At 39.8% G+C, this 115,085-nt stretch overlaps 1 protein-coding gene across 1 annotated transcript; it reads right to left on the bottom strand.

Annotated features, from left to right (window-relative positions):
- Positions 1-9,846: 9,846 nt before the first annotated feature.
- Neurl4 (neuralized E3 ubiquitin protein ligase 4) lies at positions 9,847-64,827 on the bottom strand. Its single transcript, XM_070089655.1, has 5 exons — positions 64,614-64,827; positions 30,247-30,348; positions 17,680-17,793; positions 17,272-17,410; positions 9,847-10,796 (listed from the first exon to the last, which is right to left on the bottom strand). Exons 1-5 carry the CDS (start codon positions 64,776-64,778, stop codon positions 9,862-9,864), a joined length of 1,455 nt encoding a protein of 484 aa, XP_069945756.1. The 5' UTR covers positions 64,779-64,827; the 3' UTR covers positions 9,847-9,861.
- Between the last annotated feature and the right edge of the window lie 50,258 nt (positions 64,828-115,085).

The raw sequence follows: 115,085 nt of genomic DNA, 5'->3' as shown, positions 1-115,085 counted from the left end.
ACTCCTCAGGTCTCTACCAATGGTTCCAATGTTTGGAATTCTGCCCCTCTTGGAGCGCCCCAATCTAACCTTCACCTACAACATACACAAACGCAACAACAAGGTTCAGTCTCATCTATGTCTCAGGTATCCACAGCCGGGGATATGACGAGAGCACAACTAATGTATATGATGGCCAAAGACATAGCAGGTGGTGACATTCAACTCTGCTCTCAGGTTTTAAATGATCTGTTAATGGCTAATGGGATCACTCCCATCACTATCCCAGAAAATGTGAAGGCTATTATGACCCAGCCTTTTCATAACAAGAAGTATGTACCCTACTCTACATCTAAAAATAAGCCTAAGTCATCCCTGGCCCAGGGATCGCCCACCTCGCATACCCAGGTTGTCAATTCCCCTCAACCCGATAAGTCAACACCTGAACATAACAATGCCCCAGAAATTGGTGCCTACTCTCCCGCTATTGAAGCTGATCCTGTTGAACAGGAACTTTCCCAGGATAACTCACCTTGCCTACCTAATTTTCCCTTGGAGCCTCCACAGTCTCCCATTAACTCTCACGAGCCTCTGCTTCCTGTAACTGGGAATATCATACCTCCGTTTTCTGATGATGACTCTAACGATTCTAATGAATCTGTTAATATTACTACCTCTAGTGAAGATGATGGCATTTTTAATACACAAGCATCTACGCAGAAGTTCCCTCCTCCCCTTGACGAGTCCAGCAGGAATAGTGTGGATACCACACATGACACTACTTCCAGGCGTTCAGACCGCAGTACAAGAGCGAAGTGCAAGAAATAATGGGGATTACAATTTTCCAACTTAATGTTCAGCATTTCTTTAATAACCATTACCTTCTTGAGGTTGAACTACATAATTACAATCCCGATGTTATACTTTTGAACGAGACAGCTGCAAGAGTTGATCAACATATTAAATTACGTGGTTACTGTACTGTGGAGAAATCGAGAGGACCCTTTAGTGGTGTAGCCATCTTAGTTAAATTAGGCTATACATTTAAAAATATTCATGTTGATGAAGATAACATTCTTGCAATAGAAATGACAACGTCTCATGGACAACTAGTGATAGGAACTGGATATTTTTCCCCCCGAGACAACAATATATAAAGTCAATTCCTCTACATAGGATATTAAGCAGAAATATTCCAACAATTCTAGCGGGAGATTTTAATGCTCATCACCCTGCCCTCTTCAACTGTGGAGCTGGTATTCCACTGGGTGACTTAAAAGGAAAACAACTCTTTAATATCATGACAGCTAGAAAATTGTCATTTCAAGGCCCATTCTTTAAATCGTACATTGGACCTCATCCAGGGACACCAGATATAGTACTGACAAACAGAGACTGTGACATCTTTCACTGTCGTATATCTCCTGGTGTAAATGTAGGATCTGACCATATCCCTGTTATAATACAACTACAAACTTCTCCATTTAGAATACCTGTACATCCTAAACCCAATCTTAACACCCTAGGATTTGACCCCTTCAGGGCATTTCTGGGTGACGATGAAATTGTGTCATTGGAAAATCTACCTTCCACTGCAATTGATGATGCAATCAGGTCCCTGCATAATTGAATAATTGAAGCTACTAATGCAACTTGTCAATTAGCTTCCACAAAGATTTACCAACAATATAAACCTACTAGGGAAATTAGAGACAATCTAAGAAATTATCAAGCAGAATGTCGAAGGCATCTTCAAATGCGACAACCACCAGCAGCTACACTGCACCGATTAAGGCAAGAATTAATTAACATGATTAGTCATCACAAACGGGACTTATGGAAATTGCTAGTTCAAGCTAATCAGTACAAACGTGAACCAGCAAAATTTTGGAGTAAGATCCGACAACTTTTAGGGGCAAAGCACAAGGCTCCTAACTACCTAGTTCATACCTTCACTGATGAGGATGATGAAGATGTTGAAATTAAACTTGACGATCCACAGGACCAGGCTAATTTGATGGGTGATGTATGGGAGAAAATTCTCTCCCACAATAACAGTCGTCAATTTAACAATAATCATTATCAGTTGGTAAATGAATGGAGAGATGAGAACTTGGATGATCTACAACCACTACCTTCCATCGATACTTCAACTCTTGAAGATACTCACCCGCTTACTAGACCTATTACATTACTAGAGATGAGTCAGGTTATTGGAAGAATGCGCAATAGAGCCCCTGGCCTCTCTGGAATAACAATGAAACAAATAAAGTTCCTCCCCAGAAATTGTAAACAGTCTTTGGTAAATATCTTTAATGCTATCTTGGCCTCAGGACATTTTCCAGTGGTTTTTAAGACTGCAAGGATGATCTTTCTAGGTAAGCCCAATAAAGACATTCACCAACCTGGGAACTATAGACCTATATCTTTACTTGAAGTCACTGGAAAAGTTCTTGAGAAGGTCATTTCCAACAGATTGAACTAATATATGGAGTTTAATCACTTTTTTACTGAAAAACAATTTGGCTTTAGAACACACAGAGGTACCAATCATGCAATAAATGTTATTTCCGATACTGTAGCAAGTCTAAAGCATCAGGGGAATCTTGCCTTAATTGCCACCAGAGATGTTCATAAAGCTTTTGATAGCTTATGGCATGATGGCCTTATATACAAACTCATTGACCTACCAGACCATAACTGGACTTTTCTCAGAGTAATATATAATTTCTTAACTCAAAGAAAAATAATTCCCACCTTTCATGGCAGGTCGGCAGAGCCTTTTATACCGACAGCTGGTGTCCCACAAGGTTCTTGTCTCGGTCCACTTCTGTTCAACATTTATGTGAATGACCTTCCTCAACCAGAGTTTAATGATACAATTGTGACACAGTTTGCAGATGATGTTATTCATGTCGTCTCATCAATTCCGGTAACAGGAAAATACAAGTATGAGAGAGTCATAGAAAAAATGAATATTGAACTTCGTCGAACATCTAATTGGGAAAAGAAATGGAGAATTACGACTAATCCTGACAAGGTCCTTGTTAGCACGATAGGATGTTTTGCATCAACAATTGAAGATAAAGGGGGTATCTCCATCAGAGGTACACCTGTAGCCATTAGAAACCCTAACAAGATCTTGGGATATGACATAGACAGGCTGCTCCACTCAACATCTCATGTAACTAAAAAGATCAACATAGCCAAAGCCGGTCTTAGCAGTCTCTTTCGATTCAATCAAGCCCCTCAACATGTCAAAAAACATCTGTATAAAATGATAATAAGACCAATACTCGAATACCCTTGTGTCCCAATGTCATTAACAACAAAGACCAACATGCTACGGCTACAAAGAGTCCAGAATAGTGCTCTTCGCTTCATTACCGATACCAGGAGGAGAGACAGAGTTAAAATGGCAGATTTACACATACAACAAGATATTACTGCCATAAATGTACGCCTCGACACTCTAAAAAAGAAACAACTCTATTCAATGCAAGAACTATACATGCCAGATAGAGAACATCCTATACAAGTGGCAAATACCACGGATTATATAATCAATACTACTCCTCACAGGACTCAAAGAATGACCCTCCCACAGAGGGTCTGTCGTTTTATACATAAAGATGATTACCATCGACCCATGATATTGAGCAACCTCCCTGACGAAGAAGATTGGGTAGCACCAGAACCCTTCTATGTATACTAAGAAAATCATTGCCCCCAATTAGGGAGACATCTTATATAACAACCTAATGTAAAAATTATGCTATTTACCATGGCTGGACACCACCTGTAAGAGGCCATTGTCACGTAATTCTATAAACTGGCCAGAAAATTGCCTTCATTGTCGCATAAATATCCGTTGTGCAACCGCGCAAAAAAAAAAAAAAGCAATTGCAACTTGTATAATTACTACCAATTGAGAGTCATGTACTTATATATCTGTTATATCTATGTGACTCTGATGGGTTAGTGTTATACCCCTTAAAGAATATCTTATCATTTCACATACACTTTTTAAATTACACCAAAGTGGTTGGGCCACTTACCTTTTATATCCTACCTCTCCCCCCCCCTCCCACCGTTTTCCAATATTTCCATCCTTACCCATCCTTCTTCCTTACCCATCTTACCAAAGCTCTGGTCATAAGAAGAAGAAGAAGAAGGGTGCGGGAGGGAAGAGGAGCGATTGGTGGAATGATGTAAAGAGAGTAGTAAGGGAGAAAAAGTTAGCATATGAGAAGTTTTTACAAAGTAGAAGTGATGCAAGGAGGGAAGAGTATATGGAGAAAAAGAGAGAGGTTAAGAGAGTGGTGAAGCAATGTAAAAAGAGAGCAAATGAGAGAGTGGGTGAGATGTTATCAACAAATTTTGTTGAAAATAAGAAAAAGTTTTGGAGTGAGATTAACAAGTCAAGAAAGCCTAGAGAACAAATGGATTTGTCAGTTAAAAATAGGAGAGGAGAGTTATTAAATGGAGAGTTAGAGGTATTGGGAAGATGGAGGGAATATTTTGAGGAATTGTTAAATGTTGATGAAGATAGGGAAGCTGTGATTTCATGTATAGGGAAAGGAGGAATAACATCTTGTAGGAGTGAGGAAGAGCCAGTTGTGGGTGTCGGGGAAGTTCGTGAGGCAGTAGGTAAAATGAAAGGGGGTAAGGCAGCTGGGATTGATGGGATAAAGATAGAAATGTTAAAAGCAGGTGGGGATATAGTTTTGGAGTGGTTGGTGCAATTATTTAATAAATGTATGGAAGGGGGTAAGATACCTAAGGATTGGCAGAGAGCATGCATAGTTCCTTTGTATAAAGGCAAAGGGGATAAAAGAGAGTGCAAAAATTATAGGGGGATAAGTCTGTTGAGTATACCTGGTAAAGTGTATGGTAGAGTAATAATTGAAAGAATTAAGAGTAAGACGGAGAATAGGATAGCAGATGAACAAGGAGGCTTTAGGAAAGGTAGGGGGTGTGTGGACCAGGTGTTTACAGTGAAACATATAAGTGAACAGTATTTAGATAAGGCTAAAGAGGTCTTTGTGGCATTTATGGATTTGGAAAAGGCGTATGACAGGGTGGATAGGGGGGCAATGTGGCAGATGTTGCAGGTGTATGGTGTAGGAGGTAGGTTACTGAAAGCAGTGAAGAGTTTTTACGAGGATAGTGAGACTCAAGTTAGAGTACATAGGAAAGAGGGAAATTATTTCCCAGTAAAAGTAGGCCTTAGACAAGGATGTGTGATGTCACCGTGGTTGTTTAATATATTTATAGATGGGGTTGTAAGAGAAGTAAATGCGAGGGTCTTGGCAAGAGGCGTGGAGTTAAAAGATAAAGAATCACACACAAAGTGGGAGTTGTCACAGTTGCTCTTTGCTGATGACACTGTGCTCTTGGGAGATTCTGAAGAGAAGTTGCAGAGATTGGTGGATGAATTTGGTAGGGTGTGCAAAAGAAGAAAATTAAAGGTGAATACAGGAAAGAGTAAGGTTATAAGGATAACAAAAAGATTAGGTGATGAAAGATTGGATACCAGATTGGAGGAATAGAGAATGGAGGAGGTGAATGTATTCAGATATTTTGGAGTGGACGTGTCAGCGGATGGGTCTATGAAAGATGAGGTGAATCATAGAATTGATGAGGGGAAAAGGTTGAGTGGTGCACTTAGGAGTCTGTGGAGACAAAGAACTTTGTCCTTGGAAGCAAAGAGGGGAATGTATGAGAGTATAGTTTTACCAACACTCTTATATGGGTGTGAAGCATGGGTGATGAATGTTGCAGCGAGGAGAAGGCTGGAGGCAGTGGAGATGTCATGTCTGAGGGCAATGTGTGGTGTGAATATAATGCAGAGAATTCGTAGTTTGGAAGTTAGGAGGAGGTGCAGGATTACCAAAACTGTTGTCCAGAGGGCTGAGGAAGAGTTGTTGAGGTGGTTCGGACATGTAGAGAGAATGGAGCGAAACAGAATGACTTCAAGAGTGTATCAGTCTGTAGTGGAAGGAAGGCGGGGTAGGGGTCGGCCTAGGAAAGGTTGGAGGGAGGAGGTAAAGGAGGTTTTGTGTGCGAGGGGCTTGGACTTCCAGCAGGCATGCGTGAGCGTGTTTGATAGGAGTGAATGAGACAAATGGTTTTTAATACTTGACGTGCTGTTGGAGTGTGAGCAAAGTAACATTTATGAAGGGGTTCAGGGAAACCGGCAGGCCGGACTTGAGTCCTGGAGATGGGAAGTACAGTGCCTGCACTCTGAAGGAGGGGTGTTAATGTTGCAGTTTAAAAACTGTAGTGTAAAGCACCCTTCTGGCAAAACAGTGATGGAGTGAATGATGGTGAAAGTTTTTCTTTTTCGGGCCACCCTGCCTTGGTGGGAATCGGCCAGTGTGATAATAAAAATAAAAAAATGAGAAAATAGAGTACAAAATTTTCTAGCAACATCAACAGGAAGAACATAAGACCATCATAGTAAACCAAAAAAAAATAAGTCACAAAGATACTAGAAAAGTTTTTCCTCACAAGGTGGTAGAATACTGGAACTGGATCAGAGGTGGTATGTGCTACACCTAGTGTAGAAAGAGATTTGGTAATAAGTAATACATATTTTATGAAAAAGAGAATAAATAAATATACAAGGTATGATGTAGCACGTAATGAAAGTAGTTTGTTAGATTATGTATTGGTGGATAAAAGGTTAATGGGTAGGCTCCAGGATGTACACGTTTATAGAGGGGCAACTGATATATCGGATCATTATTTAGTTGTAGCTACAGTTAGAGTAAGAGGTAGATGGGACAAGAGGAAGGTGGCAACAAAAAGTAGGAGGGAAGTGAAAGTGTATAAACTAAGGGAGGAGGAAGTTTGGGTGAGATATAAGCGACTATTGGCAGAAAGGTGGGCTAGTGCAAAGATGAGTAGTGGGGAGGTTGAAGAGGGTTGGATGAGTTTTAAAAATGCAGTATTAGAATGTGGGGCAGAAGTTTGTGGTTATAGGAGGGTGGGTGCAGGAGGAAGGAGGAGTGATTGATGGAATGATGAAGTAAAGGGTGTGATAAAAGAGAAAAAGTTAGCTTATGAGAGGTTTACAAAGCAGAAGTGTTATAAGAAAAGCAGAGTATATGGAGAGTAAAAGAAAGGTGAAGAGAGTGGTGAGAGAATGCAAAAGGAGAGCAGATGATAGAATGGGAGAGGCACTGTCAAGAAATTTTAATGAAAATAAGAAAAATTTTTGGAGTTAAACAAGTTAAGAAAGCCTAGGGAACTAATGGATTTCAGTTAAAAACAGAGTAGGGGAGTTAGTAGATGGGGAGAGGGAGGTATTAGGTAGATGGCGAGAATATTTTGAGGAACTTTTAAATGTTGAGGAAGAAAGGGAGGCGGTAATTTCATGCGCTGGCCAGGGAGGTATACCATCTTTTAGAAGTGAAGAAGAGCAGAATGTAAGTGTGGGGGAGGTACGTGAGGCATTACGTAGAATGAAACGGGGTAAAGCAGCTGGAACTGATGGGATCATGACAGGAAAGTTAAAAGCAGGGGATGATATAGTGTTGGAGTGGTTGGCATTTTTATTTAATAAATGTATGAAAGACGAGAAGGTACCTAGGAATTGGCAGAGAGCACGTATAGTCCCTTTATATAAAGGAAAGGGGGACAAGAGAGATTGTAAAAATTATAGAGGACTAAGTTTACCGAGTATACCAGGAAAAGTGTACAGTAGGGTTATTATTCGAAGAATTAGAGGTAAGACAGAATGTAGGATTGCAGATGAGCAAGGAGGTTTCAGAGTGGGTAGGGGATGTGTAGATCAAGTGTTTACATTGAAGCATATATGTTAACAGTATTTAGATAAAGGTAGGGAAGTTTTTATTGCATTTATGGATTTAGAAAAGGCATATGATAGAGTGGATAGGGAGCTATGTGGCAGATGTTGCAAGTATATGGAATAGGTGGTAAGTTACTAAATGCTGTAAAGAGTTTTTATGAGGATAGTGAGGCTTAGGTTAGGGTGTGTAGAAGAGAGGGAGACTACTTCCCAGTAAAAGTAGGTCTTAGACAGGGATGTGTAATGTCACCATGGTTGTTTAATATATTTATAAATGCGGTTGTAAAAGAAGTAAATGCTAGAGTGTTCGGGAGAGGGGTGGGATTAAATTATGGGGACTCAAATACAAAATGGGAATTGACACAGTTACTTTTTGCTGATGATACTGTGCTTATGGGAAATTCTAAAGAAAAATTGCAAAGGTTAGTGGACGAGTTTGGGAGTGTGTGTAATGGTAGAAAGTTGAAAGTGAACATAGAAAAGAATAAGGTGATGAGGGTATCAAATAATTTAGATAAAGAAAAATTGGATATCAAATTGGGGAGTATGGAAGAAGTGAATGTTTTCAGATACTTGGGAGTTGACGTGTCGGCGGATGGATTTATGAAGGATGAGGTTAATCATAGAATTGATGAGGGAAAAAAGGTGAGTGGTGCATTGAGGTATATGTGGAGTCAAAAAACGTTATCTATGGAGGCAAAGAAGGGAATGTGTGAAAGTATAGTAGTACCAACACTCTTATATGGATGTGAAGCTTGGGTGGTAAATGCAGCAGCGAGGAGACGGTTGGAGGCAGTGGAAATGTCCTGTCTAAGGGCAATGTGTGGTGTAAATATTATGCAGAAAATTCGGAGTGTGGAAATTAGGAGAAGGTGTGGAGTTAATAAAAGCATTAGTCAGAGGGCAGAAGAGGGGTTGTTGAGGTGGTTTGGTCATTTAGAGAGAATGGATCAAAGTAGAATGACATGGAGAGCATATAAATCTATAGGGGAAGGAAAGAGGGGTAGGGGTCGTCCTCGAAAGGGTTGGAAAGAGGGGGTCAAGGAGGTTTTGTGGGCGAGGGGCTTGGACTTCCAGCAAGCGTGCATGAGCGTGTTAGATAGAAGTGAATGGAGACGAATGATACTTGGGACCTGACGATCTGTTGGAGTGTGAGCAGGGTAATATTTAGTGAAGGGATTCAGGGAAACCGGTTATTTTCATATAGTCGGACTTGAGTCCTGGAAATGGGAAGTACAATGCCTGCACTTTAAAGGAGTGGTTTGGGATATTGGCAGTTTGGAGGGATATGTTGTGTATCTTTATACGTATATGCTTCTAAACTGTTGTATTCTGGGCACCTCTGCAAAAGCAGTGATAATGTGTGAGTGTGGTGAAAGTGTTGAATGATGATGAAAGTATTTTCTTTTTGGGGATTTTCTTTCTTTTTTTTGGGTCACCTTGCCTCGGTGGGAGACGACCGACTTGTTGAAAAAAAAAAAAAAAAAATTCAGGGAAACCGGTTATTTTTATATAGCCGGACTTGAGTCCTGGAAATGGGAAGTACAATGCCTGCACTCTAAAGGAGGGGTTTGGGATATTAGCAGTTTGGAGGGATATGTTGTGTATCTTTATAGGTATATGCTTCTAAACTGTTGTGTTCTGAGCACCTCTGCAAAAACAGTGATTATGTGTGAGTAAGGTGAAGGTGTTGAATGATGATGAGAGTATTTTCTTTTTGGGGATTTTCTTTCTTTTTGGGTCACCCTGCCTCGGTGGGAGAAGGCAGACTTGTTGAAGAAGAAGAAAAAAAAAAAAAAGCACTTAAGACAGTGGCACCATAGACATGGTTCTGCACCGTAACTACAGATAAAGATGACTCAAGAAATCGTAATGACACGATTGCAAATAAACCACGGGCTGGAGTTTTGAGACTCTATGACCGCGGGTTCAATCCCGGCCGGGGGTATGGACTACAGATAAAATATTATTCAGTATAGTATACCCTCGATATAATGAATTAATAGGGGATGTCCATTATATCAGAATGCTAAAACAAATAGTAAAATTAAGTGCAATAAAGTACTCTACTGTATACCTAATATAGTACTGTACACACAGTTTATAGATATACTGCAATAAACTTCAAAAATTAAACTGTTAGGAGTATACTTTAACCAATGTATTCTGCCTATAATTTTAAATCTGTTATATTGAGGTTCATTATATTGAGGGTTTACTGTAGGTGTATTTACCTCAAAAAGTTCATTTTCTCTAAGCGCTCTACAGCTCATGACCACTCCATTGTTAAATTCGTCCAAAGGTCTTCTTCGTTCAGCTGTTCTGGCACTATTGGATAACTTAACAAGAGTTCCACTTTTTTCATGAAATCGTAGTCTATCAGATCCTGATGAATAGTTAGTCATATTATCAGTTGTGCCAGGATTAATATTTCCAGCTTGATTGGCACCTATATTGACACCATTTGTGCCACTGTTGTTGTTGTTGTTGTTGTTGTTTCCACCCCCATTATTATTACCACTACCATTGTTGTTTCCGCCACTGCCACCCACTGCACCACCACAGGTATAGCCAGAGGGAGTACTGCCAACATCATTATTGCAATTATTTATTGTTATTGTCTGTGCTGTCCCACAATTTGTGACAAGAGGCTGGGGAGTGGCAGCATCCGACACTCGTGGAGAAGGGTTATGAGATGCTTCGCAACTACTCTCTCTTCCATCCCTCTCATCATGTAGAACATTACTATCACTGTTTGACATAAGGCTGTTTGCAATACTGATGTTTGCAACATGATTGTTTAGTGCACTACATGTACCATGACTGGTAGCTGACGTAAGGTTGGCTGCAGCTACACCATTGACAATACAAGCATGCGAGTTTACAGAAGTGTGATTATTAATGCTAGTGAGGCCACTGGGAATTGTGTCATGATGGGAGTCCAAGATGTTGGAGTCCCTCATGGATGACATCTCACTTGTAGAGTCTTCATCTAAAGTATCTGCAAAGGCAAAATAAAGTTAAATTTCTTCATGTCAACAATATTAAATATTATGAATAAATTTTAAATTATAGTCAGAGGGAAGCACTAAACTTGTAGGGGTCATGCAATGCCTGGTGACTCAAAATCATAGTAACACAATTGTAAACAAATCACAGAACAGTATGGTCCAATGAACAACACACTGACTTGTCAGTTTTAAAACTCACTTGCCATAAGTTCAAGTGCTACCTGTTCTGTGACAGAATTTTAATGCCTAGGTAACTGGAGGCAATCAGGTTTGATCCAAGGAAGTAGATGAAATCCAGTTCCTTGGATCAAGAGCCCCTCACCAGCATCAAGGAACCTTTCTTGAGGGAAAAAACAAAAAGGCTTTTCAAATTCTATTAAAATATATAAAACAATTAACCTTTTGACTGTCGCAAGCCCATTTCTGAAACTGTCTTCCTATGTCGGAAAATATTCGAAAAATAAAAAATTATTTTTTTTTACCAAAATGTTAGGATTAATTTGCCAAGTGTTTCAACCCTAAAAAAATTTTTTTGCAATCAGTACTTACCGATATATAGAGAAGTAAAGTTGGCAGAAAATGAGCTGCATATGGCAACAGTGGCGAATGCCGCTCAACCAGTGTCTGGTGCCATACTCCTTCCTTGAGTGGAGGTGACCAGACTGGATGGGTCATTGGGCTAATCCGGGGGGGTGGGTCATTGAGCTAATCTGGGGGGACACATGGACCTGCTCCACATGGGTCAGTAGGCCTGTTGCAGTGTTCCTTCTTTCTTATGTTCTATGTTTTTGTTTTTTCACTACTTTATTTTTTCAGGTAACTTACATGACCTGTGAGACCAAAGTAAGGTGCAATGTGCATACAGGTCTTCCTCCCCATTCACAAGGGTTAGGGGATCAAGAACCTCGCAAATGTTGAAAAATCGTGAATGTCTGGTGCATAAATATACTGTAGGGAAATATAATAATAGCATTTACTTAGCCAAACAATACTGCTTCCTTAACCTATTGAGCCATGAACAATCATAAAACACATGAAAACATTGTAAAATATTGTAATAGTCTTTCTCACCTTCTTTAGTAAAGGTGAGAAAGACTACAGAATTCAAGAAAGAACTCATAGCAGAGTATCAAAGTGGAGGAGGAAGAGAGAGGGGAGAATGTGCCTTCTTCAGTCATTCTACGATACGTATGATACTAAAGCAGCACGAGTCGATAAAGGCTATAGCACCAGCCAGCGACAAAGTGTAGCATTAACAGTGTAGCAAGTCAGTTAAGTGATTAATCGATAGAAAAAGGACAGCACAAACCTAACTCCTCCAATGTTGTTGGAGTTATATAGGGCGACTGACAACACCGCCACCTCTACTGCCCCTGCTGCCACCTTCACCACCACTATGTAAGGCTTATGCTCTCAGTGGCCCTTATACATCCAACAACAACAACACAACACCACTCGTGACATACTTAATGACATATTTTATTCATTCTAGAGTATATGTCATGTTTCTACATTATTAGTATTGTTTATTATGTCATATTGGATGAATTGTGATAGATAAATAAGCCATGGAGTTGATATCAGTGCCATATTGAAGGACTATCTTGTCCTATCTCCAAACAAACACTGCCACCGCCACAATTATTAACATACGTAATGACATATTTTAAATATGGCTGGGCATCTGCGAATGTTTGAAGCCCACGAAAGAGGAACTCGTAAATGTAGAAGGAGACCTGTATATACACTCATCGTTTACAACACAATAAGCACACAAACATAATTATGAATATGTTTACAAAACTTGTTTACACAATACAAAAATTTTTATTACTATTGTTCTATAATGTATATATACATATACAGTGGACCCCCGCATACTGATGGCATCACATAACGATTAATCCGCATACCGCTTGCTTTAATCGCAAAAATTTTGCCTCGCATACCGCTTAAAAACCCGCTCACCGATTTTCGTCCGAGACGCGTCCAATGTGCGGCCTGAGCCACGCTCACATGTTCCGCCGGTGGCATTGTTTACCAGCCAGCCTCCGCGGTAACATCCAAGCATACAATCGGAACATTTCGTACTATTACAGTGTTTTCGGTGCTTTTTCTGGAAAATAAGTGACCATGGGCCCCAAGAAAGCTTCTAGTGCCAACCCTACAGCAATAAGGGTGAGAATTACAATAGAGATGAAGAAAAAGATCATTGATAAGTATGAAAGTGGAGTGCGTGTCTCCGAGCTGGCCAGGTTGTATAATAAACCCCAATCAACCATCGCTACTATTGGTGGTACAGCTGCTGCTGCTGCTGCACTGTCAGCTGCTGCTACTGCTGTAGCATCGTCTGCTGCTGCTGTAACATCGTCTGTTGCTGCTGTACCACCGTCAGCTGCTGCTGTAGCATCGTCTGCTGCTGCTGTAACATCGTCTGTTGCTGCTGTAGCATCGTCTGTTGCTGCTGTACCACCGTCAGCTGCTGCTGCTGCTGTAGCATCGTCTGCTGCTGCTGTAACATCGTCTGTTGCTGCTGTAGCATCGTCTGCTGCCGTTGTAGCATCGTCTGTTGCTGCTGTACCACCGTCAGCTGCTGCTGCTGCTGTAGCATCGTCTGCTGCTGCTGTAGCATCGTCTGCTGCTGCTGTAGCATCGTCTGCTGCTGCTGTACCACCGTCAGCTGCTGCTGCTGCTGTAGCATCGTCTGCTGCTGCTGTAGCATCGTCTGCTGCTGCTGTAGCATCGTCTGTTGCTGCTGTACCACCGTCAGCTGCTGCTGCTGCTGTAGCATCGTCTGCTGCTGCTGTAGCATCGTCTGCTGCTGCTGTAGCATCGTCTGTTGCTGCTGTAGCATCGTCTGTTGCTGCTGTACCACCGTCAGCTGCTGCTGCTGCTGTAGCACCGTTGTTGGTGTGGCTTATTGAGAATACCAAGAAACAATTAACCCCAAAGGATTTGCCACCCAGGATAACCCAAAAAAGTCAGTGTCATCGAAGACTGTCTAACTTATTTCCATTGGGGTCCTTAATCTTGTCTCCCAGGATGCAACCCACACCAGTCGACTAACACCCAGGTGAACAGGGAAAAATGCCTGGAACTAGTGCTCATATTGGTGAATTTAAAGCCAGCAAAGGTTGGTTTGAGAGATTTAAGAATCGTAGTGGCATACACAGTGTGATAAGGCCTGTTCTGGAAGAAAATGCCAAACAGGACCTACAGTACTCAGGAGGAAAAGGCACTCCCAGGACACAGTGTCTCATCAGTCATTGCTGCATCTTCAATAAAGGTAAGTGTCATTTATTCTTCATTTAGTAGACTAGTACATGCACAATATATACTGTGCATGTACTACTCTACTATTGTGCATGTATCCTTCTCTTTGTGTATAGGAAAATGTATATTTCATGTGGTAAAATTTTTTTTTTCATACTTTTGGGTGTCTTGCACGGATTAATTTGATTTCCATTATTTCTTATGGGGAAAATTCATTCGCATACCGATTATTTCGCATAACAATGACCCCTCTTGCACGGATTAAAATCGGTATGCGGGGGTCCACTGTATACAGTCACTGGACACTTTCCTAGAACTGCTGCACCTTGTGGAATTCTTTGAAACATGGGTATATGCACAGTGGTATTTTACACTCCTCACACATAAAATGAGTGTCTTTTCGTTTTTGTGGGCGTTTTGTGGTATGTGCACAGACGCAACATCTCTTCTAAGCAGTTTTCTTAAAAGCAGGAGGAGGCAGTTGTATGGGGTAGTGATCAGGCCTCAGACGAGAGGGTATGTGTTGATAATTTCATGCACACTGGTCCATTGGCACTTGAATATTATTTGTCTGACGACTGACGAAAAAAATTCACCATATTTGGGTTTGTTGTTCCTCTTCAACTTATACATATTATAAGCATGGAAATATCAAGATGGAAAAAGAGTTTTATGTACTACTTATAGCTCTTGCAAACACAATCAGCAAACCCAATCTGCATGTCACATTTATCCACTAAGTGCATATTAAGGTTGTAGTCCATCACAGCTGCAGGTTTTGGAATGGGTTCATTGGTCTCTCTATTCTGCCTGCCACTGTCTCCCATTTCGTGTTGGTGAAATGATGCTAACAATGTGACATCACGTCTGTCATGCCACAGAAATGCCATGTCATTGGCAGCCAACGCCTGTATCTCACCTCTACCAGTACCTGCATCAAACATAGGCATATGCTTACAATTTCCACACACTGTGCCCCCACATGTCCGTCATATTCACTCACAAGAAATCACTGAGTAAGGGGCTTGTGTACCAGATTTTTTTTTTTCAACAAACCGGCCATATCCCACCAAGGCAGGGTGGCCCAAAAAAGAAAAACAAAAGTTTCTCTTTTTAAATTTAGTAATTTATACAGAAGAAGGGGTTACTAGACCCTTGCTCCCGGCATTTTAGTCGCCTCTTACAACACGCATGGCTTACGGAGGAAGAATTCTGTTCCACTTCCCCATGGAGATGAGAGGAAATAAACAAGAACAAGAACTAGAAAGAAAATAGAAGAAAACTCAGAGGGGTGTGTATATACACGCTTGTATATGTATGTGTAGTGTGACCTAAGTGTAAGTAGAAGTAGCAAGACGTACCTGAAATCTTGCATGTTTATGAGACAGAAAAAAGACACCAGCAATCCTACCATCATGTAAAACAATTACAGGTGTAAAACAATTACAGGTTGTGTACCAGTTATCAGCATATAATGTATGCCCCTTACCAAGATATGGTTCCATCACTGTTCTAACCACATCACCAGAGATACCCAATAACTTCCTAGTAGTATCTCTCAATGTATTACTGCCAGTGTACACAGTTATATCCAAAACCAGACCACTTTTGCAATCACACAGTACAAATAACTTTATACCAAAGCGTTTCCTCTTGCTTGGTATATACTGCTTGAACGACAGTCTGCCTTTGAACAAAATCAAAGACTCATCAATAACAAGCTTCCCGAAGGGATAAAAATACATACAGCACTTTTGTTTCAGATACATAAACACATTCCTGATCTTATATAACCTGTCGTTTCTGTCCGGCCTTGTTTTGTCTGAGAAATGCAGCATATATAACCATAGCAGAAATCAATTCACTGGTATATCACTAAAACCTGGGGTTGAAATCAGGCGGTCTGTCGACTAGTATGTGGTGACAGTGTGCTTATACACATGTGGCATAAGCACATTATTGTGGCAAAGAACAGGTACATCTCTGCCACAGTTGTGTCCTTCCACTGGTGTAGCCGTGACCTTGGTGAAAGAATTGTTTGCCATGGTGTACTCGTACTATGTGTTACTATCCCTGACAACAATTTCCATCGCGGGTTCATTAAAGAATAACTGAAAGCATTCCAGTTCAGTGGCATTGTTCCCAAGTGAACATGAAGGCCGTATTCCACTTTGTGTTTCATCAAAGTCATGGGGATTGGGAACAAAACTGGCACCTTGCCGCCAATCCCAGATGTGGTCTGCTGGTGGGTACTAGATATTGACAGGTGGTTGTGGAAGTTGTGGTTGTGCAGGTTGTGGGGGTGGTTGAAGCTGGTTGTGGCTGTGATGAGTTAGCAGTGTGGGTAGCATCATGGCCAGCTGCTGGTGCCACATGACTTATTCCACCGCCAACATCACCACCACCATCTGCTGCCCCATGCACATTATGCATCCCCATTGTAACAATATCATTGGCATCTTCACTATCAGTTCGTGGTGTAGGGCCATGAGATGTACTCAGAGATTTACTCCTTTTCCTTGAAATGGCATATGGCACACTGCCAGAATGCATGCTGCGTCGTACATACTGCCGCTGCACTGGAGAATATTCCCCCTCACTGTCACAACTCAAACTGTTTTCAATAGCTTGAAAATCACTATCACTGCTCACATCCGAGTCCTGTACATGGGGAAATAGTTTCCTCTTTCATCTTGGTACAGGTGAACGTGAAAGAGATGGCCCAGCACCAGAGGTGGAAGGTTGTGGGTCATCTGAGTTTTCATCACTAATTACGTTATTCTGGGCACTACTTTTGGTCACTCCCTCCTGAAAACCATGGAATTCACTTTCACTGTCACTTGCATCGGTGTCACAACTATCACTTGGGAACAGAAGACCACCAATTCGGTGAGGAGTAAGGTACTTCTTACTGCAAGGCATTGTGAACAAGTACTACTAAAATGGCATTCCCACAATGCACCACTGAGTCCCCGATTTTTTTTCATACTGCACACACCCATCACGCAGACCCATTCTCTCACATTTAGGCCTACTATCTTTCTCCCGCTTGATTTGAAGCCGCTAGAATTTATGCGTATTAATATGCCAAACACATTGGCTCGTAAGACATATATATACAGCCAAAATAATCAAAGGGTTAAACAATGTAAAATTTAGAAACCCAACATGACCCAAACTATTTTCACTTACTAGAATCTGGAGTGGATGGTGCAGTGACAGTAACCTGTGCACATTTGCCATACATGTCAACCACAGCATACAACATCTGTGGTAGATTAGCTGCTGCTACACCTTGACTTTCTCCATTAACAAAAAATTTCAGGTCACCCTAAAATTTAGAACTGCATTTAGTATACATGTATAACATAAAAGCCAATAAAAGCAAGTGTACATTTTTGTCTTTCCTAGGAACAAATTTATATTGTAGCTATTAAAACATCATTATAAGTAAAACAATTACATTGTACAATTTAATCATTTATGTACAGTATTTCATTTTAATGCAGAATACTTATTTTTAATTTTGCATAACTATTTCTCACAGCTTTAATCAGGTGTCAACTGAAGTACTGTTAACACCAAACAACTCCTCCTAACCTGTGATGTTCTCATGACTCCAACTCTGTCACCCTCAACCAGTTTGTCCAGGTCACAACCATAAGCTTCATGTAAGGAGCGACCATCCCTCAACACTCCTTGACCCAGCATAATCTAAAAACAAGTGATTTCATGAAAAATTAGTCACCTTACCTACATATAATATTGCCTACAGAGTAAAAATTTACAAATTCAAATGCAATTTTACTTCTACCAAATCATGAGTAGGCCAGATATATTATTTGATAAAAATGATGACCCTGGGTATAAAAAAAATAGACACCAGATAAAATATTAGAAATGTACACTTATTACAAACACTTCACAATAACTTTCAGCCACCTGAACAAAAGCATGGGTGACTGACAAACCATAATTTAGCCCTAAAAAATTGAGCTACAAATTTTTTTACCTTTCCTTTTCTTAACAAATTCTAACCAAAAATTAAACATGCTTTAATGACTTTCAAGTGTTCACATGTTGAAATTGCTAAAAGAAAAATTATAATTATTGTTTCATTAAGATTTCTTATACTCTTGGCTCTTGGTAAAAATTAAATAAAAATAAAACTTGAGTAGGTTGACACTCAAAATAGGAAAATAATTTTGACTGCATGAACCACTAAAAATATGCAAAATGAGAATTAGACTGAGCATACTCTTGACAGTTTATGAGAGTTAAATGTAATACCATTTTGTTACTAAACAGTAGGGAAATAATGCAGACAATATTCCAATTAGGCCAATTAAAACTGAATTTATTACGAGGCAATAACAGAGTAGAAACTGGAAAAAGTAAACCTGCTGAAAACCTAATTATTATGAGCTGAATACAGAATTTTCGTAACATGAATTTGGTCCTCTGCAGGTGGAAACAATTTATTACACTAAATATGGAAAAAGTCATTTATGTTGCTGATCGTAGTGAAAATAAGTACAGTAGGGAACCACTTTATGGTGTTTTGCCTTAAGGCATTCCACTAATATGGTGATTTCAAATTATGACCAAAATTTGCTATACGGTAAGCGGTCTTTCAAATAAAGCGCACCCAACCTGGTCTGTTTACATTCTCCCTGAGCACATATCTATTATGTCTGGAAATTTTCCAAAATTTCAAGTGTTTTAAAGTTATTGCATATTTTATATGTACTCTGATAATTATACTTATGTGTACCTGTTCCTAAATATACTTACACACTGTGCTTGCATGCAGGTACACATTAAAATCACTAAGTCTCTACTCGACGCCATATAATAATCTCTTGGGCGCATTAAATGTCGTATATTACGTTAATATAGACATTTCCATTAATCCATCTATGACGTTTTTTTTAATTTATAATAAGCATGCTACATAACATATAAACAAGATACATACACCACAATATAAAATTGACATAAATATGAGATTTGTTTACTAAGTGGTTCTTGGGAGAGTAGGAAGAATTACATTTTCTCTAGTTAAACACCAGTTTTGAGACTCTCTGACCGCGGGTTCAATCCCGGCCAGGGTATGGTTAGAAATTTATTCCTTTCGTATGCCTTCACTCTATTTATAGCTATTCACGACCCTTGTGGGTTTAACGCTTCTTTATTATTATAATAATAATTTGTAGTAAAAATAATAATCTGCAATAATAATAACAACTTTTAACAATAATATGTAATAATGTGTAATAATAATAATAATATTTATTTATTTTTTTATTATCACACTGGCCGATTCCCACCAAGGCAGGGTGGCCCGAAAAAGAAAAACTTTCACCATCATTCACTCCATCACTGTCTTGCCAGAAGGGTGCTTTACACTACAGTTTTTAAACTGCAACGTTAACACCGCTCCTTCAGAGTGCAGGCATTGTACTTCCCATCTCCAGGACTCAAGTCCGGCCTGCCGGTTTCCCTGAACCCCTTCATAAATGTTACTTTGCTCACACTCCAACAGCACGTCAAGTATTAAAAACCATTTGTCTCCATTCACTCCTATCAAACACGCTCACGCATGCCTGCTGGAAGTCGAAGCCCCTCGCACACAAAACCTCCTTTACCCCCTCCCTCCAACCTTTCCTAGGCCGACCCCTACCCCGCCTTCCTTCCACTACAGACTGATACACTCTTGAAGTCATTCTGTTTCGCTCCATTCTCTCTACATGTCCGAACCACCTCAACAACCCTTCCTCAGCCCTCTGGACAACAGTTTTGGTAATCCCGCACCTCCTCCTAACTTCCAAACTACGAATTCTCTGCATTATATTCACACCACACATTGCCCTCAGACATGACATCTCCACTGCCTCCAGCCTTCTCCTCGCTGCAACATTCATCACCCATGCTTCACACCCATATAAGAGCGTTGGTAAAACTATACTCTCATACATTCCCCTCTTTGCCTCCAAGGACAAAGTTCTTTGTCTCCACAGACTCCTAAGTGCACCACTCACCCTTTTCCCCTCATCAATTCTATGATTCACCTCATCTTTCATAGACCCATCCGCTGACACGTCCACTCCCAAATATCTCAATACATTCACCTCCTTCATACTCTCTCCCTCCAATCTGATATCCAATCTTTCATCACATAATCTTTTTATCCTCATAACCTTACTCTTTCCTGTATTCACTTTTAATTTTCTTCTTTTGCACACCCTACCAAATTCTTCCACCAATCTCTGCAACTTCTCTTCAGAATCTCCTAAGAGCACAGTGTCATCAGCAAAGAGCAACTGTGACAACTCCCACTTTATGTATGATTATCTTTTAACTCCACGCCTCTTGTCAAGACCCTCGCATTTACTTCTCTTACAACCCCATCTATAAATATATTAAACAACCACGGTGACATCACACATCCTTGTCTAAGGCCTACTTTTACTGGGAAATAATTTCCCTCTTTCCTACATACTCTAACTTGAGCCTCACTATCCTCGTAAAAACTTTTCACTGCTTTCAGTAACCTACCTCCTACACCATACACCTGCAACATCTGCCACATTGCCCCCCTATCCACCCTGTCATTGCCTTTTCCAAATCCATAAATGCCACAAAGACCTCTTTAGCTTTATCTAAATACTGTTCACTTACATGTTTCACTGTAAACACCTGGTCCACACACCCCCTACCTTTCCTAAAGCCCCCTTGTTCATCTGCTATCCTATTCTCCGTCTTACTCTTAATTCTTTCAATAATAACTCTACCATAAGCTTTACCAGGTATACTCAACAGACTTATCCCCCTATAATTTTTGCACTCTCTTTTGTCCCCTTTGCCTTTATACAAAGGAACTATGCATGCTCTCTGCCAATCCCTAGGTACCTTACCCTCTTCCATACATTTATTAAATAATTGCACCAACCACTCCAAAACTATATCCCCACCTGCTTTTAACATTTCTATCTTAATCCCATCAATCCCAGCTGCCTTACCCCCTTTCATTTTACCTACTGCCTCACGAACTTCCCCCACACTCACAACTGGCTCCTCCTCACTCCTACAAGATGTTATTCCTCCTTGCCCTATACACGAAATCACAGCTTCCCTATCTTCATCAACATTTAACAATTCCTCAAAATATTCCCTCCACCTTCCCAATACCTGTAACTCTCCATTTAATAACTCTCCTCTCCTATTTTTAACTGACAAATCCATTTGTTCTCTAGGCTTCCGTAACTTGTTAATCTCACTCCAAAACTTTTTCTTATTTTCAACAAAATTTGTTGATAACATCTCACCCACTCTCTCATTTGCTCTCTTTTTACATTGCTTCACCACTAACTTAACCTCTTTCTTTTTCTCCATATACTCTTCCCTCCTTGCATCACTTCTACTTTGTAAAAACTTCTCATATGCTAACTTTTTCTCCCTTACTACTCTCTTTACATCATCATTCCACCAATCGCTCCTCTTCCCTCCCGCACCCACTTTCCTGTAACCACAAACTTCTGCTGAACACTAACACTACATTTTTATACCTACCCCATACCTCTTCGACCCCATTGCCTATGCTCTCATTAGCCCATCTATCCTCCAATAGCTGTTTATATCTTACCCTAACTGCCTCCTCTTTTAGTTTATAAACCTTCACCTCTCTCTTCCCTGATGCTTCTATTCTCCTTATATCCCATCTACCTTTTACTCTCAGTGTAGCTACAACTAGAAAGTGATATGATATATCTGTGGCCCCTCTGTAAACATGTACATCCTGAAGTCTACTCAACAGTCTTTTATCTACCAATACATAATCCAACAAACTATTGTCATTTCGCCCTACATCATATCTTGTATACTTATTTATCCTCTTTTTCTTAAAATATGTATTACCTATAACTAAACCCCTTTCTATACAAAGTTCAATCAAAGGGCTCCCATTATCATTTACACCTGGCACCCCAAACTTACCTACCACACCCTCTCTAAAAGTTTCTCCTACTTTAGCATTCAGGTCCCCTACCACAATTACTCTCTCACTTGGTTCAAAGGCTCCTATACATTCACTTAACATCTCCCAAAATCTCTCTCTCTCCTCTACATTCCTCTCTTCTCCAGGTGCATACACGCTTATTATGACCCACTTTTCGCATCCAAACTTTACTTTAATCCACATAATTCTTGAATTTACACATTCCTATTCTCTTTTCTCCTTCCATAACTGATCATTCAACATTACTGCTACCCCTTCCTTTGCTCTAACTCTCTCAGATACTCCAGATTTAATCCCATTTATTTCCCCCCACCGAAGCTCCCCTACCCCCTTCAGCTTTGTTTCGCTTAGGGCCAGGACATCCAACTTCTTTTCATTCATAACATCAGCAATCATCTGTTTCTTGTCATCCGCACTACATCCACGCACATTCAAGCATCCCAGTTTTATAAAGTTTTTCTTCATCTCTTTTTTAGTAAATGTCTACAGGAGAAGGGGTTACTAGCCCATTGCTCCCGGCATTTTAGCCGCCTCATACGACACGCATGGCTTACGGAGGAAAGATTCTTTTCCAATTCCCCATGGACAATAGAAGAAATAAAGAAGAACAAGAGCTATTTAGAAAAAGGAGAAAAAACCTAGATGTATGTATATGTATATGTATGTATATATATATATATATATATATATACATATATATATATATATACATATATATATATTTTTATTATTATTTTTATTATCACACATATATATTATTATATGTGATATATATATATATATATATATATATATATATATATATATATAGATATATATATATATATATATATATATATATATATATATATGCAAATCAACCACTCTGAAAGAATAGAGAAATTCCAAGCGCTTTCGTGACTACTCACATTATCAAGGAACTATGATAATGTGAGTAGTCACGAACGCGCTTGGAATTTCTCTATTCATTCAGAGTGGTTGTTTTGCATATTTTGAAATCACCTGTTTACTGTGATCTTATTGCATGCATATATATATATATATATATATATATATATATATATATATATATATATATATATATATATATATATATATATATATATATATATATATATATATATATATATATATATATATATATATATATATATATATATATATATATATTATATATATATATATATATATATATTATATATATATATATATATTATATATTATATATATATATATATATTATATATTATATATATATATATATATGCATGTGCGTGTCTGTGAAGTGTGACCAAAGTGTAAGTAGGAGTAGCAAGATATCCCTGTTATCTAGCGTGTTTATGAGACAGAAAAAGAAACCAGCAATCCTACTATCATGCAAAACAGTTACAGGTTTCTGTTTCACAGTCATCTGGCAGGACGGTAGTACTCCCCTGGGTGGTTGCTGTCTACCAACCTACTACCTATAATAATAATAATAATAATAATAATAATAATAATAATAATAATAATATTATTATTATTATTATTATTTGTCAGAGCATCATTCCTTCTAAAAATTACATGAGAATGGAAGTGTTGGTCTTTATTTATTCTACTGTACCACTATGTAGACAACTGGTACACAATGTAAGGTGTTTGTACTATGATATAAGCTTTACAAATATGGAAATGAATGTGTATCAGCCCACCAGCCATGTTCGTCTGTTTGTTTACATACTCTGCGACTCTGTTCACTCTCATTTACTCATTCTCTTTCTCTCATTTATTCATTTTTATATCGTTTACTCACCTCTCAACCTACATTAAGACAACAAATATTTTAAGATAAGTAATGAATGTACTGCATATGCATTGTATCGCTCTAGGGAGTTTTAACCCTTTCAGGGTCCGTCCCGTAGATCTACGGCTGGTCGGTGAGTGTCCAAACCGTAGATCTACGCCAAAATTCTAGCGCCGTCAAATTTAGCGCGAAAGCGCATAGGCCTACATATGAGAGAATGGGTGTGCGCCGTGGGTGTGCGCCATAAACAAAAAATCTAGGCGCCTGCATAGCATTGTGGGACCGCCGGCTCAGTCACCCTTGTTCACCATGCCTCGTCGCAAGTCAGCTCTCACTCCCCGGAAAATTGGGACTCTCCTCTTCCTGTCTGATAGTTCTGACACTGATGGAAGTGGAAATGAAGACGAATTCTACGGCTTTGATAAGTTAGTGACCGAAAATAATGACCAGGATATCGATAATAGTGCAGAAAACCCCGACGATCCTCGACCTTCTACCTCTGGTGTGGGCACTCGTGACTCACGGTCGGGTGTTCCTAAACGTAAGAGAAAACTAATATTTTCCCGTGGCCTGGCCTCTGACTTCAGTAATGACGATGATTCTGACGTGGATTGTGATTTTATTGCGCTCGACGATCATTCGAGTAGTGATAGTGAGGAAACATATTCACCAGTGAAGCGTCGGTATGTTCGCCGCCGCATGCGCTCGGGTAGTGTACCCTATGCTGTGCCCAGGGGACGGAGTACATCCCGGAGTACATCCCGTGGCCCTACACCCGTTTTAGGTAGTGATAGTGAGGATGATGTGGCTACACTTGGCATGGATGGGCCACAGACATCAGTGGATGGTGTTAGTGGGGCTGGTGGTGGTAGTGGCACCGCCATGCGTGACTCACTGTGCCACGCGGGGACCCACGCTGCTGACTCGTCAGTTCAAGGACAAAGCGGAGCGTCACCCACCAGCCCGCCACAACCACCCGTACAACCAGCCTATGATGTCCAGTATCCACCAGCAAACCGTATCTGGGATTGGCAGCAAAATCCCAATTTTGTTCCCAGCCCTCACCACTTTGATGACTCTCAAAGTGGAATTCTACCTACCTGTCCCCTTGGAACCACGGCCAATGAACTGGAATTCTTTGAATTATTCTTTGACCAGCCATTGATGGAAATTATTGTCAGGGAAAGTAATAAGTATTTTCAGTACACCATGGCAAATACGATCTTATCACCACAGTCAAGACTACACAGGTGGAAAGAGACGACTGTTGCAGAAATGTATTTGCTTTTTGCAACAATAATGCTTATGCCTCACGTCTATAAGCATAATATAAAAGCATACTGGTCCACAGATCGGCTAATTTGTACCCCATCCTTCAGTGAAATAATACCAGTGAACAGGTTTATCTTACTGTTACGTATGTTGCACTTCTCTGACAAAACCAGGCCTGACAGAAGTGACAGGTTATACAAGATTAGAAATGTTTTCATGTATCTCAAACAAAAGTTCAGGATATACTTTTATCCATTCAAGAATCTTGTAATTGACGAGTCTTTGATTTTGTTCAAAGGTAGACTGTCATTCAAGCAGTATATACCGAGCAAGAGGAACCGCTTTGGTATAAAATTGTTTGTACTCTGTGATTGTGACAGTGGCCTGGTGTTGGATATTGTTGTATACACGGGTAGTAAAACATTGAAAGATACCAAGATGTTATTGGGTATATCAGGTGACGTAGTGAGAAACATGATGGCACCTTATCTTGGTAAGGGCCATACATTATATACCGATAACTGGTACACAAGCCCATTACTTAGTGATTTCATGCGAGTGAACAAGACAGATGTGTGTGGCACAGTGCGTTCTAATCGTAAACATATGCCCAGGCTCAACGCAGGTGTTCGTGGTGATGACGTGCAGGTGTTTACTGCCAATGACATCATGGCATTACGGTGGCATGACAAACGAGATGTCACATTGTTGACAACCATTCACCGTAATGAAATGCAAGACAGTGGCAAAGTTGATCGAGTGACTAATGAACGTATTCGAAAACAAGTGACAGTGATTGATTACACACAAAACATGCGCTTGGTTGACAAGTGTGACATGCAGATTGGTTTTGTTGACTGTGTTCGTAAGAGTTACAAGTTGTACATGAAACTTTTCTTCCATCTCATGGACATTTCAATGCTGAATGCATATAATATGTACCAAATAAAGACTGGTAACAGACCACCGTATGGTGAATTTTGTTTGTCTGTTGTCAGACAACTCATAATGAAGTACCAGGTAACAACACCTGCAATACAACATGGTCCTCGAATTCATCACAATATACCCAAGCGTTTGAGGAGAGAAGGTGATCATTTCATAATACAGCTTCCTTCAACTCAAAAGAAATTTGCTCAGAAGAGATGCATTGTCTGTGCACAAACAAAACGACGGCAACAAAGACGCAAAGACACTCGGTTTATGTGTGAGGAATGTAAGGTGCCTCTGTGCATGGTGCCTTGTTTCAAGGAGTTCCACAAGCTCCAGCAGTTCTAAAACCATGTCCAGTGATTGTAAATATGTAAATATATGATAGAACATTAGTATTATACAATATTTGTGCATGTTTATTGTAATAAACAACAGTGGTAAACAATAATATGATAATAACTTTAGTGCGGTTATTGTGTTCAATACAGTGAGTATATATATATCAATTATATACAGTATTGGTCTCTCAGGCCCCAAATGTTAGTAGGAATAGAAAAAAATTGGAAAAGAAAAGAAAAAACAACTAAAACAACAAAATAATATAATACGCGTATGTGGAATTCGTCGATGTTGCCGCCACCACATCATTTTCTACAAACTTCTTGGCACTGTATCTCGGTAAGTACTGATCAGATTCTATTTTTTTTTGTTTTATTACCTTCACAAAAATATGCTCTTTAATTCTGTAAGAAAAAATTTTTTTTTTTTTTTTTTTTTTTCAAAATTTCTTGGACACTGGTGCGTGACTTCAGATTTTGGCCTTGGACCCTGAAAGGGTTAATTGTCGTAGTGGGTGGGGTGGCCAGGCGGGATGCCATACCTACCACACAACTTCTACAAATAAATACTTTTCACCTCTCACCCTACATTAAGACCATTAAGACGACAAATATTTTAAGGTAAGTAATGAGTGTACTGTATATTTATTTTATCACCCTAGGGAGCTTTAGGCATCACCATAGATATTATGCGTGGGTGGGGTGACCAGGATGGCTACCATACCTCCCACACCTGACTTCTTACAATAAATACTACTCACTTTTTGCCCTACATTAAGACTACAAATATTTTGAGGTAAATAATGAGTGTACTGTGTATAAATTTTACTTTTTATTGTTTTTTAACCCTTAAACTGTCCAAGCAGATCAACGTTCATATGCGTAGTGCTCCAAAAGTAGATCTACGTTTTTATATATTTTCAGATATAAAAAAAAAATGTAGATCAAAGTTTTTTTTACACGTTTTCAAATGTAAAAAAAAAAAAATCAACTTTTTTTACATATACGTACTTTCAAATGTTGAAAAAACGTAGATCTACGTTTGGACAGTTTAGGGTTAATGCTCAGTTCTATTGCTAACTTAATATATGTTAGTGTAAACTTGTCATCTGGCATTTATATGCATTTATAAGTGGAAAAAATGGTGTTCTGTTTTCCGGCAATGTCTGCTTTCCAGCAGTAGCCTGGAACCTAACCTGCCATATAAGTGGGGCCCTACTGTATCTAGTTATTATCAATAAAATTTGATGGAAGTTCTGACCTGATATTTACCAATAAGTAACTGGATTCTAAAAGTGGTCTTGATGGATCAGTAATTACTGTAGTTAGAAACCAAAAGTTTGTCAGACACCTTGAAAAGTCTGTATGAGTTAAGGACTGGGAATAATCAACTCAAAATCAGGACTCAAGTCCGGCAGGCCGGACTTGAGTCCTGGAGATGGGAAGTACAGTGCCTGCACTTTGAAGGAGGGGTGTTAATGTTGCAGTTTAAAAACTGTAGTGTAAAGCACCCTTCTGGCAAGACAGTGATGGAGTGAATGATGGTGACAGTTTTTCTTTTTCGGGCCACCCTGCCTTGGTGGGAATCGGCCAGTGTGACAATAAAAAAAAAATAAAAAAAACATTACTATGAAACTGGCCATTCAGTTTTTAAAGAAAACAAGAATAAACTGTTATATTTTTATACTTAATGCCAGCCTTCTTCAGTCTAAACAGTTGAAATGTCACTAACATTATGGAGGATATTGGAAAAAAATTTAAATTCTGAAATAAGATACAAAATAACAGTAAAGTTTAAAGTCAGGGGCCCCAATGGAAATAAGTCACGCTGTTTGACTTTATTGGGTTATGTTAGGTTAAATGTACTGTACATAGTCTGCCCCCAAGACCATTGTAAAGGAAAATCTGTACTTTATGTATCTAAAACCTAAATAAAAACTAACCAAAATTAAAAAAACTAGAGGATGGGTTCAATGTAGGAGGTATGTTAGCAAATAATAAGTCTGGATAGCATTACAATATAGTTGCATTAAATAAAATGTGTAGTTCAAGAGGTGAAAATAAAAGAATAGAGATGGAGGCAGTCAGGATTCATTTAGGTTACCTTTGTAGGTGGCAGGTTGGTGTAGTAACTCTTAAAATATGGAAAAATATTAAAAATTTATGGAGCACTGGGCAATAAGGGACTTTCAGTGCTTTATGCAATAAGAAAGATTCACACTCACATGCATACTCAAGCTAAAACTAACCCCTCCCTCCAGGTTAAAACCATTAACACGAGCACACACATTAAATAATTTCATGATTGGTAACAACACCCACATCAACTAAATTAAAAAAAAAAAAAAAAAAAACATCAATTAAGAGAAAAGACAGTGTGGGGTGGGGAATAAACACACATTCTGGCAATGTATCTTAAAATATAGATTACATGAATATAAAAAACTACTAATATTTATGAACAATATACATTAAGTACATTATAAATAAGGTTCATAGCATTTTACAATGATATGCAAGATTTGCTACAATTAGATAACAATACAGTGATTTAAAAAGGTAGTGATACCTGAATGTAGCAACAGCCAAGGATGGAGTTGATAAGGCCAATGAATTGTAAACTATTTGGGCTGAAATGTGAAAATATTAAAAGTACTCCAATTATGATAAGCTTTTGGAATTTTTATATTATATAATAGGTTTATACAGTACAATACAGTTCAGTACTGTACTGTGATTTTATACACAGTGAACGTCTCTTTTTTCGAACTAATATTAAAAGCTTATAACAAATATAGATAAGAGAAATCATTAAGGGCTGAAAAGTCCCATCTTTATGGCAGTATATTTACTAACAGTAGTGGCATTACCCAATACTCTTTCCTCGGGGCAAAATGAAAAATTCATGCCCGAGAATATGGTAAACCACAAGCTATGGTATACGCCATATATTTGGTGGGGCTGCATATCCTATTTTGTGACGCGACAGAAAAATATTATTACTGTAGATACATTTGTCTAGTTACTTTCATTATCATCAAACCACAGAAATTCTGTGAACTGATAATAAAAGTATGTACGTAATTATCTTTTAATGGCAAACACATTACAGATACACAGTATCAAATTACAGTACATGTTATATTATAAATCACAATACTTAAATAAATTCATTGAACTAGCCAGTTTCAGATGGTTAAGTATAAATGTTTTCAAAATTACAGTGGTATCCCGAGTTTCAGCCAAAATTCGTTCCAAAAGGCTCTTTGAGTGCCGTTACCGAACGAATTTATTCCCATAAGGAATAATGCAAATTAGATTAGTCCGTTTCAGACCCCCAAAAATACACTCACAAAAGCACTTACAATAATACACTTACATAACTGTTCGAGTTGGGAGCTGTACGAAACTCGAGGTACCACTGCATTACCTTAACAAAAAAAATCACAAATCTGATATATTACTGTATTGTGTTAGCCTACTCCTGACCTGTTCAATAGTGGTAACACACTAAAGCAATTTCATTGCTGCATGTAAAGGAGTCTCTCTTTCATTTTGCCAGGACAGTGATTCTCAGTCAATTAGCCTGACAACCCACCAATCATTTAAGGTAAACCCAGATCACAGCCCCATAGGGACCGCGGCCCACTCTGACAAACGCTGGGCTGGGGGTTCCTTGAAAAACCAAGAGCATCATATCCTCAAAACGACCATATATTCTATCTTGAAAGGAATTTCCCACATTAGAACACAAAGGGTAATAGTACTGTATATATAAATTACAGCACTATAAATTGCATTACCCAAAAAATAATGGTACTTGCCCATGTTCCTCCACGTAAATCTGTAGCTGTAATTGGAATGTCGATAACATCTGGGTTGCATACCGTCACACCTATCTCGATACTTCCACTCCATGTATTCAGCTGTGTAGAAATAAAATTATACAAAAGACTGAAGTATACCAAGCGTTAACTAATAGTGTACATAAACTTTAAACTAAACATGATACAGACAGATATATAGAATGTGAGGTGCTAAGAATAGATACAGAATTTGGCAAAAATGCCAACAAGGATGTAGGAAAGTATAGTAACTAAAATAGGATTAGACTTCATCTGAAGATGTTTTGACCAGTCAAGGGTTCTCTCAAAACAAATCCTTGACTCAGCAAATCAACATCATTCAGTGTCTTTTGCCCATCTAGGTGCTCTTCTACATGGATAGATACATAAGAATTAGAAATCAAATATAGTACAGTACTATACCTTACTGTTGTAAGGAAGATCATGATCAACAAAACTAGAATAAACCTTGTTACAGTGTAGTTCTCAGAATTTACAGTAATTTAATCTTGAAGAATTAAACAAGGAACAGTTTTAAATTATAATATGAAGCCTGAATTAAATCAGATCTATTATCCATGTCTGATGCTCAGTTTTCCCAGGAACTCCTTTCCCTGGAAGAGAACACTACAGAAAGATACAGATAATGCCTCTACATAAGTCTTATCTGAACACCTATACCCTTTATGCCAACAGAAGACCTATCGACTAAGTAATCCTCCACATTCCTTTTCCATGAAGATGTTTACCTAATCATCTGCACTGCACTTTAGATAATGGTATATATGTATATTCCTAATGAGCCTACCATCAGCCAGTCTCTGCAAACATCCACAACACCACGAATATAAGAACATAAGAAAGAAGGAACACTGCTGCAGGCCTACTGGCCCATGCAAGGCAGGTCCAAGTCATGTCCCAGCTTAAACCAATGACCCACCTAGTCAGGTCAGATTATATCCACTTAACCCTTTGACTGTTTTCGACGTATAAATACGTCTTACGAGCCAATGTTTCTGACGTATATATACTCAATAATTCTAGCGGCTTCAAATCAAGTGGGAGAAAGCTGGTAGGCCCACATGTGAGAGAATGGGTCTGTGTGGTCAGTGTGCACCACATAAAAAAAATCCTGCAGCACACATTGCGTAATGAGAAAAAAAAACTGATCGTTTTTTTGGAATAAAACGCCGACTTTGAGGTGTATTTTCGTATAGTATTTATCGTTGTATTCGCGTTTTCATGGTCTTAGGTGATAAAATGGAAAACATATTACAGAAATAGAGATGATTTTCATTACTTTTACGATGAAAACGACCTTGAAACTGAGCTCAAAGTAGCGGAAATGTTCGATTTTTACCAATGTTCAAGAGTAAATAAATCACACCACACGACCAATACACGTCAACTGGGGAGTCTAATATTCTTTCACTAGTGCACTGATATTATTTATACCATTTTTACAATAATGCAGTCGTCTGCATAACAGTAAATTTTGTATTTTTTTGTATGAATAAAATATCAAAATAGAAAGCAATAATAATATAAGAGGGGCCTAGAGATGTGACTAATGAACAGAGCATATGTTATTTTAGTGCCACGAATGTTTACCTTGTTTATTCTGGACCCTATTTTGAAATTGGCATCTTTTTTATTTTGCGTGAAATTGGCCAAATTGCCAATTTCTGACCACCATATTGGGTAGTCCAAATTAGTAAATGGTAGGTTTCTTGTACTCAGCTGATAGATAAAATGGAGTTCTAAAGAAATAGCTATGAGTTTGGTCAACTGGAACAAGAATTGGCTGAAAATAGGGTCCGGCGAAAGCGATACGCATAAACCCAATGCATAACCCACCAAATTTAGTCAGGTCAGATTATAGTTTCAGAGAGGGGCCTGAAACAGTCAAAGGGTTAAGGAGCATGGCATCAGACCTATTAGCACAAGCTAGTCAGATCCAATTCACACCCACCCACACCCACTCATGTATCTATCCAACCTATTTTCAAAACTACACAACATCTTAGCTTCTATGACAGTACTCGGGAGTTTGTTCCACTCATCCACAACTCTATTCCCAAACCAGTGCTTTCCTATATCCTTCCTGATTCTGAATTTTTCAAACTTGAAACCACTGCTTTGAGTCCTGTCTTGACTAGATATTTTTAGCATGCTATTTACATTCCTTTTATTTATTCCTGTTTTCCATTTATACACCTCAATCATATCCCCCCCAATTCTACATCTTTCTAGAGAGTGCAGATTCAGGGCCCTCAGTCTATCCTCAGAGGGAAGATTTCTGATACATGTAATCAACTTTGTCATCCTCCTTTGTATGTTTTCCAGTGCATTAATATCCATTCTGTAATACGGTGACCAAAACTGTGCAGCATAATCTAAATGAGCCCTAACCAAAGACATATAGAGTTAAAGAACAACCTGAGGACTCCTATTATTTACGCTCCTTGATATGAAGCCAAGGATTCTGCTTGCTTTATTGTGAGCACTTATGCACTGTTGTCTTGGTTTCAGAACTCCCAAATCCTTTTCACAATCAGTAATATTAACCCTTTGACTGTCGCGGCCAAATCCTTTTCACAATCAGTAATATTAAGATCTACATTATTTAGTTTATATGTGGCATGGTTACTTTTTTTCCAATGTTTAGAACTTTGCATTTGTCTATATTAAACTGCATCTGCCACTTCTCTGACCACTGCATCAGACCATTCAGATCTTCCTGGAGTGCTCTAATGCCCTCAGTAAAATGAATTAGGCAACCTATTTTGGTGTCATCAGCAAACTTGCTTATGTCGCTATTTATTCGCTCATCAATGTTGTTTATACAAATTGTGAATAGCAAAGGGCCCAACACCGACCCCTGTGGAACACCACTAGTGATGCGCCCTCACTTTGATTTCTCCCCACTGATACAAACTCTCTGCTGCCTATTTGTCAACCACACCTCTACCCAGGAAAAAAAAAATTTCCGCCTATTCCGTATGCCTCAATTTTCCTCAACAGCCTCTGATGTGGAACTCTATCAAAAGTCTTAACCCTTTGACTGTCGCGGCCGTATATATACGTCTTACGAGGTACCGTGTTTGACGTATATATACTCATAAATTCTAGCGGCTTCAAATCAAGCAGGAGAAAGCTGGTAGGCCCACATGTGAGAGAATGGGTCTGTGTGGTCAGTGTGCACCATATAAAAAAAATCTTGGAGCACGCAGTGCATAATGAGAAAAAAAAAACTCCGATCGTTTTTTAATTAAAATGTAGACTTTGTGGTCTATTTTCGTATAGTATTTATGGTTGTATTCTCGTTTTCTTGGTCTCATTTGATAGAATGGAAAATATATTATAGAAATAGAGGTGATTTTGATTGATTTTACTATAAAAAGAACCTAGAAATGGAGCTCAAAGTAGGGGAAATGTTTGATTTTTGCCAATGTTCAAAAGTAAACAGATGATGCCATTGTCCAATAAATGTCCAACTAGCCATTCTAATATGCAGTCATGAATGGGTTGATGTTATTTATACAATTATTACAGTACTGCAGTAGTCTGCATAATAGTAAGTCTTCTATTTTTTGTTTGAATAAAAATTCAAAATAGAAAGCAAGAGTAATATCAGAGGAGCCTGGAGACGTGACTGATGAACAAAGAAAATGTTATTTTAGAGCCAGGAATGTCTGCATTGTTCATTCTGGACCATATTTTGAAATTGTCATATTTTTTAGTTTTCGTGAAATTGGCCAAATTGCAAATATCTGACCACATTATTAGGTAGTTGAAATCGGTAAATGGGCAGTTTCTTGTACTCAATCGATAGAAAAAATGGAGTTCTAAAGAAATAGCTATGAGGTTGGGCGACTGGAACAATGAAATTAGCCGAAAATAGGGCTCAAAGTGGGCGAAATCGCCGATTTGTAAACAGTGCCGAGGTCGCTAACTTCGCGAGAGCATAATTCCGTCAGTTTTCCATCAAATTTCGTTTTTTTGGTGTCATTACAATCGGGAAAAGATTCTCTATCATTTCATAAGAAAAAATAATTTTTTTTTTTTTAAATTTTGTGACACCATGAGACACCTCAGGATTGGGGGTTGCGACAGTCAAAGGGTTAATGAACACCACTCACCACCCAGGTCTCTCGCCTCTGTCATCTACATATTCTATATACAGTGGACCCCCGGTTCGCGATGCTATCGGTATCCGATAAATCCGGTAACCAATGCATTGTATCACAGAGAACTTGCCTCGGTTCCCGTTACAAAACCCGGAATGTGATGCAGTTCGTACGAGACGTGTCCACGTGTGGCCTGAACTGCCCCGTGTGTGCCAGTGTTTACAAGCCAGCCAGTGTGCGCGCATCTAAGGATACATTCGGTACATTCCATATTATCCATATTATCACTGTTTTTGGTGCTTGTTTCTGCAAAATAAGTCACCATGGGCCCCAAGAAAGCTCCTAGTGCCAACCCTTCGAGACCAAGGGTGCTATTGACTGTTGAAATGAAGAAAGAGATAATTGCAAAGTACGAAAGTGGAGTGCGTGTGTCGAAGCTGGTCAGCTTGTATAGTAAACCCCAATCAACCATCTCTACTATAGTGAGCAGGAAAACGGCAATCAAGAAAGCTGTTCTTGCAAAAGGTGCAACTGTGATTACGAAACAGCGACCACAAGTGTTAGAAAATGTTGAGAGACTGTTAGTGGTGTGGATAAATGAAAAACAGATAGCAGGAGATAGCATCTCTCAAGCGATCATTTGTGAAAAGGCTAAGCAGTTGCATGACGATTTGGTAAAAAAAATTGCTTGCAACTAGTGGTGATATGAGTGAATTTAAGGCCAGCAAAGGTTGGTTTGAAAGATTTAAGAGTCGTAGTGGCATACATAGTGTGATTAGGCATGGTGACTATTACACTGACAATGTTGTGAAACACTTTAGGAAAGTCATAAAGGAACGAGAGGTACAGGCCTCTATGGACAGATATGTTGTGCGACAGAAGTCCAGTGACCCTCAAGCTGGTCCTAGTGGCATTAAAAGAAGAAGGGAAGTAACCCCAGAAAAGGATTTGACACCTCAAGTCCTAATGGAAGGGAATTCCCCTTCTAAACACTAAGACCATCCACACTCTCTCCTCCTCCCATCCCATCAATCATCACAAGATCTTCAATAAAGGTAAGTGTCAGGTAATTGTACATGTCTTCTTCAGTTTGTGTGTATTAAAATTAATATTTCATGTGGTAAAAAAAATTTTTTTTCATACTTTTGGGTATCTTGCACGGATTAATTTGATTTCCATTATTTCTTATGGGGAAAATTGATTCGCTTTCCGATAATTTTGGTTTACGATGAGCTCTCAGGAACGGATTAATATCGTGAACCGGGGGTCCACTGTACTTCTCTATTACTTATTCCTCCCTTTCTAATCAATCTAAATCACACACATTTCTTAAAGTGATCCCTTAAATTCCCGTATGTCTTAAGGTGAGTACACTTAGAAAGCGTGTTTGTCTAATGATAAGCAGACAGAGAACTGACCTTTCAACAATCCTAGACAAAGCAAAACATTGCCAGAGTAAAATGTTGCATTAGTTGTAACTGTGTCCTTTTTCTTAACATATTGTTGGTAATTCTATGCCAAGACCTACACGAGTCAGAAGCTTCACATAAACATAATAATCATTGATCTGGGTTGGAAGAAGTACTGTGTAATCATTTTTTTCACATCCCCATTAACATTTCTACCTCTCAAATGCCTATTAAGGACTCAATCACTGCCCTTGTACTTCCTTATTTTCTCCACATTGTTCCTGAGCTGGACCATACACAGTACTGTAGGTATCAAATAGTACAGGTCCTCCATCACAAATCTGGCATCATTGGGACCTACAGTGTGCTGGATTACTGAGTTTGCCGAATTACAGAGTGGTTAGGTTAGAATACACTTAATAAAATTAACCAACTTGACTTACACTGTTCATTGAACATCGGCAAAATTCAAACATTTCCGCTACTTTGAGCTCAATTTCAAGGTACTTTTCATCATGAAAGCAATCAAAATCATGTCTATTTCTGTAATATATCTTCCATCCTATCAAACGAGTCCAAAAAAATGAGAATACAACCATAAAAACCTTACGAAAATATACTGCAAAGAGGCGGCTAATGGCTGAGAAGTTAACTTCCTTATTTATCGTCCGTCTTTTTTATTTTTGTTGTACATTAAGAAGCATCTTTCCATCATACACTGCCCAAGTTTCAGTGAGATAGCCCAACAAACAACCGAGAAAAAAAAAAATTAACAAAAATCATATATGGCAAGCCTAAGCCAGGTACTGGAAATAAGTCACTTTGACTTTTCTGGGTTATCCTAGGTTCTCTATACATACACTGCTATGTATGATAATCTATGTAACTGTATTTGTGTATACCTGAATAAACTTATTTACTTCTAGTCTGTCAACTGAGTACACAAGAAACCGCCCATTCACTTATTTCAACTACCCAATAAAGTGGTCAGAAATTGGCAATTTGGCCGATTTCACACAAATTTCAACAGATGCCAATTTCAAAATAGGGTCCAGAATAAACAATGCAGACATTCCTGGCACTAAAATAACATTTTCTCTGTTCATTAGTCACGGCTACAGGCCCCTCTTATATTACTCTTGCTTACCATTTGGAATTTTTTTTCACAAAAAATAGAAGATTTACTGTTATGCACTACTGCATTATTGTAATAATTGTATAAATAATGTCAATCCATTCTTGACTCCGTATTGGAATTTAGACTGGCAGGCGGACAGGTATTGGACGGTGATGTCATTTGTTTACTCTTGAGCTTCACTAAAGAATAGAACATTTTCGCTACTGTGAGCGCAATTTCAAGGTACTTTTCGTCATGAAAGCAATCAAAATCATATCTATTTCTGTAATATATCTTTCATTCTATCAAATGAGACAGAAAAAATGAGAATATAACCATAACAACCATACAAAAATATACCGCTAAGCGGCCGCTAATGGCTGAGAAGTGAACTCTGCTATTTATGGTCTGATTTCTTTCATTTTTGGTGTACTACGTGAAGAAGTATCTTTCCATCATACATTGCCCAAGTTTGAATAAGATAACCCAACAAACAACTGACTGTGAAACAAAAACCTGTAACTGTTTTGCATGATGGTAGGATTGCTGGTTTCTTTTTCTGTCTCATAAACACGCTAGATAACAGGGATATCTTGCTACTCCTACTTACACTTTGGTCACACTTCACAGACACGCACATGCATATATATATATACATACATCTAGGTTTTTCTCCTTTTTCTAAATAGCTCTTGTTCTTTTTATTTCTTCTATTGTCCATGGGGAAGTGGAAAAGAATCTTTCCTCCGTAAGCCATGCGTGTCGTATGAGGCGACTAAAATGCCGGGAGCAATGGGCTAGTAACCCCTTCTCCTGTATACATTTACTAAAAAAGAGAAGAAGAAAAACTTTATAAAACTGGGATGCTTAAATGTGCGTGGATGTAGTGCGGATGACAAGAAACAGATGACTGCTGATGTTATGAATGAAAAGAAGTTGGATGTCCTGGCTCTAAGCGAAACAAAGCTGAAGGGGGTAGGAGAGTTTCAGTGGGGGGAAATAAATGGGATTAAATCTGGAGTATCTGAGAGAGTTAGAGCAAAGGAAGGGGTAGCAGTAATGTTAAATGATCAGTTATGGAAGGAGAAAAGAGAATATGAATGTGTAAATTCAAGAATTATGTGGATTAAAGTAAAGGTTGGATGCGAGAAGTGGGTCATAATAAGCGTGTATGCACCTGGAGAAGAGAGGAATGCAGAGGAGAGAGAGAGATTTTGGGAGATGTTAAGTGAATGTATAGGAGCCTTTGAACCAAATGAGAGAGTAATTGTGGTAGGGGACCTGAATGCTAAAGTAGGAGAAACTTTTAGAGAGGGTGTGGTAGGTAAGTTTGGGGTGCCAGGTGTAAATGATAATGGGAGCCCTTTGATTGAACTTTGTATAGAAAGGGGTTTAGTTATAGGTAATACATATTTTAAGAAAAAGAGGATAAATAAGTATACACGATATGATGTAGGGCGAAATGACAGTAGTTTGTTGGATTATGTATTGGTAGATAAAAGACTGTTGAGTAGACTTCAGGATGTACATGTTTATAGAGGGGCCACAGATATATCAGATCACTTTCTAGTTGTAGCTACACTGAGAGTAAAAGGTAGATGGGATACAAGGAGAATAGAAGCATCAGGGAAGAGAGAGGTGAAGGTTTATAAACTAAAAGAGGAGGCAGTTAGGGTAAGATATAAACAGCTATTGGAGGATAGATGGGCTAATGAGAGCATAGGCAATGGGGTCGAAGAGGTATGGGGTAGGTTTAAAAATGTAGTGTTAGAGTGTTCAGCAGAAGTTTGTGGTTACAGGAAAGTGGGTGCAGGAGGGAAGAGGAGCGATTGGTGGAATGATGATGTAAAGAGAGTAGTAAGGGAGAAAAAGTTAGCATATGAGAAGTTTTTACAAAGTAGAAGTGATGCAAGGAGGGAAGAGTATATGGAGAAAAAGAGAGAGGTTAAGAGAGTGGTGAAGCAATGTAAAAAGAGAGCAAATGAGAGAGTGGGTGAGATGTTATCAACAAATTTTGTTGAAAATAAGAAAAAGTTTTGGAGTGAGATTAACAAGTTAAGAAAGCCTAGAGAACAAATGGATTTGTCAGTTAAAAATAGGAGAGGAGAGTTATTAAATGGAGAGTTAGAGGTATTGGGAAGATGGAGGGAATATTTTGAGGAATTGTTAAATGTTGATGAAGATAGGGAAGCTGTGATTTCGTGTATAGGGCAAGGAGGAATAACATCTTGTAGGAGTGAGGAAGAGCCAGTTGTGAGTGTGGGGGAAGTTCGTGAGGCAGTAGGTAAAATGAAAGGGGGTAAGGCAGCCGGGATTGATGGGATAAAGATAGAAATGTTAAAAGCAGGTGGGGATATAGTTTTGGAGTGGTTGGTGCAATTATTTAATAAATGTATGGAAGAGGGTAAGGTACCTAGGGATTGGCAGAGAGCATGCATAGTTCCTTTGTATAAAGGCAAAGGGGATAAAAGAGAGTGCAAAAATTATAGGGGGATAAGTCTGTTGAGTGTACCTGGTAAAGTGTATGGTAGAGTTATAATTGAAAGAATTAAGAGTAAGACGGAGAATAGGATAGCAGATGAACAAGGAGGCTTTAGGAAAGGTAGGGGGTGTGTGGACCAGGTGTTTACAGTGAAACATATAAGTGAACAGTATTTAGATAAGGCTAAAGAAGTCTTTGTGGCATTTATGGATTTGGAAAAGGCGTATGACAGGGTGGATAGGGGGGCAATGTGGCAGATGTTGCAAGTGTATGGTGTAGGAGGTAGGTTACTGAAAGCAGTGAAGAGTTTTTACGAGGATAGTGAGGCTCAAGTTAGAGTATGTAGGAAAGAGGGAAATTTTTTCCCAGTAAAAGTAGGCCTTAGACAAGGATGTGTGATGTCACCGTGGTTGTTTAATATATTTATAGATGGGGTTGTAAGAGAAGTAAATGCGAGGGTCTTGGCAAGAGGCGTGGAGTTAAAAGATAAAGAATCACACACAAAGTGGGAGTTGTCACAGCTGCTCTTTGCTGATGACACTGTGCTCTTGGGAGATTCTGAAGAGAAGCTGCAGAGATTGGTGGATGAATTTGGTAGGGTGTGCAAAAGAAGAAAATTAAAGGTGAATACAGGAAAGAGTAAGGTTATGAGGATAACAAAAAGATTAGGTGATGAAAGATTGAATATCAGATTGGAGGGAGAGAGTATGGAGGAGGTGAACGTATTCAGATATTTGGGAGTGGACGAGTCAGCAGATGGGTCTATGAAAGATGAGGTGAATCATAGAATTGATGAGGGAAAAAGAGTGAGTGGTGCACTTAGGAGTCTGTGGAGACAAAGAACTTTGTCCTTGGAGGCAAAGAGGGGAATGTATGAGAGTATAGTTTTACCAACGCTCTTATATGGGTGTGAAGCGTGGGTGATGAATGTTGCAGCGAGGAGAAGGCTGGAGGCAGTGGAGATGTCATGTCTGAGGGCAATGTGTGGTGTGAATATAATGCAGAGAATTCGTAGTTTGGAAGTTAGGAGGAGGTGCGGGATTACCAAAACTGTTGTCCAGAGGGCTGAGGAAGGGTTGTTGAGGTGGTTCGGACATGTAGAGAGAATGGAGCAAAACAGAATGACTTCAAGAGTGTATCAGTCTGTAGTGGAAGGAAGGCGGGGTAGGGGTCGGCCTAGGAAGGGTTGGAGGGAGGGGGTAAAGGAGGTTTTGTGTGCGAGGGGCTTGGACTTCCAGCAGGCATGCGTGAGCGTGTTTGATAGGAGTGAATGGAGACAAATGGTTTTTAATACTTGACGTGCTGTTGGAGTGTGAGCAAAGTAACATTTATGAAGGGATTCAGGGAAACCGGCAGGCCGGACTTGAGTCCTGGAGATGGGAAGTACAGTGCCTGCACTCTGAAGGAGGGGTGTTAATGTTGCAGTTTAAAAACTGTAGTGTAAAGCACCCTTCTGGCAAGACAGTGATGGAGTGAATGATCGTGAAAGTTTTTCTTTTTCGGGCCACCCTGCCTTGGTGGGAATCGGCCAGTGTGATAATAAAATAAATAATAATAATAATAATATCATCTTTATTTACTACACGTACATGTACAAGGTATACAGGCCTAGCTGACATCAGTGACATACTACTGTGTAGAAAGGCACTTGTTATGCTGAGTATTTCAAGAAAATTAGGTCAGTGTCCCAGGATAACACCCACACTAGTCGACTAACACCCAGGTATCCATTTACTGATGGGTAAACATAGAACATAGACAACAGGTGTAAAGAAACACACCTAATGTTTCTACCCTGGCTGGGAATCGAATATTTACCAAAAATCACATATGGCTAACCCAAGCCAGGTACTAAAAGTAAGCCATGTTGACTTTTTTGGGGTTATCCTAGGTTCTCTACACATATGCTGCTGTGTGTGATAATCTATAGAGAGAAAATAACTTTTTTGTTTCATCTTTATGGTGGAGTACGAGTGTATATCATAGTTAGCCCTGTCCTATACTCCGTTTTCTCTAATATAAGCCACCAAGACAAGTATAGGAGAATAAGTAAGTAAGTTTATTCAGGCATACACAAATACAGTTACATAGAATTATCATACATAGCAGCATATGTGTAGAGAACCTAGGATAACCCAAAAAAGTCAGACAGAGTGACTTATTTCCATTGGGGTCCTTTTACCTTATTATAATATAAAGGTTATAATATTTTCTTATTATTCTACAATGAAGATAACATCTTATTATCATACTAAAAAGACTATCTACTACACCAAGGTCATTAAGACTATCTACAATACGAGGGTCATTACTAGGAATAAGGTAAAATTTACACGTATGTTAGCTAAAAAATAGAAAATCATTCCCCTCCCTTTCTGTAGCTACATTCACCAGACACCTTTTGGCACTCTTCTTGAACTGGTTCATGCTATGACTGGCTTTGACATGTGCGGGCAGTCTGTTTCATTCCTTTATTGCTGTACAATAAAAGGCGTTTGAAGCCTGGCCACTGACTGTGGGTACTACAAAGTTGTGCTCTCTCCCCCTAGTACTATGATTGCTTTGGTTCCCAACCTTGACAAAATTGACAGCAAGATATTCTGGACATTGTTTGTGAGCAATTTTATAAACATGATTTAGCTTCAGTTGTTTTACTCTGTCTTCAACATCCAGCATATCCAACTGCTGTAATTCATCCTGGCCTACATGTTCTCTTGGTCCCAGCCCCAGGATGAATCTTACGATTTTGTTCTGGGTGATTTGCAGTCTATCTTTCAGTTTTTTTGTCAAGGCAGAGTACCAAGAAGAGCAAGCGTAATCCATATGGCATTGTATAAGGGCTAGACATAGGGTCCTGCGAGCCTCAGTAGGTAGACACTGTGCTTGTCTATACAGGAACTTCAGTCTGGCATTCGCTTTCTTTACTACACTCTTCCCTATCAATTCTCCTGACATGCATGGGTCAAAGGGGATTCCCAAATATTTTACTGATGAAACCAAAGTGATGGGCTCCCCATTACATTGAACATTAAAATTATTTACCCTTCTCAGTTTATGTTTCGTGCCAAAGAGAATGGCTTCAGTTTTCCCTAGGTGTAATGATAGTTTGTTGTCTACTAACCATTGCCTGCAGGACTCCAGTTCCAGTGTTAAAACATTAGCAATATCTTGTGGGTCTTTACCTGACACTAACAGAGCACTGTCATCTGCATACAGTAGGAGTTTGCACTTGACACTGATAGGCATATCATTGACATAACATAAGAATAATAAGGGACCCAGAATACTACCTTGGGGAACTCCACATGTTATCGGCAGGGGTTCTGATTCTGTTTTGTTGATTTTGACTATTTGTCTCCTGTTGCTAAGGTAGGACTTAAACCAGTCTACAGAACCTATACCGATAGCTTGAAGTTTATTACATAATATATTGTGGTTGACAGTATCGAAGGCCTTTTGCAGGTCTAAGGTTACCATACCTATGAGGTTCCCCTTTGACATTTCAGTTCTCAGGTAATCCATCAGATTAATAAGGGAGGTGTCGGTTGAGTAGGATCTTCTAAAGCCCGATTGATAGCTATGGAGAATGTTGTCGTCATTAAGGTACTTAACTACTTGAGAATACACCGCCCTCTCTAGAATTTTAGATATTATACTGAGTATACTAACAGGCCTATAGTTGCTTACATCAGACCTACTATTTTTCTTGAAGATAGGAGTAACTCTGGCCTCCTTGAACCCCTCCGGTACGGCATTAGTGGTGATTGATAGATTTATTATGTGAGCAATAGGGATTGACAGTTCAGAAGCACCATCTTTTAGGAACTTAGACGGGATGTTATCAGGGCCTGTGCTCTTAGTTGGGTTTAACCTGCTTAGTTCTTTTTGAATAAAGTCATGAGATACACTTACTAGTTGACAACTGTTTGGGGTTACCCCTTTATTGGTATAGTATGTTTGAAACTTATCAGAGTCTGTGTTAAGGTATTTGATGCAGCTGGTAGTTTACTTACTAGTGTTGATGCAACAGATGTGTAGTATGAATTAAAGCAATTTGCCACCTTAGATGTTTCGTGGCGTACCTCATTATCGATAGTGAGTACTATGTTAGACCTATCTACTGGCTATACCCCAACTGTTTTAGTTGTTGCCAGAGCTTTCTGGGGTTATGCTTATACTCTTCAATTTTTGAGCAGTAGTGCTTTGCCTTTGCTCCTCCTATAAGTCTCTGTACTCTGTTCCTCACCCTTTGGAATCCATTTAGTGCTGCAATATCCTGTCTGTTTGCTTTAAATCTTTTTAGCAGCTGGTCTCTGAATTTCATATTATCTAATATCTCAGTATTCATCCAGGGTTCAGTTCTTCGTTTAATTCTAACCTCTTTAACTGGTGCAATATTATCAAGGATGGTAGTGAACATTGTTTTGAATTTTTCCCAGGCATCGTTTACGTCTGTGCAACTTGTTATCTCTGTCCAGTCACAATTGTGTAGCCTATTTACCAGTGTTTCTTTACTGTAGTTTCTAGTTGACCTCATTTTTATTGTCCTGTGTAGGCCTATCCTATCCCTAGTGATGTTCCTGGTGCAGTAAATGATGAAATGATCACTAAGACCTGTGGTAATGACGCCTGACTGACTAATGTTCTCAGAGCGGTTACAAAGTATGTGGTCAATTAGGGTGGCTGAGAACTGTGTGATCCGGGTTGGAGTATTAATTAGTTGAGTGTAACTATTTAATCCTAGAATTTGCTTATACCTTTTGCATAGCCCGTTACAGTGGACCCCCGCATAACGATCACCTCCGAATGCAACCAATTATGTAAGTGTATTTATGTAAGTGCGTTTGTACGTGTATGTTTGGGGGTCTGAAATGGACTAATCTACTTCACAATATTCCTTATGGGAACAAATCCGGTCAGTACTGGCACCTGAACATACTTCTGGAGTGAAAAAATATCGTTAACCGGGGGTCCACTGTATTTTGCTGCTGAAAACAGATATTGAAGTCGCCCAGTATTATTGTCTCGCAATTGTTTTCAACTCCGGACAAGACTCTGGAAAAGTCTTCTAAGAACTGGTCCTGGGTAGGAGGGCGGTAACTAGTTCCTACTAAGATGGGTTTGGTCTTAGGAAGCAGCACTTCAAACCATAGAATCTCCAGTTTATTATTTAAATCAGGTCTTGGGTTGTAAGCTAAGTCATTTCTAATGTAGGCACAGACTCCACCACCCTTTCTGTTCCTATCTAAGCGTTTTATATTGTAACCATCTATTTTGACCTCGTCGTCAGTCACCGTATCATCTAACCAAGATTCAGAGATGGTTATAACTGCCGCCCTAATTTTGTTAGCTAGAATCCTAATCTCTGCCAATTTAGGAAGAAGTGATCTTGCATTGACATGAATAAAGTGAAGGCCTGTTTTCATAAAACAATCATAATCATCAATATATGGCAATGGGTCATTTGTATTAAAATTAGGTAAATCAATGTCATCACTGCTAAAGGGTAACTGTGCCAAAGTGCATTTGTTACACACAAAATGAATTCTGGCACCGTTGCTATAATTGTACATACATCCATCATGCACCCACCCCTTACACATTTTACATAAGGTGCCTTTTCTGTTTTTCATGCATACTTTAGTACAGTGTATGCACCTGTTTGGTAGTGTTTGAGATAATAATGGCTGTATTGTCTCACATTGACCTATGTATGCATTACATATGGAGTTAAGGTTATCAATGCTAGCTACTAGACCGTCATTATCGCCGTCATTTATCTGTCTGTTTTGCCTCTGCACAATAGTTTGAGGTCCTGGATTAATTTGGATATCACCACTTAAGAGCGCTACAATAAGAGCTGTGTGCCACTGTTTTTGTTTGGGTATGCGGTGTTGCCATACCTTGCGGCGATAGTGATATTTACTTTTCTGGTAGGATGGCAACTGTTGGGCTTTTACTGTCTAGGGCGCTGTTACTCCATTCACCTTTTCCAGCCCCCATGGTATTTGTTTACCATATCCTCTTCATAACTCTGTCGAACTGCTCGGTGTTATGCCAAATATTATTCATTCTGGAGTATTTAACATGTTTTATGTTATTTATATTGTTTCTTATGTCATATTAGATCAATTGTGATAGGCAAATAAGCTGTAGTGTTGATATTAGCATAATAATAAAGCATATTCTCCTGCTTCATGAGACTGAGCTCATGGCAACTGACAGTGGCTTCAAAGCCACCTTATCTTTAATGGATAATGTACTGTGTAGGTGCTTTACATAATGAGAAGCATTTCTTTTATTCATTGGAACCATGGCTAGGGCTAAAAGTAAGCAGGTTAAAACAATAAATGGAGAAAAAGAAATTGTAATGACTCATGCAGCAAGTAGTGCCACCAAACAGTACCAGCAGGTTGGTGTGGCGACCCTGGAAATTTGAAATTATGCTAGCCAAAATTAGTGCCGAATAACTGAAGGAACCGAATAACTGATTGCCGGATTTGTGATGGTGGACCTGTATTTGCTTTCTTTGATGTCTTCCAATTTTTCACCATCCATTGTATTACAGTCCATTACATTCTTGCTCTTTTAAAACTTCACCTTGTTCTTACCAGCATTTACCTTTCTTAGACTGCAAAGCATGCAGAAATCATCCACTTTTTTTTCTGCCTTTTCATTTTTTTTTTTTTTTTTTTTTTTTTTGCCATTAACCCTTTGACTGTCGCAACCCCAAATCCTGAAATGTCTCCTGGTGTCGCAAAATATTTGATAAAAAAAATTATTTTTTTTATTGTGAAATGATAGAGAATCTTTTCCCAGGTAAACTCCAGGTAATGATAATGACACCAAAAGTACAAAATTTGATGGAAAATTTATGGAATTATGCTCTCGCGAAGTTAGCTACCTCGACGACATTTACCCATCGGCGATTTCGCCCACTTTGAGCCCTATTTTTGGCCAATTCCATTGTTCCAGTCGACCAAACTCATAGCTATTTTTTTTTAGAACTCCATTTGTTCTATCGACTGAGTACAAGAAACCGCCCATTTACCAACTTCAACTACCCAATAAAGTGGTCAGAAATTGGTAATTTGGCCAATTTCATGCAAATTAAAAAATATGTCAATTTCAAAATAGGGTCCAGAATGAACAATGCAGACATTCCTGGCACTAAAATAATATTTTCTCTGTTCATCAGTCACATCTCCAGGCCCCTGTTATAATACTCTTTCTTTCTATTTTAAATTTTTATTCACACAAAAAAATAGAAGATTTACTGTTAGGCAGACTACTGCAATATTGTAATAATTGTATAAATAACGTCAACCCATTCATGATTGCGTATTAGAATGGCTAGCTGGGCATTTATTGGACAATGATGTCATTTGTTTACTATTGAGCATCGGCAAAAATCAAACATTTCTGGAAAACCAATCAAAATCACTTCTATTTCTATAATATATTTTCCATTCTATCAAATGAGACCAAGAAAACAAGAATACAACCATAAATACTATATGAAAATACACCTCAAAGTCAGCGTTTTAATCCAAAAACACGGTCGGAGTTTTTTTTCTCATTATGCACTGCATGCTGCAGAATTTTTTTTTATAGTGTATACACTGACCACACAGAACCATTCTCTCACATGTGGGCCTACCAGCTTTCTCCTGCTCGATTTGAAGCCGCTATAATTTTTTAGTATATATGTCAAACACGTTGGCTCCTAAGACATACATTTACGACCAAAACAATCAAAGTGTTAATATCGAGTCAAGCAACACCATGTCTTTCCTCTCAAATGTAGCTCAGTCTACATTAGTTCCATCTGAGTATGTTAAAAAGTTGTGAGAACATTTCATGCTCCCTTCCAATTCAACACTTCATTTAAAATTTTCCATCAATCTTCCATTCATTTTCATAAATGTTCAATTTTCAAGATTTTATTGCAGCTAAACTAACAGTTTAATGCAAAACCTCAGGTAATTACTACTGAAATTTTATAATAAAAAATTAGAAATAGGGTGTTAATGATATAACTACATGTATAGTGAAGGAAAATACTAAGCCTATATGTATATTTTGAAAAGAAAAAAATGAAAAAGAAAAAAAATTGACAAAAACACTTAAGTGACACTGGAAGTGACCTCTTATGTTACCATATGAGAGGTCACTTGCAGAAACTTCAAACAATTATTTCTTGGTAAATTTTAACCCAATTTTCATGTTTTTTTCATGTTAAGTCAATGCCAAGGGTTAAAGTTTACTGTACTCCTTTCCAATTTTTATTTCCTCAATTTTTCAACAGTAGAGTAACTGTGCAAGACAGGTATACAATACCGACAAGATGAAAGTTAAGACACTTGTGCAACATCTGGTTATCTTTACTGTAGACTTTTCGCCATCCAGTGGCTTTATCAATACAGATTCTTGGACATAATAAGAAAACAGAAGAACTATATACAAAAGATGAGGTAATCAGTCCCTCAGCCTTGGAGGTGGTGTTTAGAGTGCCGTGGTTGTAGAGATTCTGAAGCACAGGCAAGGAGTAGAGTAGTAGCTGAAATTTGTCCTCACTGAACATGACATTGTTGTCAGTGGCCCACTACAAGACTTCATATATATCAACTTGAAGGATTACTGTGTCCTCAATGGATACCACCACTCTCATACAATTTCTAGTAACATCTGCAAAGGATGATATTGTGCTGTGATATGAGAATGATAAAATATTCAGGTGAATACTGTGTCTTGGAGAATAGAGCTCTTCACTGTGACAGCCCTTGATTTTACTCTGTCCATTACATGTATTACCCTTTGGGTTCTATTTGTCATGAAGTTAAATATCCAACTGCCTACTTTCCAATTATTCCTTTTGTAAGCATTTTGTGCATTATTATACAGTGGAACCTCAAATTTCGAACTTAATCCATTCGAAGAGTTTGAAAGGCGAAGCAATATTTCCCATAAGAAATAATGGAAATACAATTAATCCGTTCCAGAAATCCAAAAATATTCACAAAAAAATACATTTTATAGATAGTATTACGTTATAGTTTTACATAAACACAACAAATATAGTGTACAATTATTAATAAATTTAAATAAACATATAAAATAACATTTTTACTTACCTTCACTGAAGATTGGTGATGGCATCTGGAAGATAGGGAGGAGGAGAGGAGGAGTTGGGGTTAGTGTTTGGAAGGAGAATCCCCCCTCCATAAGGGCTTTAGGTATCAAAGCCCTCTCTGAGATTACTTCCCTTCTGTCTTTTAATGCCACTAGGACCAGCTTGAGAGCCACTGGACCTCTGTCTCACAAAATAACTGTCCACAGTCCTCTGTTTCTGGCATCTCTAAGATTTCCCTAAAATGGGACATGGTTTCGTCACTGAACTTGCTGCAAAGATAGCTTATTTCAGCTTGCTCAGGGTGGTACTTCTCCACAAACATTTGGACATCATTCCACTTGGTGCAAATCTCCTGAATCTTTGAAGAAGGCACCTCATCCACTCCTTCTTCCTCCTCCTCCTCTGAAGCAAGTTCCTAAGCTGTGGTCTGATACTGTTCCAGATGAAGCTCTTCCAGCTCTTCAGTGGTTAGCTCTTCCCTGTGGTCCTCTACCAACTCTTCCACATCCTCACCACTCACCTTCAGCCTCAGGGTGTTCCCCATTGCCACAATAGAGTCCACAACAGGCAGAAGGTCAGCCGGGTCAGGGACAGGGTCAGGGTCAGCCTCAAACCCTTCAAAATCCCTCTTTTGGACACAATCTGGCCACAATTGTCTCCAAGCAGAGTTCAAAGTCCTGGAAGTCACTCCCTCCCAAGCCTTACCTATAAGGCTTATGTAGCTGTAGATATTGAAGTGATTCCTCCAGAACTCTCTTAGGGTCAACTTAGTGTCTGTGGTCACTTCAAAGCACTTTTCAAACACTGCTTTTGTGTAGAGTTTTTTGAAGTTAGAAATGACCTGCTGGTCCATGGGTTGGAGGAGAGGAGTGGTGTTAGGAGGCAAGAACTTCAGTTATAAAACTGAAGTCCCTAGACAAGAGGTCAACTAAGTTTGGAGGATGAGCCGGAGCATTGTCCACTAACAGGAGGCACTTGAGTGGCAAATTATTGTCTAAGAGGTATTTTCTCACACTGGGGCCAAACACTTCATGGACCCACTCTTTGAAAATTTGCCTTGTGACCCATGCCTTATTATTTGCTTTCCACAAGACACATAACTTGTTCTTTATGACATTATTTTTCTTAAACACTCTGGGATTTTCTGAATGATACACAAGTAAAGGCACCACTAGCGTTAGCACAGAACAGAAGAGTTTGCCTGTCTTTCATACGCTTGTGTCCTGGGAGTGCCTTTTCCTCCTGAGTAATGTAGGTCCTCTTTGGCATTTTCTTCCAAAACAGGCCTGTTTTGTCACAACTGAACACTTGTTGGGGTTGGAATTTTTCAGTGTCTACGTAAACCTTAAACTCACGTACAAACTTCTCAGCCGCCCGCTTGTCTGAATTGGCTGCCTCACCATGCCTTACAACACTCTGTATGCCACTATGCTTCTTAAATCTGTCAACCTAGTCTCTGCTGGCCTTAAATCCAGGAGTTTTCTGTACCAGATCAGCATGCAACTTCCTTGCCTTTTCACAAATAATCATCTCAGAAACACTATCACCTGCCATCTCTTTATCCTTGATCCACACCAGCAACAACTTCTCAACCTGATCGACTGTTCGTGGGCTTTTTTTGGTTAGCATATTAACACCTTTCACAACATCAGCTTCCTTGATTTGTTCTTTCTTTGCCAGGATAGAAGCAATGGTCGACTTGTTTTTCCCATACATCCTGGCAAGCTCAACAAATCTCACACCACTCATGTTTCTGTATTATTTCCTCCTTCACATCTATGGTGTTTCTCACTTTCTTTACCACAGGGGTGCCACTAGCAAGTTTCTTTAGGCCCATGGTAGCTTATTTCACAGTCCCACAAGCACTAAACACAATGAATTAATCGTAAAATGTTTGAATGAGACCACAGGTTAGTGTTCACTCAAGCATCAACAAAGCCAGACTGGCTCACGGCGCCTGCGCAGGGACGCAGACAGAGCGGGCTGGCAGACAGGTCCAGTAACTGGCGGTTCGAAAATACGTAGTGGCGAGTTCGATAATAGGGACAAAATTGGTTCAAAAAAATCTGTCAATTTTCGAAGGGTTCGATAAGCGATACATTCGAAATTTGAGGTTCCATTGTACTATAGTTACACTTCCCAAAGGTTTTTGCAAAGTCTGTGTACATCTGAATTTTGTTTGTCTTCCAGTGTATCTAAGACCATATCATAAGAGTCCATCAACTGAGAATGCAGGATTAACCTGTTCTAAACCCATGTTACCCTGGGTTGCACAACTACTGTGAATGCATGTGATTAGAAACCTTGGTTCCAAGAACTATTTCAAAGATTTTTATGTAGAATATCAGCATTATTGGTTCATAGTTTTTTGCAACTGCTTTACCACCAGTTTCATGAAGTTGGGCTAAATCAGTGGTTTTTAGTCGCTATGTCTAGACTCCTTCATAGAATAAGACGTGATAGTGGTTTGTTGCAATAATATGGAGATCCATGAGTCTGGGCATGGGGAAGAGTCCATGGGCATGCTATCAATAGCTTTTTTAGTCAGAGGATGTTATGGTTATGTCAGAAATTATGGAGATGTCAGGAGAGTTTTGAGCTCCACCCATGAAAAACTTATTTGAACTGCCAATCTTCAGAGTGATTAATGCCTTACTGAATAAAATTATATTGTGACTTAAGTATTTCACTCATTTCATTGTTGTCATCAGTATAAGATCCATCTCCCTCAAGCAGAGGCCTGATTAGGATATGTATTTTTTACTGTGGATTCTGAATGAGAAAAATGTATTTTGAATTTCTTTCAATTTCATTTATGGATTTTTGCTCCCTCCGTCTCTCCTGGACTCTGATGCATTCAGCTTGAGCTCAGAGTTTTCCATTTCTCTAACAAGTGCTATTTTGTGTTCTACTAAAAGCTTGCAGCCTAGAAGTTCTGCAATTCTGTCTTTCCCTGAAGGGGAAGTGTCTCTCTGACTCTCACCTGCTGTTCTTGTTTTCTTAACAATTTTACTGTTGCAACCCCTGAAAGTAAAGGTACCAACAGTGTCGTAATTAAAAAAAAATTTTCTGATCCTCTGAAATAATAGAAAATCTTTTTCTGAAGCTTTTTTATTATTATTATTAACAAGGCAGGGTGGCCCGAAAAAGAAAAACTTTCCTCATTCACTCCATCACTGTCTTGCCAGAGGTGCACTTACACTACAATTATACAACTGCAACATTAAGACCCTTCCTTCAGAGTGCAGACACTACTTCCCATCTCCAGGACTCAAGTCCAGCATGCCGGTTTCCCTGAATCCCTTCATGAATGTTACTTTGCTCACACTCCAACAGCACGTCAAGTCCTCAAAACAATTTGTCTCCATTCGCTCCTATCTAACATGCTCACACATGCTTGCTAGAAGTCCAAGCCCCTCGTACACAAAACCTCCTCTACCCCCTCCCTCCAACCTTTCCTAGGCCAACCCCTACCCTGCCTTCCCTCCACTATCAAATCAATTTAAGATTTTACTTATAAATCACCTCATCTCCCAAAATTAACCAAATAACCACTATGTATATTTTATCACCTACCAGCAACTCAAAAAATTCCAAATACAGTGGAACCTCAGTTTTTGTCATTAATTTATTCCAGAAAGTCTGACGAAAACCAAATTTGATGAAAACTGAAGCAATATTTCCCACGAGAAATAATGTAAATCCAATTAATCTGTTCCATACCCTCAAAAGTATTAACAAAAAATACGTTTTATAGAGAATAACTATAGTTTTACCTACAGAAAACAATGAGAAATAAATATAAAGGACTAATGAAATGGATAAATGAACATTTAATATCACTTTTACCTTTACTGAAGACTCTTGTTGGCATATGGAAGACGCGAGGAGGGGAGAGGGAGGAGAGGTTATTGGTTGGAAGGGGAATCCCCCTCCATAAGGACTTCAGGTATCAAGTTCCTATCTAGGGTTACTTCCCTGGATAGGGACTTTGCCCCTGTCACACAAAAAATCTGTCCAGAGAGGTCTGTTTCTGGTGTCTCTAAGATTTGCCTAAAATGGGACAAGGCATTGTCATTGAACACGTTGCAGACACGACTTGCAGAGTGATATTTCTCCACAAAACTTTGTAACTCACTCCACTTTGCACACATGTCCTTAATCACTGAAGGCACATTCTCCCCTCTCTCTTACTTCCCCTCTAAAGCAATTTCCTCAGCTGTGATCCGTTGCTGTTCCAGTTGAAGGTGTTGCAGCTCTTCAGTGGTTAGTTCTTCCCTGTGGTCGTCCACGAACTCTTTCACATCCTGGCCACTCACATCCAATCCCATGAACTTCCCCTAACCCACAACAGATTCCACAATAGACATTGGGTTGTCAGGATCAGCCTCAAATCCTTCAAAATCCTTCTCTTGGACACATTCTGGTCACAATTAAATTCTATTGTGTTTCTTGCCTTCTTTGTCAACGGGCTGGCACTTGGAACTTTCTTTGACCCCATGGTGGCTTATTTAGCAGCCACACTCAATAAACAAGCACAAAAAACAATAAATTATTATGAAATGTTTCAGATGAACACGCAGGGTAATGCTCACTTGGCGAAAAACAAAGTCTGACTGACTCAGAACACACGGAATGCTTTGTGTTGGAGTGGGCAGGCGGACACATTCGGTATGGTGGACCGATGAAAACTGTGGTGATGAACAAAAACTGGGACAAAATTCTGACAAAAAGTCGTCGAAAACCGAATTCGATGAAAACCAGGGAAAACAAAAACCAAGGTTCCACTGTAATATACAACTGCTCAATTAATTGAGCATTATTTCAAACTTAAAATTGTTTCAATCTCATTACAACCTATCCTCACTTAACGATGGAGTTCAGGTCCTAAGACAACGTCGGTAAATGAATTCATTGCTAAGTGAGAACCATACTACGTATAATGGTAGCGAGTTTCTGTCAACCATCTTTGATATTGTTTCAATGTCACCTTTGCACCATTTACATTTATGGTATATTTTTAAATGTTTGTACAGCAGTGTACTGTATATTGTAATAAATAGAATAGAGAAAATCAGTTCTAATATACTGTACAATGCTAGTCACGGCATTATGCCGCCCCTCCCCCACACACGTACCAAACACAAACATACCATGAAAGATTATAACATATATATTTGCACACTTACTGAGGTTTTAATACTTGGTGCTGCATCATGTACGCTTAATCACGTCCCTTAACCATGTAGAAAGACTCACACAAACTCTTGAGGGTTTGGGGAGGTATATTATTCCATGCCTCGTGTACAGCAGCCTCCAGTAAACTTCGTTGCAATACTGAGCAGAGGTTCTCAATAGGATTCAGGTCGAGGGAATTGCCTGGTCAGTCATTAAAGAACTTCACTTCACAGTCTTTAAGCCAATGAACTACAGATTTGGAGGTATGACACAGTGCACCGTCCTCCATAAAACTGTAGCCCCACACTTGTCAAACGCCTCGGGTAAATTGTCACACAATAACTCCAGGTAAATATATTGGTTCATATACTGGTTTTTGGGAAGCACAATGAGTTCACCAACACTATGAGTGCTGAAACACCCCCAAACCATGAGCAAGTCTGGGTGTTTGGTGGTCCCAAAGGTGTAGCATGGGTCTAACAGGTCACTACCTCTGGGCCGGTACAAATGTCCCCCACAGTTACAGGTGATGGTGAAAGTTGCTTTATCACTCCAAAGTACTTCAGGCCACTGTTGAGGATTCCTGTGAAGATATCTCTTTGCATAATCCAGCCTACGTTTCTTCTGTGGCTTGGAGAGGATTGGTTTCTTAACCTGGCGGTGACTACTGTAGCCCAGTTCTGACATATGTCTGTTAAGGAATACCATAAATCTGACCCAGGTGCTGCATGTGTAAACCTATTTTCTATTTTTTGCTCGAATTCTATAGGAATTGTATTTATGTGAGATACATTTGTAAGGCAGGCAGAGGTAATGAAAAAAACTATCTACATTCTCACTCTACTTTTGTTTAGTAGATTGTTGAACATGGATTCACACTGGTCTTGAAGATTTTTGCTCATTTCTTTTTAATCATCAATATATGAACCTTCTGATTAATGGATATTTCTATGGATGATTCTCAACATAAATTTTACATATGTGTAGAAAGAGTTAAGGTTTTTCTGCAATTTCCTGGAAAGTTTTTGTTTCCTCTGTGCTTCCTCTGTCTGGTACGAATGTTGAAGTTTCTGCTCTATATTGGTGTTCTCTCTGTTTAGATTTTTCCTTCACTGTGCAAATAATAAATCAAACTATGTAGTAATTCTTGTAGGTAGACTAAGTTTTGCCTAGAATGCTGTGCATTTCATGGGCTTCTAATTATTGTAGAATTTGTAATACAGCCTCTCCTCACTTAACGATGGAGTTCCGTTCCTAAGCCCACGTTCATAAACAAATTCGTCGCTAAGTGAGGAGCATACTATAATAATAGTGCACTTTTGTCAATCATCTTTGATACTGTTTTAATGTCACTTTTGCACCATTTATAACATTTCTGATATATTTATAAATGTTTAGATAGTAGTGTACTGTAATAAACAAAATTGTTTATGCATACTGGTCAGTGAGCCTGTCATAAGTCGGAGTCGTCGATAAATGAGTACGTCGCTAAGTGAGGAGAGGCATACATACAGTGATGAAAAAATCAGAATCTTAATCTATTCTTGCTTTTAAACAATTAATAACCCTTTCTCATTTTCAATATATTCCTCTACATTCTCCTTCTGCATTTGATCTTCTAGACTTTCTTAGAGGTCTGAGGTTCATACAGTGGACCCTCAGTTATCGGCTGTTCCGCTTATCAGCCAACTCACTTATCGGCCAGTTTCTCGGCTTCCAGTTATCAGCCGTTATTTTGCTTATCGGTCGTATGGGACACGTCAACCCACCACCATCAGCCACTTGCGCGAAACTCTGCCTTTGTCTCTGGGCAAGTGAGGATGCTTCTGCTCATTTATCCAAACATTTTGCTATAATCCATTGTTTTTCATGGTTATTGATTAAGTGCAACTGCAAAATAAATAACCATGGCCCCAAAGAAAGTTCCTTTGATAAAGAAAGTGAGAAACACGATGGAATTTAACCCTTTGACTGTTTACGTCGTATATATACGTCTTACGCGCCACTGTTTCTGATGAATTAATACGCGAAAATTCTAGCGGCTTCAAATCAAGCGGGAGAAAGCTGGTAGGCCCACATGTGAAAGAATGGGTCTGTGTGGTCAGTGTGCACCACATAAAAAAAATCCTGCAGCACGCAGTGCATAATGAGAAAAAAAAAACTGACCATTTTTTTGGATTAAAACGCCGACTTTGAGGTGTATTTTCGTATAGTATTTATCGTTGTACATGTATTCTCATTTTCATGGTCTCGAGTGATAAAATGGAAAACATTACAGAAATAGAGATGATTTTGATTACTTTCACGATGAAAACGACCTTGAAATTGAGCTCAAAGTAGCGGAAATGTTTGATTTTTACCAATGTTCAGGAGTAAGCAAATCACACCACATGTCCAATACACATCAACTGGGGAGTCTAATATTCTTTCACTAGTACACTTATATTATTTATACCATTTTTACAATAATGCAGTATTTTGCATACCAGTAAATTTTGTATTTTTTGTACGAGTAAAAAATCAAAATAGAAAGCAATAGTAATATAAGAGGGGCCTAGAGACATGACTAATGAACAGAGGATATGTTATTTTAGTGCCAAGAATGTCTACATTTTTATTCTGGACCCTATTTTGAAATTGGCATCTTTTTTAATTTGTGTGAAATTGGCCAAATTGCTAATTTCTGACCACTTTATTGTGTAGTTCAAATTGGTAAATGGGCGGTTTCTTGTACTCAACTTATAGATAAAATGGAGTTCTAAAGAAATAGCTATGAGTTTGGTCAACTGGAACAACGGAATTGGCTAAAAACATGGCTCAAAGTCGGCGAAATCACCGATACGTATATGTCGCCGAGACCGCTAACTTCGCGGGAGCATAATTCCGTGAGTGTTCGACCAAATTTCATACTTTTGGTGGCATTACCATTGGGAAAAGATTCTCTATCATTTCATAAGAAAAAATATATTTTTTTTTTTCAAAAAATTTATTGACATAGAATGACAGTTTCAGAAAGGGGCCTGCGACAGTCAAAGGGTTAAGAAAGAAGTTGTTGAAAAGTATGAGAGTGGTGTTCGATTGCTAGAACTTGCCAGGATGTATGGGAAAAACAAATAATCACTTCTATCCTGGCAAAGAAAGTAGAAATCAAGGAAGCTAATGTTGTGAAAGGAGTAAATGTGCTAACCAAACAAAGGTCACCAATAATGGAAGATGTGGAGAAGTTGTTATTGTTGTCGATCCCCAAAAAACAATTAGTGGGAGATAGTGTTGTGGAGTCGATTATTTGTGAGAAGGCAAGGCAGTTGCATGCGGATCTTGAAAAGAAAATGCCTGGAACAAGTGCTACTGTTAGTGAATTTAGGACAGCAAAGGCTGGTTTGAGAGATTTAAGAAGCGTAGTGGCATATACAGTGTGGGAAGGCATGGGGAGGCTGTAAGTTCTGACAAATATGCGGCTGAAAAATTTGTGCAGGAATTCAAGGGGTACGTAGAGGCACAAGGATTCCTCCCCCAACAAGTGTTCAATTGTGACGAAACAGGTCTCTTTTGGAAGAAAATGCCAAAGAGGACCTACATTACACAGGAGGAAAAGGCACTGCCAGGACACAAGCCTATGAAAGACAGGCTTACTCTTTTGTTCTGTGGTAATGCTAGTGGGGATTTCCAAGTGAAGCCTTTACTGGTGTATCACTCAGAAAATCCCAGTGTGTTCAAGAAAAACAATGTCGTCAAGAATAAATTGCATGTGATGTGGAAAGCTAAAGCTAATCATAAGGCATGGGTCACAAGGCACATTTTCAATGAGTGGGTCAATGATGTGTTTGGCCCAGTGTGAAAAAATACCTCCTGGAATGTAAACTGCCACTCATGTGCCTCCAGGTAATGGACAGTGCTCCTGCTCATCCTCCAGACTTGGAAGACCAATTATTTAGGGACTTCCATTTTATAACAGTGAAGGTCTTGCCTCCTAACACCACTCCTCTCATCCAGCCCATGAACCAGCAGGTCATTTCTAACTTCAAAAAACTCAACACCAAAGCAGTTTCAAAAGTGCTTTGAAGTGACCTTGGACACTGACTTGACCCTGAGAGTTCTGGAGGAATCACTTCAATATCCTCCATTGTATAAGCCTTATAGGTAAGGCTTGGCAGGGAGTGACTTCCACGACTTTGAACTGTGCTTGGGGCTGACCCTGAGGATAGGCCTGTTGTGGAAGATACTGTGTCTTTGGGAAGTCCATAGGGTTGGAGATTAGTAGCGAGGATGTGGAAGAGTTGGTGGAGGACCACAGTGAAGAACTAACCACTGAAGAGCTGCAAGAGCTTCATCTGGAACAGCAACAGACCACAATTGAGGAACCTGCTTCAGAGGAGGAGGAAGAGGAAGTGAAGGAGGTGCCTGCTTCAGAGATTAAGGAGATTTGTGCAATGTGGAGTAGGGTGCAAGCCTTTGTGGAGAAATATCACCCTGACCAAGCTGAAACAATCCATATCTGCAACATGTTCAGTGACAAAACCTTGTCCCACTTCAAGGAAATCTTAAAAAGATGCCAGAAACAGACTTTTCTGGACAGATTTTTTGTGCGACACGGGTCCAGTGATTCTCAAGCGGATTCTAGTGGCATAAAAGACAAAGAAGGGAAGTAACCCTAGATAGGGCTTTGTTACCTGAAGTCCTTATGGAGGGGGACTCCCCTTCCAAACAATAAGTCCTCCCTCTCTCCTCCTCCCTATCTTCCATAAGCCAACAAGAGTCTTCAATAAAGGTATGTAATAGTGATTTAATTGTTCATGTATTTATTTCATTTAGCTCTCATTGTTTTATGTAAAACTATAATTAATCTTTACAAAAATAATTTTTTGTGAATATTTTTGGGTGTCTGGAATGGATTAATTGTATTTACATTAATTCTTACGAGAAATATTTCAGTTTTAGGCCATTTCGGTTTTAGGATGACTAGGAATGGATTACAGCTGATAACCGAGGGTCCACTGTATTTCATATAGACTTTGTAAGATTCTGCATCCAACTTTTCTGTGCAATGGAGTGGATTTTGGGTGCTTAGGACAGTTTCTCAGAAAATGTCTGATAGTTCATTGTTTATACTGCCCCAGTCAATTCTCTGATTACTGAAGTTAAATTTACTGAATATCCCCTTCTCACTGCCTATTCCTGGAATTCTCTATACCTGAATTTAAGCTTGTCTGCACTTCTCTGAGGTTGTAAATTTAGTATACAGCAGGGCCCCGCTTTACGGCGTTTCACTTTACGGTGTTCCGCTAATACGGTCATTTCAAATTATGACCAAAACTCGCTATACGGCTCCCCCCACCTGACTTTCTAATACGGTCACCGCACCCCACCTTGTTTGTTTACATTCTTCGTAAGCTCAGTAAGCACTAAGTCTCTCCACTTTGTCTGGAAACTCCAAAATTTCAAATGTTTTTAAAAGTTATTTCATATTTTATATATACTCTGATAATTATACTTATGTATACCTGTACTTAAATAAACTTACATACTGTGCTGGCGTGCAGGTACACATTAAAATCAGTAAGAGTGTCTTATGTCTCCAGACGTCATATTAGTAATGATAATAATAATCATCAAGTCTCATTTAAATGTCGTACATTACGTTAAATACACATTTTCATTAATCCATCTATTATATTTTTTCAAAATTATATAATAAACACGATACATAACATAAAAAGATGATAAATACACCCCACAATAGAATAAATAAACATAAATATGAGATGTGGTAGCAGACGACTTGCACAAGTGATGCCATATTAGAAATGCTAATAATAATAATAATAATCACCGAGTCTCATTAAATGTTGTATATTACGTTAAAATACACATTTTCATTAATCCATCCATGATATTTTTTTCAAAATTATATAATAAACACGATACATAACATAAAAAGATGATAAATACACCCTACAATAGAATAAATAAACATAAATATGAGATGTGGTAGCCAGATAACTTGTACAAGTGATGCCAAGAATAACATTTTCTCTAATCTAACATAAGAGAAAATGTGTTACTGGGGGTAACTGTAGAAAATTATTCCTTTCGTATGTATGTAAGTTTATTCAGGTATACACAAATACAGTTACATAGATTATCATACATAACAACATATGTGTAGAGAACCTAGGATAACCCAAAAAAGTCAGTGACTTATTTCCATTGCCTTCACTCAGAGCATCATTTCTTCTCAAAATGATGTTACATGAGAATGGGAGTGTTCTTCTTTATTTATTCTACCGTATCAATGTAGAGACAACCTGTACACAATGTAACTTGTACACAAAACCAGACGTGTACACTTCGTTTATAAAACTTACCTTCGCCTGGTTTGTTTACATAACTCTGCACCTGTCCTCTCTCATGCACTCATTCTTTCTCTCTCTCATTTATTCGTTTTATCTCATTTACTTACTCCTGACCCTACATTAAGACTACAAATATTTTAAGGTAAGTAATGAGTGAACTGTATATACATTTTATCGCTCTGGGATGCTTAAATGTAATAGAATATTATGTGTAGGTGGGTTGGCCTGGTATGGTAGCCCGGCTGACTACCATACATACCACACTTGATTTTTTACAATAAATACTACTCATCTCACCCTATATTTTAAGGTAAGTAATGAGTGAACTGTATATACATTTTATCGCTCTGGGATGCTTAAATATCATAGAATAGTATGTGTGGGTGGGGTGGCCTGCTATGGTAGCCTGGCTGACTACCATACATACCGCACTTGATTTCTTACAATAAATACTACTTGTCTCACCCTAGATTAAGACTATAAATATTTTGAGGTAAGTAATGAGTGCACTATGTGTGTATTGTACTTTTTTATTGTTTTTTGATGCCTGGTTCTATTGCTAACTTAATATATGTTAGTGTAAACTTGTTATCTAATGTTTGTATGCATTTGTAAGTGGAAAAAAAGGGTGTTCCACTTTACGGCGGTTTCCGCTTTACGGCGGTAGCCTGGAACCTAACCAGCCGTATAAGTGGGGCCTTCCTGTACTGTATTTGAGATCATGTCTCTAACTTCTTACTGTTTGTGAAGATCATGTTTAATGTATTTTCGTTTCTACTAAGTATTGTTAGGCACAAGAAAAATTTCAGAACTCCAATAACTCTCTGATATGTATCTGTTGGAACAGTGTGCTTTCAGGCACTATTACTAATACATTTCACATTTGGGAAGATGAAGCCTTTGAAAAGGACAATATTTTTTATCTATTCAATAAATTTCTCAGCCACTGCTAACAGTGGTTCATATACAAGAATAATTACTAAGAATCTTGTTCTGTACTTTTATGCCTAGCAGTACTTCCGCTGCATTATTTGATGAATTCAACAGTTCTGAGCAGTAAACTGTGTACTTCCCAAAGTCCTGCTTCTCCCTGTTATTTATTTACTGTCTCAATCTATGAACAATTTTTCATCATATTTTGTCCAAAATATCCCTTGTATGTGCTTCTATGAATTCTCTAAACAAAGCAATGCTTCAGTGAGAAGCCCACTTCATAGCTATGTTTTTTTGTACATTTTCAAACCCTGAACATTGAAAAAAAAGGAAGGGGGGGGTGAATGGAAGATTTACCATTTTGGATGCTTAGGTTTAATGTGAACTTTATCTGCACCCCTGATAATGTACCATCCTGTATTATATCTTTTGGTGTACACATTTTTGGTCGCCCTAATACTGACTGTAATGTGGGGGGTGTTGTATGACTAGCCCTGGTGTCTGAGGAACTGATATGTTGTGTTCCATTGCCATGTATCTCTGTATCTAATTTTCTTTTAGCATTTTTATATCTTCACTTGGTATCTCTCTCCACTTACTATGCCTTCAGCCTCATGGTATATAGTACTAAATCGTTGTGTTGTTTTCACATGGCACGATGGTCAATTTAGACTAACACTATCTAGTTAGCAATAATGAATTGCCTATGGGTGGAAATATCTGCAATCTATTTTGTTTAAAGTCAGTGTGTGAAGAATATTGTGATCATCCATATCAAAAGCCTTAAGGAGGTCAATAAAAAAAATCCAATACGATATTTGCTTCTTTTAAATGCTTCACAAGCTGCATGAAATATTTTTATGATTGTATCATCATCGAATTTCTTGGTCCTGAATATATTCTGGCAAGGAGTAAACACATTATGTTTAGCTAAATGAATATCTAGCTGCTCATAAATTACTTTACTGAGTATGGTATTTTGACAGCAGTGGTAGATTCAAGGGTGGCCTGCAATTACTACAGCACAGTCAGGTTGATCACTATCTTTATTGATGGTTGCTATCCTGCCTCTTTTGAGATAGTCTGGAAAGATTTGCTCTTTAAGTGATTCTGCAAAAAGTATTGAAACAGCAAGGGATAATACATGCACAGATTTCTTATAGATTATGGTGGATATCCATTCTGTGCTACTGGCTGATTTTTAAGCAAATTTATTAATGGAGCTATATCAGGGGTCATGGTAGGTTTTATATGTTATACTGGGTATGTTGAATATAAATTCCTGTGTGCCATGGGCCATATACCCAGACATATCTAGAATATCATGCTTTAGCTAGGCTTGTGCAAAAATTTTGAAAGAGAAGTTAAATGTGCCTCAAAGTTCAGCTGAGAGGCTCACAACTGATGGACCTAGATTCAATCCTGGGTGAGGCAAGAGATATGGGCATGTCTTCTGTTGGTCACTTCCTAGGGAAGGGCCCAAGAAACTCAATGGAAATAAGCCACATGGCTTGATTTTCTAACGTCATTCTGTTTTACTGGCCCTACAGGGCTAATAATTTGATAAGTTTTCTTCCACTTAATATATATACTTGAACACTGGTATATTCAGGGTGTCAAAGAGAACATTTTTATAAAGTTTGTTGTACAATACTTGCTCCTAGAGCGATCAGATGTTATCATGCATAGATTCCACCATCATTATACACTGTTCAACTTTCAGAAATATGAATACAATGGAGGAAAATAAGGGATTATACTGCATATCAATAGTTAACAGTACATCACATTTAAATTTATGGATGTATTTTTTAGTAGAACAAAAACTAGTACTGTATGTATGGTAAAATTTATAAATGATAAACTTATATTTCAATTTAACTAAAAATACATAGCCATATGATACACTTAGAAAAAACACATACTGTACTGTAATTAGGTACCCTATCATGAAAGTTAGGCTAGGTTATAGCTAAACAGTATATGTACTTAAAACTAGGATTACTTAATCATGTTTGGATATAATTGCCTAAGTAGCAGATCATCTTGATTTATGCCAACAATATCTGCAAGTTAGTACATACAGAAGCATGAATACAGAAGAGAATCTATTCAGCAAATTATGGGAGAGGTTAGTCAGTTTAAAAATCAGCAACAATTACTAATTTAATAAATTCAGTTTTTAAGGGATTTTCATACTTCTTACTAATATTCTGCCATTATGAATATGACAGTCCCTGAATGTTTCAGTGTTTTGACCTACAGGGTTCATATAGAACCTGGAAATAAGCAGCTATCAGGTTCAATCCAAAGAAGGGAGGATAAGTTTGACTTCTTGGATCAAGAGCCCCTCATCAGCATCAAGGAAATGTCCTTGAGATACACAGCATAAACAATCTTTACAAGTTGTATAGGATTCTAACTTAACATTTATCCTAATTATTATGCTAAAATGCACTGAAAATACTGGGTGTTCATGGCATGGTTGATAGCATTCTCAGCTCACAGAGTGACCAGGGATCACTCCCTGGCACAAGCGAAACCATGGGTATGCTGCCTTACACCTACTGCCCCTGTTCACCTAGCAGGAAGTAGGTACTTGGGTATTTGTCCACTATTGTTGGTTGCATCCTGGGGCAGAGGATTAAAAGGACCTCAGTGGAAACAAGAGAGAGACCCTGATGACACACAAACTTCATTCATTATCCTGGGTTCCTAACCCTCTAAGTTAAAAACACACACAAAAATCTTCTTTCACCCACCAACACAAAAGCCACAATTATTTTTACACTTGATGTTAGTACAAACTAACAAGAATAATCCTTCATGCAAATAAATAAAAAAAATGAATTTCATTAAGATATTCTACAAAATAAACTATTTAACATGATGCAGAGGCTGCTATTTTTTTTCTAATGTTTTAAATGATGACTTACATGAAAAAGCTACTATTAATGCAATGCATTTAGAGTAAATTAAGACTAATTTCAAGGCTAATTCAAAAGCAAAATTTAATTTAGCAAATTAGCTACTTCTGTCAGCCTAAGGCTTAGGTTTTAAATACATATTGTCAAAAATAAGAAACAAAGTCATCTAAAAAATATCAACTTTTTTTTTTTTCTCTGCCAAATTTCTCTCACTGCTTAAATTTGCAGCTGTTTCTACAGACTAATGTTTCATATTTCTACAATATTTGTTAAGCAAAAGCATCCTAATATTGACCACCGTGAAGACTGAACTTAGGATAACCAACAACAAACATGATTTATTTCCATTTGGGTTCAGTTTCAGACTGTCTGGCATGTTTAAGTGAAGAATAAGCAAGAAGACAACATTATCCATGAGGATGCTGCTGGACACACACCTCTCACAGCCACATTATTATTATTATTATAATCAAGGGGGAAGCGCTAAACCCGGAGGATTATACAGCGCCTGGGGGGGGATGTGGAAGGCATTCAGGCTTAATTCGGGGAACTGGAGCACAGATCCAATTCCCTAAATCAAGAGCCCCTCACCAACATCAAGGAACCTTCCTTGAGGGCTCACAGCCACAGCAGAATGTATAATGTTGTTGTGAGCAACAGCATCACGTCCAGCCTCTCGCTTACCTTCTTATCGATCGTCACCTCGAACATTTCATTGTCTTTGATGGGCTCGAGGCTGAATATGAGTCCCCTGTTGAACTCCTGTGTAGGGTTGCTGCGTACTGCCGTCTTGTTGCCATTAGAGAGGTGAACACAGCGGCCACAGCGAGGGTGGAACATAGCGGACATGACACAAACAGATGATCCACCACACCTGCCTCTCAAACCCTCCACCTGGCACTGACCTCCACTTATAATAACCCCACTAACCACCTTTAAAACAACAACTACCTACATCACAAAACACAAAAAATAACGATTTTGGCATAAATAAAGTCTTACTTTACATGCAGTTCTATCTTTACTCCGTAAACAGATATGTTTACAGGATCGTGAATATTGCAATCAAAGGATTCGAATGACGGTCAATAATAAGGTAAAATTGATACGGTATATCTTAATTACATATATATTTACTAATCATTTTTGAAAGACGGAATTTTAGCTCAAATTATTTTGTACGAATCACGTAGATTCATATTAGACAACTTACTTGGCCTATGATCAAAACTGCGTAAACCAGCCATTAAAACTGCATTATTATGATAGTTTATTATTGTAAAGGACTAAGTAACACAAGTAATTAACAAGTGCCTAATAACACCGAGGTAAAATAGACTTAAAATATCTTAGTTCTGTAATAAATCTACAAGTCACATCTGTGGGTATTTTTGCTGCCAACTTTCAGGCCACAAACGTGCACATTCAAACGTAACAAAAATTAACTTAACAAAACTGTAAATTTCTTCTCCACCATGAATAAATGTGTTAAATTAATAAATCTAATTTTATAATCTATTCACAGATTATTGTGTCAATGAAATGAAAATGAAAGTGTTTATTTCCTTACACAGCTTACATTGTGTGTTCTACATATTATGAAATATTAATTTTAAAGAAGGACACTACCATGTCTGGGCACTTTAGGCAGACTAATACTAATTCTTGCTGTGTACTGACACAGGTTATGGAGCAGTACATTTTAATTTACATTATTGCATACCCCACCAATTAGATTAATTAGAATTATTATAGTGAGGTAGCACAAAACATATAACAATATTACAATTAGTAAATTTAGTAATGGGAATGGTTTTACCTTGGCATGATACTGTGGCTTGGTGGCTAAAACTCGCTTCACACAGCGAGGGTCTGGATTCGATTCCCAGAGAGGGTAGAAACATTGGGTGTGTTTGTTTACACTGGATGTCTATGTTCACCCATCAATAAAATGGGTACCTGGGTGTTAGTGGACTGGTGTGGGTCGCATCCTGGGACAAAACTGACCTAATTTGCACGAAATGCTCAGCATAACAAGGGACTTTCTATAAAGTAGTATGTCACTGATGTCAGCTAGGACTGTATACCTTGTACATGTACTTGTAGAAATATAGATATTATTGTTATATTATACACTGTTTCTATAAAAGCTCCTATATTGGGAGAGAATTTCTGGCAAACTTACTACTAACTTAACATTTATTAGGCAATAACTATATTATGAATTTTATGTTTACAGTCATTTGGGTGAGTATAAGTGTAAATTATTGGAATTACAAATAACGAGAGTAAGTCTATTTTGTAGCTGCAGCAGCAGTGGTGGTTGTAGTAGCAGCAGTAGTGGTGGTGGTAGTAATAGCAGCAGCAGCAGTGGTGGTTGTAGTAGCAGCAGTAGCAGCAGTAGCAGCAGCAGTGGTGGTGGTAGTAGTAGCAGCAGTGGTGGTGGTAGTAGCAGCAGTAGTAGCAGCAGCAGTGGTGGTTGTAGTAGCAGCAGCAGTGGTGGTGGTAGTGGTGGTGGTAGTAGTAGCAGCAGCAGCAGTGGTGGTTGTAGTAGCAGCAGCAGTGGTGGTGGTAGTAATAGCAGCAGCAGCAGTGGTGGTTGTAGTAGCAGCAGTAGCAGCAGCAGTGGTGGTGGTAGTAGTAGCAGCAGTGGTGGTGGTAGTAGCAGCAGTAGTAGCAGCAGCAGTGGTGGTTGTAGTAGCAGCAGCAGTGGTGGTGGTAGTGGTGGTGGTAGTAGTAGCAGCAGCAGCAGTGGTGGTTGTAGTAGCAGCAGCAGTGGTGGGGGTAGTAATAGCAGCAGCAGCAGTGGTGGTTGTAGTAGCAGCAGTAGCAGCAGCAGTGGTGGTGGTAGTAGTAGCAGTAGTAGCAGCAGTGGTGGTGGTAGTAGCAGCAGTAGTAGCAGCAGCAGTGGTGGTTGTAGTAGCAGCAGCAGTGGTGGTGGTAGTGGTGGTGGTAGTAGTAGCAGCAGCAGCAGCAGTGGTGGTTGTAGTAGCAGCAGTAGTGGTGGTGGTAGTAGTAGCAGCAGCAGCAGTGGTGGTTGTAGTAGCAGCAGCAGCAGTGGTGGTTGTAGTAGCAGCAGTAGTAGCAGCAGTAGTAGCAGCAGTAGTGGTGGTGGTAGTAGTAGCAGCAGCAGCAGTGGTGGTGGTGGTAGTAGCAGCAGTAGTAGCAGCAGCAGTGGTGGTGGTAGTAGTAGTAGTAGTAGCAGTGGTGGTGTTGGTAGTAGTAGTAGTAGTAGCAGTGGTGGTGGTGGTAGTAGTAGCAGCAGCAGCAGTGGTGGTGGTAGTAGTAGCAGCAGCAGCAGTGGTGGTGGTAGTAGTGGTAGTAGCAGCAGCAGTAGTAGTGGTGGTAGTAGCAGCAGCAGTAGTAGTGGTGGTAGTAGCAGCAGTAGTAGTGGTGGTAGTAGCAGCAGCAGTAGTAGTGGTGGTAGTAGCAGCAGCAGTAGTAGTGGTGGTAGTAGCAGCAGTAGTAGCAGCAGTAGTGGTGGTGGTAGTAATAGCAGCAGCAGCAGTGGTGGTGGTGGTAGTAGTAGCAGCAGCAGCAGTGGTGGTGGTAGTAGTAGCAGCAGCAGCAGTGGTGGTAGTAGTAGTAGTAGTAGCAGCAGCAGTGGTGGTAGTAGTAGTAGTAGTAGCAGCAGCAGTGGTGGTAGTAGTAGTAGTAGTAGTAGCAGCAGCAGCAGTGGTGGTAGTAGTAGTAGTAGTAGCAGCAGCAGTGGTGGTGGTGGTAGTAGTAGTAGTAGTAGTAGCAGCAGCAGCAGTGGTGGTTGTAGTAGCAGCAGTAGTAGCAGCAGTAGTGGTGGTGGTAGTAGTAGTAGTAGCAGCAGCAGTGGTGGTAGTAGTAGTAGTAGTAGCAGCAGCAGTGGTGGTAGTAGTAGTAGTAGCAGCAGCAGCAGTGGTGGTAGTAGTAGCAGCAGCAGCAGTGGTGGTAGTAGTAGCAGCAGCAGCAGTGGTGGTGGTAGTAGTAGCAGCAGCAGCAGTGGTGGTGGTAGTAGTAGTAGTAGTAGCAGTGGTGGTGGTAGTAGTAGCAGCAGCAGCAGTGGTGGTGGTAGTAGTAGCAGCAGCAGCAGTGGTGGTGGTAGTAGTAGTAGCAGTGGTGGTAGTGGTAGTAGTAGCAGCAGTGGTAGTAGTAGTAGTAGTAGCAGTGGTAGTAGTAGTAGTAGCAGTAGCAGTGGTGGTAGTAGTAGTAGCAGTAGAAGTGGTGGTAGTAGTAGTAGCAGCAGTGGTAGTAGCAGTAGTAATAGCAGTAGCAGTGGTAGTAGTAGTAGTAGTAGCAGTGGTAGTAGTAGTAGTAGCAGTAGCAGTGGTGGTAGTAGTAGTAGCAGCAGTGGTAGTAGCAGTAGTAATAGCAGTAGCAGTGGTAGTAGTAGTAGTAGTAGTAGCAGTGGTAGTAGTAGTAGTAGTAGTGGTAGTTGTAGTAGTAGCAGCAGTGGTAGTAGTAGTAGTAGTAGCAGCAGTGGTAGTTGTAGTAGCAGCAGTGGTAGTAGTAGTAGTAGCAGCAGCAGTGGTAGTAGTAGTAGCAGCAGTGGTAGTTGTAGTAGCAGCAGTGGTAGTAGTAGTAGTAGTAGCAGCAGCAGTGGTAGTAGTAGTAGTAGCAGCAGTGGTAGTAGTAGTAGTAGCAGCAGCAATGGTGGCAGTAGTAGTAGCAGCAGCAGTGGTGGTAGTAGTAGTAGCAGCAGCAGTGGTAGTAGTAGTAGTAGCAGCAGCAGTGGTGGTAGTAGTAGTAGCAGCAGCAGCGGTAGTAGTAGTAGCAGCAGCAGCGGTAGTAGTAGTAGCAGCAGCAGGTAGTAGTAGTAGTAGCAGCAGCAGTAGTAGTAGTAGTAGCAGTAGTAGTAGTAGTAGTAGTAGTAGTAGTAGCAGCAGCGGCAGTGGTAGTAGCAGCAGCAGTGGTGGTAGTAGTAGTAGCAGCAGCAGTGGTATCAGTAGTAGCAGCAGCAGCAGTGGTATCAGTAGTAGCAGCAGCAGCAGTGGTATCAGTAGTAGCAGCAGCAGCAGTGGTATCAGTAGTAGCAGCAGCAGCAGTGGTATCAGTAGTAGCAGCAGCAGCAGTGGTGGTAGTAGTAGTAGCAGTAGTTTTATTATTATTGTTAGTAGCAGAAGTATTAATAATAGTTGAAGTAGTAGTAGCAGCAATATTATTATTACATTTATGATGAAGCGGTAAATCCACACGGGCCATCACGGGGAAGAGGGGAATAAGAGGTGATCAGGTTTGATCCAAGAAATTGGACTGCTGGTGAAGGGCAGAAATTGTACTGCCCTACACCAGCGTTCACGGCTATAAGGCGAACTTTCTCGCTTACAGAGACTGTACCTCTCAACCTTGGTGCAGAAACTGAGGTAACCTTTTCTTATACATCATGTGACTGTCCTCATATGGCTCGTTTCTGAGGCATTGTTTCTGCTGATTTTGTGGTCTACAATGAGAGCATATCTCACACACAGTAGCGACCAGCGAAGAGGCGAGTCCAGGAGCTGCAACTCGGCCCCTACCAGGCTTTTATCTGTCTCATAAATATGCAAGATTACAGGTACGTCTTGCTACTCCTACTTACACATAGGTCACACTACACATACATGTACATGTTTATTTATACACTCATCTGAGTTTTCTTTGATTTTATCTTAATAGTTCTTGTTCTTATTACTTTTCCTTTTATATCCACGAGGAAGTAGAATAAGAATCTTTCCTCCATAAGCCATGCGTGTTGTAAAAGTCAACTAAAATGTCGGGAACAATGGGCTAGTAACCCCTTTTCCTGTAATAATTACTAAAAAGAATAAAAAGAACAAGATAAGAAAATTGTCAAAGTGGGAAGTCTGAATGTGAGTGGATGTTGTGCAAATGATAAGAAAGAGATGATTGTGGATGTTATGAATGAGAAGAAGCTGGATGTCCTGGCTTAAAGTGAAACAAAGCTGAAGGGGGTGGGAGAGTTTCAGTGGAGAGGAATAAATGGGATTAGGTCAGGGGTTTCAAATAGAGTTAGAGTTAAAGAAGGAGTAGCAATAATGTTGAAGGATAAGCTATGGCAGGAAAAGAGGCACTATAAATGTATTAATTCAAGGATTATGTGGAGTAAAATAAAGGTTGGATGTGAAAAGTGGGTTACAGTAAGCGTATATGCACCTGGAGAAGAGAGAAGTGTAGAGGAGAGAGAGAGATTTTGGGAAATGTTGAGTGAATGTGTGGGGAGTTTTGAACCAAGTGTGAGAGTACTTGTGGTTGGGGATTTTAATGCTAAAGTGGGCAAAAAATGTTGTGGAGGGAGTAGTAGGTAAATTTGGGGTGCCAGGTGTAAATGAAAATGGGGAGCCTTTACTTGAGCTATGTGTAGAAATAGGTTTGGTGATAAGTAATACATATTTTATGAAGAAGAGGATAAATAAATATACAAGGTATGATATAGCACATAATGAAAGTAGTTTGTTAGATTATGTATTGCTGGATAAAAGGTTGATGGGTAGGCTCCAGGATGTACACGTTTATAGAGGGGCAACTGATATATCGGATCATTATTTAGCTGTAGCTAGAGTTAGAGTAAGAGGTAGATGGGAAAAGATGAAAATGGCAACAACAAGTAAGAGGGAGGTGAAAGTGTATAAATTAAGGGAGGGGGAAGTTCGGGTGAGATATAAGCAACTATTGGCAGAAAGGTGGGCTGGTGGAAGTATGAGTAGTGGGGGGGGGCAGAAGAGGGTTGGAATAGTTTTAAAAATGCAGTATTAGAATGTGGGGCAGAAGTTTGTGGTTATAGGAGGGTGGGTGCAGTAGGAAAGAGGAGTGATTGGTGGAATGATGAAGTAAAAGGTCTGATAAAAGAGAAAAAGTTAGCTTATGAGAGGTTTTTACAAAGCAGAAGTGTTATAAGAAGAGTAGAGTATATGGAGAGTAAAAGAAAGGTGAAGAGAGTGGTGAGAGAGTGCAAAAGAAGAGCAGATGATAGAGTGGGAGAGGCACTGTCAAGAAATTTTAATGAAAATAAGAAAAAAAAATTGGAGTGAGTTAAACAAGTTAAGAAAGCCTAGGGAACTAATGGATTTGTCAGTTAAAAACAGAGTAGGGGAGTTAGTAGATGGGGAGATGGAGGTATTGGGTAGATGGCGAGAATGTTTTGAGGAACTTTTAAATGTCGATGAAGAAAGGGAGGCTGTAATTTCATGCTCTGGCCTGGGAGGTATACCATCTTTTAGGAGTGAAGAAGAGCAGGATGTGAGTGTGGGGGAGGTGCTTGAGGAATTATGTAGAATGAAAGGGGGTAAAGCAGCTGGGACTGACGGGATCATGACAGAAATGTTAAAAGCAGGGGGGGACATAGTGTTGGAGTGGTTGGTATATTTGTTTAATAAATGTATGAAAGAGGGGAAGGTACCTAGGGATTGGCGAAGATCGTGTATAGTTCCTTTAATAAAAGGAAGAGCGACAAAAGAGATTATAAAAATTATAGAGGAATAAGTTTACTGAGTAGAATAAAAGGGGGTAAAGCAGCTGGAACTGATGGGATCATGACAGAAATGTTAAAAGCAGGGGGGGATATAGTGTTGGAGTGGTTGGTACTTTTGTTTAATAAATGTATGAAAGAGGGGAAGGTACCTAGGGATTGGCGGAGAGCATGTATAGTCCCTTTATATAAAGGGAAAGGGGACAAAAGAGATTGTAAAAATTATAGAGGAATAAGTTTACTGAGTATACCAGGAAAAGTATACGGTAGGGTTATAATTGAAAGAATTAGAGGTAAGACAGAATGTAGGATTGTGGATGAGCAGGGAGGCTTCAGAGTGGGTAGGGGATGTGTAGATCAAGTGTTTACATTGAAGCATATATGTGAACAGTATTTAGATAAAGGTAGGGAAGTTTTTATTGCATTTATGGATTTAGAAAAGGCATATGATAGAGTGGATAGAGGAGCAATGTGGCAGATGTTGCAAGTATATGGAATAGGTGGTAAGTTACTAAATGCTGTAAAGAGCTTTTATGAGGATAGTGAGGCTCAGGTTAGGGTGTGTAGAAGAGAGAGAGACTACTTCCCGGTAAAAGTAGGTCTTAGACAGGGATGTGTAATGTCACCATGGTTGTTTAATATATTTATAGATGGGGTTGTAAAAGAAGTAAATGCTAGGGTGTTCGGGAGAGGGGTGGGATTAAATTATGGGGAATCAAATTCAGAATGGGAATTGACACAGTTACTTTTTGCTGATGATACTGTGCTTATGGGAGATTCTAAAGAAAAATTGCAAAGGTTAGTGGATGAGTTTGAGAATGTGTGTAAAGGTAGAAAGTTGAAAGTGAACATAGAAAAGAGTAAGGTGATGAGGGTATCAAATGATTTACATAAAGAAAAATTGGATATCAAATTGGGGAGGAGGAGTACGGAAGAAGTGAATGTTTTCAGATACTTGGGAGTTGACGTGTCGGCGGATGGATTTATGAAGGATGAGGTTAATCATAGAATTGATGAGGGAAAAAAGGTGAGTGGTGCGTTGAGGTATATGTGGAGTCAAAAAACGTTATCTATGGAGGCAAAGAAGGGAATGTATGAAAGTATAGTAGTACCAACACTCTTATATGGATTTGAAGCTTGGGTGGTAAATGCAGCAGCGAGGAGATGGTTGGAGGCAGTGGAGATGTCCTGTCTAAGGGCAATGTGTGGTGTAAATATTATGCAGAAAATTAGGAGTGTGGAAATTAGGAGAAGGTGTGGAGTTAATAAAAGCATTAGTCAGAGGGCAGAAGAGGGGTTGTTGAGGTGGTTTGGTCATTTAGAGAGAATGGATCAAAGTAGAATGACATGGAAAGCATATAAATCTATAGGGGAAGGAAAGAGGGGTGGGGGTCGTCCTCGAAAGGGTTGGAAAGAGGGGGTAAAAGAGGTTTTGTGGGCGAGGGGCTTGGACTTCCAGCAAGCGTGCATGAGCGTGTTAGATAGGAGTGAATGGAGACGAATGATACTTGGGACCTGACGATCTGTTGGAGTGTGAGCAGGGTAATATTTAGTGAAGGGATTCAGGGAAACCGGTTATTTTCATATAGTCGGACTTGAGTCCTGGAAATGGGAAGTACAATGCCTGCACTTTAAAGGAGGGGTTTGGGATATTGGCAGTTTGGAGGGATATGTTGTGTATCTTTATACGTATATGCTTCTAAACTGTTGTATTCTGAGCACCTCTGCAAAAACAGTGATAATGTGTGAGTGTGGTGAAAGTGTTGAATGATGATGAAAGTATTTTCTTTTTTGGGGATTTTCTTCCCTTTTTGGGTCACCCTGCCTCGGTGGGAGACGACCAACTTGTTGAAAAAAAAAATTACTGAGTATACCAGGAAAAGTGTACGGTAGGGTTATTATTGAAAGAATTAGAGGTATGACAGAATGTAGGATTGTGGATGAGCAAGGTGGTTTTAGAGTGGGTAGGGGATGTGTGGATCAAGTGTTTACATTGAAGCATATATGTGAACAGTATTTAGATAAAGATAGGGAAGTTTTTATTTGCATTTGTGGATTTATCAAAGGCATATGACAGAGTGGACAGGGGAGTAATGTGGCATATATTGCAAGTATATGGAATAGGTGGTAAGTTACTAAATGCTGTAAAGAGTTTTTATGAGGATAGCGAGGCTCAGGTTAGGGTGTGTAGAAGAGAGACTACTTCCCAGTAAAAGTAGGTCTTAGACAGGGATGTGTAATGTCACCATGGTTGTTTAATATATTTATAGATGGGGTTGTAAAAGAAGTAAATGCTAGGGTGTTCGGGAGACGGGTGGGATTAAATTATGGGGAATCAAATACAAAATGGGAATTGACACAGTTACTTTTTGCTGATGATACTGTGCTCATGGGAGATTCTAAAGAAAAATTGCAAAGGTTAGTGGACGAGTTTGGGAGTTTGTGTAAAGATAGAAAGTTGAAAGTGAACATAGACAAGAGTAAGGTGATGAGGGTATCAAATGATTTAGATAAAGAAAAATTGGATATCAAATTGGGGAGGAGGAGTATGGAAGAAGTGACTGTTTTCAGATATTTGGGAGTTGACGTGTCAGCAGATGGATTTATGAAGAATGAGGTTAATCATAGAATTGATGAGGGAAAAAAGGCGGATGGTGCATTGAGGTATATGTGGAGACAAAAAACGTTATCTATGGAGGCAAAGAAGGGAATATATGAAAGTATAGTAGTACCAACACTCTTATATGGGTGTGAAGCTTGGGTTGTAAATGCTGCAGCGAGGAGGCAGTTGGAGGCAGTGGAGATGTCCTATCTAAGGGCAATGTGTGGTGTAAATATTATGCAGAAAATTCGGAGTGTGGAAATTAGGAGAAGATGTGGAGTTAATAAAAGTATTAGTCAGAGGGCTGAAGAGGGGTTGTTGAGGTGGTTTGGTCATTTAGAGAGAATGGATCAAAGTAGAATGACATGGAGAGTGTATGAATCTGTAGGGGAAGGAAGGCCGGGTAGGGGTCGTCCTCGAAAAGGTTGGAAGGAAGGGGTAAAGGAGGTTTTGTGGGCGAGGGGCTTGGACTTCCAGCAAGCGTGCGTGAGCCTGTTCGATAGGAGTGAATGGGGACGAATGGTATTTGGGACCTGACGATCTGTTGGAGTGTGAAAAGGATAATATTTAGTGAACGGATTCAGGGAAACCGGTTATTTTTACATAGCCGGACTTGAGTCCTGGAAATGGGAAGTACAATTCCTGCACTCTAAAGGAGGGGTTCGGGATATTGGCAGTTTGGAGGGATATGTTGTGTATGTTTATACGTATATGCTTCTAAGCTGTTGTATTCTGAGCACCTCTGCAAAAACAGTGATTATGTGTGAGTGTGGTGAAAGTGTTGAATGATGAAAGTATTTTTTTGGGGGGGATTTTCTTTCTTTTTTGGGTCACCCGGCCTCGGTGGGAGACGGCCGACTTGTTAAAAAAATTTTCAGATAGATTGACCTCTTTTAGCCGCTCTGTTATTCTTTTCCGTCGCCTGTAAAGAGAGCGCCTGTCTCTTTCTATTTTACATCTACTCCTCCTTTTTCTTAGAGGAATAAGTCTTGTGCATACATCGAGTGCCACCAAGTTAATCTGTTCTAGGCATAAGTTGGGGTCTGTGTTGCTTAGTATATCTTCCCAGCTTATATCGGTTAGGACTTGGTTTACTTGGTCCCACTTTATGTTTTTGTTATTGAAGTTGAATTTGGTGAATGCTCCCTCGTGACTAATCTCATTTTGTCGGTCTGGGGCTCTGCGCATACATGTCTGAACCTCAATTATGTTGTGATCTGAGTATATTGTTTTTGATATGGTGACATTTCTTATCAGATCATCATTGTTAGTGAAGATGAGGTTTAGTGTATTCTCCATTCTAGTAGGCTCTATTATTTGCTGGTTTAAATTGAATTTTGTGCAGAGATTTAAAAGCTCATGTGAGTGTGAGTTTTCATCAGAGCTGCCTCCTGGTGTTATTACTGCAACAATATTATTTGCTATATTCCTCCATTTTAGGTGCCTTAAGTTGAAATCCCCCAGGAGCAAGATGTTGGGTGCAGGAGCTGGAAGATTTTCCAGACAGTGGTCAATTTTTAACAGCTGTTCCTGGAATTGCTGGGATGTTGCATCCGGAGGCTTGTAGACTACCACAATGACTAGGTTTTGGTTCTCGACCTTTACTGCTAAAACTTCCACTACATCATTTGAGGCATTGAGCAGTTCTGTGCAAACAAGTGACTCTGCAATGTACAGGCCAACCCCCCCCCCCTTTTGCCTGTTCACTCTGTCACATCTGTATAGGTTGTAACCTGGGATCCACATTTCGTTGTCTAAGTGATCCTTTATGTGGGTCTCAGTGAAAGCCGCGAACATTGCCTTTGCCTCTGCAAGCAGTCCACGGATGAAAGGTATGTCGCGCATAAAAGTACTGGAAACACACCAATTTCTCCTGAAACAACAACTTGAACAACACAAGGAAAGATGTGTAGAGTGTACCAATAACAAGATTGTCACAATTTGTGAAAACAAGTGTAAGGCTGCTGAACAAGGTGGTGGTGGTGTTCTTAATTACAGTAATGACGAATATAATACTTGTGTTGATAACTATAATGAGCATCACAATAAAGGCAATGGTGTCTATGATGTTAGTAATAGTGATGGCCGTAATATAAGTGGTGGTGAAGAGTGTGATGAGAGCGGTGGTGTCTATAATGTTAGTAATAGTGATGAGCGTAATATAAGTGGTGGTGAAGAGTGTGATGAGAGCGGTGGTGTCTATAATGTTAGTAATAGTGAGGAGCGTAATATAAATGGTGGTGCAGAGTGTGATGAGGTTAACCACATAGACATTAATGTTGAATACAATACTGTTGATAAATGTAAGAGAGAGAGAGAGAGGTAGGTTTAAATAAGAATATATAAGAAGTTGAATGAATGCGTTTTGCTTGAGAATTCGACTTAATTTTTGTAGAGAATAAAATAAAATATAAGTAAGTTTATACGAGTTACCATTAAACATTGAAACGTTTTCTGTGATAGAAAGGTTTATTCGGTAAGTTGATCTGTGGATAAGCGCTCACTTGTTAATTATGTTATATATAGTCTTAATGACCCTTTGAGTAGTCGATAGTCTTATTGACCAGTTAACAAACCAGCAAACTAGTAATACTTCCTGAAAATGGAGGCTGAAAGGTATAACCGAGGTTACTTGAGGAAGGTTCTCAAGTGATCAATGTTGTAACTAGGGATACTTAAAAGTATAGGCTGAAGGGTATAACTGGGGATACTCGCAGGTTTAGATTGAAGGTTAGGACTGGGATACTTGCAAAAGATTTAGACTGAAGGGTATAACTGGAATGCTTCCAAAAGGTTGACAGTGAAGGGTGAAACTGGGGATACTTGCCAAAGGTATAAACTTAATTAAGGTTAGGCCTGGGATACTTGCGAAAAGTTTACATTGAATGGTATAGCTGGGATACTTGCAGAAGGTTTAGGCTGAAGAATGGGACTGGGTTACTGGGACTGGTGTCACATAGCTTGATCGCTATGGCACTCAGCTCACACACTGAGATCCGGGGGTCGATCCCCACTACGGCTAGAGAACATTAGGACGTATTTCTATACAACACCTGTCATCCATGTTCACCCATCAGTAAAATGGGCACCTGGGTGTTAGTCGACTGGTGTGGGTCGCATCTTGGGACAAATTTGACCTAATTTTCCCGAAATGTTCTGCATTATAAGCGGCTTTCAATGTAGTGGTATGTCATTGATGTCAGCTAGGCCTATATGTACTTGGAGAAATAAATATATTATTATTATTACTTACAAAAGGTTTAGATTGAAGGGTATAACTGGAATATTTGTAGGTGAAGATTAAAATATGTAACTGGGATACTTGTAGAAGTGCAGATTCAAGGACATAACGTCCCGTGGCTCAGTTAGTAACACTCGTCTAGCACAATGAGTGTCCGTGGTTCAGTTCCCGGCACGGGTGGAAACGTTGGGCATGTTTCTTTATTCCTTCTGTCTCTGTTCACCCAACAGTAAGTAGGTACCTGGGTGTTAGTCGACTGGTGTGGGTGGCATCCTAGGGAACAAAATTGAAGGACCACAATGCAAATAAGACAGTCCTCGATGACTCACTGACTTTCTTGGGGTATCCTGGGTGGCTAACCCCCCCCCCCAGGTTAAAAATCCCAACAAATCTTATCTTAACTGGGATACTTGCAGGTGAAGATGGAAAGGTATAACTGGTATACCTGTAAAAGATGCAGATTAAAGGGTATAATTGGGATAGCTAGAAAAAGTGCAGAGAACCTTCCATGGCCGGACAGATGACCCACGGACACTTCCCCGACAGATATTTGACCGAAGGACAATTAGCCGAGCGGAAGTTGCTCCGACAGCCATTTGGCCTAACGGACAACAGACCGAACCGAAAATTAGGTTAGGTTAGGTTAGGTGATGAATGTCATTTCGTCCATTTGGTGACATGCCCGTTCGGCCAGATGTCTGTCGGTGAAATGTCTGTCGGTCAAATGTCCGTCGGCCATCTGTCCGGGAGCCGATAAAACACCTGAATTACTGGGAACGGTTGAAGTTCCTTGACTTGTATTCCCTGGAACGCAGGCGAGAGAGATACATGATAATATACACTTGGAAAATCTTAGAGGGATTAGCACCAAATTTGCACACGAAAATCACTCCTTACGAAAGCAAAAGACTCGGTAGGCGGTGCGACATCCCTCCAATGAAAAGTAGGAGCGCCACTAGCACGCTAAGAGAAAAATAAGTGTCAGGGGCCCAAGACTGTTGAGCTGCCTCCCAGCATACATAAGGGGGATTACCAATATATCCCTGGCTGTCTTCAGTAAGGCGCTGGACAGGCACCTAAAGTCAGTACTTGACCAGCCGGGCTGTGACTCGTACGGTAGTCTATGTGCGGCCAGCAGTAACAGCCTGGTTGATCAGACCCTGATCCACCGCGGCCCTGGTCGCAGACCGGGCGGCGGGGACGTTAACCCCTGAAATCCTTTCCAGGTATAAAGGGTATAACTGCAGATTCAAGGGTAGAACTGGGATACTTGTATTATTATTATTATTATTATTATTATTATTATTATTATTATAATCAAAAAGAAGCGCTAAACCAGGGATACTTGTAGGTGTAGGTTGAATGGTGAAACTGGAGATACATGTAGCAGTGCAAGTTGAAGGGAATAACTGGGATACTTGAAGAATGTGCAGACTGAGGGATATAACCGGGGATACATGCAGGTGGCTATGTGTCCTGTTTGTTAGATGAATATGTGTCAAGGCATCAATACGGTCACTGTAGACAGTGACCTTCGTATAGGTCGCTGACTTGTTCGTTAAGACTAACAGAGGAAAGACAAGAACTAAATTTCAGTCTGTAATTTCGCAATATATATATATATATATATATATATATATATATATATATATATATATATATATATAACTGCAAATATCCCCAATATATAAATAACTGCAAGCAATATACGTTTTCTAACATAATTTATTGTTATTTTTAGGAAAAAATATATATTCAATGTTTCATTGAATATATTGTGAAGGACCTGGGAGCGATAATGTCAGAGAATCTCACTGTCAATTATCACAACAATGTCTCTACCACATCCGCTGGGAAATTGATAGGATGGATAATGAGAACATTCAAAACTGGGGATGCCAAGCCAATGATGATTCTCTTCAAATCGCTTATTCTCGCTAGGCTGGAGTACTACTGTTCACTAACGGCCCCTTTCAAGGCAGGCGAAATTGTAAACTTTAAGAATATACAGAGAATTTTCACTGCATGTATAAGTACAATAGAACATCGAAATTACTGGGAACGGTTGAAGTCCCTTGACCTGTACTCCTTGGAATGCAGGAGAGAAAGATACAGGATAATATGCATTGGAAAATCCTAGAGTGACTAGTCCCAAATCTGCACACAGACATCACTCTCTACGAAAGCAAAGGACTCGGCAGGCGGTGCAACATCCCCCCAGTGAAAAGCAGGGGCGCCACGAGTGCACTAAGATTCAACACAATAAGTGTCAGGGGCCCAAGACTGTTCAACTGCCTCCCAACATACATAAGGGGGATTACCAATAGACACTTGGATGTCTTCAAAAGGGAGCTGGATAGGCACCTAAAGTCAGTTCCTGACCAGCCAGGCTGTGGTTCGTACGTCGGTTTGCATGCAGCCAGAAGTAACAGCCTGGTTGATCAGGCCTTGATCCACCGCGAGGCCTGGTCATGGACCGCGCCGCGGGGGCGATGACCCCCGAAACACCCATCCAGGCATGAAAAAATATTTAACATTTTATTATTTATTTAATGCTTTAGAAGTTTATATTTATATATGGTTACTAATCTTTTATATAATATTTTTTTTTGTAAATGTTTGAAGTATATTCTTTAGTTTAGCCTATAACCAATCATTACACAGCACATAGGAGAGAGAAGCTTACGACGACGTTTCAGTCCGACTCGGACCGAAACGTTGTTGTAAGCTCCTCCTATGTGATGGTTATTTGTGTATTGTCCCCGTCACTGTATTGTGCCTTTTTTTCTTTAACCAATCATCAGTTTGATGTTTGCTAGGTATGAGATTTTATTAGTGCTGATAATACTAGCACTAGGAGAGCCATTTTCCCTAATCTGTTACATGTGTGACTGTGACACCGGAATGAAAAAGGAATAAATTAACATGCGCTGCGTGAGTTGCCTTTTTATGTTCACTATTCCAGAGTTTCTATAAAAATAAATAATTAGTGCATGATACACCCTGAGAGGTGTATGTCTCTCAGCGTATATATGCTGGGAGTTTAATTCCTATTCTAGGTATTGAAATATTCTTGTCTCGTGGTGAAAAAGTTACCATGCAGCATTAATGACCTTATTGCAGTCGATAAGCTTTAAACTTGAAGCATTACACGGTATGGTGTGATCCAATCAGTTTGTCGCTGAATATATACACCGTGAGGTGTATATCTCAGCGTATATACCCTGAGAGTTTACTTCTATCCTTACTCTAGGGATTAATGTATACTTGACTATAGGTTTACCGGTGATATTCAACTTTAATGACCATTTGAGTAGGCAATAGGCATGAGCCTAGCTAGCCAACTAACCATAATTCGTTATTTTTTTCTTATAGATAATAATCTAACCTAGCTCCGTCTAACCTACACTATATAACACATGTTGGGAATTTTTCTTAAAACCTTCTGACGAGTAGGTCCTGAAGTGTTACTTGCGCCACCTGAGCGGTTTGTTATTGTGTACCCGTAGCGGTGGAGCTCACGATTACAGGGTCTTAATAGACTCACTAGGCATAAGTACATCTTAACAAATGTTACAGTTATTTCATAGCTACTCTACACAATACAGTATGTGTTACTTCGTTAAAGATTCATCAAACAACAGTTTTGTCATCTAGCTGGCACAAAATGTGGAAACGATCACAAGATTTCAGGTATTATTAACAATGACGTGATTTATTATTTACTATAGGGTTTGCCTGGCGGTCTAGTTAAATGGTCGAATATCTAGACATTCCTAATATATAATGTTCCAGTGTATGATCATGTCACTACCATCTCGAAAAAAACAGTGCCGAGTGAGATATTCGTAACCTAGCCGTAGTCTACCCCTCAAGGAAGGTTCCTTGATGTTGGTGAGGGGCTCTTGATTTAGGGAATTGGATCTGTGCTCCAGTTCCCCGAATTAAGCCTGAATGCCTTCCACATATCCCCCCCCCAGGCGCTGTATAATCCTCCGGGTTTAGCGCTTCCCCCTTGATTATAATAATAATAATAATAGCCGTAGTCTAGCAGTGACATCTTGTAATCCTCTGACTTCGTTACTTTCTTTACAGATGTTTTACGTGACATTTCATTTTGATGGGAAATGATCTTTTGGATCTTATCTGTACTTTTCTGTGATGCCTTCCACTATCGTCCCATTGCTCTTACCAGTGCAGTTTGCACGGTGATGGAACGTCTGGTAAATACACGTTTGATGTATTTAGAGACACAATTGTCTCTCCACTAGTCTATGGCTTTCGTAAGGGCCATTCTACTATTGACCCCTTACTCTGTTTAGATACGTATGTTCGTAATGCCTTTGCCAATAACCACTCAGTTATCGCCATCTTTTTTTGATCTTGAGAAACATATGACACAACTTGGAGATATAACATCTTGACCCAGGTCCACTCCTAAGGCCTCTGAGGCAATCTACCATTTTTCCTTAATTAAGACTTTCTTATCGGAGAGACATTTCCGTATTCGGGTTAATAATATGCTTTCCCAGGACTTTGTCCAAGCTGAAGGTGTCCCCCAGGGATGTGTCCTCAACACCACACTTTTTCTCCTTGCTATAAATGATCTGGCATCTATTCTTCTATCTAATATTTGGTCATCACTCTATGATGATGATTTTGCTATTGCTTGTGCAGGCGCTGATTGTCGCCTCATTGCAGTTTCTCTCCAGCATGCGGTCAACTGTGTTTTCAATTGGGCTACTGCTCATGAGTTTAAATTTTCTAGTACTAAAACACACCACATTATTTTCACTTGACGTTCTATCGTCCCTGATAATCCATTGTACCTGTATGACTCGCGTATCCCAAAACGTGATACTGTCAGGTTTCTCGGCCTTCTGTTTGTCGGTTATCCTGGAAACCTCACATTACCTCTCTGAAGGCAACTTGTCGTAGCCGGTTGAACCTCCTTAAAACCCTCGCTTATCTTTCATGGAGGACTGATCGACGAACTCTCATTCGACTGCATTCTGTCCTAATTTTATCGAAACTAAATTATGGTGACCAGATACATTCAGCGGCCTCTTGTGCAACTCTTTCTAACCTTGATCCCATCCACCATCAATGATTACGTTTATGCCTCGGTGCTTTTCGCTCTTCACCTAAAGAGAGCCTATATGCAGAAGCGAATATTCCATCCTTGAACGATCGTCGTGATGCTCATTGCCTCCGCTATTTTGTTCGCTCTCATGGCTTCCGCAATCCCTCCATATATAAGATATCAAAGGATGTTAGTAGAAGCTTATTGTTTGTTCGTTGCCCCTGTTTACGGGGTGTCTTTTCTCATCGTCTCCATTCGCTCTTGTCTTCTTTTCAGTTGCCATCTTTATATGTTAATGTAGCATCTAACTTTTCCCTTCCCCCTCGGGAGGTTCCGACAGTTCGTGTATGTTCTCCCCTACTGCCATGCGCGAAAGCCCAAATACCTACAGTTGCTTCTTGTTCTCTTTTGCTTCATCACTTCCAGTCTCATTTTCATGCGATCGCAGTGTACACCGATGGTTCTAGATCTTCTGATGGTGTTGGGTTTGCAGCAGTGTTTCCGGACAGCGTCGTGCGAGGACATTAGACTCAGCAAGCATTTTTACAGCTGAATTGTATGCAATTCTCGTAGCACTTATCTGTATTGCATCTGTACCTGTGTCGCCATTTGTGGTAGTCTCAGACTATAAAAAAAATTTGATTTACCTCATCCCCTGGTTCTTCGTATACAACTTTGATTATGCTGTATCTCAAGCAAAAACAAAGATATTGTTTTTTGTTTTGTCCCCGGTCATGCTGACGTACAGGACAATGAACAGGCGGACACTGATGGGCGGTCAGCAATACATGACCTCCCAGTTTCATATAGAGGTGTTCCTTTCACAGATTATTTTGCTGTAATTTCTAACCGCCTTTGTAACCGTTGGCAACAGCGTTGGTCTAATCTGATACATAACAAATTACATTAAATTAAACCAAGTATAGGTTTATGGCCATCTTCCTGTCATCACTGCCGTGGTTGGGAGACTGCACTTTCCCGTCTTTGCATTGGACACACTCGTCTTACTCACGGATATCTCATGGAGAGGCGCCCTGTTCCACTCTGTACTCACCTAGTTGCGGTTGCAGGGGCCGATTCATAGCTCCTGGTCCCGCCTTTTCACTAGTCGCTATTGGGTCACTACTCTTATTTCATGAGCTTTATCATACCTCTTCTTAAAGCTATGTATGAATCCTGCCTCCATTACATCACTTCCCAGACTATTCCACTTCCTGACAACTCTGTGATTGAAGAAATACTTCCTAACGTCCCTGTGATTCATCTGAGTCTTCAACTTCCAATTGTGACCCATTGTTGCTGTGTCCCATCTCTGGAACATCCTGTCTTTGTCCACCTTGTCGATTCCTCTCAGTATTTTATATGTCGTTATCATATTCCCCTATCTCTCCTGTTCTCCAGCGTCGTCAGTTGATTTCCCTTAACCTATCCTCGTAGGGCATGCCCCTTAGCTCTAGTTTCCTTATGTGCTTGGCTAGGTGCGGGTTGTAAACTGGTGCTGCATACTCCAACATAGGCCTAACATACACTGTGTACAGTGTCCTGAACGACTCCTTATTGAGATGTCGAAATGCTGTTCTTAGGTTTTCTAGGTGTCCATATGCTGCAGCAATTATTTGGTTTATGTGCATCTCAGGAGATGTAGGCTCTGGCCCCCTAGACTATACTCCGTCTGCGGTCCTCTTTGCCCTTACCCAATCCTTATGACTTTGCACGTAGTGGGGTTGAACTCCAGGAACCAGTTGCTGGACCAGACCTGCAGCCTGTTCAGATCCCTTTGTAGTTCTGCCTGGTCCTCGTTCAGTTGAATTCTTCTCATCAACTTCACATCATCTGAAAACAGGGATACTTCTGAGTCTATTCCTTCCACCATGTCGTTCACAAATACCAGAAACAGCACCGGTCCTAGGACTGACCCCCTGTGGAACCCCGCTCGTCACAGGCGCCCATTCTGACACCTCGCCGCGTACCATGTCTCGCTGTTGTCTTCCTGACAGGTATTCCCTGATCCATTGCAGTGCCTTCCCTGTTATCCTTGCCGGATCTCTTTGAGAATCGTCAGGTTCCAGTTTCTGTTAGCCATATTCTGTTGGACTGTCCAGTCTATCAACGAGCACGCAGAATTTACCTCCGACGTCGTCACCGCTCTAAAGCCCCTACATTATCTTCCCTCCTTGCTGACGGACCCACCTTTGACTCAGACTCTTTCGTTGACTTTTTGACAGCAACTGATTTACTCCACAAACCTTGATGATACTGCCTCTAGCACTCCTCACAGCCCTTTCTACAAATCTCTCTTGCTACCCTATTCCTCTGCGCTATCCCCTGCCCCGCTGTGCTGTATGACCCTTGTAGGTTTAGCCCTTTCTTTTTATTATAACAATAATAATGAGGATAGGGAGCCAGAAACAATTAAACTGACTGTAGTTGTAGTTTCCACAAACTTAAGGGTTACAAGTTCTGCAAAAAGGTCAGTTTGTAAGATGGAGACAGAGTTAAATGGTGTCTCCAAAGAGGGACCTTTAAGTGGTTGCCTGATTTTTCTTTTTTCCTTCCTCCAAGTTCTCTATTTATTTTTTGCTCATAACTTGAGAACCCCTCATCCTACCGGATTCAGATTTTGAACTTTTGTATACGGTTATGAGGACCAGATTTTTGAAACAATTGGCATGTGCAGCGCTCTGTGGTCAAGGTTGTTGAACTTATTCCCAGCATCCTGGAATGGCTCAGATAACTTCCGTAAACCTCAGAAGCGGAGCTTCAAATGTTTAAACAAGTTGCCTCCTAATTTCGAGTGAAAATCAAGTGAAGGTGCACATTTGACCATTTATGTGTTAAAAATAGTGTGAAATTTTGATTTCTGTTTAATCAGCACAGTCAAAATATGTGTCTACCTCTTTTGAATAGTTACAGTATTTAATGGCTGATCTATATTTTGGACAGAATAATGCCCATTCTGTTTAGCTTGTGTGTACCTGGAGTTTACCTGGAGAGAGTTTCGGGGGTCAACGCCCCCGCGGCCCGGTCTGTGACCGGGCAAATTTGTCAATGCAATATATTTTTTTAAAACTTGGAATCGTTGGAATTTTCATTAAATTGAACTATCTTAAAATCTCTTTTCTTACTGGACTGTAGAGAAATTTAAAGCTTATAAAACGTGAAAAATATTAAAAACTCGCATCATCGAAAAAGTGAAGAGGGGTGTGCAGCGGCCGCGGAGTGATACACACAGGAGAGACGCTATAATTAATTAATGTGTATACTGGTTTGTGATAATAGTGAATTATAATCCGGCATCATAGAGGCCATAATTGAGTGGATTGGCCTGAATTTGTAATGGAAACCTTCATTAATGTCCTCCGCTGAAGAATAGGGACAAATTTACGAAACCACCATAATGGGTGGTGTCACACCTCATCCAGGGAAGTATGCCATTTACTTAACAGATACTGACTGGCCAGTTAGATTATCTTTGTTAGGTAGGTGTTAGGGTATGTTCCATCAGCAATAAGTATCTTTCAGTAATTAAATGGTGAGTGTTCAGGTTAAATTTTCCTTTCTTTCTATTGGTATAATAATCATGTATCAGTAGTTAGATGTTGTGAACCCATCGAACCATTTGTAAGTCACAAACCCAATATACAGTCCACTATCTTATAATTTTCCATTATTGGTATCAATTTTTATATTGTAATAATTATAGGCCCGACTTTGTGGGTGGGATAGAGTGTGTCACCGAAGGAGAGGTATGGTGCAGCCTAGTACCTCTAAAATCCTATCTAGTTCTGAGGTACAACTAATCTTGGCGAGTTTAATAAATTGTTGCTTAGTTGTAACCCGCGTAAATTATGTGGATGAAATAATTCAGGAATGTACCTGTGAACCTCATCCCATAACAGTCTACTCTTCTTTCCAATTATTTTGTTAATTTGTTGATATAGACCGCTCACATTTTCCAAGTCATTTCCTTCACTTTCAGTTATTCTTTCTTTTGCAGCACCGTGAATGGCTGGAAATAATTTGAGCATTTTGGAGACCTGACTTGCTAATAATTTTCCCTTATTTTAAGCTCCCCCAGTTTGGAATCATCATAATATTTAGCCTGACCAGTATATTGACTTTTCGTATTCGAGTCATACCTTGTAAATACGGCGCTCACTTTAGAGCATTTCACTAATACAGTTATAATGATGTGTATTATTTTAGGCAGTGTATGGTGGGTGATAGATCAGCTGATCCTCGCTCAGTCTGTTTACAACATTTGTGTAGTGTGTGTCTCAGTGTCTTATTCTGGCAAGTTTTAAACTTTTTACTTGTATTATTGTTATTATTGTAATTATTAATTACCGTACAATGGCCCCTAAGGGTAACACTAGAGAAAAGAGGAGTCACAAGCCTCTTACTTTAAATCAACAGCTAGAAATGATCAAGCTTAGTGAGAAAGTTACGTTGAACACCGAGATAGATGTTAGAGCAACTCCATTATCTCCTTCAACCTTACTTTGATAATTATTTCTTCTAAAATGTTCATTCGTCAGTCACCATAAGCAAAAGATGAACATATTTCAAGGTTAGCAATACATTACTGTTATTTTTGCTTTTGCATCGTTTTTTAGGACAAACTCTATTGTGCACTTAATAATTGATATTGTAAACATATTTTAAGGATACTAGCTTTTTAATGGTGTACTTGTTTTAGTGAGTTCTCTAGTTTAAAAAAATGTTCTGTAGTTACAAGATTATCACTGAATTTTTGAAGTCTCACGAGTTATAATCAATGAACCTAGAGGAGCTGCCATCTAGTGTCTACATTGCTAAAACCTCAAACAAATAAAAAAAAATATTCTTAGCAAAAGATACTACTACCAGTGTTCGACAAAATTTAGATGCACATGAATTTCAGAATCTTAATGATAACAGCAAATAGGACGGCCAGACATTACCAACAATCTGCACATACTCTCAGCAAAAGCGTACACAACACCTCAATAGAACGTAAGCTTATTACTAAGAGAATTGTAGATATAGTGACTGAATTTCCAAAAAATAATTTTCTACTGACTTAATCCCCAACACTATTGCTGAACGTACACTACCTTATTCTTGCTAGCTAATACTTGAGCTGTTTGATACACTGACCAGGGACATCACCCTCACTACTACAGACAAAGGGAAAATGAATGATGACGTTTGGCAACAGTATCTACAACGTGACTACAGTACGGGTGGGGGTTGAACTCGCGGCGAGTTTGTCGTAAAATTCCACCCATACCGTGGTTTGTTTGTAACAGTGTCATTGTGATTTCGTGAGCCATGTCTACAACTCTAAAGATGGATGACTATCTGAATAGAGGAAATACCAGCGTATCTCTTGACTAGGAAGTAAACAGACGTATTAAACTTTTCCTTAACCATACAAAGCAAATCCTGAAACACTCCGAACAGAGAAAGGAGTTTCTATATTTACCCCATTTCAGCATAAGTTTGGTCCGCATGTATGGTTTACCCATGACCCGCGAAGCAGGTGTTCCTGTCACACATGTCTATTTTCAGTGATTGCGACATTTGCCAGAAAATGTTTCTCGCTTGAATTAGCCTAGGAAAAATAAAGTGTGCAAAACTGATCGCTAATCCTCCAATACAATGTTATATACATTAATTTTTTTTTTTGAGAGGAAAGTATGAACAACAATTACCCATCTGATTCGATATTTTGAGAATAAAGGTCATGGAATGTACAGTCATCCACTAAAATTATGCATATAAATATACCTGGAGAAAGTTCTGGGGTTCAACGCCCCCGCGGCCCGGTCTGTGACGAGGCCTGGTGGATCAGAGCCTGATCAACCAGGCTGTTACTGCTGGCTGCACGCAATCCAACGTACGAGCCACAGCCCGGCTGGTCAGGTACATAAGGTTAATATTGAGTTGAAGGCCTTTGTGTTTTTATTAAGTAAATTTTCCAATATTAAGTGGGTTGTGCAATGGAGAAAGTTATGGTTTGGGAGCATGGGGGGAAAAAACTGGTAACAAAAAAAACAAAACAAAAAAAAAAAACGCAATCCAACTTAACCTAACCTACAACGTAACATTTCCGTTGACCCCCAAAATACAAGTGTCTTCATTGAACACCCAACTTAATAATGAAGAACTTAACCTGTCGGTAAACTGAGAACACAAGAACCTCAACTCAGTATTAGTCAAATATAGGCCCAAGGGAGGTTCCTTGACGCTGGTGAGGGGCTCTTGATCTAGGGAATTGGATCTGTGCTCCAGTTCCCTGAATTGAACCTGAATACCTTCCACATCCCCCCGTCCCCCACAGGCGCTGTATAATTGTATGGGTTTAGCGCTCCCCCATAATTATAATTAGTCAAATATATTGGAAAGCCAGAAGCTACACTATACTGGTGTACGCTCAGTGTAACACAGATTCAAAATACAAGTTTAAGTTATGAAAACTTAGGGTAATTCAATTAAGTCAAACACGGTGACTTATTTGGTTATGAGTTTTGTAAACTGTGACTGTATGTTAATAATGTTGATATTGCTAACGCACAGATGACTTTTTCTTGCGTGTGTAAATATATAACTGAATCTGAGTGTTGGTCGGCTTATTTAAAAGCCTGTCAGCTATACGAGAGTCATTAAGGCTGCATGTCACTATAGAAAGAGAGAGATAAACTCCCCAGCATATTTACAGTGATGTATATATATATGTGTCTTGCCGAATAGGTAAAACTTGCTATTTTCGCTTAAGCAGCAATGCTGTTCTTGCCGAATAAGGCAAGCGAAAATTTGTGTATGCAATAATTTCGCAAAAATCATTCTGAACCTAACTAAAAAAATATATTGCATTGTCTTTGTTTATTATTAAATTATTGTAAACTTATCTACAATATATTTAGTTGGATTAGGCTAAATTAAATTGCGCTTGTCATAATAGGTTAGGTAAGTTTTCTAAAGTGCTTTTGGTACAAAATTATTAATTTTTACATTAATATAATTGAAAAAAAATATGTATTTTAAACGTATAAGAGAAATTTTAGAAAGGACTTAATTTTAAATGAGTTCATGCTAATTGACCCATTTTACCTGTTCGGCACGACAAGCAAACACGTTCAGCGGGAGCGTTTTTGCTAGAATGAGGGAAGCAGTGGAGGATAAGTGCCCCAGGCATACCAACCAGTACCCAGTGCCTGGTGCCTGAAAAACTGAATGTTTTTTAAGGCATTATAAGACTGCCAGCCCACAAGCACTGATATTGTAGTTTTAGTGGCATGAGAACTATAAAAAAAATCGCTCAACTTCAATATGATGTAAAAGGCTTAACATTCTAAATATAGATATCTGGCAGTTATCTGAGTAGTTTTCCACCGCCTACTTATTTAAAGGGAGTAGACATCAGTAGTTTATCCAAAGGGAAGACAGCCATAGTTTATCCCACAAGATTCCAAGGCGGACGCTGGTCGAACCATCAGAACCATGCCAATTAAGCCCTACTTACTCTGTGTGCTACATTTAAGACGATCCATCGCATTTGTGTATGAGTCTTGTTTTAGGCTATGGACCACATAGCCTCCACTATAAACGAATCTAATTTTAATAAACCGCCACAATTATATAATGAATGTTTATCATGTTTTATAATAGCTGATTCAACAATGTTCCAGCCAAGCCAAGTGGGACAAGGGACAATGACTTTAGTTTCTGGCCAATTTGCCATGTTACTACAGACTTTAATGTGGCTGAAAATCGCAGTTGATTCTTGGGCAGTTTGTATCAAATATTTGTTGTGTGATATCTTAATATCAAGGTGTTTGACAGTTTGTCCCACTTAAGATAAGTTGCACCTATTACAGCCAATTCTCTACACACCACCGACACAATGTTGTGGAGAATTCTTTATCAAGATGCTTTTAACAGTCCGTGAATTCTTAAAAAATACTTGATAAATTAGACACATGTGCAACTCTTGGGTATCTTTATTGAGGAAACGTTTCGCCACACAGTGGCTTCATCAGTCCATACAAAGGAGAATCTTGAAGAACAGGAGGAGAATGAGGTAATCAGTCCCTCAACCTTGAGTCGATGTGGTCAGTCCATCAATCTTGAATAGAATACGGCATACGTGCTGAGAAGGAGCTTATAAACCGTTGGCAGGAGAGGTGCAGCAGTCATAGGTCGTGTAACATTTGAACATTAAAATGGTATAAAATACCGACAGATTGTTAGGTAAGACACATATGCAACAGTTAGGTATCTTTATTTTGAAACGTTTCGCCTACACAGTAGGCTTCTTCAGTCGAGTACAGAAAAGTTGATAGAAGCAGAAGATACTTGGAGACGATGTAATCAGTCCATCACCCTTAAAGTTTTGAGGTGGTCAGTCCCTCAGTCTGGAGAAGAGCATTGTTCCGTTGTCTGAAACAATATGAAGTTGAAGTGACAGAATCGGGCCTTATATAGTGCCAGGAGGTGAGACGTAGGTTGATTTGGGAGGGCAGGTCCTTCTCAAACCCAGCCGTTCTCACTAGTAGAGGTTGTCGAAGTAGATGGTCTGTACCAAGATACCCTTGTGTTGCAGTGTCGGTATTTTATACCATTTTAATGTTCATTCTGTCAGACACTGCAACACAAGGGTATCTTGGTACAGACCATCTACTTCGACAACCTCTACTAGTGAGAACGGCTGGGTTTGAGAAGGACCTGCCCTCCCAAATCAACCTACGTCTCACCTCCTGGCACTATATAAGGCCCGATTCTGTCACTTCAACTTCATATTGTTTCAGACAACGGAACAATGCTCTTCTCCAGCTGAGGGACTGACCACCTCAAAACTTTAAGGGTGATGGACTGATTACATCGTCTCCAAGTATCTTCTGCTTCTATCAACTTTTCTGTACTCGACTGAAGAAGCCTACTGTGTAGGCGAAACGTTTCAAAATAAAGATACCTAACTCTTGCATATGTGTCTTACCGTGTAACATTTGTTCAATGTTGAAGTAGGTCGTGCCCAAGAATTAGGCAAGCGAAGAATTCCCAAGTATTAAGATCCCAAGAAGTTGCAGTGTCTGACAGGTTTGTAGATGAATGGTTCAGAGAACCGACATGTTGATAAATTAGACACATGTGCAACTCTTGGGTATCTTTATTGAGGAAACGTTTCGCCACACAGTGGCTTCATCAGTCCATACAAAGGAGAATCTTGAAGAACAGGAGGAGAATGAGGTAATCAGTCCCTCAACCTTGAGTCGATGTGGTCAGTCCATCAATCTTGAATAGAATACGGCATACTTGCTGAGAAGGAGCTTATAAACCGTTGGCAGGAGAGGTGCAGCAGTCATAGGTCGTGTAACATTTGTTCAATGTTGAAGTAGGTCGTGCCCAAGAATTAGGCAAGCGAAGAATTCCCAAGTACGTTAAATCTTTTATGAGCATTCGGTAGAACAGATAAATTCTTATTGTATGGAAGAACCAACACATTATTGATCTGAGGTGTTATCTTAGGTTCCGTTCAATGCTAAGTTTTTCTAGCTGCCAGCAACGCCGATTCCACAAAATCCTCAGGGTAAAGCAGTTTCGTGGCAATATCAAAAATTTTCCTAATTTCTTCATCGAGAAATTCCGGGCTACGTACTCGGTAAGCTCTCAGAAACCTGGATAGAAAAATACTCCGTTTTACTCTGGTCTCATGGTAGGAATAATAGTGGATATATGAGCCCATATTAGTGTCCTTCTTATATACTGTAAACTTGAAATTTCTATCAACACGGTGTATCAGCACATTTAGGAAAGGGAGCTTCAATTCCACTTCTTTCTCTACACTGAATTTAATAGACGGGACCAAAGCATTAAGAATGGGTAAGAATGTATCCAGGGTTATATCATTCGGCCACAAACACAAGATGTCATCCACGTGTCTGACTCATCTAGCTTAATAGGGAAAGATGTCTTTCAAGAGCCTCGCCTCGAAAGACTCCAAATACAGATTGCTCAATAGGGGAGACAATGGATTTCCCATAGCCATTCCCTGCCTTTGAGCGTAGTATTTCCCTTCAAACTCAAACTTGCAATCAACTGCTCAATAATGGTATTCTTATCAAAAGGAATGGAGAACTGATCCAATTCTTCTTCCATGTAAGATAAATCTGAAACAGGAACTCGGGTGAACAACACCGTGACATAAAAACTTACTAGCGTAAAATCATTGATCATGTTAATATTTTGCAATTTGCAATGAGATCAACATTTTTTATGTGGACTTCAGAAATGTTGACAACATTGTAGTTACTATTTTTACCCACCATTTTGACAAGGCGTATGTCGTCGATCCTACTGAACTAATAATAGGTCTCGCTGGAAAACCGGGTTTGTGGGTTTTAATCAAACCATACATGTAAGGCTAATAACTGTTTAATCTGTGCCCCATTGCCTCTCAGGTTTTAAGTTATTTATTAAATTTACTATTGTGTTGATTGCAGCACGAAAGGCCTAGAGCTATCATTCAACTCCCCCGTAATTGTTTTGCTAGCGGAGTGTTGTTATTGATTGATACCACTCGTCCGTGGTTACAATAATATATATATATATCCTAGGTAGTAGGAAGGTACACAGGAACCACCCAGGGAGGTACTACCGTCCTGCTACTGACGTCCCAGGGAGGTACTACCTTTTTGCCAAGTGAGTGTAAAACGAAAGCCTGTAATTGTTTTACATGATGTTAGGATTGCTGGTGTCATTTTTCTGTTTCATAAACATGCAAGATTTCAGGTACGTGTTGCTACTTCTACTGACATTTAGGTCACACTACACTTGCATGTACAAGCATATATATACACACCCTTCTGGATTTTTTCTATTTTTCTTACTAGTTCTTGTTCTTGTTTATTTCCTCTTATCTCCATGGGGAAGTGGAACAGAATTCTTCCTCCGTAAGCCATGCGTGTTGTAAGAGGCGACTAAAATGCCGGGAGCAAGGGGCTAGTAACCTCTTCTCCTGTATATATTACTAAATGTAAAAGGAGAAATATATATCGTGCCCAATAAGTAAAACCGGTCATTTACCAAGAACTCGTATAAAATTAAGTCGTTTCTAAAATTTTCTCTTATACCTACCTGCTACCTGGAGGGCATTCCGGGGATCAGTGCCACCGCGGCCCGGTCCACGACCAGGCCTCCCGATGGATCAGGGCCTGATCAGCCAGACTGTTATTGTTGGCTGCACGTAGTCCAACATACGAACCACAGCCCGGCTAATCTGGCACCGACTTTATCTGTCCAGCTCCCTCTTGAAGGCAGCCTGGGGTCTGTTGGTAATTTCCCTTAGCCTGGTGGGAGGCTGTTGAATAGTCTTGAGCCTCGGACACTTACGGTGTTTTTCTTTAGTGCGGCAGTGGCACCCCTACTTCTCACTGGGGGTATTTTGCATCGCCTACCAAGCCTTTTACTTTCGTAAGGAGTGATTGTTGTGTGCAGATTCGGGACCATCCCTTCTAGGATTTACTATGTGTAGATTATGATATGTATCTCTCTCGCCTGCATTCCAACGAGCACAAGTCAGGTGCTTCCTAGCTTTTCCAGTAGTTGAGGTGTTTGATAGAACTTATATGTGCAGTAAATCGCACATCCACTCAAAAGAGGCGTCCTTTTTAAGTAGGCGTGTCGGGTGCGGCGGTGGTGGAGAAACCAGGGATGAAGGTACGGTAGAAACCGAAACCCGCCAAGCCTACGGAGGAACAGACTGCATCTGCCGTCGTAGGTCTAGGGAATTTCTGCACAGCCAAGATTTTAGACTCTTCTTTCTTTATGCCATTCTGAGTCACTATGTGACCCAGAAATTTTATGTCCTTCCGGAGGAACTGACATTTGGAGAGCTATTTTGTCCAATACTCTGTCAAGTTTCTCCATATGTGTAGCGACATCTTGCGACATGACGATGAGATCATCTAGGTGGATCATGAGCGTGCCACCTAGGAGAGTATGGAAAATTGTCATCAAATGACTGAACGTGATTGGGCTTCCGTGCAAGCCGAAGGGCATCCTCCTGAACTGGTAATGACCGGTCAGCGTAGAGAAAGCTGTCAGCTCTTTGCTCTGGTCATCGACGGGGATCTGCCAAGACCCTTGAAGATCAAGAGTCGAAAAGACCTTATCACCAATGTTCTGCAACAGGTCATTCAGAACTGGCAATGGAAATCGGTCAGGGATCGTGCAAACATTGAGTTCCTGTAATCAGTAATAGGCCCCCTTCAAGGCTGACGACATTGCAGGCCTGGAGAGTGTACAAAAAACTTTCACGGCACACATAAGTGCGATAAGGCACCTAAACTACTGGGAACGGTTGAAGGTCCTTGATCTGTATTCCCTCGAACGCAGGCGAGAGAGATATATGATAATATACACTTGGAAGGTCCTGGAGGGATTGGTACCGAACCTGCATACGAAAATCACTCCATATGAAAGCAAAAGACTCGGCAGGAGATGCAACATTACCCCGATGAAAAGTAGGGGCGCCACGAGTACACTGAGACAACACAATAAGTGTCCGGGGCCCAAGACTGTTCAATTGCCTCCCAGCATACGTAAGGGCGATTACCAATAGACCCCTGGCTGTCTTCAAGAAGGCACTGGAGAGGCACCTAAAGTCAGTACCTGACCAACCGGGCTGTGGTTCGTACGTCACCTTGCGTGCGGCCAGCAGTAACAGCCTGGTTGATCAGACCCTGATCCACCATGATGCCTGGTCTCAGACCGGGCCGCGGGGGCGTTGACCTCCGAAACCCTCTCCAAGCAAACTCCAGGTAAAGGTTCTCTGTATACTCTCTAGATCTGCAGTTTCACCTGCTTTGAACGGAAATGTTAATGTGCAGCAATATTCCAGCCTAGAGAGAACAAGTGATTTGAAAAGGATCATCATTAGCTTGGCATCTCATGTTTTGAACGTTCACATTATCCATCCTATCATTTTCTTTGCAGTTGTGATCGTGGCACTGTTGTAATCCTTGAAAGTGAGATCCTCAAACATTACCACTCCCAGGTCCCTCACATTATTTTTAAAGATATTTTCTTTTCATTTATGTTAATGTAAAAATTAATAATTTTGTAGCAAAAGAACTTTACCTCACCTTATCATAACAACCGCAATTTAATTTAGCCTAATCCAGCTAAATATATTTTAGATAAGTTTACAATAATTTAATAATAAACAAAGACAATGAAATATATTTTTTTTCGTTACGTTCAGAATGATGTTTGCGAAATTATTGCATACACAAATTTTCGCATACCTTATTCGGCAAGTAGAACATTGCTATTTAAGCCAACATCGCAAGTTTTACCTGTTCGGCACGACATATATATATACAGTCAGTCATATTATTATTATTATCAAAAAGAAGCGCTAAGCCACAAGGGCTATACAGCGCTACAGTCAGTAAAAAAAAAAAAAAAAAAAAAAAACGAGTGGGGTTCGAACCCACAGTCAGTAAAAAAAAACGAGTGGGGTTCGAACCCACAGTCAGTAAAAAAACAGAGAAAAACGAGTGGGGTTCGAACCCACAGTCAGTAAAAAAACAAAGAAAAACGAGTGGGGTTCGAACCCACAGTCAGTAAAAAAACAAAGAAAAACGAGTGGGGTTCGAACCCAGTCAGTAAAAAAAAAAAAAAAAAAAACGAGTGGGGTTCGAACCCACAGTCAGTCATATTATTATTATTATAATAAAAAAAGAAGCGCTAAGCCACAAGGGCTATACAGCGCTACAGTCAGAAAAAAAAAAAGAGTGGGGTTCGAACCCACAGTCAGTCACATTATTATTGTAATAAAGTTGGTAGAATTACCGACAATGTGTAAAGTAAAAGGACACAAGTGCAACTGGTGTGACATTTGTTGTGGCAACGTTTCGCTCTTCAGGAGCGTTGTCGAGCCATTACAAACAATATGTATGTACATGTATAATGTTGGCCAAGACCGTAGTCCTGGCACGGGTCTCAATCTTGCGATGACCCGTCTCTGGCTCCCGAGGGAGAAAGGTTTCTACTATTATTATTATTATAATCAAGGGGGAAGCGCTAAACCCGGAGGATTATACAGCGCCTGGGGGAGGGGATGTGGAAGGCATTCAGGCTTAATTCGGGGAACTGGAGCACAGATCAAATTCCCTAAATCAAGAGCCCCTCACCAACATCAAGGAACCTTCCTTGAGGGGTAAAGGTTTCTACTATGATGCGACATATGCTGCTCAAGCACTCTTCTGGTCAGTTCAACTGGTGCATCTCGTAAGCGACAACACCGTATGTACTCCTAACTATGGACACTAGCGAGGAGGAGGATATGTCGTTATCACAGGTAACAGCTTGTCTGGTTCGTTGACTCCATGGTACACTAATGTGGCCGCAGTCATCTCTGGTTCCTCTTCGGGAGGGAATATCACTCCTAGTTGCCTGCGGAGTGTCTCAGTAACTTCGCACTCCAGAAGATAGTGTGTTAGGGGCCGCTGGACAACGTGCTGACAGTACTGGCACATCTCCTCCTCAGCCTTGTCTACCATCATCTTGGCTGTGGGAAAGCCCAAACGAAGCCGATGGATGGCGGTACACTGCGCTCTGGACCAGCTTCTATCATATGGAGGGGGTTCTCCCTGAGTCGCTGCTCGGTACCACTGTTGAGATGGGGTATCACCTAAGACCTCCCCCATAAGTTTCATGGCTCTGGCAGCCACCAGTTTGGTCTGTCGTAGGCTGATTGGGACAGTAATCCCAATATGTGGATAGTCTGTTGCTGCCTTGGCTGCATCATCTGCCGCCTCATTTTCCCCGGATGCCACCTGGGGTGTATGTATAATGTTCGCCAAGACCGTAGTCCTGGCACGGGTCTCAATCTTGCGATGACCCGTCTCTGGTCAGAGGGTATATAAAGGCTCAGAGTGAGTATTACATAGTATTACACCTCACTCTGAGCCTTTATATACCCTCTGTGTCCATGTATTGTTTGTAATGGCTTGATGGAGCTCCTGAAGAGCGAAGCGTTGCCACGGTGGATGTCACATTGGTTGCACTTGTGTCCTTTTACTTTACATATTATTATTATAATCAAAAAGAAGCGCTAAGCCACAAGGGCTATACAGCGCTACAGTCATAAAAAAATACCTTGAGTGGGGTTCGAACCCACACAAAAAAATACCTTGAGTGGGGTTCGAACCCACTCATAAAAAAATACCTTGAGTGGGGTTCGAACCCACTCATAAAAAAATACCTTGAGTGGGGTTCGAACCCACTCATAAAAAAATACCTTGAGTGGGGTTCGAACCCACTCATAAAAAAATACCTTGAGTGGGGTTCGAACCCACTCATAAAAAAATACCTTGAGTGGGGTTCGAACCCACACATAAAAAAATACCTTGAGTGGGGTTCGAACCCACTCATAAAAAATACCTTGAGTGGGGTTCGAACCCACTCATAAAAAAATACCTTGAGTGGGGTTCGAACCCACAGTCACTCATAAAAGATACTGCAGTGTTGTCATACCAAAACTCACTATTTTTATTTGTTTTCTATAGTTTTTTTTTTCAGGAAACTCCATGGAACTAATAATAATAGACTCCTGATTACATTCTTAACTTAAAAAATAAAAAAAAAATAATTGAAATCTGACTACTATTGAATTTATCCTAATTATAACCTCGTCCCCTTCAGTTCTTGGAGGACTCAAAACACACACACACACGCACACGCACACACACACACACTCACATACACACACACATCATTCTTGATAATCAGCTTTATGTTCTTTTTATCTGATAATTCAGATCTTTATCATTTTTCGTGGTGGGTCTGAGGGCGTCTCAACGTCCAGTTGACGTTTAACAGACGTATCCATCTTCCTTATATCAGCCAGATGACTTTTAATCACGGGTCGCAGTACACTTTTTTGGAAATTGTCGGTGGAAGTATCTATATCATTGTCGAATTCAGTCAGCATTGAGTCGACCATATTGATTGCTTTAACATCTGGGAGATATTGCATTCTCATGTAGAACCAGCGGAGGATGTTTTTGGCCTTCTTGAGACCGGAACTGACAGTTAGGTCCATGAAGGCCAGTGCATGGTAGGAGCAGGTACCGCCTACCTGTTCTACTCTTGTAAGTCTTTTCAATTTTCTGTAACAGGTACGGTTATTCTTGTAGTATTTCTTCACCACTCTGCGGGCGGTAAGTTCACTACCACCATTATGGTAGATTAATACTCCATTATGAGAGACGTACAGAGAGATGCAGTGAGGTTCATGAGACATCAGTACAATACGACCGTGACCTTTGGGTATTGGAGGCCCGCGAAGTAGCTCGTCGCTGCTACAGACTTCACATACTTTACCGAAAGTGCGAGGAGTCTCACGAACGATGGTCTCGATATCAAATCCCGACAATGGCTTGGTAGTCTCCATGAGAGGGTGATACACACCGAGGAATTCGACATCCTCACTCTTCTCTTCACTTACCATCTTGCTGGTGAACTTGGGAGGGATACACTAACTAGGTACTACTAGGTACTAGTGGGGTTCGAACCCACAACGCTTGAGTCTTATCACTCTCAGAGCGATGTGCTAACAACTAGGCTAGGGAGATACAAGTTTTAACAAACAAAAAAATCTATTTATACACCACAAGAATGTTAGGTACCTTATAGAAATAGTGATAAAGCTGTGTTATATAGTGATAGTGAATCATTTAGTGATAGTCGAGACAGTTCAACTGCCTCCCAGCACACATAAGGGGGATTACCAACAGACCCCTGGCAGTCTTCAAGCTGGCACTGGACAAGCACCTAAAGTCAGTTCCTGATCAGCCGGGCTGTGGCTCGTACGTTGGTTTGCGTGCAGCCAGCAGCAACAGCCTGGTTGATCAGGCTCTGATCCACCAGGAGGCCTGGTCACAGACCGGGCCGCGGGGGCGTTGACCCCCGGAACTCTCTCCAGGTAAACTCCAGGTAAACATGTATATATATATATATATATATATATATATATATATATATATATATATATATTATATATATATGGATATATATATGGATATATATATTATATATATATGGATATATATATATATATATGGATATATATATATATATATATATATATATATATATATATATATATATATATATATATATATATGTATATATATATATATATATATATATATATATATATATATATATATATATATATCAGTTTAAAAACTGTAGTGTAAAACACCATTCTGGCAAGACAGTGATGGAGTGAATGATGGTGAAAGTTTTTCTTTTTCGGGCCACCCTGCCTTGGTGGAAATCGGCCAGTGTGATAATAATAGAATAATAATAAATAAATAAATAAATAAATAATATATATATATATATATATATATATATATATATATATATATATATATATATATATATATATATTGTAACCATGAACGAGTGGTGTTGATCAGTAACAGCACTGCGACTAGCCGAGGATTCGAACCCATGTCATTTTGACCCGCCACACGGTGAGCGAAAATCATACATGACGCTCTAGCAGGCCAGGACTCGACCCCACGAACCTTATACCGCCTCCAGAGACAGCACAACGTACGCATCGCCTTACCACTTGAGCCAGCGCTCCTACAAGAATCATGCATGCAGCTGAGCTATATGTTTTTCTCGTGATCCGAGGACACAGCCTCTCCAGATCTCTTTGTAGTTTTGCCTGGTCCTCGTCTGATTGAATTCTTCTCATCAGCTTCACATCATCTGCAAACAGGGACACTTCTGAGGCTATTCCTTCCGTCATGATGTTCACATACCAGAAACAGCACCGGTCCTAGGACTGACCCCTGAGGTGGAACCCCACTTGTCACAGGCGCCCACTCTGACACCTCATCACGTACCATGACTCGCTGTTGTCTTCCTGACAGGTATTCCCTGATCAGTTGATATGCCTTCCCTGTTATCCATGCCTGGTCATCCAGTTTTTGCACTAATCTCTTGTATGGAACTGTCAAACGCCTTCTTACAGTCCAAGAAAACGCATTACTCAGAATAATGCCTAATTGTTTTTTAAAATAAAATTATACATTACTTTTGGTACGCTAAAGCTATTTCTGTATGTAAAATGTAACCAAGGGCACTTTTCATACCTCGGGGCCCTCACCCCTTGATGGGGTCCTCCTCACACTTGGAGGCTCCTTACACCTGGGGCCTGTCACTCCTATGGGTTCTCGTGAGAGAGAGAGAGAGAGAGAGAGAGAGAGAGAGAGAGAGAGAGAGAGAGAGAAAGAAAGAAAAAAAAGAGAGAAAGAGAGGTGACTGGGTGTGAGTCAGAAAGTAGGACGACCGTTAACCTCTGGTGAAAGTACAACCTTGCAAGGACGTGTGTGTGTGTGTGTGTGTGTGTGTGTGTGTGTGTGTGTGTGTGTGTGTGTGTGTGTGTGTGTGTGGGAGGTAGGTGCTGTGTGTGTGTGTACTCACCTAATTGTGGTTGCAGGGGGTCGATTCATAGCTCCTGGCCCCGCCTCTTCACTGGTCGCTACTAGGTCCACTCTCTCCCTGCTCCATGAGCTTTGTCATACCTCTTCTTAAAGCTATGTATGGATCCTGCCTCTACTACATCGCTCTCCAGACTATTCCACTTCCTGACAACTCTGTGATTGAAGAAATACTGCCTAACATCCTTGTGACTCATCTGAGTTTTCAACTTCCAATTGTGACCCCTTGTGTCTGTGTCACATCTCTGAAGGTTTGTGACCCTATCCACCTTGTCAATTTCTCTCAGTATTTTGTGTATTCACCTAATTGTACTCACCTAATTGTGGTTGCAGGGGTCGAGACTCAGCTCCTGGCCCCGCCTCTTCACTAGTCGCTACTAGGGCCTCTCTCCCTGCTCCTTGAGCTTTATCATACCTCGTCTTAAAACTATGTATGGTTCTTGCCTCCACTACCTCACTTCCCAGACTATTCCACTTCCTGAAAACTCTATGACTGAAGAAATACTTCCTAACATCCCTTTGACTCAAGTGAGTCTTCAACTTCAATTATGACCCCTTGTGTCTGTGTCCCAAATCGGGAACATCCTGTCTCTGTCCACCTTATGTATTCCTCGCAGTATTTTGTATGTCGTTGTCATGTCTCCCCTAATCCTCCTGTCCTCCAGTGTCCTCAGGCCGATTTCCCTTAAATTTTCTTCGTAGGACTTTCCCATTAGCTCTGGAACTAACCGTGTTGCAAACCTTTGCACTTTCTCTAATTTCTTGACGTGCTTGATCAAGTGCGGGTTCCAAACAGGTGCTGCATACACCAGTATGGGCCTGACGTACACAGTGTACAGTGTCCCGAACGATTCCTTACTAAGGTATCCGAACGCTGTTCTCAGGTTTGCCAGGCGCCAATATGCTGCAGCAGTTATCTGGTTGATGTGTGCTTCCGGAGACATGCTCGGTGTTATACTCACCCCAAGATCTTTCTCCTTGAGCGAGGTTTGCAGTCTTTGGCCACCTAGACTATACTCCGTCTGCGGTCTTCTGTGCCCTTCCCCGATCTTCATGACTTAGCATTTGGCGGGGTTAAATTCGAGAAGCCAGTTGCTGGACCAGGTGTCCAGGTCTCTTTGAAGTCCTGCCTGATCCTCATCTGATTTAATTCTCCTCATTAACTTCACATCATCTGCGAACAGGGACACATCTGAGTCTATCCTTTCCATCATGTCGTTCACATTTACAAAAAATAGCACTGGTCCTAGGACCGACCTGTGGGACCCCGCTCGTCACAGGTGCCCACTGTGATACCTCATCACGTACTATGACTTGTTGTTGCCTCCCTGTCAGGTATTCCATGATCCATTGCAGTGCCCTTCCTGTTATATGCGCCTGATGCTCTAGCTTCTGCACTAATCTCTTGTGAGGAACTGTGTCAAAGGCCTTCTTGCTGTCCTAGAGGTGTGTGTGTGGGTGCACTCACCTAGTTGTACTCACCTAGTTGAGGTTGCAGGGGTCGAGTCCAAGCTCCTGGCCCCGCCTCTTCACTGGTCGCCACTAGGTCACTCTCCCTGAACCATGAGCTTTATCCTACCTCTGCTTTAGCTATGTATGGATCCTGCCTCCACTACATCGCTTCCCAAACTATTCCACTTCCTGACTACTCTGTGGCTGAAGAAATACTTCCTAACATCCCTGTGATTCATCTGTGTCTTCAGCTTCCAACTGTGTCCCCGTGTTGCTGTGTCCAGTCTCTGGAACATCCTGTCTTTGTGTGTGTGTGTGTGTGTGTGTGTGTGTGTGTGTGTGTGTGTGTGTGTGTGTGTGTGTGTGTGTACTCACCTAGTTGAGGTTGCAGGGGTCGAGTCCAAGCGCCTGGCCCCGCCTCTTCACTGGTTGCTACTAGGTCACTCTCCTTGAACCGTGAGCTTTATAATACCTCTGCTTAAAGCTATGTATGGATCCTGCCTCCACTACATCGCTTCCCAAACTATTCCACTTCCTGACTACTCTGTGGCTGAAGAATTACTTCCTAACATCCTTGTGATTCATCTATGTCTTCAACTTCCAACTGTGTCCCATTGTTGCTGTGTCCAATCTCTGGAACATCCTGTCTTTGTCCACCTTGTCAATTCCTCTCAGTATTTTGTATGTCGTTATCATGTGTGTGTGTGTGTGTGTGTGTGTGTGTGTGTGTGTGTGTGTGTGTGTGTGTGTGTGTGTGCGTGCGTGCGTGCGTGTGTGTGTGTGTGTGTTTTGCGTTGTTTACGTTTGTGTGTTTTTTTTTTTTTTGTCGGATAGGATGTACTTGAGGGTTAACCTGTGAACCGAACCATAATATCTTTCACATAAAATACTGTTAAATAAATAAATGTTATAATTCATGAATGTAATATAGATAAGAAAGAATTAATTGTTATTGTTATGAATGAAACAAACCTGGATGTCGTAGCACCAAATGAAACAAAGCTAGAGGAGGTGAGGAAAGGGGAGGGGAAGTGAGGGGAGGAGAAGGAGAACTTCACTGATAGGAGTAAATTAAGTTACATCGGATGTTTCCTAGAGAACCAATGCCAAAGACGGGGTAGCGCCTTATTCAGTTATGTTTATATTAAAATTATGTGGATTAGAATAAGAGTGGGATGTGGGAAGTGGGTTACAGTGTCTATACACTTGGGTGCGAGAGCAGTATCGAGGAGAGATAAATAAGTGTTTAGGATTTTTTGAACTAAGTTGAAAAATAATTCTTGTGGGAGACGTGAATGCTAAAGTGGGAGAAACTGTTGCAAGGGGAAATAACAATGGAGAGCCTCTAATTGTACTATGTATGGATAATATAGACACACATATAGGTACATTTTTTTTATTTAATGTATCGCAAATATTATTTTCGTTAGAGCTAAAATGAAAATATGCTTCATACCATTATTTGTCATATAAGACAAATAATGGTAGGTAAAATGTTTTACACACTACATTTTCTGTTCTAACAGATACCAGGTTTTTACTGGATGTCCCGCTCAGCTACACACTTACTCGTTTGTTTGCCAATTGTGTGTGTGTGTGTGAGAGAGAGAGAGAGAGAGAGAGGTGGGCTCCCCCTTCACACATCGCCCACCTCTCTCTCTCTCTCTCTCTCTCTCTTTCTGTCCAGCTTTCAAGGAATTAAGACGCCTTTGTCTGTGAGAACTGTGTTCTCTGCTCTTGTGATGTAGACTCAATTTTTGTGGTAAAGATCTCATTGGTGAGTATTATATAGAATTACTGATTGTTAGCATTTTGTGGTTGTGTCTTGAGACACATGATTCAGGTCCCGAGTCTAACTCTTTATCAAATTCGTTCAGAACATCATCTGCGCACTGTAATAGTCGGAAGCTGCTGAACTCAGATTCAGTAATTTGAGAGTTTTTGTTTTTCCTTTTATTGAAGACATGTAGATTGCCCCCCAGTTATGTTTTTTTTGTGTCTGTTCTATGACTGACACAACTGCTTACGGTTGTCTTATACATATCGCTATTTGGCCAACTGGTCGCTATATTGTTCAAGCAAGTTATGTTTATTGTCTGTGTTGTCATAAGCTAGGAATCTTTGGGTGACTGTCGGTCAGTTTCTATGTTGAGTCTGCCGCACATTACATACACACGTTACTTATTCTAGTATTTCCGAGTACTTGTAAGTACAGATGGCACAGTTTATTACTGCTAGTGCTAGATGGCACAGTATATTACTGCTAGTGCTAGATGGCACAGTATATTACTGCTAGTGCTAGATGACATAGTTTATTACTGTTAGTGCTAGATGACACAGTTTATTACTGCTAGTGCTAGATGGCACTGTTTATTACTGCTAGTATTTTAAGTACAGGATATATAGTAACGTGTCCAAGGACACAATTCAAGTTAAAATGCTGATGTACAGATATAATAGATATATATTTTACCCTGCACCCGTTGTGTAAATGAGACAAAAATTCCCGAATCATTTTTGGTTCGGTAGAGTTATCAGTTGTAATTTTCTTATAATCCAGGTGAAAAGTGCTATTGGTGAAAGTAACTGGTTCTAATCCACTAAGTTGAAGAGTTATTACTGGCAAATCTGTTAGAAACCAGAAACTGGCTTGATGCTAGTATCCTATAATAAATAACTGTGTTATTGTATTGTAACATTTAACGCTCAGTGACCTCAGTTTGCTAGACTATGTATTGGTGAATAAAGCTTGAAAGGTGGACCTATGATTGTGCACGTATTTAGAGGATTGACTGATACGTCAGATCGTTATACATTAGCAGCTACAATAAAAGTAAAAGTCAAAGGGTGAATAAAAAATAAATAAATATACTAATGATAGAAACAGTATGAGATATAAGCAACTGTTAGAGAGGGACACATAAAGGAGAAGTAAAAACAAGAAGGAGGTAGATTTATGAATGAAGTGCTGTAGTGCACAACATAAACTCGTGGGTATAGGAAGGTGGAGAGCAGATGGGAAAAACAGTAATTGGTCAGATGATGAGGTCAGTACGGTGCTGACCTAGAAACAGTAAACATATGAGTGGTGTTTACAATGTAAAATAATATTTGACAGGCAAAGTATATTTAGAAGAAAAAAATTAAGAGTTATGAAAGAGTACCAAAGGAAGGCAAATTAGAGAATGGATGTCACTTTTTCATCAAATTTTGCTGAACATAAGGAACAATTTTGTAGAGAAATTAACAAGTTGAGAAAACCTGAGAAGCTAATGGACTTGGTAGTTAAGAACGAAGAAAGAAACGTAAGATGGGAAGGCGGAGATACTGGAAAAAAGAAGAGAATATTTTGTGTTTAATGTTGTTGATGAAAGGATGGCAGCGATTTTATGAATTAAGCAGGAAAGATTAAGATGTGGCAGGAGTGAGGAAGAGCCAGAAGGGAATGTGAGGAAAGTACATGAGCTAGACGAGGGTAGAATGAAGTGGGACAAAGCGGCTGAGTCAGACGGGCTTAAGACTGATGTGTTGGCAGATGTATTGGTTAAATATTTGTATGAAAAGGGGAAGGGCATGAATGATGCCTTTGTAGAAGGGAAAAAGAACAAAAAAGAATGGAATTGAGTTTACCAGGTAGATGTCTGGTAGAAATTATTATTGCAAGATTTAGGGATAAGATAGTAAGCTTTTAGTCGAATGAAGAGAATTGGGGATGTATAAACAAAGTGTATACACTGAAACATAAGAGAATATTACTTAGATGAGAATAAGGAACTCTTTGTCCAATTTATGAATTTAGAAACGGCATAAAAAGCATTGTGACAGATGATGCAAATGCATGGAAAAGGTGCAAAAGCAGTAAAGATTTTTTTTATTCAGAAAGTGAGGCTCATTTAGGATATATAGAAGAGAGGAGAATTGTTTTCTAGTAAATGCATAAATTAGATTGGGATGTGTGATGCCACTATAATTGTTCAATAATATTTACAGATGGGGTTGTAACAGAGGTGAATACTAGAGCATTGAGGAGAGGTGCAGGACTGAAAGCTGAGTCTGATACAGTAGGAATAAACACAGTTGCTCTTTGCCGATGAGACAATTCTTTTGGGAGATTCTGACGAGAAGTTACAGAGGTTGGTGGAGAAATATAGGAGAGTATGTGAAAAAAAAGGAAATTAAAGTGAATGTGGAAAAGGACAAGGTGATGAAAATAACAAAAAGTTTAGGTTATGAAGTTCTAGATATCAAATTGAAGGGGAGGAGTATAGAAGAAGTGAATGGGAGTGGACATGTGTGGGGATGGGCTAGTGAAAGACGCGCTAAACCTTACAATAAACGAGGGGAAAAAAGTAGGTACTGTGTTGAGGCATCTGTGGAAAGAAGTTTATTCAAGGAGGTATAAAGGGAATATACCAGAATGCATTGGTACTAACGTTTTCAAATGGGTATGAGGTATAGTCTTCAAACGAGGAGGAAGTTTGGAAGCAGTGTAAATATCACGTTTAAGAGTAATGTGTAGTGTGAGTGTTTTGCGGAGCGTATAACTTAGAAGACGGTCTGGGGTTTATATAAAGTATAATTCGAAGGGCGGATGAAGTTATTAAGGTGGTTTGTGCAACTGGAAAGGAAGGAGCAGAATAAGATACCAGAGTTGGGGTATAAATCCAGAGTAAAGGGAAGGAAGTACAGAGGTCGTTCCATAAAATATCGGAGGGAGGGGATGAGGACGTTCTAAGTGGAAAAGGTTTGATCATCCAGCATGCGTGGGTGGTCGTATTAGGCTGGAGTGAATGGAGGCAAGAATTTTATGTAATTTAATGTGCTGCTGGAGTGTTATTAACGTGATATTTTATGAAGGGATTCAGAGGAATCATCATCCACTCTAGTATTAATACACTAAATGTATTTATTCCCTCTTAGTCTTGCTCTTTGGAATTATCCCTTAAAAGGCATCGGATGCGAAGTGGTAAATAAACTTTTTATATTTGTAAAATGTAAACCTTTTAGTGGTTACTTAGAATAGATGATTTTCCTTCACACTCCTTTTGAATATAAGTGGGTTCAGAGATGGAAATATTCAAGTGGCCATTTAAGTGGTCTTTGATTGGAATTTGCCAGATTGAGTGGAAACAGCTCTGCCAGGAGTTATTAGGAAGGCGACCGGTTAGCTGGATTTGAGTTCTGGCGGTGGTCAGTAAAGGGCCTGCACTCCAAATGAGGATGTTGTTTGGTCATTTGAATTATGATGTCTGCGCAAATCTTGCAAGACAGTTACTGAATGAGTGATAGTGACTGTATCCTTTTTTGGGTCACACTGTTGTACCCTGGAGAAGCCCGATGTAATATATGTGTGTGTGTGCGTGCACTCACCTAGTTGTACTCACCTAGCTGAGGTTGCAGGGGTCGATACGTATGTGTGTGTGTGTGTGTGTGTGTGTGTTTGTGTGTTTGTGTGTGTGTGTGTGTATGTATGTATTCACATACATACATACATTATATATATATATATATATATATATATATATATATATATATATATATATATATATATATATATATATATATAAAGATATATATATATATATATATATATATATATATATATATATATATATATATATATATATGTCGTGCCGAATATGTAAAACTGGTCAATTAGCAAGAACTCATTTAAAATTAAGTCCTTTCTGAAATTTTCTCTTATACGTTTAAAGATATATTTTTTTCATTAATGTTAACGTAAAATTTTTTAATTTTGCACCAAAAGAATCTTAGGAAACTTACCTAACCTTATTATAACAAGAGCAATTTATTTTAGCCTAACCCAACTAAATATATTTTAAATACGTTTACAATAATTTAGTACTAACAAACACAATCAAATGTATTTTTTTCGTTAGGTTCAGAATGATTTTGGCGAAATTATGGCATACACAAATTTTCACTTGTCCCATATGGCAAGATGAGCGTTGCTATTTAAGCCAAGATCGCAAGTTCTGCCTATTCGGCACGACATATATATATATATATATATATATATATATATATATATATATATATATATATATATATATATATATATATATATATATATATATATTAACACATCTGCCGATTCCCACCAAGGCAGGGTGGCCCGAAAAAGAAAAACTTCCATCATTCACTTCATCACTGTCTTTCCAGAGGGGTGCTTCACACTACAGTTATAAAACTGCAACATTAACACCCCTCCTTCAGAGTACAGACACTGTACTTCCCATCTCCAGGACTCAAGTCCGGCCTGAAGTGAGATTAATAAGTTGAGGAAGCCTAGGGAACAAATGGATTCGGCAGTTAAAAATAGGAGAGGAAAGTTATTAAATGGAGAGTTACAGGTATCGGGAAGATGAAGGGAATATTTTGAGGAATTGTTAAATGTTGATTAAGATAGGGAAGCTGTGATTTCGTGTGTAGGGCAAGGAGGAAAAACATCTTGTAGGAGTGAGGAAGAGCCAGTTGTGAGGGTGGGGGGAGTTCGTGAGGCAGTAGGTAAAATGAAGTGAGGTAAGGCACCTGGGATTGATGGGATAAAGATAGAAATGTTAAAAGCAGGTGGGAATATAGTTTTGGAGTAGTTGGTGCTATTATTTAATAAATGTATGGAAGAGGGTAAGGTACCTAGGGATTGCCAGAAAGCATGCATAGTTCTTTTGTATAAAGACAAAGGGGGCAAAAGAGAGTGCAAAAATTATAGGGAAATAAGTCTGTTGAGTATACCTGGTAAAGTGTATGGTAGAGTTATTATTGAAAGAATTAAGAGTAAGACAGAGAGTAGGATAGCAGATGAACAAGGAGGCTTTAGGAAAGGTAGGGGGTGTGTAGACCAAGTGTTTACAGTGAAACATATAGGTGAACAGTATTTAGATAAGGGTAAAGAGGTTTTTGTGGCATTTATGGATTTGGAAAAGGCATATGACAGGGTGGATAGGGGGGCAATGGGGGAAGATGTTGCAGGTGTATGGTATAGGCTACTGAAAGCAGTGAAGAGTTATAACGAGGATAGTGAGGCTCAGGTTAGAGTATGTAGGAGAGAGGGAGATTATTTCCCAGTAAAAGTAGGCCTTAGACAAGGATGTGTGATGTCACCGTGGTTGTTCAATATATTTATAGATGGGGTTGTAAGAGAAGTGAATGCGAGGATCTTGGCAAGAGGTGTGGAGTTAAAGATAAAAGAATCAAACACAAAGTGGGAATTGTCACAGTTGCTCTTTGCTGATGACACTGTGCTTTTGGGGGATTCTGAAGAGAAGTTGCAGAGGTTGGTGGATGAATTTGGTAGGGTATGCAAAAGAAAAAAATTAAAAGTGAATACAGGAAAGAGTAAGGTTATGAAGAAAGACTGGATATCAGATTGGAGGGAGAGAGCATGGAGGAGGTGAACGTATTCAAATATTTAGGAGTGGACGTGTCAACAGATGGGTCTATGAAGGATGAGGTGAATCACAGAATTGATGAAGGGAAAAGGGTGAGTGGTGCACTTTGGAGTCTGTGGAGACAAAGAGCTTTGTCCGTGGAAGCAAAAAGAGGAATGTATGAGAGTATAGTTGTACCAACACTCTTATATGGGTGTGAAGCATGGGTGATGAATGTTGCAACAAGGAGAAGGCTAAAGGCAGTGGAGATGTCATGTCTGAGAAAATGTGTGGTGTGAATATAATGCAGAGAATTCGTAGTTTGGAAATTAGGAGAAGGTATAGGATTACCAAAACTTATCCAGAGTGCTGATGAGGGGTTGTTGAGGTGGTTCAGACATGTAGAGAGAATGGAACAAAACAGAATGTTCGAGTGTATAAATCTGTAGTGGAGGGAAGGCGGGGTAGGGGTCGGCCTAGGAAGGGTTGGAGGGAGGGGGTAAAAGAGATTTTGTGTGCGAGGGGCTTGGACTTCCAGCAAGCGTGCATGAGCGTATTTGATAGGAGTGAATGGAGACAAATGGTTTTTAATACTTGACGTGCTGTTGGAGTGTGAGCAAACTAACATTTATGATGTGAGGACATACATAGTTGTGGTAAGAGTAGAATGAAATTAGTTCTGAGCTTACCGCAGCCACGTATGTTCTCGCATCATGAAACATGCTCAGTGCTACTGGGTACATTGATGGTTACAGCGTTACGGATTTTGACTTGCTTCCCAACAGGCGTGCTAAAATAACAAGGGTTTGATCTCCAGTCAGCCGCAGTTTGCTAATTGTTTAAAAACTACTTGTTCTTGGATACATTAATATATTAATATATATATATATATATATATATATATATATATATATATATATATATATATATATATACATTGCACTGTAAATAATTTTCAGTGCAGAAAATATTGTATAAAACTGGAGTCAGTATATTGTTACTAGGCAGAGACCTCCCACTAGCGGTCGAGGACTGGAGTAAACTGGTATTCTCCTCATAAACCAGAAAATAATCTTAAACAATATGTCAAGGCGAAATTTGCAAAGATGCAGGTAAATTAAATTGTCACAAGGTAAGATAGAAGGGTAGAGTGTGGAGTCGTTAAAATGACCTGATGTTTGTTATTGCCAGTCATCTCTTGGGAAAATATACGAGTTGACATTAATGTTGTGTCCAGGCGTGGAGTGTCCCACTTGCGCAACACAAAGCTTACATACTAAACTGTGTCCTTGTGTACCAAGGTACACACGTAAACCAGCTGCTGGAATATCATGTGCGTACTTTCAGTAAGCATTTCGACTACCCTAGGGTCATTAAGGTTATACGTAACCTTTTCATGGTCAGTCAATAATACTTTAATCCCGAAAATAGGGATTAAAATAAACTTTCAACATATAAGCGCTGAGAGAAATCCACATCTCTGTGTATATATCCTGTGATGAGAATATTAAAAAATAACCCATAACCTATAAACACAAATAGCTCCAGTAAATTTATAAAAGCAAAAAGTTAAGAATTTTAATGGCTTCAGGCTTCCTAAGATGTCCAGATGCAAGTCATCCTCAGTAAGGTTATTTAAATTAAAATATTACTTACCATGGTAAATCGAGCTTCTAAACATCCTAGCAAATATATCACTTATTAACCTTCGCTTTAAAGGTCTCTCTCCACATAAAATCTATTATCCCCTGTGACCTATTAATAATAATAATAATAATAATAATAATAATAATAATAATAATAATAATTAGATCTTTTTGAGTCGCCGCGCGAGCCGAGAAAGATATCTTAGGCAAAGGACACAGTTGCAGCTAGTATGAGCCATTGTAACAGCTTGATAAAACTCCTGGAGAGGGAAACGTTACCATAATAAAATGTCACATTAGTTACACATGTGTCCTTTTTCCTAACATATTGTCGGTAATTCTATCAACATTACTAAATGAGTAGGATATCTTCGTCCCTCTACGCCAGTGCACTCAGTCCCCTCTACGCCAGTGCACTCAGTCCCCCTATGCCAGTGCACTCAGCCCCCTCTACGCCAGTGCACTCAGTCCCCTCTACGCCAATGCACTCAGTCCCCTCTACGCCAGTGCACTCAGTCCCCTCTACGCCAGTGCACTCAGTCCCCTCTACGCCAGTGCACTCAAAAGGAGTAGTACAGAGTGCGACATAAGTTTCTAATTCGGTTGAACATTAGTATAGATGATTTGAAGCTTACCAGAAAACTAATAATCCCAATTATCTGTCCCATAGCTCGATTGCTAGCATACTCGGCTCACACACTGAGGTCCCGGGGTCAATACTCATAACAAAGGCCTGTTGGCCGGTACGCTTGGAAATATAAGGACGTGTTTCCTTAAGATAGCTTCTGGCTACTGTTCACTCATCAGTTAAATAGGTACCTGTGTATTAGTTGACTGGTGTGGGTCGCATCCTGGGACAAAATTGAACTAATTTGCCCGAAATGCTTTGCATAACAAGCGGCTTTCTATTTAGTAGTTTGTCATTGATGTCAGCTACGACTGTATACCTTGTACATGCACTTGTAAAAATTAAAATTTTAATATTATTATTAAACTAGTCAGAAATACATTCTCCAATTATTTCATGGAAACCAACTTGTTTAATAAAGTTGGCAAATTAAAATTTACACATCTTAAAAGCAAGGTGACACTGCTTTTGAGTAAACTGTTTAAGCATTAAAAGTTTGAATCTTGCAAGAAGATGCATTTTCCAGTTATTACGCAGAATGCAACATTTGCAGGTTGATTAACTGTGTTTGTAAATTGACAAATTTACACCTACCAAGCCTACGCCAAAAAGGCCTCATCTTGTTAATAAAATACATCATATTATTGATTGAAGGTGTTCTGAAAAAGGTATATTCATTTTATTTTACGGAAATGTATCCTACATTTAAAAAATGGCAAATTAGTACCCTTGCTGCTATGTCATTCTCAAACAAACTTTCTATTTATCTTCTTAGCCTTGCATAGCTATTTTGCTTACTTCCCTATTTTCTGTCATCCTCTGTGTTCTATACTTTTTCCATACTCTTTTGCTCCCTCTTATGCCCTCACTGAAGTTCTTATTAAATCAAGGACACTGTATTTTGCTGTAGGATATCTGATAAGTATGAACCTTGGGTGTGACTTTCAGTCACATGTCCGGCGAGGTCTTCTATCATCTTGTGGGTTGTATGATTCCCCCTGCCACTGGATTCCTTTTAGGAAATCACTCATCCCTACATTATCCCCCTCTTCAATAACTTGGTTTATCACTTGTCAATCCTTTTCCTTTCACTCTCACTTCTACCAAGTAGTCAGAGCCAACCACGGTGGCCCGTAGCTCGGTTGGTAACCCACTCAGCTCACACAGTGAGTGTCCTCCGTGGTTCGATCCCCGGTACCGGTGGAAACACTGGCCGTGTTTTCTTACACCTGTTGCTCCTGTTCACCTAGCAGTAAGTAGGTTCCTGGGTGTTAGCTGACTGGTGTGGGTCGTATCCTGGAGGACAAGATTAACCTAAGATGCCCGAAATGCTCTGCATAACCAGGGGTTTTCTATATAGTATGTCACTGATGTTAGTTAGGTCTGTATAAGTTGTATCATGTACTTGTAGAAATAAGGGTTATTATTATTATTATTATTATTATTATTATTATTATTATTGTTGCTCTTATTCTGTGCGGTCTCTACCTCGTGTTAGTAGCTCGTGTTTCATTTCTCCGAAATCAGAGTCACACGAGGTGAAAACCAGGTCAAGCCGAGCTGGTTCATCCCCAGCCTGCACTCGTGTCGTATCTTTAACATGTTGGGTCATTAAATTTTTCATTATTTCTGCCATCAGTTTTGGTCTCCATGTTTCCTATATGTGGATATCAGTTCTGCCAGTCTATTTCTTAGTGGTTGAAATCCCCTATAATCAGAAGTTTTGTTTTGATCCTTGTGTGTGTGTGTGTGTGTGTGTGTGTGTGTGTGTGTGTACTCTCCTAACTGTGGCTACAGGGGTCGAGACTCAACTCCTGGCCCCGCCTCTTCACTGATCGCTACTAGGTCCTCTCTCTCTCTCTCTCTCTCTCTCTCTCTCTCTCTCTCTCTCTCTCTCTCTCTCTCTCTCTCTCTCTCTCTCTCTCTCTCTATATATATATATATATATATATATATATATATATATATATATATATATATATATATATATATATATATATATATATATATATATATATATATATATCTGCTTCCTGAGCTTTGTCATACCTCGTCTTAAAGCTATGTATGGTTCCTGCCTCCACTACATCACTTGCTAGGCTATTCCACTTCCTGACGACTCTGTGACTGAAGAAGTACTTCCTAACATCCCTGTGACTCGTCTGAGTCTTCAGCTTCCAGTTGTGACCCCTTGTTTCTGTGTTCCCTCTCTGGAACATCCTGTCTCTGTCCACCTTGTCTATTCCACGCATTATTTTGTATGTTGTTATCATGTCTCCCCTGACCCTCCTGTCCTCCAGTGTCGTCAGTCCGATTTCCCTCAACCTTTCTTCATAGGACATTCCCCTGAGCTCCGGAACTAGCCTTGTTGCAAACCTTTGTACTTTCTCTAATTTCTTGACGTGCTTGACCAGGTGTGGGTTCCAAATTGATGCTGCATACTCCAGTATGGGCCTGACGTACACAGTGTACAGTGTCATGAACGGTTCCTTACTAAGCTATCGGAACGCTATTCTCAGGTTTGCCAGGCGCCTATGTGCTGCAGCAGTTATCTGGTTGATGTGTGTGTGTGTGTGTGTGTGTGTGTGTGTGTGTGTGTGTGTGTGTGTGTGTGTGTGTGTTTGTGTGTGTTTGTGTGTGGTAGTGGAGGAAGTGGGTGGTGGTGGTGATGGAAACAGTGGGTGGTAGTGGTGGAGGCAGTGGGTAGTAGTGGTGGAGGCAGTGAATGGTAGTAGCAGAGGCAGAGGGTGGTAGTAGTGGAGGCAGTGGAGGCTGCCACCAATATAAAGGACTTGTTTATTTGGTAGGCTGTAGTGCGGTGTTAATGATAAACGTCTTCAGAGGCTTCTTAGTTTATTGTTAAGTAGTGGTGGGTTACACAGGCTTGTGTGTTTGTGCCCATGGCCCGGGCAGGGCCATGCCACGAGAGAGAGCTGGGAGTACTTGTGTCTTGATGCCAGGCCGCTGTGTGAGTGAGAGCGAGGCAAGTCTGGGCATACTGAAGTGGCAAGGCCTATAGATGGCAGCACCTGAGTGGCGCGAAATATGAACTAAGCTGGCAGACAGCATGGGCTGTCTGTGCAGACAGTACAGGCTGTCTACAGGTGGTAGTGGTGAAGGCAGTGGGTTAGTAGCGGAGGCAGTATGTGGTAGTGGTGGAGGTAGT

This window comes from Cherax quadricarinatus, chromosome 29, assembly GCF_038502225.1.
Source record: "Cherax quadricarinatus isolate ZL_2023a chromosome 29, ASM3850222v1, whole genome shotgun sequence".
Classification (NCBI taxonomy): domain Eukaryota; kingdom Metazoa; phylum Arthropoda; class Malacostraca; order Decapoda; family Parastacidae; genus Cherax; species Cherax quadricarinatus.
Note: the sequence above shows the minus strand (reverse complement) of the source record. Positions and strands in the feature narration are given on the sequence as shown.

Excerpts from the sequence above, each read along its gene's own strand:
- Neurl4 (XM_070089655.1), bottom strand. The coding sequence starts at position 64,778 with ATGTCCGCTATGTTCCACCCTCGCTGTGGCCGCTGTGTTCACCTCTCT. Across the intron at positions 17,794-30,246 it reads ATTTACGTGGAGGAACATGG|ATTATGCTGGGTCAAGGAGT; the intron begins GCAAGTACCATT and ends ACTTGTTTTTAG. Across the intron at positions 10,797-17,271 it reads ACCATCCACTCCAGATTCTA|ATACTTTAGATGAAGACTCT; the intron begins GTAAGTGAAAAT and ends TTGCCTTTGCAG.